The 144179-nt window shown below is 39.5% G+C and overlaps 6 protein-coding genes across 6 annotated transcripts; 3 read left to right on the plus strand and 3 right to left on the minus strand.

Annotated features, from left to right (window-relative positions):
* Positions 1-9338: 9338 nt before the first annotated feature.
* klf12b (Kruppel-like factor 12b) lies at positions 9339-58504 on the plus strand. Its single transcript, XM_036540981.1, has 6 exons — positions 9339-9480; positions 30559-30641; positions 42246-42789; positions 48325-48460; positions 56330-56487; positions 57582-58504. The coding sequence occupies exons 2-6, from the start codon at positions 30576-30578 to the stop codon at positions 57761-57763; spliced, it is 1086 nt and encodes a 361-aa protein (XP_036396874.1). The 5' UTR covers positions 9339-9480; positions 30559-30575; the 3' UTR covers positions 57764-58504.
* Positions 58505-80049: 21545 nt separating this feature from the next.
* klf5b (Kruppel-like factor 5b) lies at positions 80050-86614 on the minus strand. The gene is made up of 4 exons (XM_036541449.1): positions 86269-86614; positions 83689-84526; positions 83099-83158; positions 80050-80257 (listed from the first exon to the last, which is right to left on the minus strand). Exons 1-4 carry the CDS (start codon positions 86440-86442, stop codon positions 80079-80081), a joined length of 1251 nt encoding a protein of 416 aa, XP_036397342.1. The 5' UTR covers positions 86443-86614; the 3' UTR covers positions 80050-80078.
* Positions 86615-87641: 1027 nt separating this feature from the next.
* Positions 87642-110702, minus strand: pibf1 (progesterone immunomodulatory binding factor 1). Its single transcript, XM_036541098.1, has 17 exons — positions 110346-110702; positions 109807-109907; positions 109388-109586; positions 109074-109193; positions 108529-108662; positions 108117-108225; positions 107752-107933; positions 106995-107120; positions 106449-106547; positions 98812-98977; positions 97992-98142; positions 97538-97628; positions 97302-97404; positions 93865-93995; positions 93144-93228; positions 88091-88264; positions 87642-87715 (listed from the first exon to the last, which is right to left on the minus strand). The coding sequence occupies exons 1-17, from the start codon at positions 110595-110597 to the stop codon at positions 87662-87664; spliced, it is 2277 nt and encodes a 758-aa protein (XP_036396991.1). The 5' UTR covers positions 110598-110702; the 3' UTR covers positions 87642-87661.
* Positions 110703-112554: 1852 nt separating this feature from the next.
* dis3 (DIS3 exosome endoribonuclease and 3'-5' exoribonuclease) lies at positions 112555-121120 on the plus strand. The gene is made up of 21 exons (XM_036540706.1): positions 112555-112848; positions 113291-113448; positions 113890-114083; positions 114190-114263; positions 114401-114568; positions 114842-115000; positions 115534-115647; positions 115768-115905; positions 116024-116170; positions 116540-116656; positions 116825-116926; positions 117081-117145; positions 117253-117337; positions 117424-117551; positions 117788-117874; positions 118083-118239; positions 118652-118866; positions 119138-119306; positions 119508-119666; positions 119989-120111; positions 120916-121120. The coding sequence occupies exons 1-21, from the start codon at positions 112630-112632 to the stop codon at positions 120982-120984; spliced, it is 2847 nt and encodes a 948-aa protein (XP_036396599.1). The 5' UTR covers positions 112555-112629; the 3' UTR covers positions 120985-121120.
* A 1889-nt stretch (positions 121121-123009) lies between these two features.
* Positions 123010-127613, minus strand: bora (bora aurora kinase A activator). Its single transcript, XM_036539983.1, has 12 exons — positions 127581-127613; positions 127114-127311; positions 126538-126644; positions 125985-126030; positions 125720-125801; positions 125460-125513; positions 125016-125072; positions 124702-124931; positions 124409-124562; positions 123613-124190; positions 123262-123408; positions 123010-123087 (listed from the first exon to the last, which is right to left on the minus strand). Exons 2-12 carry the CDS (start codon positions 127264-127266, stop codon positions 123064-123066), a joined length of 1632 nt encoding a protein of 543 aa, XP_036395876.1. The 5' UTR covers positions 127267-127311; positions 127581-127613; the 3' UTR covers positions 123010-123063.
* A 161-nt stretch (positions 127614-127774) lies between these two features.
* mzt1 (mitotic spindle organizing protein 1) lies at positions 127775-129978 on the plus strand. The gene is made up of 3 exons (XM_036541320.1): positions 127775-127961; positions 128822-128967; positions 129396-129978. Exons 1-3 carry the CDS (start codon positions 127916-127918, stop codon positions 129417-129419), a joined length of 216 nt encoding a protein of 71 aa, XP_036397213.1. The 5' UTR covers positions 127775-127915; the 3' UTR covers positions 129420-129978.
* The last annotated feature ends 14201 nt before the right edge of the window (positions 129979-144179 follow it).

The raw sequence follows: 144179 nt of genomic DNA on the forward strand, positions 1-144179 counted from the left end.
GGCATTCCCTCCTCCCCCAGGGCACCTAGGGGGACGGAGCTGGGGGGGGAGGGGTGCCAGGAAGAACACCTGAAACCCCTTCTCCCAGAGCTGCCACTCACTCTACCCCGGGACAGAGCCTCCCTCCGCCTCTCTTACCATATCTTGCACCCCTAAAATATTTATTTGTCATTCAGCAGTGCAACCTGTGGTCTGTGTGCAGACGTGAACAGACAGGTGTGTGCTGTAGGGTGGGGGTGATAGAATGATGGATGCTTTTTTGACGGCAGTGATATTGTATGGTTTTGTTTTATACATCCCACATTGAACAGTGGTTAACTCTGAGTGACATTTATTTATGTTATTCTTTTTTATTGCATGTGACACAAAGGCCAAGCTGTACACATTATATGCAAGTAACACATATTAATCTAAGCCTTGACTCCCGGCCTGTGTATCAATGAATCAGTCAAACAGTCAATTATAGATTTAATTGATAAAAGGATTTATTGTTGTTTATATGCATGTATTGATTAACATGTTTTGTGTATGCCAATGTGGTTCACTTACATTTTCATGTAAATCTTTCTGTCCCAACTCTATGTTCATGGAAGTATTGCATGTAGTATTTCCATCAGTTGACCTGGACATTTAAAATAATATGTGCTCATAAAACTATTAGTGATGATAAAAAGCTTTTCACAATTAGTGCTGCCCTTTATGATTGCACTGTACAAAACATTATGAATTCTTCTGCAGAGAAGCTCTTCGTGCTCACAGATGAGAGTTAACCACACTTTACCACTGAGAGGGAGGTCTGCTTCCTTTGAGGTAGATACCTCACTAATGGTCACTCTATTCGTTAGTAGCCTCATGGACTGGTGCCTTGAAGCATGATCGAACAGAGGGTGGCCTCATATTCCCTAAAGCAAGGTACTTTATTCAAATTGCTCATCGGTATAATTGTGTTAATTGTATGATTTTTGTGACATCAAAGTATGCTTCTAATGGATTACACTCATAAAAAACATCACAGATATAATTTTTATCCAGTGGTGTTCACCACATTTCTTTTCCAGTCAATGGAGGCAGAGAGGAAAGGGACCACATACCACATTCTGGTTTTGCACACCTTATTTACTTCGTAGATATACTTATGTATACGTATAGAATGCACATTTTACAAAATATCCACTTCATGCAGCTGAATATGTTAAATATTTTGCTTAGGTTAATGTAGAGAGGTGAACCTGCAGCCCTCTTGGGTTACCCTCCAGTGATATTCACCAATGTCTGCTTGGGCACAATAATCGCACTTTAATCACTAAAATCCACTCTGAGACAGCAGTTTCTCCTCTCTTTCCAGTTTTGGTCTTGTTCACAGGAAAATTTTCAGATCAAGGAAAATGTTGCCCAGTCCAAGTTTTAAAAACAGATGCTTTAATTATGATGTAATATAAGGATTCTGTTCACGAGAAAACTGCTTTGTTTCTGCTGGCTTGAAGTCGTCCACTTTACAGAACATTTATTTTGGACACATTTCATCAATTCCAGTTCCATCAATTGCATAAAATAAGTACTTCTGAATTCATTCTAGAAACCAGTGTCCATTCAATCAAATCTGACTTCATCTGTTACACAAGACAGGAGAACTTTCCAAAAATTCCTTTATATTAGAGAGCAGAATATACACAGTATCACAAAAATATTTAAAACATTGTAGCTCAGCGCATTGGAAGTTATGCAGGTGAAAGGACAGAGTTAGAAAACACACTGAAGTAGCTTACAGGATAAATCCAGCACATGAACAGAGAAGCACAAAAGCTCTCAAGGAAGGTGAAAGCTCCTAATATTAGGGTGGGCCTTGTCCAGGCTGGTGATTGATTAATTAACTGAGCAATGGGAACAGGGATACTGTCATGTGCTCATGTTGATTGAGTAATCAGCTCTCAAGGGCCCAGAGCTGATGACATCATTTATCTGATTAACTTGCTGAGGATACTTTTTATTCTTGACAACAGATCCAAAGATCACCCCCCATTACTAACCTCCACCATTTTGAATTTGAGTATAGATGGTAATAATTCATGAATGTGACAGATCTTCAAAATCTCTGCCCTTTTGGATATAGAATCTGCATTCATACAATGCAGTTACATGCAAAATGAAAAATAATGACCTTACAAATACCGCATGCCTTTCAGCTACCTGTATCAATTGTCTTCCCAACTGTTTTATCTGTGCTATGTATGTCAGTCTATATGAGCTGCATGGAGTTCATCTCATTATGCACTGCAGCTGGTTGAGTACAAACACATTAATTAGAAGTGGTGTGCTCCCTTACATAATCAACCAAAAGTAACACGATGGTAAATTACAGTTGTTGTTGTTGTTTTTCTTTCCTTCCTTCTTTTTTTTATTTACAGAATTATGTACATTTACTATATGTGGAGGCAACAAGTAACACCAGGACAGTATTTCAGTCTGGTGCAATTCACCTTTACCTTTCACTTTTACTAATATATTCTTGAAATGGGTGATTTAGTCTTCCAGTAATATGTATACTCTTAATAATGTGTCTCACCCTCCCTCACCCTGGGTCTCTTTGTTGCTTTGTAGCACACATCCGTTGCTGCGATCATTTTAAGCAGTGCCAGCAAATCACTGTGACCCTTTTAATCTGGCCAGTGATGAGGGCCCCTCCACTTCTCCACAGTCCCTTTTTAGAGCAGAAAAGTAGTGAGTGAACGCAATGCTGTTGCCATGGCTACCTGCTGGCAGCCTCCTCGGTGTGTCGAAAGCCCCCACAATGAGCACCGCGAGCTGCTCCCTCCCCAGGCCCTTGGTGGGAGGGGGCGGGGCTGCTAGGAAACAAGGAGAGGTCTCTCTCTCTCCCTCTCTGCAACCGGAGAGCCTAAAGCCCAGGCTGCCGTCTGGCAAAAGGCGAACGGAAAGCAAAACACAAACTCAAGTGTATCACGTGGACTTTACACAGGAGCTCAGCACTCACTTGGTTGATTGATTAGGAAGGACTGCCTCATGTCAACATGACACATGTTAATATGTAATCAGGGCGGGAGTGATTACTGTACTGCAGGAATTGCTGCACAGTTTTAGATATTTTTAGTTTTTTTAGTTATATTCTCTCAGAATTATCAGTTGAAACCTATAACTCCAAACCTTTTTATTGTTGTGGGAAGGGAACATTGTTTTTGCCTTGGACATTGTTCCTCCTCAAATATAAAAGGAATTGTTCTGTTAAAGATGGAAAATTTCAAATTTTGTGTGTAAATGTAGGGTTGCTATTGCTTGCATTCAAGGCTGTGCATATTACTGTTACAAGCTCTGTTCAGGTTAATGAATGAAATTGCATGCTTTCACATTGTTCAATTCATAGATGAGGTATAGATCAGGTACTTTAGGGAATGGCTTAAATGCCAAGCTCCTTCCTTTTTTTGGTGGGGGGGGGGGGGGGGCTGAATTGGAAAGCAGGTAAGGGATCCAGGTAAGAGATACATGGTGAATGGCATACGATACGTGGCTGGCTGCTTCAGGACGCAGTAGACTCCTTGTTACTTTCAGTGCCTGTCTCCTGAAACAATAGGTATAGAGTAAGGTGGCCTGATGTCTAATCTGTGCTTATTTTGAATAAATTAGTCAGAGTTATCCCATGAAGCCTGAGACATGAGCATAATTACAATTCTGAAATGTTTACGTGTGCAGAGAGGAGCTAGGCAAGGAGGCTTTACATGTGGTTGCCATTGGACACTCTGGCACCGGTAAGGTTGCAATCCCCCCCCCCCTTTCCAACCCCCACCTCCCACGTCCCACCTCCCCTGCAGTGATGAGCTGACCTTGGCACAGCCAGTGAGATTATGCGCCTGGAGTTTTACTGCCCATGTTCGCATTGAAGGGGGGGGTTCTGCTTGTGCAGGTGCACTGAGGCTAGGACAAACACAGCCACCTGGGAAGGGGGCGGGGCCTTGAGTGGGACCCATGCCATATCCCTCTGCTCCAAACAGCAGATGCGTCACTGCCGAACATTAACTTTGGAAGAGCAGTCTTCCTGTGCAACACATGTTTTGTCGGTGGTTCTTTTGAGAAATGTTTTCCATCCTTGCAATCTTTCAGTCTGCCATACAATATAATGCACATTATGAATGCAGGGTGTAAAATAGTCAATTCATTTTATGGCTATTTTTGATTGATACAAGACTGTGATGTAGATAATGCATTATGCATTTATATTTGAAATGCCTCCATGAAGCTGGCTGATTCCTTGACAAGTGTCCAACTTTCCCATTTTTCATATTTCAGCTCTGAATGTGCACAACAAGATATGTCTCTGCTCTTTTGTTAATATTACCTTGTTAAAGTTCTTACATGGTTTATTCTTCACATTTTCCATTCTGAGAAATTCAGCTTCTCAAATGTGGTGTTTATTTTGTGGTTGTTGTCCTGTCATTATGCTTTTATGCGCACACTCATTCCACAATTTTCTGCACTTTTCTTCCAGCTCACCACACATTTCTCCATTCCTTACCCTTAGGTCATGAAATTGTTGTTAATTATAGGCAGGTGTGAGGGACACTGGCTCATTGATTGACTGATTGATTTTGTTCTTCAAAACCATTGTTAATGTATAAATGCAGATACTGCCCTTTGCATAACAATTTAATTAATGAATTAGTTAATTCAGCTGGAACTTTCATCTGTCAAGCCACTGTCATAGTTATGAGATGCTCTTTAGCCATGTTCAGGGGCAAGTAAAGGAGATGTGACTGTCACAGGAAATCTTCTGTCAGCTCTTTATCCGAAGCATAAGTTCAACATGATCAGGTGGCAACATCCTTTTCCTGGTCAATATTACAAGCCACATCTCACGTTCAAAAATGAATACATATATAAATAAATAAACCTTGGCTAATGTACAAGTGACTGCATTATTTAGGAGCATGTGTTTGCCAGCTCTGAGAAATCTGTGATCTCCAGCTATACAAGCCCACACCCCCCCCTCAGACCCGCAACACTGGGAGTCTACAAATGTTGAGTACACAAGCATACTCTGATAAGAATATGGCCGCCATCATATTATTACTGGGAGTGGGCTCAGTCAGCTAGCACGCTTCCAGAAAAGTGCACCTAATTGTCCGTTGAAAAATGACAAAACGCTGTGCCCATGGACCTTTTAAGGTGAATAATGAGTGGCATGTCCACTGTCAGATGTACCCAGTACCTCAGTTGATCGGAGGCTGAAGTGCTATCTCTTATGAGCAGACACGATTTTTGTCAATTGTCTCTCATTGTGTTGCCTCCATCCTCATTACTCACTCCTCTGGCACTTTAGCTCCCTGAGGTTGTGTCCCAAGCTGCCCCAGTGTACTGGCGCTCGCACGTTACACAGCATATTATTTTCTCTCCGGATGATTGGCAGGCGAATTGAAATGGACTGTTATAATGTAATACTCAAGTTTAGTGAATCACAGCTTCTGCAATCCATTCTATGTGCCTACGTGCATGTACCTGTTGTACGTGTGTTATGTTTGGAGCTTGGCTGTGCAATAAATAAAATGCAGTGGGTTGCACAAGATGTTCACATCACATCAACACAAAATGCGTTTAAAAAAAAATCATTGTGCATGTACTCATTTACAGCTGAATACCGAGGTAAAGGCTTGACATTGTTAACGTTGAATAATGTGGTGATGTGAAAAGTGAGAATCTGTTCTAAAAAAAGCAAATGTTCAAAAGGTTTAGAGCTGTGAAACTGTCTGTTGTCCATTTTTTTTTCTAAATCATTGTCCGAGAAAAATTATTTACACATGTTGCTTTGGAATAAGCTGAGGAATGATGTCCTAACTGTCAATAAGGGTAAGTAATATGTGTTCCCAAGAAACACATTTTTCCAATGTAACATACACAAGCATGTCATGTTATGTCAAAAATATGCCATGACTTATTTAATGTCTTCTGAAATAAAGCAAGCCGGTTGTAATTGTTTTTAAATCTCTCAGAAAAACAAAGTTAAAATATCAATATCATCTCAACACCTTTTTTATAGTTTGCATGGCTATACTGTCAAGATAATATTGCATTTTTTTAAATTGCAAGGTCGATGTAACAGTCATAGCGTGTGTACTGGAACAGATACGTTTCGGTGGAGTCGTAGTCGGAGCTGATACACAGCAAAATTGTTTGTCACATTGTTTTTCTGCACACAGCACCTATAGGAACCAGCAAGATTTGGGTTTCACAACTGGGTTTCATGGCAAAGGAAGGAATAAAGGATTTATAACAGGCCCAGGAGATCGGCATATTCTTACTGGAAAATATCTGCTGGAATACAGAAGCAACTGCTTCACCCAGCAAGACACTGCAGGATTTAGCCCCAATTTTCCCCTGATTCTGGAGTTGTTATGAGTCAGTGCTGACTGTTTTTGAAACTCTGCATATTCATGTTGAAATCTCACATGAGCAGGTCATGTAGTGTGTCAGTTTCAGATAAGCTATGATTGCCCCAGTGAGCACTTATGATTCATTATTCACTTTCTGGCATGTCAGATTTTTTTTCACTAGAATTGCATAGTTTGTCAAGCTATACAAGCTGACTTAGGTCAGCTTGATTAACAGGTCCAAATGTAATGAAAAATGATCATTCAAGAAAGCAAGTAACATTTTATGGCTGGTTTTCTAGTTGTGGACATCTATTTCATGTAACTAATTCCTGGTAAAGTATTCACTGACCCTCCTTTCACTCTTAAACTTGGTCAGAAATGGCAGTGAAGTGGTGACATTTGCTGTGATCCCCACAAAGTCAAGCCTAGCATATCAGGCCAAAAAATCATTTCTGTGTTATACAGTACAGAGTGCACAGATCATTTATCTTGAACCCCACAAGAATGTTATCAATGGCTCTGCCCTGCCCTGACCACTATGATGTTCCCTGATAAGCTGAATGTTTCAAGTCCAGGCTGAGTAATTTTCACTTGACAAAAATCTATATTTTCTAACAGCTGAAAAATATAATATTGATGATTGATAATGATGATGGCATGATATTTATGATCACATGTCTGCAGTATTGCTGGTGAAATTCGAAGGTTTTATTTTAGATCTGAAAAAGTAGTTTACTTATTCCTACATTATTCTTTTGAAGTTTGACTTTGTTTTGTTTATATGATATATCAAATAATTAACACATACATAATAGCATAACTACATGACCACTTACCACTTTCTAATGCATGAATTGGATGTGGGCATGTGGTATGTTACCTAAGAATAGATGATAATGCACCATTGCTCAGTTTACAGTAAACTGTGTAAAAGGCTATCAAAAATAAAAATTTCCATCTTGTGGGGTCGAGATGCACGCGGTACAGATGGACCTAGTGAGAACACTGTAAGCCCCAGAGCACCCCCAGATCAGAGTGGGAGGCCACCTACACAGACCAGAGATGTTTCTGCCCCGGCAGGTACCTGCTGGCGCAAGGGCAGTTTTGCAGTCTCCTGTGCTGCCCTGTTTGACCAGGTCATGCGCTCGGGGGGTGGAGTGGAGGAGCCGTGTCAGAGTGGCTGTGGGAGGGGCCTCGCGGCTGTGGCCACTCACATGCTCTGCTGGGGAGCCAGGAAGAGGCTGAGATTCTTGGCACTCTTCCACACACAACAACCCCCACCCCCCATGAGCCAGATTTCGGTTTTGCTCCTGCTCTCGAAGAAAAGGCAGGACTCTCTTTGTAAGTCAGCCTGACAGATCCTGCCGTTTTCCTCAAGATTTTATTGTGCTGGTCAGTTTGCGGAACCGCATCTAGCCTTCCCCGGGTTTTGCCATGGCAAGTGGTTTTATAAGGCATGATTGTGGATCATTCAGGGGAAAAGATTATCCGATTATCTGTTTCAGATAACCACGGTGTGTCATAAAATTACAAGAAAATTGCATCATGCTCATGGGTGTCATATACAGCACAGGATTATATTTTATTCATTCCTAAATATAAAATGGGATTTTTTTTAAATAGAAGGCAACTTCTAATTTGCATTTTTTGGTATTTCATGTGCAAATGTTGTTGGTGAGCTCCACCTTAGTCATAATCTAGTTTACAGAAACTGCATAAAGCCTGTGGCTTCAGTAGGCCGTTCAGTCTTGTGTCCTTACCTGTCTAATCGATTCAAGATCTGCACAATGTCTTAATGGACATAGACTAAGTACAGAAGAAGACCCAGTCATTGCACCTCCCCATAATTTAATGCCCATATCCTTTCTGTGTTGTGCAAATTTACTTATCTATTCTTATGTGCTGCAAAATCCAAAGTGTTTACATCACGTTCTACGTGTATTAACATTTACATGTCCTGCTTCACAGTGTTAATGGTGGCTTTTTCGGTGTGAGCAGACGATACGTGTGATGGTGAACATCCATGGTTTACGTCTCTCCCAGAAGAGATCATTATTTGGGATGTGTGGTGGAGGGGAGGGGGTTGGGGGTGAGAAAATGAATGGTTAAAGTCATTATTAGTGCGAAATCCTTCTGTAGATGAAAATGAATATTAAATAGGGAGCAGGTGGGTGAGATGCAGTTGAATGCGACGCATTACAATGTCGGTTGCGTGTTAGTCAGAGAAACCTTCTGATCATAGCCTTTCTGCAAAGCCCCACTGTAACTTTCCTGTCTTGGTAGAGGAGGTCTATCAGGAATGCAAATTAGCTCAACTTCCTATACAGTAATTAGGGTACCCGGAGGAGCTTGTATGAATCCTGAGCACCACCATGAATCCTTTACAGCTGTGAGTAGAAAACACAGCCGTCTCCTTGACTTGTGAGCTTTGTACAGCGTCAAGACTGTGTATAGGGAAATAATGTAAGTAATATCTGACGATGTGCAAGCTGCAGCACCACAGGAGCTGTGGGTGTCTCTTCCTTGGAGCTCTTGTATTCAATGGGTCTTTCACAGTACATTTTATGGCTTGCTTGTCACCCCACGTAGCCTTTTCGGCACTCTTTAAAGGAAGGAATGGACCGCCTTTTCCCTGTGTCCCTCTGTCATTTCTGTCTTTCTCACTGTCTGTGTCTCGCTCTCTCTCTCCCTCTCTCTCCCTCTCTCTCTCTCTCTCTCTCTCTCTCTCTCTCTCTCTCTTTCGGGGGAGGCATTCAACCCGTCAACACGGCAAGAGCTCAGAGGCGCGAGCTCAACAGACCTGTCGGAAACCTCCCACGAGGGGCCCCGTGTAATTCGATGCATGCTGTTAAAGCTTAGAGTATATTGTCTTCCCTCGCTTGCGAAGCCTCCACCCACTGGCCCACCCTACATTTAGCGGATCATGTGACCGTGGTAAGTCATTTGCAAGTACAACAGTTCTCTGTGAGCCCCATTCATTTCCTGAGAACAGCGCTGAGCCACTGAGAGGCAGAGAGGGAGGGAGTCACAGAGAGAGAGAGAGAGAGCGAGAGAGAGGGGACTCTGTAAGGAAAACAGTTTCCACCGCTCTGCAGCTTCTGACAAGGTCTGTGCCTTTTTGTCTCTTCCTTATCTCTCCCTCCTCTCTTTCTATAATTTTTTTCCTGTTTGTCAGATGTGTATGTCTTGTGTGTTCAGCTGTCATTAATGTGACATGCCAAATGACAAGTCCCATTGCTCCTTCACTACATTGTTTTCCATGCATTTTGTTGCAGTTAAAAAATATCATTGTGCAAGTAGTCAATGCAAATTTTGCATCCCTTTTCTCTTGCACTGCATGTGTGTTGTGAGAGACAATGTGCAGCTAGAACTGTCATCCCTAGAACTAGAACAGTTATTCTCCAGTATTCATTCTGCATCATGAGACTTATACTTAAAATTGAATACAATATAATTTAAAATATTCATCATGACTGTGATGTTCTTTTATCATTAGTTATGGAAACAGTAAGTAACAGTAAGTAAAAAACATCTGGAATGACATGTTTCCAGGAAACAGAACTGTGGACTGTAATATTTCTGCGGTACATAGCTCGTTTTTAGCTCATTGTTAGTATTGAAATGCATGCTATCCTTTTTTTATCAATCAAAGATTGACATTTTTGGAAGGGTATACTTTGGGTAGGAGAGGGAGACTATGCAAAGAGACTGCACGCCTGCGTGCCTCTCTCAAAACTTTGATCATTATCATAGCGGCTGTGCATGTGACAGCGCAGTTGCATTTGCCGGCTCATGACTCTCCGTCGCTCGGCTGTGCCAGAGTGACACAGAAACGGCCGTCGGGAAAGGGTTAAATATTTTGAGGCTTGGGAGGCGGTGGAAGGACACCAAGGGTGGGAGGTGTGTGTGGTTGGGGGGTGGTGGGGGGTTTGGAGGGGGCGGGTGTTGCAGGGGTGGTGTCTGAGATGTCATCTGTGGTGCACTCACTCCCAGCTTAATAGTCATTGGTATTGATGGGTAGCTGTCACTTGTAACAGTGCAGACTGTGTAGAAGTGGCTGAGGGCTGGCCCATGGCTGTTATTTTCAATTAAAGTGAACCTGGGCAGAGCTGACAGCAAAGACATTTATACGCGGGGGTGGGAGGGTGTGTGTCTGTGTGTGTGTGTGTGTGTGTATGTGTGTGTGATGGGGTGGGGGGGGGGGTGGAGGGCTCTGGCCCCGAGAGCTGGGGTCTGATGTGTAAGCTGAGTCCTGACCGCTGTGACTTTACACTCTGCTGGAACTGGGCCTCTCGCCTTTAACTCTCTGACCGCCAGGGTCTCACCAACCCCTCTGGGATCGTCGGGAACAAGGGAACACATTGAGAAATCTTCCCCTTTTTAGTTAACTTTTACTTTGAAGGCATCTAGGATAGTACAGGCTCTTGTTCAGTGGGACTAAAGAGTATGTTATAAGAAATGAAAATACAGGTATAATCTAGTGTTTACTGGTATAAAAGTGTCCATGTTACACAGTCATATGTTAGTGAGTCACTCAGAGCGCATCTCCCTGTGCTGATCCACGGTTTGAGACAGTTATAGAATGTTCAGAACTATGCTACACATCTCAAGGGACTGAATAATGTTAGTATTGGTGAACAGTGGCAACTGAGGGAAAGTGCCACTGTCACTGCAGAATCCAGCCTCGTTCCTTTCAGTCTTGCTTGTCAAGAGATGGCCATTTCTACTGAATCTGTGATACACACACACACATGCGCGTGCACACACATACACACACGTGCACACACACACACACACACACACTTTGGAATCTGTGCAGGTAAGAGTTCTCAGTTGTCTCTGACTGTATGCTTACATTTGGGCATGCTGGTGGGCCCCGTGGTCAGGCATAGCTAATCTCAACTGCTCGTGGATTTACACGTTTGTTTTTTTTTTCTCTCTCTCTCGCTCTCTCTGGATCGGCCCCCCTCAGAGCGAGTGAGCGTGCTCCGTGAGCCACCCTCCCTCTCACCCCACCGCGGGGTACGGCCAGAGGGCAGAGAGGCGGTGCGCTGCAGGGGCATTGTGGGATAGCCCTGGACTGCGCCCATCTGCGCTCTCCATGGCCTCTGGACACAGAGAGGGGGCTGCGTCTTCAGAGCTGTCAGTTCGAGCTATTCGTGAGCGCGGGAGTCACCCATCGCAAACAAACACAAAGCACAAGGGGTCATGTGCGAGCACGCCCGGCCTGACAAAATCCCGCCGAGTGCACAGAACATGCGAGGCACAAATAAGAGACACAAATGATTCACTTCTTAGAGATAGCATTTTTATCACAATAGACTGATTATCTTTTGTAACATTTCCACCGTGCACCATGACACCTCCAGCTTTTCCTTCTATCATGTAGCGGGGCCATATAGGATTGATTGATTGATTTGAAACTTATTCTTGCATTGATCAGCTTCAAACCTTTAGCACCATTGATGTTAGGCTAAGTCATATGACATATGTATGCTGTATTTATAAAACATGGAAAGACTCATGTTGGCATTGCTCTGTGTGCACTGTGCGTGCATTTTGAGGACTATATCGATGATTAAGCAATATAGACATATGAGATATATCACAGGCAGGTAATTAGGAGACGTTATGTAACCACAAATGATCTCTCATACTGATTAGCTTTGAATTGATAATATTTTGCTTGACACAGATTATTGAGAACAGTTGTCTGATTGGAGCGGAAGAACTTCACAGATAAGATCCATGGAGGTTTGACACATTTCTGCAGTAAAAGTCTGTGCACCCAGCAAACGCTCAACCAACCCTTTCCTCTCACAGCCTTGAGGGTCACGCACGGTATAGGTTAAATGGTTTTGAATAAAATGGTCTTTGAATAAAAATGCCGGCTCCAGTGTAAATTGTGATGTAAGGCCCATTTGTAAAGTTTTGAAATTCTATACAAGCATGCTGTCCCCACGGGAACGAAAAGGGCTGGTCCTGTCAGGGGTCAAAAGGTCACCTATTGCTAAAGCATTGTGTCTGTCACAAAAAAAAAATAGAGTGAACAAGACGCTCCATGCTACGCCATCATTCGGCATCCCGCATTCATTTAGAGTTACTCCCTATTAAACCTTTCAGATAGTGGCTGATGACTGATAAGTTCAGTTCTTTCCGGCCATTTACATTTGGACTTTTGTTAATGACACACCCCTTGGTGTGCTTGACCCCGGCCTCACAGACCCACTACTTGTTTACTTCAGCTGTACACACTGTAGGTTAAGTGAGAACAACAAACGATGGTGGGGCCAAAAAAACAGGAGGACTGGGGTATGCCGTCCAGGAAGGCCAATCGCCCTTCCCTCCCCCTTTAGCCATGAAGTATCATTCTGTCAGGCTGTCAAATATCTTTGCTTTATTTAAAAACTGACATTGCATTGTGGTGAAACCACTCTTAGTGGCAGCTGTGAATATGGTCTTGCGGGGAAAACTAATGCAGTTGGGAAACACATGCAAGAGTTTCTCGCTCATAATTTACGCTTTGGGGAACAGCTGGATGCATTCAGATTGAGTTTTTTTTAATAGGAAAATTCATAAAGCACCAAAAACCTTCCACTCTGCCTACTGCCTGTCACCTCTGACTACCCCTTCCTTTACGAGTACAGAATCAGTGCAGTTAAAACCGGACAAGCTAATAACCTGAGGTCAGATGTGGGCTGTTACGTGACTTGTGGACCAAGCGTGCGTTGGCTGATTATCCAACAGCGTTCCTCTTGTCAGGGCAGTCCGGTACTTGGAGCACCGGAGCACCGGCCAGTTTCCATGGGTTGCCCGAGTTGCAGACCTGCTCCACATCAGTGTGAACTTTGTCTCCGGTTGCAGGTCGACCTTTGGGAGAAATTATGCAAACAACATGTGGAATCAATTTCAGGCCAGCAGCATACCACTGTATGGCTACGTTTAACAGAGGCAGAGGCTGTGTTAATGCATGTTCGAGTTACGGACCATAACTTTTCCCAATTAGCAGTCGTGGCCATGGTTTTTTCAGCTTGATAGTGGCTTAAAAATGAGAATAACAATACTTTACATGAAACTGTGAGTGTACGCTGAGCAGGAAGGTAAACACAGCTGTTTGACTTATTAGCCGGGACTGCGTACTGGGAGGTTTAAACTTGGGAGTACTGTGCAACATTACGTAAAATAGACCGTAGCAGCTAAAGAGGTTGCTGTTCTCGGTCTTGTTGAAAAGCATTTTGTTTGCGCTGTGTTGTGTCAGTGCTGCGTGTCTGCTTAGAGCCTCACTCATTGTAGAGGTAACAGTGTGCTGCTGTCACCTTTGCCCTGACATGGCCTCACCTACTAATTAAAATGCTCAGGCTAGCGTGTGTGAGTTTGTGTGTATGTGGTTATGTGGGTGACTCCATGTCTGAAGGATCAATATTTGTGTGTGTGTGCATGTGCGTATATGTATGTATGTGTGTGCATGTATGTATGTGTGTACATGCATGTATGTATATGTGGGCAGGGGGGTACACTTTTATATGTGTGTTACATGTATGTGGCTTGTCTGTGTGTATGTATGTGTGTGTGTGTGTGTGTGGGGGACAGACCTGAGAGAGACAGAGCTTTAAGAGTCACCATTAGAGCTGTCGGATGCAGCCAGCCCCTGGAGACGGAGGACTCAGTTTAATGTGGTGCTGGTAATGCACTCCTTCACGAGTCCTGACCCCAATCATATTCCACAATGAAACTCCTGCCAATTAATGCAGTAGCTTACATTAAACCTATGTCATTTCATTTATGAATGATTATTAAACATTTATTTATATCCATTTGTATTTTGTAAAGGATTGAGTATGATGGCTTGAGGAGTTGCCAAATAGTGTCCACTTGATTAATGATTAATGAGCCATTAAAAAATAGCATTTAGTCATTGTTTGGCAACTCCTAAAATTACATAATATTAACTCTCAGTGTTCCTATAAATAATAAGTCAGAATTAAAGTATACACATATATATTTTACACACCACATAAATAGATACATTTATACATACATACATTTATAAACACAGCTGTAGATATGTATTAATTGTTTATTAACACAATTCACTTTAATCTGAATGATAACCTACTTGTGACATTCACTGTTAATACGTGTATAAATTTTCCCCTGTCCAAATACTCTCACGTCAAAGTTAATAGTTTTCTATGTGAGAAACAAGCAATCCGTGCGGACGAATAAAAGTGACAGTGAAGATATTAACCTTTCAATTACTGCTGTGGTTGTCACCTCACAATGAAAATGTCAATGTGCCCGTGTTATTGAAATGGAGCAAATTGCCTGTGTTATTTTAATTTAGACAGAAATGTTGTTATTGTTATTGTTAATTACAGTTGACCCGCAGCCTGTCAAGTAGAGAATAGGCCCCTTTTTTGTTTTCGTTATTGTAATTCTATTTCGGCCTTCTGCTGAAATACATTTTTTACCATCAAATACGCTTCTCTTTTTTATAGAGTAATGCCTTCTCCTATCTGCTGAATCCCCATCAGGGTTTATAAACTCTCTGTAAGGATGAAACAGTATTTTTGTATTCAGGAATAAAAGCTGCTGCATGGTTCATATCAATGCAAATGAGTGGCTAATATCAACATTGTGTAATCATCCATCCAACATATAAGGTCATTGTTTAGTCAACATCAGATCACAGCGTAATTTGTCTGTATGCACCTGTATTAGATTAAGTGGTTTAATAACAATAGATAGGCCCAGCTGCCCTTAACCTGGACTCATTTGCAGCAATAACACATAGTTTTTGTGTAGTTCAGCTGCCAGTCTTGGTTATTGGTGAAAATGTAATGTGTATGTGCCAGACAAGATCTTGACATTGTTTATAGGCTGATGAGGAATTGTGTTTAGTGTACTGTAAATGGAGAAAGGATAGAATCACCTCTGATGTTGTATTTGCTTAGCTGATGGGTGTCTTATCCCGGGTGTCTTGCAGTTTTGTTAGGCTTTCTGAAACATAAATTTGTAATTGGGGTTTTACCATAACTACTGAGGTGCAACAAGGACACACCGCTGTGTCATAGAGAGGGTTTGAACCCGCAACCCTGAAACTCAGAGTTCAATGCTGTACTTTATCAATATCCATGTATTACTCTCTGTGAACCTCTGTATGAATGATTAATTCTGTTTTCCTTGAGAGGTATTGTCAAAGATGGCTTCTGATTTAATCCAAGACAGCATATGGAATTCATTCCAACTCATCTTATATTTGATCTAAATCTAACTATTAACATACAGATTTACAGACACAAAAGGAATCTGTTCAAATTAAATCAATTCTTGCATTGTGATAGTACAATATAGTTGAATCATCATACAGTAGAAACCAAAAAGGTATATGCTTCATGCTTTAATCCAGTTGTATACCTGCTGTCCTTGAAAATTGATCCTTCTATAAGTGACTCCTGTATTTTTACTTCCTGTAAAGTTACTGTAAGCAGTATATTGGCAAAGTTTTGCTATAATTTACCACAGTCACGTGCTGTTTGTAGTCATACACTCGGTTGGAGATGTACAAAGCATTCTTAAAGATTTCGGTTTTGGCCTCACCTTAAAAATGTGGGTTTCTTAAATTGAGGGCAGATGGGATTATCAGACTGTGTACTGGGAATATACAAGGCCTGATTGGTAAACTGAACGCTTTCTCCCAGATGTGAATTGCTGAATGGCATGTGGAAATGCACTTCACATAGCTTTATGCTGCATGTTATGTAGTGTTACTGCACTGCTTTGAATAATCTTCAGCAACAAAATGTACATTGGAATTAACAACATATTCACCCACAGCTACAGAGGAGCACATACGTAGATGTTTTACATATTACAGCTGTACTTCCTATGACAGTCCCAGATTACAGTTTAATTGTGTTTTTGAATGAGTAACTCACAATGACTGCTCAGTAATCTTGCGCAATACGTGATGTTGTGCAATAAACTTACACAAGAAAACTGGACAGCCATTTGCAAAAACCTTTAAGAGTAAAACATTGCTGTTAGATGAGTTCTGATGCACCCTGTTCTGGTCCTTACCTTTTTACCTCTTGACTTTACCTCAAAATCCAACAAACAATAAAATACAAAATCACTTCCATACTCACTGTTACCATGGGACTACTATGCTATATGGAAAGATGTGGTTCATGGTTTTATTTTAGTTGATACATGTGAAATCAAATTCTATGTATGGCAATCTTAATTGTAATCTCTTTTATAAAAAGGATGTGTGTTGTTCAGTTGTGTTGTCTGCTATGCTTCAGTGCATTGTGGACCTTGTGTTGGTGGGTCTGTGGGGGGGGGGGGGGGGTGTATATATATATGTGTGTGTCTGTGTCTGTGTGTGTGGGAGGTGGGGTGGGTCTGTGTTTATGTGCCTGACAGCACTGCATACTCAGCTCCAGGGTGTGTAAGACAACAGCAGAGGTCACGTTCATGGCTAGGGTCTGATGAAGAAATCAGTCTCACACTGTATTAGTCTTAATACAGTGTGAGACTGACTAAAATACTACGTTCTTCAGTGACTCTTACTGTATCAAACCCAAAGGTATTTCAGATAAGACCCAGTGACAATGAAATGGGTGGCTCAGAATGCAAGATGGACTATCTTGGCATTAGTTTGAAAGCAGAATATTTCACACATTTTTTTTCTTTGGTCTGTTACATTGTTCAGATGTAACTGTGATATGTCTGGTAAATTGTCAATTTTTCAACATGAAAGCTGTAATTCTGATGGATATTTATTTTCACCAGTATAAGTACTGTTGAATTTTGGATTTTTGTTAATTTGTTTTCTGTCTTCAGAATGAAAATATTCTGGCTAGAAATTATTTTAAAAGTTGCATCACCAGATGCAATAATGTGAACGAAGGGAATCACTCGAACCATACACAGCAGGAGAAAGTAAACAAGGGGTGTAAACGGTGAGAAACCCAGCCTGCATTCTTTATTGATTTTTGCGAGCTCGCACATACTGACGGAGCCCCATCCAATACCACGTCTCCCACAGAAATCAGACTGTGGTGATCAATGTTAGTCTTCAGGTTGGCTTGGCCTGTGTCTCTCGGTGCAATTGGGGTTTTTGTGTCAGGTCTATTTTAAAGCACTGCTATGGATACGTCGCCAGTTTTTGGGGTGGGGGTGGGGGGGTGAGGTCAGGAGGGTCAGCCTGCTCTGTAACAACTGAACCATTTAACGTACTAGTCAGCGTACCCTGGGTGGATAGGTATTGTGTGTGCACGCGCAGGTGTAGACTGTGAGAAATGCCAGAATGCGGAATATTTATTAGAATGTGTTTGACACCTGTGATTGATTCCACAGTCAGCTGCTCCACTGTAAAACCCTGAAGGTGCGATGTAATTGGATGAGGTATTGTTTTGTTTACCTCGGGAAAACAGTTAGCAAGTGTGTTTAGCCTGTAGTTGAACAGTGGGGGGTTGGGGCGGACTCTCATACAGAGAGACAGAGGAGGAGCGTGAGTGCAGTCAGGGGTCAGGCGACTGCCATGTTCACATATTTAGCCATGTGGGCACGGCCCAGGAAGTCAGACTTGTTTATGAGAAGTGGGTAAACTACAGACACAGCCGCGGCAGGAAGAGTCCGCCCCAGCTTTCGTTTTGAATGTGCCCAGTTTCTTATGAGACAGATAGAGAGCAGCATAAATCAGTGGCCTGGATGTTTTTTCTGGTGTTCTCACCAAAGATACGTGTAAATAAGTGAAATCTTTTGGAACGCTGTACAAAAGCCAACTAACTACATAATCTTTAGTAACATTAGTATTCAGTATTTACTCAGCATTCAATATGGTTTTTAACATTCAGTCAGTGTTCAGTTTTGAGTCATCCATCAGTATATTACCAGCCTCCCAACAGTAATTTGTATACAGTCAGTATTAAACAGCTCCCAGTCTTCAGTCTAGTTTCAGTATATTATTCTTATTTATACAGCATTTTTGGCCTTGGGTTTGCCATGCCTTATTTTAGGAGGTTCCTGTCCTTGAATAAGCTTGGTGACTAAAAAACCTTGGACTGACCCAGACCTGTCCTCTCAGGAGTTCTTTGTGTGTGTGTGAACACAGCAGACTTTGAGCTGCTTCCGGAAACTTCATCCCAGCAGGATTACTGACACAGTATCTCCCAGAGCAGAAATAGCCAGAACCCAAGGGCATTCGGTTTGAATAAACGCACTTCCGATGGCCAGCTTGTGCTTGACGAACCAGCTTGATGGCCACATACATGTTCCTTATATAAGTGGATCTGGTGTCCCTTCGGGTGCTAAGGGTTACCAAGGGTTCAGCATTGACTGAACGTTACCACTTCAAGAGTAAAGTTATGATACTTATATCAATTTACATGGAATTTGCATTGGAATAAGTGATGTTTCATACTGTGAAAAATGTATCAGAATGAACGTAGCTGAAGCACTACAATTTTTGTTTATTTTGTGAGTTATACTCATTGTTTTCGTGTTTCATTTGTTATTCGTGCAACTAATATTAGTGGGAGAGCTCTTGTTACATACAGAAACTGGGCTGGGCTGCCAAATAGAGTACAACCTGAATAAGCATGATGGCAAATCCTGGAAAACACCTCTTGTTTATACTTGTTTGTATCATCCAACCACTTGGACATCTGGTGAAACAGAAAGCTGAATCTGCTTATGATTTCAATGACTGACTACAATCCTGTTAAACAAATGCATGTGAGTCCTCTCAATCTGCAATGGATAAAGAAAATCTGACATCGGGGATTTCTGTTCTTAGGATCCTTGAATTATGCTGGTCAAGCCTATCCATAAAATTAAGATTGCAAATAATGACCAGGTGAAAATGAGACCTTTTGAGATGAATAATGTGCTCTGTAATTACAATGATCTTAATGAAAAGATGATCAAATGGTCTATTTGGCAGAGCTTTGCTTTATGTTTTAGAGGTCTAACACTGAATTCATGCTTTGTCCCAGCATTTCACAAAAACAGTATTCGGACACCTGCAACTTGACAACTACATCCACACACAAAAAAATCACAAAAATCTGGACAGCTAGGAACTGATTCATCGACAATACAGTATCACACTGAAGGAGGACTGTCATCAGGGTATTTCAAAAACCTGCACGTGTCAACAATATTACAGGAAGCTTTCACATTTGGTATTCAGTTACCATCTTGACACCTTTTTGTGTATCATTTCAGTTTGAAAAGCGAAATGAGAAATTCCTTTGGTTTCACATTGGTTAAAACACAATTCATTTATTACCCCAGAGTTAAGACATGTAGTTTCTATTTTGCACTACAGTTCCCAACATGCAAATTTTCTGGTCAGAATTGCGTCATTATGATTGAAACAAGCAGCACACTGACGGCAGATACTATTGTAGACAAACAGGACTGCCAAAATCCCCTAAAAAACCAAAGATCAAACTTCGAAGATACACTGTTGCATGTGTACCATGTGTGCAACACTGCTCTTTCACTAAATGTCAGGAACTGACATTCAATTCTGAGTAATTACACCATAAATGTCATTGTTTTATTAATTCCTGAATACTGTAAATTAATAAAAAATAAATAATATAATGGCAACATATTGTAACAATAATCTATTTGTTCAATACAAAACTTCATTCCAAAAATTCATTGGAATGTCAGCCACCTTGGGAGAGGGCTAGGGATGAAATGCTTCTGATTCTCTGAGGTTTTACATTAGCTACGATATTCCTATGCTGAGCGCAAAGAGAGACACCGTGGGCATTTGTGAAAGACTTATCTACAGTTTGTGCTCAATTTCTGTAAGTAAAATTTGACCAATGTATTAGTTGTGCAATAGAACAGTTCTGAGCCATTTTTAAGAATGATCTAAATGTCCATTACCAATTTAAAGAAAGATAGCTGTTGAAATACAGAGACTTCTCTCACAAACTCCAGTGACACTGGGGTCTGGTGAGAGCAAATCTGATCCGATCCGGTTGTTTCAGTTGGGGTCTTTGCTGCCCAAGGGAGTCAAATGGATTGCAGATGTTCACGTGTCTGCGAGGGCATTTTGTGGAAAATCCACCTAAAATGTAAATAAATGTGATACATCTTCACTGATATTCTTGAATTAAACCTGTAAAAGGCACACATAAAGAGCTGTTATATTTGAACTTGATATTTAGAATAAAATGGTTTGATTGTGCTCTGTACTCAGTTGAATGTTGTGTGGGAAAATTTCCTTCAGTCAAATAATAATACTATGCATTGGAGTGGCAGCTGGTTGAGTGTCAAGCCATGTTTTATTGTTGTTATTTTATACATTTCTATATTTTGTTTAACTAGGTGGTCAGCTTAGAAATCAAGCTGGACATAGACTGGAAAGCAATGTGTGGCCAGTCAAGTGTACACGTCTTTCAAAAGACATGGTTATTATGTTGAACTGAAGGTCAAAGTTTTGAAATTTTCTAAATTATTCTTTCACAGCTTATAGTTACCATGAAAAATATTGACCTGTTAATAAGTGTTCATATTTATCATCCAAGTAGATGATGTGAAAACATACTTGGTGACTGTCCCCTAACAAGCGCAAAGGGTTCCACAATATGTACTTGAAGGAAAGGGGTTCTATGGTATGCATTAGGAGAGCAGCCTCCGTCAGAGTGAGCATGTTAGGGTGAACATGAATAGTCACAAATCAGACAAACAAGCCACAATGTAAGATAAATGACCATACTGTAATTGGGATGGACCAATTAGAATCTGTGCTTCATTTGAGCTGATTTGATTGGTTGGAGAGACTGTGATGGCCAGGTTAGGTCCATCTCATCTCTCTATGAGTCAAAAATGCTCTGATAGCATCCAAAGTCTCTGGCTGACTCGCCTGCCAAGGGAGAAATGTGCCTTATGAAATGGAAAGTCTGAGATCATTCACTGCCTGCCAAAAGGGATTAGGCAGAAAACAAAATGTGTCCGAAGCACATGGAGGACTGGAGTACAACTCAGCATCACTTGATGAAATGTGCACAGAAGCTTGAATGGCCAGAAAGGAGTTCATGAATTTGTTCTTTAGGACAGCAGGTCCGAGCAGACGCTTGTGGTAAACATCTTCTTCAGCCTCATTGGTGGGAACGGTGGAACAGACACTGCGTGAGGAGCTGTCTGAGAAGGAAGTGGTAGGGTTAGTGCTATATGTGTGGGCGGTACTGCCGGGGTGAAAAATTGCCATCTTTGAACAGCACTTCAGCATTAGTCATTCAGAGCCTGGGAACCTGGCAGGTAGATAAGACAATTAACTCCTTGGGGCCTGAGGATGTGAACCACAGCAAACAGATGTGATTTTCCATTTTTTGAACCCTCCTGACAAGTACACTCAGTCTGCTTTGACTGAAAGATTGTGTACGATCATGTCACATTGCCATAAATAATTGTGTACGTGTCCCTTTTGGTGGAAATGTGCAATATGAGTGCATTGAGTGCACATGCAGGATTTGAAAGAGTAACAGCATGAAACAGGCTCCTTAGGCTCCACTGTGTGTTCTGTTGCTGACTCGTCGTATTTGGGTGTTTGCGGGCACAGGAAAAGGGAAGTGAACTTAAGCCCAGCCCTGAGAGGAACAGTCAGACCAGGTCAGAGGAAGCCCATTCCTTCTCAGCTGAACAGCAATTTGAATATAAATCCCTGCCAAAACAACTGTTGGAAGGTCACAGTGAGAAACTTTCTTGTTAGCACAGACAGATATGTGAGGAGGTAGTTATCTTCCAAAAGGGAAGGCTGCTCTTTAATGCAAACCATTTCTGTTTCTGTTGAAAATGCACTTCTTTTTCCACTCAGTGAAGCTGTTGTGTTCTGTGCAAATCTGGGGCCTTGGCACAGGTCCACCCCGCCCCCCCTTCCCCCCCATCCGCTCCTCTGTGCTTCCCCCCAGCCCATGGCAGCAGGACCGACCTCTGTGATACAGATGCGGAGTTGCTGCAGGCCCTCAACATGGTAACAAAGCATAGTGGGGGCCGAGTGTGTTTATGAACAAAGATGTACACTTCTCTCCAGAAAAATAAAATCAGTTGTTTGTGCCCAGCCATTGTAGAAAGATATAGTATTTATTCAATTTAATGAAATGTGATTCTCAGTCCCAGGCTTATGCTTTTGGTCCTGGGATCTCAGAGTATGTTTATGGCCATCAGCTGAATCAAACATGAAAATCAAAAGTGAAAATACCACGTAGTAATATTAAACAATTTTATAACATTTTTGAAAAACTTCAAATAAGATAACATGAATTTCTGGACATTAAACCTTTAAGAAAAAAAAATCAGCAAACGTAGAATGAAATACGAACAAACCCTGGGCATTTTCGCAGGAATTAAAAAAAAAACATTGTCATCGAAAAGCTAAAGCTGAGTTAAATTGGGGCCGGCAAAAATGCAGAAGTCACACAATGAACCTGATGCCACAAAACTGACAACCCGCAGAACGTTTTTTAAATCATTGTGCAGGGTCAGCGTGGGGTCTTTTGGGGTCAGGTCTTCTTCAGAGACCTGTCACCTCGTATTGATCCGCTAGTCATTTGTCTGGCTTGCCTTGGACGTTATCCGGCTTCTGCAGCAATTGCCTCAGTCAGCACCGATTGCCATCACAGAGTTTTCAGCTGCAGTTGGGGATGCAAGCTCTAGCCGTCTCGTGACTCGGGAATTGAATCCTGGATAAGCCCTCCCCACCTCCCCACCACCCCACCCCCCCACCTCTCTTCCATGTGAAATTGCCCTCGTTCCTCTCCAGGACCCTCTCTGGGGATGGGCCTGGGAGCAGAGAGCGGAGAGAGCCTACACACTCCGCTGCGCCCTCACACACCTGGGACCCCGGCTTCCTTCCAGACCTTGGCAAATAAAAAGGCGATCTTAATCTTTGCTCTCTCATTCCCTTTTCCTCAGACTCCAATCGTGCTGGTTGCCAGACTGGCCTCTGAGTGTAGGAGTTCCCTCAGATGGCCTGCAGTCGCCCTATATCCTATGCTACTACTGCAATCTTTTTGTCACTTTTGAGTTCCTCATCAATAGCAATGAAAAGGCCAAAGACCCTATGGTTGATTTCCCTGTCTTGTTTCTGACACCATGCTAATGATCAGGTCAGTTGTGTAGCCTCTGCTGATACCTGATACAAGAGGACCCTTTCCTGAGTTGTAAGTTTGCTTGAGATGGACTCAAATGGACTCAGTCTGTATTGCATGCCACCCAGAACCTCTCAAAGCTGTATTGTGCCATAACTTTTTAAAGACATAAAAGACATTTTCTTCTTCTTTTTTTTTTTTTTTTATAAAAACATGGGTATTTATACACTTAGGACCTGGATAGAAGATGCTTTGTACGTGTACTAAACAGGGAACCCAAGCTGACTGTGTGACTACTGAGTTTTTTATCTTTACCTTTTTGGGCATTTATAGTTATAATCCCTTTTTTGTAATTGACTATAAATTCCAGATTTGGGCTGGAAAATAATGTTTCAGCCAATTTGTCTGCTTTTGTCCTCTTGCAGCCATTGTTTAAGTACAATTTAAATGATGTAATTCAGGCTAAAAATAACAATTGACTCAACTAAATGTCCAGAAAGTTTACTCGTGTAACAGTAGAATAATGACATTAGACTCCTGGTGTTTGAGTTACCTCAGCACACTGTATCATTTGCCTATGTGAACAATCTGTTTTCTGCATTTTCTTCATGGTCATTGCAGAAACACATTATGGCATGCCCAGAATATTGATTTCCTCCTCGAACCCTTGGAGTGTATAGTCGATTACCAAGGTGGTTAAGGAGTTGGAACTGGATTTGTGAGCAAGTCTGTTCACAGGGTGATGTTACATTTCGAAGTCAAAGTCAACATTCTTGCAAGCACCATGGTTTATACATTATCCTTAAAGGATTGTTCTGAGGATTTCCATTATGGTTTCCAACTGCCCTGTAAAGTCACCCCCAATGGATATATCCCTTCTCCTTTGCTCCGCTCTCCTCCTCCTCCTTGTGGTGGTGGGTGGAGCTGGAAATCTCTAGGGTTTAGGGTCCAGGCCATGGCAGTGGCCTCCTTTGTCTTATCCCAGGGGGTGTCTGAGTGGACATGCAAAGGAGAAAATAGACTCTTCCTGTTCTCCTCAAATGAGCGTAGGGTTAGAAGCTCCACCTTCTGTTGCCATAGTTACACCTTCTTGGTCCACAAAGTCCCAGAGCCAAAGGACACGCCGGTCACACTAAGATTCCAACACCATTAACAAGACATTTACAGGGCATAGGCCCTGCTGGATATCTAGAGGAAGATATGACATAATATGTACCATCTGTAGCAGAGCTATGGTAAGATATTATGGTAGATATGTGTGCTCATTTAGCAATGATTCTCTGTGTACTAAATTCAACCCCCAAAATATGACTTTAAAAAGTACCTTTTTTTAGCCTTTTAAAGGCATCTCTATGTAACCTGTGCATTTTAACCCTTTTTACTGGGTGCTATGTGTTATTGAATCTTTCATTTAATGCTGTGGGAAGAGCATAAAGTCTAGATCCCTTTTCAATGATGCGTCACTCACATTCATGGTTAAATAATCCCGTTTTCACAGAAATATGCTGTCATTAAATTACATTGGTCCTACAGTATACAACATTTCACAGCCTTGAAAGGTTTCATACACAGGGATTTGACAGGGAAGACTTTAAAATATGCCACAGCAGGGGGGACACATTTTGCATGCAGTGAGCATTGCTGGTGGCAGACGCTAATTCAAAAACGTTTACTTTCAAATGTGTGCTCTAGCTGTGTAAACTGTGATACATTTTTAACATTTTTCTGTGGATAATGACACATACATTAGTTGCTATTTAAGTCACATTCTGGACGCTAGGGTAGTGGTTTAAGTAAAGAAAAAAGCTTATCTAGACATTGTGTTTGAGGATTGAAGCTGTGCTATGAATAAGAGTGCACCAGGAAGCTTTGTTCTTCTAACTCTATACCATTAAAGTTGGGATATTCTCAGGACCCAAATACATTGCTTGTTTTTGCAATTACAGTTATTCAGAGCTGATCGCTCTGCATTGAATGTGGGAATATGAAAGACCCAGCCACTTTCCATTCAGCGTCCTGTCTGATCATTTGCCCTTTTGCAATGCATGGGTCCTGTACTGCTGAGGAACTCACGATATTTCAGTGCTGGGTGTTCCACTATTAGAGCTGGAACCAGGCAGAGCAGTCTCTGAGTGCTTTTTTTATTGTCATTTTTCTGTCAGCCCCATAGATTAGGACATATTGAAGGCTACGGGAAGGGGTACATGTCCCTTGCTATGTTAGGAGTGCATGACCTTGCTGTCTCACAATGGTTGAATTGGATGAGTCGGATCGGGTGATCTCCAGCCAAATCACTGGTTGGATAGTATGGTCAGTTACATGGTTAGCCAACCCATATAATGGCCGCTAGCAAACTTTACGTTTAATAAGTACACCTCATGATGATACGTAATAATGTGCATACATGTAACTCAGACAGCCAACGATTTAGATAATGTTAGCAAGTAAGCAGCTACATGAACGATTGCATTAACTTCCTTTAACTAGCTATCAATAAATGAATAAGCTACTGTAGCTAGATGCATGATTAAAGAAAAAAGGAAAATGGGTTATGTGTTTGCTGAAGTGCCATGGAGGGAGGTGAATTTTAGAAACTGAGTTTACTAATGAACGCTATCTAACCATTGAGAAATTTCATTTTGAAATCAGCGGTTGACAGCAGTTAGAGAAATCTTGTCAGAGTGGTGCTTGGTAGACACTGAATGAGCACATCTGTACGGTTATGCTTTGGGGAGTAATTTTATTGTAGGAGTGTTAGTGCTAAGCGCTAAAGAAAATTTACTATTTGATGAAATGAAACCTACATCCCTAGTCAGACCAAACAGGAACCATGCAATGGGCATCAGTCATTCTTTTGACCCATCAGGAAGCTGGTGGGAGCTAACAGTAACAACGGCTGTGGGCAGAAGTGTTGTAACCGCTGCTAGACATTAGAGCAAGGGCAAATTTACAAGAGGCAATTTGGAGAAATATCAGTTTGTAGATTGATGAAAGCATTGGCAACTTTATTTGTGATGAATTGTCTGATTAATCATCTGAAATGTATGTTTATAGGTAGGTTGAAGCTTAAACACTCTGAAGTCTCATTGTACCTTGTTGTAGACATTAACAAAGTGATGCCCATATTGTCTCTGTTAGCCTTATATAAACATGGTCCTCTATAACAAAACTGGAAATTAACTGGAATTCAGTCTCAGGCAATGAATGGCAAAAATGCTTATCTCAACATTCAGACAAGCAGAAACAGTGGCAAAGTGGGTGTATGATGTATAGCAAGCAATGGGCACACCAAGCTTAAACGTCTGTTTTATAATTCTAGCAAGGTGTGAACACATAGTATAACTGTTCTCAGCATTGACATGAAAGTAAATGGTTCATAGTGTTTGCAACCTAAGGATGGACATGTCACTTTTTGCTTTCTGTATCATTACATTTTTCCATCAGTTGTTAAAGAAATTTGATACCTCTCAATCTTGATTGGCTGGGTCTGTCTGTTGGCAGGAACAACCCAGGGCAACTCTATGAAAGGAAATGCATGGAAACATGAACAGGAACCCAGTTCTCATTTTGGTTTGTGGTTCCAGTTCCCTCTGGCTATCATTCCAGTAGTGGAAAAGGGGGTAATAGTCAATCACTTCAGGCCAAAAAAATCCACACATTCCTTGTCATAAAATATAAATAGACCAATTCCAAAAACAAAAAAAAAAACTTCTGCTTTGCTGTCTAGCATGAGACAAAATACAGAAAACATCAACATGTAGAAAATTATTTCATGTCATTTTGGTTGAGATACTCTGTGGCAGCTTTCGTTGTGAGAGCTGTACCAGTGACGCTTGTGGTCATGATCGTGTGTTGTTACAGCAGGTCTGATGATGTATGAGGTCTGCACTTTTACCAGAATGGGCCAGATTTGAATGCTGACTAAAAATTTGCACCAAATTTCCTGTCGGTGATGCCAAAAGCGACGTCTAATGGAGATGTTTTGAACATATTCCCTTACTTGCATTCCCTCATGTATGGCTGCGAAAATAATAAGAGCAGGGGGGTTACCTCAGGACGTCTCCAGCTGAGAGTCTTGCGTTGTTGCAGTTGGCTCTCTCTAATGTTCCCTCTAAAAGGTACAGCTGCACAAGCGTCTCTGTTTTTATGATCCTCTTTGAGGAGGCTGTGTGGGGCACAACTGCATCTGAGTGGTTTTATTGACATACTCTACTCTATCAAAGGACGCACGTATGACATCTCGTCTGTGAAATAAATGTTCCTCTTCCAATAACGTGAGAACCAAAAAAATTAGTAAAACAGAAAATTTTGATTTTGAGTTTTTCGTTCTTTCTAACAGAAGAGCTAAAATACAGATAGCTCCCATGGGAACAATTCAAGTCTTTATATCATTGACCATTTAATCCCAATTCCAACCTCTGCTTCTGCTATCTGGGCTCTTTAAATAGTGATCGTTTGAAATGGAGGAGATTGAGAGGAAGTGAATGGTTAGTTGAGGCTCTTCATCTGCCTCACATTGTTGCAGCACTCCAAGACCTACATTAGCTCATAATCAGATTCTAACAGTTCATTAAACCTGTCTCCCGTGAGTTGCTCTTTGTCACACACTTAAAGATACATTGTCTCTCCCTTGGTATTTTTCACTCTCTCCACTTCTATCTCTCTCTCTCTCATGCGACTGAGCGACAAAGCCTCGAAATGGAAATTCGCCACCTCTCCCTCTCCTGTCTCTGTACAATACACAAAGCAGCCTGGGGGATGTTTTCCACAGCACAGTGGATCTGGTTGTAGAAACATTTTCTTACAAAGATATCCAGAGAGTGAGAGAGAGAGATTTGACAAGGGCCTCTTCCTCCATGAATATCAGAAGGAGCTACACTGAGAGTCAATGCCAGGCTGTTTGTTGTATTTACTCTACCCTACAGCACACATGCCAAGCCCCAAAACTAAAACCAACTAAAACCTCTAGGGGACCCACTGTGAATTTAACTGTGGGAAACACAGGACTGCCTGGATTGAGGTATATATAATGCAAGACCCATCCACCAAGAAAGTAATATTTTATTGTTTTACTGCAGACATGATTGTTTGTGTAATCTGTGTGTATTGTGTATTGGTGCAGTCTATTCATTGGAAGAAGTAGTAGCTGGAAGACCAGCATGTACATTCTGCTGTGTCATTTGTTTGCTCTGAAATCATTTGAAATGTGTACTTTATCTTGCAAAAAAAAGCCGTTCCAGCTCACCCTGTGGATAATCCATGGACACTTGAATTTGTGTATTTCTTCAAATTCCACTTAATGGTTTTGAAAGTTTTTTTTTCTGTCTGCTGTCTGTCATCTTTATTAAGCTACGCAGGGATTTATTAGGCTGTAGTGATCAGTTTGTGCTTCCTCTGTGTGCCTTTTATCTCCCTTTCTGTAGTCAGTACGTTTGAACCTTTCATACACTGTTGGTTTTGTTTACACTGTTGGGATGTGATTGAAATTTATGCTGGGGTTTCAGGTCTTTTTCTGAAATGTGAATTTTTTACTGGTCATCAGCTACGATCTGAATTACTTATGTCACTGACTATTTGCACAGAAGTTTACTTATGTTGGGAAATGCATCACAAACAAGTCATTGCCAGCCAAATCCTTGCATTGCACTTCATGGTGGGCAATGAACAGTTAGAGCATTGTATAAAAAGAGAAGAAATACAAATCCCAAGGATCTGTAGGGTATCAGTTCCCATCAGAATGCAGCGCTGAGGTCAGCTGGCAACAAGATGAATTAAGTGAAGCTTTGAATGCAAATGGCCATTCAAAGTGTATTCATTTACATTACATTTAGTCATTTAGCAGAGCCTTTCATCCACAGCAACTTACAAAGAAAGATCTAATGAGCAGAGCGGGTCTAATAAAGTTGTGTAAGAGACAATACATACATACAGGACACAAATGACCACATTTGAACATCAGCCCATCACAAAGTGCTGTGCACACTTTGATAAAGAAGTGCAATACAGCATATCCTGCAGTAAAATTATAACGTACCTTGTAGTAAAACAGTAATATTTAGGGAAGGTGAAGGTGTCCAAGACACAGTCTGAAATGGTGGCTGCTTGTTTATGAAGAGGAGGGACAGCAAGGTGGCCTTAAGTTGAAGAACAGAATGGCCGGGCTTGTGTGTAGGGTTTGATGATGGACTGAAGATAGTGGAGAGCAGGGGTGACAGATACAGTGTTTTCAAAGGGACACAAGCTGTTACCAGAGTGGAGTCAGGAGTGGTGAGTTGTGGGAGGATCTGGGGAGACTGTGGACCATCTGAGCAGCAATATTTCGGGTGAGCTGCAGGGGTCTGATCATATGTATAAGGAGTCTAGAAAGAAGGGGTCAGTATGTACATCTAAAGAAATTTCCTGAGTGATGTCAGTAATTGAGGATGAAATTCTTCAAGACTCATAAATAGGAGACATCTTACAGTTGGCACAGTCCACTGTGATTGACTTGCTCTTTAATTTCATCCCTCTCACTTGTTGTGCAATATTTTGTCCCGCATACACGCTATTGCAGCAGTTCTGTGTTGCCTGAAAAAAATGTATTCTCTTACAATGTAGAAATGTAAAAACAAAAGAACCTAAAAGTAGCTGTAAATCCATGTTGTTATATCCAGCTCTACGTGTTGTTGTTCAGATTTAAATTCAAAAATAAGTGCTATGTGTAACATGTTAGCATGTCAGAATGGTAAAAATGATTATTTGCTAAACATTGTTCATTCAAAAACACCAAATTGTTTGCATATATGAAGAAATCTGCATAAAACAGCACAGTCATGCCAAAAATATTAAAAAACAATTTGGTGCTGTAGTGCACTATTTAAAGGAAAGTGCTTGACAGAATGTAACTGCTTTGCGTTAAAATTCACAAACACTTGCATTGACAGCAACTGCAATAATCCCTCTCGTAGTCCTGCCAAATTACATGTTGCTTTTCTTTTCTTCGTACTGAAAGTCCCTGGTGGAGATGTGGTGATACTCTATAATGTAACCTGGTTCCTTACACCTCTTTCTTGTTTCCCTCACAGGCGCCATTAATAACAGGATGTTAATGCTGGACGGGATGCCTGCAGTCCGAGTCAAAGCAGAGCCTCTGGAATCCGAACAAGGGGTAAGCGAGTTGTTTTCCCGACAGCTCCCCTCCTCTCCTCCCCGCGATACCCCCTAATGACTCCCAGACCTCGTCCGCGAGGGCTCATACCAGGCGTTATGGAGCGCTGCGGAGAGCCACAGCTGGACCAGGAATGCTTGCGGGACTAGCCCTCCGCCAGCGTGGACCTGCACAGCCAGAGTGCAGGCGGAGCACAGGCACACAGGCGCACAGGCACAGAGACCACAACTTCGGGGGGGGGGGGGGTAATGAGACATGCTCTCTCCGAGTTTCACGGGCAGCGCATACTCCACTGTCTGTCACATGACTGCGATCACCTGCCCTGACCTAAAATCGCAAGGACATACAGAATTAGAAGGCTTGAATATGCCTTCAAGGCAATTTTCCTCAGAGAAATGCTACACAAGAAGTTAAGGTGTTCACTTTGGGCGCTTGCTGGGCTCTATTGCCCAGGTTCAATCCCAGCTGTGTCGTTAGCTGATGATGACCTGGGTCCACAGTGGTGGCAAACTGGCTTTGTTCCGCTGGGGATAGGGGTGGGTATGTTGGCAGGGGTTGCTTGCCTCACTGTTCTCAGGCACCCTGTGAGTCATTAGGTGGCTGCAGGTTGCTTGGATGACATTGGTGAAGCCACACCCATTCTCCAGTTGGTGCACAGCTCACTATAATGTGCTGTGTGACTTGAAGAAAAATAGTTGGGGTTGGCATATGAGTGTATTGGAGGATTGTATTCGCAATGCCACAGCAATCCTGCATGATTACAGTGGTTGTGGCGGCAAGATGAGCATAGCATACTTAACTGGAGATCCCAAAACAGGGCTGCATAAAGGGGAAAAGTGTGAAATACATAAACAGATAAATACATAAATAAATGGAAAACAATAAATACAGAACAATTAATACAAACAGGTATGACTATAATACAATGGTACAATTACTTAATACTACACAAGGGCAGAAAACTGTGCAATAAACAGAAAAACACATTGCATGTGACACATGACCACTGACAAGTCAAAGTAATTTTCATCTGAGAGGGAAAATGGCAGAAAATTGTGCTGTGTAGACAGTCTGGGGTGGTTATCTGTGGTACACAGTCTACAGCTCAGTCACAGTACACTAAAACAGTGTAGTTCATATGAGGGACATGTGCAAGTAAGCCTCTGAAACAGATTTATATCTTTCTATAATTCTGTCATTTTCCTAGAACCTGACCGTTTTTATAAGACCGTCATTAGTATTAAAGAGAATGTTGCCATCCAACTCCCAGGTGTAGTATAAGTGTTGGAAGGTTTATCTAATATCAATGTCATGAAGCCTTGATGTGGCATTTGCACTAAATGGTATGATTTTTAAATAGGAAGATATTTCATTCCATCAATTATATCATTTGCCGGCTGTTAATTTTAGAACTTTTAAATTAAGTGTTTTGGCCGCGCCGCAACTGTTGCTAGGTAGCAATAGCCTTGCCTGTATAAAACAGCTGCAGAATTCAATTCCTGGTCTTTTCTCCATTTCCATTTGAAGTGATGGGATGAATCAGTGATAAACAGTCTGATATTTTGCAATGATTGTTTTGAAGAAGCATGTTATATATATTATAGTGATGCTGATGTTATCATATTGGTGGAAATTTATGATTATGTACTCTGTAGCATTTTTATCTTGTAATAACCTGGCCTTATATGCAATCAAAAGTGGCATAATGACTTTAGTGTCCCAAAAGGCCACTGATATGGTACCTACTGTTGAAGTGGTTGGAGTGTGTGTCTCTTCTGTTCAACAGTTGAGCTACTGCTACATTATACACTGAAAGAGTTGTTGTGAGAGCATTGTGTCATTCTGCTGAGATAAGAATACATCTGAAGTGAGATTTCAGTCCTTGCATTGGAGTTGTTATTTGATCCTCCATTTCTTTGGTGGCTCCATTGTGACCCTATCCTTCTGAGATGAAGCGAGGTGAGGTAAAGCCTGAGGAAGGCTCAGCTGGGCCAGCTGTGTCAGCTCTAACAGCTCTATTCTCTCTGTGATTGACACATAGAGACGCTCTGATCTTTCATGCAATCCATTGGTGACTACCTGAGTATAATTTCAGCAGAGCTCAATGAGTTTATGATTAAACCTACTGTACCGTACACTATGTATACACATTTGAAAGTGTGTCCTTAACTAAAGAATACAAAATGAGAACATGAACATATAATGTCAATTTTGACTGCATTATTTAAGAATGGCGATACATCAACTATTGATAGGAGAGTGTGACATGCTGCACGGGCGAAGCACTTTACAGAGCTGAATTGTGCCTTAATCAGCGGCCCTGTTCACTCTCCTTCTTAAGTGATTTAGACCGATTCTATCCCCAATGTGTGCGGCGACGCCGCTCTTCAGCAGGATGTGTGCGGCCTACACAGCCCTGCCTTTGAAGTGCGCCGGGCTAATCTGAGCGCCTTTTTAAAACAACAGACAACGAAGGCTGCAGAAACATGGTCCTCATTTTAACATGGCCTAATGCCAAGGCCTTTCTGGAAACGGCCTGCCCCTGTTCAAGTATTTGACTCGAAAACCGTTTCGGAAAAATTAGCTCTGCCTAACCGGTAGCCTTCAAATAAAAGAATGTCATCAGGACTGAGGCGGGTGGCTCTGAACGGGGGGGGGGGCGTGCAATCCTGAAAGTGAGAGCGGGGGAAGTTGAGGTTTTAAACATTTTCCATTTCTGTTGAGATGAATCTCGTAATAGGAGCCCTATTAATATGCAAAAAAGACATTTCTGTTTGCTCTGTGTTCTTTTTTATATGCCATTCACTACCTTCAGCTGGATATGTCACATTCAAAATATTTCACATTACAGGAATGAGACTGGAGGTTGTAGAGGTGAAGAGGCCCTTGGGGCACTATATAATTACTGTGACAGTATCATGGTTTAGCTGTACAAGATCTCTTTATTTGTGCATTTCAGTGGTTTCCTGTAGGCATCTTAACATCTGCCTTTCAGTCTAATCTGGTCTAACCAAGAAATTACCACATCATTTGTAAATAGTAACTGAACTTGAAATTCAAAGCCTTAATACTTTTGACCTCTACTTGGGCCACACAATCAATAGCTTTGTATTTAAAAGGCTTCGTCATCCAAATGGATGGTCAGCAGAAAGCTCTCTGTTGAGTGAATTAAATTAAATTAAGAGTGTTCAAAACCTCAATTAAATCACTGAGAAATTGAGTAATTACCATACCAGAGATCAATGCATGAACAAACCACATATTATTCAATTGGCACTTTCCTTGCAGAAGGATCCTGTCTACCCACAATATCCAGCTGTGGCCGCTCCCATAAGAGGTGATTTAAAGGCTGGGTTCCGATTGTATATCTGATCTCTAATACAAGCTGTCGATACAGAGGTTTTGCATCTGCACTGAGGTCAACCACATGAACGGGGTCAATGTGAAGAACAAGCTGATTCAGGGTCTCAATCCTCATGCACAACAAAGGAAATATTGGCCGGTCTCAGATCCACAGGCCTCGTGCACACCCAAGACCAGTGAGCAGAGGGATTCTTCCTGTCTCCAAATGCTTTGATAGCCATAGAAATCTGCAGAATCTAGTCACAACTCACAACAGCCATCTCAGTACGTTCATTTATTCCTGTTCAGCTGTGAAAGAAAGCATGGCAATTTTGACTCAGTGTTACACTTACAAAGCTTAATGATGGATTGAATTCCTAAAAAAGAGCCAGGATATTCTATTTTTCTTGTCTAGCAGTGGTAGGGTAGTGCTCATCTCAGAGCATGTTTGTAGGCTCCCCTGTTAATTATCCTAACGGATCATTAACTTCAAAGGAATTACGTGCAACAGGCATGGATGGCCAGGGGAACTCCATTTTGCTTTCAGGAGGACAGCCTATGGCCCAGGAAACATACCTTTCATACTAGTCTCAGATTTTATGACAAAAAAAAGCAGTTTATAGCTTTAGAGGCAAGTAAAGGTCCAAAACAAAACACAAAAATAATCTCTCTTCCTCTCTCTATTTCTCCCTCTCTCTCTCTACACATGATTAGTGCTGTGGATTATGCAAATGAGCAAAATTTCAGTGTCCTCTGAGCCCAAGCACACACACAAAAGGACACACTGATGTTTATTAGGTTCCCTCAGAAATTTACAAACATATGAGTGAAATATTTGCATTTGTTTCCTTATGTGCCTTCTATGTTGTATGTATTTTATGTGAATACTCTCAGAAGGATTGATTATCCCAGCATTCATTCTAGGATAGGATTACCACATGATTTTTTTTATTATTTGTCACATACACCAAGAAACACTGAGAATACAAAAAACAATGTTGGCTGCAATATTTCCCCAGAGATACATATTCACAAATTATCAGCGAAAATATTCTAGGCTCTTCATTTCTTACCAATCAATTTGTCACGCTGGAAAAATCTATCTCAGTAATCTGCGTATTTCTAACACACCATACATGCTGGAGTGGGTTGTGGATGTGCAACATGAAGATGTGTTCAGGTCTTTCATGTTTATGCACCTGTGATCATGCAAGAAGACTGCTAGAGGTGGCATCTCCATTGTCTTATACAAGAAGACCTTGCACTTGTAACACATTGGAGCTGGAGGTGTGATATTATGTGTTCCTTAAATAGGCAGCACTATAGGGACAGTTTTCTTGGCCCATATATTGCATGTTACTGTGGTTAAAAAGAGCCCATACGTGTATTAATGACAGTGCTTGGTTGCATGTCTACCATATTAGTCAGCTTTCTGGCATAGAACAAAGTGTGTGTGATGGACTGACAGCTCTTTTCACCTGACACAAACACAATAGAGCACCTCTGTTATGTGTTTTACTTACTTAAGATTTATTATATAATACAAACACAAGTAAGATCATAATAATCGTAATCGCTAGTTGTCAACTATTAGTATAACCCAAAAAATAATACTTTGCTGTGCCTCAGATCTCAGTCCATGGATAGCTGGGAACAGAGTGGATCAGAGGAGTCACAGTTCTGGGTGACTTAGTTTGGTTGTCAAGGACACGAGCCAGAAAATAGCTGCAGAAGCCTAGGAAGGGTGGTACCAGGGCCTGGCCCAGTAGTGTTTCTGCAAAATTGTGACAAATAGGCAGATTCTTCTTATATTTGCTATGAAGAGGTGCCAAGAGAAGGACAGTGCTGCGACGTTCTAAGAGCAGGCAAGTGCATTGTTGATCATAACTTAAAGGTTCTTGGCAGCCTAGGAAGGGGCCAAGATGGTGTTATACAGGGTTAGTAATGAATTGACTGAGAAATACAACATGTCTGACTTTTAGAATTTCACCTGCACTGGATGGAGATGAGCTGTCTGCAATAAATGGTAAGGCTTTTGAAGAGGTTGTCTTAAGGACAGAGGGAAAGAAAGAAAACATTATCTGAGCTTCATCTGCATGACACCAGCATAGAACCAATGCAATTGGTTCCAGTGATCTGTTCTATAGAAGAGAAATAGGTAAGGGATTGAGTCATAGAGTATACCTGTTGTGAGAGGGTGGGATGGTGAGATGTGGAAGGTCAAAAGAAAATAAAATGGCACAGTTGTTTATGAACCAATCTAGAGACAAAAGAGAATTGAACTGGGCAGTGCTTTCAGTCAACTGCTAGATCACGCAGATGTTCTTTAAGCAGGGTGTTACTTATCCCAGAGAAATGTTTGAAAACCGAGGGAAGAAGGAGAGGGTCACAGGTAGCAGCATGGAGTAGGCTGCATGTAAATAGATCTTGTCGACATCCCAAGTTTATGAGGAGGGGTCCATGTCAGAGAGTGGGAAGAATGCTGTAAATGATGGGGTTGAAGTGGAGCTGAGTGACGTGTGACAATCATTGAAATTGGAGTGGGAAGGTGTAATAGGTGGGTTCAGGAGTGAGGAAAATGTAGAGCATGCATATCAATCTTAGTGCAGGTGGAAAGTGTCTATTTGATGTATCCACAATGTTTTGAGGAAGCTGAAAACTCACAAATATGAAATCACATTCATTTTCTGCGACTGTCTTTTCCCAAAAGTAGCTAAAACAATCTGTTGGTGTTCACGATCAATGTGTGGGAGGACAGGATTTCAGTGGGGTTCGAAATAGGTCTGTCAAATTAATTAAATGTTTGAGATTTGCTGTCGTGTCAATGAACACCGAGGCGTACAGATGTGGAAATGTATTCAATTTCCTAAAAACCTTAAAGCAAATGAAGCCACCTTTTAAGGATTGATATTTTTCCTGAAAAGATCATAGTATCATAGCATCCATGTCAGTTTGTGATTGGTAGGCTCATCATTCAGTGAACGAATATGGAATGTAAGGCTCAATGGACACTTGACTAGAATGTTGCTGTTATAGTCGTTTCCTGTTCAGACATCCAGGCCTCCACTTTCCACTCTCCTCTAACAACAAGATCACTATTTGTGTGTGCTGTTTCACAGAAATACCACAGGAAGGTCTCTAAGAGGACAAATTATGCATACAGTATAGACTTCCTCTGCAACGACTGAATTGTCCATCATGCTATTTACTTCTAGGTGTCATGTTTCTCTGACACTCTAATGTGTTTTATTTTTGAAGTACTCAACGCCCTGGAATAGGTTGATTTACCTCTCAGTCCAGCTGAACTTAAGTCTTATTAGCCACATGTCTGTTTTCTCTCTTCCCACCGCCTGCTGTAATAGCACAGAAAACCTGTGACAGCACAGCAGTTACTTTTGGTATTATTTAATTAATTGTGGAAGGCACTACAAAATTGCTATAAATCTGCATTTAAAGAAATGGCTGAGACTCTTAATGAATCAAAAGCCTATATGACACATGAGCTCACTAACAATGTTTTACCCTTCAACCTCAGTCTTTTATCATACCTGCGGAAACCTGTGATTACTATCATTACCATCTTTAAAGATGAACTTACATTGCAAATGAGACCATAATGTAACCTACATGGTTAAACACTTTCACTGGTGAAATCCAGTGATCCAGCCCCAGGGTCAGCCCCTTGGTTAAATATCTTGGCTTGCCAGAGAAAAGTAGGGAAGATAGAAAGTGTGAAACAGAGGCCTGGGGTAAGGAGGATGTGAGCATCCTCTGTACTGATCCAGGGTCAGTGTTAAAGCGTATGCATGGTTATGAGCAGACACTTATGAAGAAAGCATAGGTAGACACAGAGCTGAATAGCAGTCATTGGGATAACAGAATGCTGTAATGACAGGACAATTGCACTGTTTTTCCTAGACAACCTATATTCATTCCCAAGACAATGTGAACTCAGATCTAATGGAGAATAAAGTATACATTTTATATACAGACTGAAAATACTGAATTTAGCCTAATGAGATAGAGCATGATCTCATGAGCAATGAAAACAGCAAAAAGCAAAATTATTCTAATCTAAGAGGATAGTGGATGATTAGTTGCAGAGAGGTATAAACCACACTTCCTGAAGAGGGGAGGAAATCTCCTAGGGTCCAATGCTTACGGCTATACTGGCTTCAATGTATGAGACAGCCTTACATAAACAAACACACATTTAATGTAAAATGTCTTAACCGTGCCCTGAGGGTACGTCCCCTGAAAGTAAGCGCATGCTGAGTGTGTGCCCTAATTAAACATTCCGGGTCCCATCTCATTGTTTTTTGTGACGTGATGTGGGTTGAATGTGAGCTCCGATTTCCTTCATGTCATATTTTGCATGACAGCAATCATTTGCTTAGTAGGCACTGTTATCCGGGAAGACTTGAATGCAATTTTATTTATGCGATCCCTTTAAACAGCTGAATATTTACTGAAGCAATTTAGGTTTATTACTTTGATCAAAGGTACATCAGACATCTACCAGGATTTCAGCTGGCAACTAGTCAATTAAAAACAACTTTATATCTGAACACTCAAGCATGTATTTCCTCTTGTGGTATATGCTCCTTGAAGTTAAAAAAATGTCACTCAACCAAATTCAATATTAATTGCGTTTCTGTTTAACATTGTTCACCTTGTTTTTAGTGTAATTCTGCTGTTGTGTAGTTCACAGTATAGAAATTTGGTGAGCGTGTTCATAACATGCTTTGCCTACTATTTCTGATCTATCCCCATGTGGCAGCTATATACCGGGTAAGGCGTTGGTGATCACCCAATAGCAAACCTTAAGACATGGATGTTGTACAGACTCAGAACCAGTGGCCAGACTGTGGGATGTTACGTAAGCAGATACAAGGAGCGTCTTTCATCCATACGGTACAGATGAGAAATTCAGTGATTGTCAGCGAAAGTGAGGGCCTCTCCCTCTCTACAGAAATGCTCATTAGAGGGTTGCTAATTGTCAGCTATGCAAATTGTGACTTGTTAAGCTTTGATCTGCTTGAATGCAGTGAGTGCATGAATGGTGAGAGCTGGGTAAAACCGCTGTGATGATGAGACAGAGTGTCCTTCCTGAAACAACATGCCCTTTAACAGCCAAGTGGTATTACTCATTTTAAGCACAGTATTTGTTTTGATGGGTACTGTATGGTAAGGTACATAATTTATATTATACAATAGGGTATACATATTGTAGGCTTTGTTTGGTATATAGGCATGGTAATGGTTAATACAGTTGGTATGTTATAGAATGAGGACATAGGATAGTTAAGTAAGGTAAGGGTTAATATGATAAGCATGGTATGGCAATATGCAAAAGGAGTTTGTAATGGTTACTTTGTTGGTTTTTTGATTTAGTTTTTGAAGCTAGCTTGTCTGTTACAAGGTAGCTAGAAATAAGTCACAGTGTGGGCTTTGCTTTCAATGTCCTGGGAAATTCAACATTTCACCTTAAAATTCAAACTAGATGTTTTAGATTGTAACATTAACGAAATGATCAAAGTGTTTTCAGTCAGTGGGGGTATTTAATGACACGGGGGCTCTATATTCTAAAATAGAAAATATTCCAGTGTCATGTGACAAATATTGTTTGTTTTATTTTATAGACATATTCTCTTTTTATGTTAGCTAGTTTAGTTTGCAGATAGGATAGTTCTAGTGTGCTTGGTTAATGTCTTAGAATTTACTGCCAACTAATTTATTCCTTGCTATTCCTTGTGTATCACATTCTCCTTTAACTGACTCGCCCCATCTAGAAATGCATGTTCTAGAGGTTTTTTCTCTGCTTGAGGCATTGGGTATGGGTGGACTAAGTGACTTCAGAATACAGGCATTGTTATTAGTTCACTAATTATTCTGTAGCCAATTAATAAAATAAATAAGTTACAACAAAACTGATGTCTGATTTGTTTTAATTTCTCTCAGGCAATCTTATCACCCTGAACAATGTATGATTTTTATCATCCTTGATAATTTTTTTTTATGTTTTGCTGATTTTTTATCAATGCAGTTGTCATGATTCACAAACTTTAAATAATGTTATTGTAACCTCCAATTTTATTTATATTGATATTTCCATATGCAGCGCTCAATTATTCACCCTGTCATTGCTATTATTTATAAATATATCTGTAAACTCTGGATTATATTTTGGTCATTGAGAATATGTGCATATTGTGTTAGAGTGTGACCTTGAGCTTCATATACATTGGAATATAAAATCAAATGCAGTCTTATGCACTGCTTAGATGAGGTGCTGATTCATGAAATTATAACAATTCCTGTTGTTTGAAAATGTGAGTCAGAATTTAAAATCAAGAAGTCCAGATAAAAATCAGTAATAATTCACTACAGCTTGGTACTCAGCCAGCATTACATGCAAAGAAAGAAATGTTAAACAAAGTATTTCTTCAAACAAAGTAACGTCAAAATACACCACCGGGGCATTTATCACGCCTGCTGTTGTAATAGGAGAACTCTTTCTTCAACGTAACGAGCCGTCCTCCAAAAAAAAAAAAAAAAAAAAAAGGAGCGTGTCCAGGAATCTCTGTTCCTGATAGTTTTACTGCATCCTACACGGAGACTTTTCAAAAATATTGCTATGCCACGTAGATGACTGTTTTCTGCAGAGTGTACCATACGTCTGGTGGCATAGCAAAGCATACTTTTAACCACAATTTGCTGCAGGCTGAATAAAAGGCAAATTAAGAAAGAGAGATAGCAAGAAAGACAGCTCCACTCCTCAGAAATTGTTCTTTTTTGTTGTTCTTAGCCAAAGACCGATGATTAACGTTGTCACCATTGTTGAATTCAAATAAATATGTGTGTGCAAACTGTGCAAGAGTGAGGCACTTTGGCATGTATGTGTTTACTTTTACATCACATCATGTTAATGTATGTCAACACATAGATGGACATAATTTTGAATATTTTTTTCCTTTCATGAATTTTCAGTACAAAATATATCTTTTGTGACCAAATGTATGGGATAACCTGAACAGACTGTGTCTGATTGATGCGCTACACACTGGCATCTGCCAGTGTCACTCCATGGTGCTCTTTACCTGCTGTTTGGCCACATACCTATTATTCAGGCTGAGTAACAAATCCTGAGAAACAAAACTAGTGTTGATTTGTCCCTTGGAGTTGAGTGGAAAACAGCAACAATATCTTGTTGTCATTCTACAAAGACGGTATAGCATACAGATATAGAATGTGTACGAGTGCAGTGGGATGGAATGACTTCCTCCAGAAGACACAGGGGTAAAGTAAAACTATTTTAAGCAGCAATTGTTTCAAGCTGAAAGACAGTTACATGCTAGGAAAACTGTGCTCAATGACAGAGTAAAGTGGCCATGGCTGGTACTGCAGGGCACGTGACTAGGAGACAGGAGGACAGGAAATTAGGCCCATATGATGTTTTTCCAACATCAGAAAAGAGATCGGCTGAAGATATTAGTGAAGCAAGGAGGGGCGTGTTCCTGTGGGCGTGATGAAAACCAGGAGGTAGAAACAACTGGTGTCTGTGTAAAGTCCCTCTCTCTTTCTGTCAAATCCTGACAGGGAGGAAAATATCTGCTTTTTTAACCATGTTGCAACTTGGGAGATACTGAGTATAATACTCTATTGCCCAGTGTTTGACTTGAGTATTTTACATCTATCTGAATGCTGCAGTTTGTTGCTTATTCATAATATTCATGATGTAATTCAGTTGATTATTCGGTAAACTGGGACATCCTCTCACAAGTTCAGCATGATTCACTGGGAGAAGACGGTTTTTGAGGGAACTGTTTTGTACAATATTTTTTCAAATGTGGCCACAGTCAAAATAAATCAATGCATTCTGACATTGTCATTTTTCATGTCTTTGAGAACATCTGCTGCCAAAAGGGCACTTAACTTTCTGTATATTTTCATAAAAATCAGAAAAAAACTTTAAATAAGTAAATTTTCAACTTTTCGTTTTCATTTTATAACCAAAACCTCAGCATCAAAAGGCTTTGCATAACTCCATTGCTGTTGATAAGCGTATGGGGTCCTGATCTTTGGCATGGAATCCACTGAAGGGATGGAATATGCAAGATGGATAGAATGAAGAAGACTTTAAATCTCTTTCTGAAACTGTGTGTTCCTGTGTTGTTGTGCAGTTCTGTATATGACATGCTCTACTGTGTGGAATTTGAGGTGTCTAACATGTTTGTTCATGTTTTTTTTTTCTCTCTGCAGTCCCCAAAAGTGCACAGCTACCCAGACATGGAGGCAGTCCCCCTCCTCTTGAGTAAAGTCAAACCCGAGCCCCCGGAGACCCTGCTGTCGTCAGATCAGTTCCACACACAGACCGAGCCAGTGGACCTGTCAATTAACAAGGCGCGGACCTCCCCTCCCTCGGCCCCCTTCTCCTCACAGTCCTCGCCAGTGGCGTCCGCCCTCTCCCCGTCCTCATCCTCCTCTTCCTCTTCCTCCTCCTCGCCATCGCCCTCTGTCATCACCTCGGCCCCCTCTTCGGGGGTGCCCACAGTGTTAACACCCGGGCCCCTAGTGGGGCCCCCTTCGGGGGTCAGGGGGCAGCAGTTTTTGCACATCATCCACCCCGTCCCACCGCCGTCCAGCCCGGTCAACCTCCAGACCAGCAAGCTGTCCAGCCATGTGCACCGCATCCCCGTGGTGGTGCAGTCCGTGCCCCTGATGTACACTGCCGTGCGCTCCCCCGGGAACGTCAACTCCACCATCATGCTACCTCTGCTGGAGGAGGGCCGCAACCAGTGCAAAGGTAAACGGAGGCTCTCCTCTCCCACCAGCTGGCACCACGCATCGCAGCGCTGCGGTGCCTTCCACAGACCGTCTGCTCTGTCACATCTTTCAGCTCCGCATCGTAAAGGATTACTGAAGAACATCTGTGGCGCTGCTATGGTGATGAATAAGTGAATGTGGAGGTTTGTTGGTCCCCCAGAAGCTGACAGGCAGGGTAACAGAAGTGTTCTCAGTCTTCATCTGGGTGGCTGCATATGCTTCTTGAGCACTGGGGAATGAGGGTAGAAGGGGCGACCCTGCGTCATTGTCATGATCATATAATAACCCATTCATAAAAAAAAAAAAAAAATTGCAAAACCTGTCACCTGAGTTGTAGGAACCCTGCTCTCTCTGCTTTGTAGGCACATTCATGTTTTAGGAGCCGAGTGCAGTTCACTGCCACTTAAGGTTGAACATGAAAAGGAAAAGAGGGGATGAAGTCAAGGCTATCCATTGAAAAGATTCTTCTTCACAGAGTGTGTGTGCAGGGAAATGTCTTGAGGCAGCTGTGCCTTGCTGAACAGAGGAGAAAGGATGCACGAGATGAAAGGAGAGGAGTAGGAGAGTATTTCTCCTTTTGCCTCGGGTCCAGGCAGCGCAGTCCATTTTGGCCACGCTGTTATTTTTAATCAGAACCACTTGCCCTGCACTGCATTACTCTGTAATTCCTCTCCTAGACCTCACTGGCTTGTCTCGTGAACCAATGTTTTGGAACTGATTTCCTGGAGGGTGTGGTTTTACTGCCGCGCCTCGAAAAAAACCACTGTAAAACAAGGCTGGGTGTTGCTGTCAGAGCTTGTCAGTGCCCTAAACTGGGACACAAGGGAGCTGTCTGTTGTGAAGTTGTTGTTTATCTAGGATTTCTGCCTCTGCCAATCGTTGTGGGCTGGAATCCTGTGAGACGGGCATTGAGAGCCTGGTTGTCTGTTGCAAAGAAAAAAAAAAGGGTGGGGGAGGGAGGGTCAAGCTGAACAGCAATGCACACACTTGCTGTAGGTACACACAAACATACGCACCACCCAGGCGGCCTGAGGACAACACAGGGAAACAGGGTCATCTTTCAGAAGGTTAGAGGTGTGGCTGGGAATGCTGGACAAGATGTAGACCGCTTTGCAGCACAAATCCCCCACTTTTACAGACAGTCTAATTCCTATTCAGCCAGAAAAAAACTAAAAAATTCACCCCTATCTTTGTGCTCATTTGCAACTGCAGCTATGATTCCTACCTGGTTACACCACCACTGTGAGAGCACAGTATATATTTCTAATGTGTCTGGGTCACTACCATGTAAAGTATACTGAAATACATTGTGACGATAACTCATTGCAATTATTTTTTTTTACGATTGAACTCAATTACTTTGAACCCCAATTAATCCCCTGCAACTCTACAAAGCCTTGAATAGCTTTTACTGAGGCCTGTTTGCATCTGGCAGAACTGTTCCCAAACCTTTCATTTTTGTTCAGCTATGTCACTATGAGGCAAGGGTTTTTACTCAATGAGTTAACGAAGGCTCAGTACACCCCCAGGGCTTCCTGTAGTCCCTGTACAGTGCACACCATGTCTTACACACAGGCAAATGTGCACACACACACACACCCACACATACACACACATACACACCCTTACACAAGGCGCGGACTGCCCATCCTGTTCCAGAAGGCTTGCGCCATTCTCTTCAGCTCTAGCTCCCGCGAGGTTTCCATGGAAACAAGCTCAGACTCGAAACAACAGGAAAAACGAAATCATTAGGTTTATACATCTCTTTTTTGTTCCTATCTCTTTTCACACAGAAATAAACGATATGTTTTTGTGACAGTAAGATTCACTTGTAGTAATTTCAAATTATGTGCTTTCCCAATAGTGCTTACGCCAGGGAAACTAGTTTCATCATTGCAGTTCCATAGGGATTGATTCCCTGATAGATTGGCAGTCTTTTAGTATATGTATCAGTGAAGACACCATAAATACTATAATTAACACATTTTTAGAAAGCACATTTGGCTGGTGAAAATAGCAGCTGTCAACTGCTACTTCTCTGAAGGGAGTTGGCAATTCTGTCAATGGCTGCATTGATGCTGTCTTTGCTCTGGAAATTGTCAAGGAAAGAACACTTAAGACTCTCCTGGTGTGGCGGTGTAATATTATTAGCCCAAGTGATCAGTCGAGGACACATGCTGTTGTGTTGTGACTCAATGTGTCCTACAACCAGCAAACTTAAACCCACAATTTGTAGTTCACCTCCTGAGCAGGCTCAGTCTGCATCACATTATAACATTCTTTATTGTTGCACCCTTTCATGTTGTTACTGTGTATTATATTTCAGCTTGATTTATGATTATGATGATTGTACTATGATTGGCTCTAATAAGAGTAGCGAGTTGGGTTACCATTTAGACGGTCACACTTTTAATAAAATGTTAGTGTTTTAAAATATGCACATTAACTAAAGCATTACTAATGCATACTCCCTATGAATGCATCTTTGTTTATTGTCAGTTGACTTTTTTGTTTCTTGCACCAATCTATGCACCAATCTATCTTTAGTCCATGTTCAAAGAATTTTTTGCCACAGAATAGCTTGAGGTCCATTTTACACATCTGATTAGTCTTTGTCAGAAATTGCACTAAACATTTAACATTTGTTGTAATGGACTTCAGAGGCTGAGGTCATGGCAATACAAAGATATATTTCTGGAAATGGAAAGCATAATGTCTGAGAGCATAAAAGATTGCAGACTGTCCAAGTCTAGTATAATGCTTAATAAAGTCTTTATCTTAGTGAGTTCAATGAGTCCTAAACATTTACGTTTTAAAATTTAAGGAGTAGGGAGGGGGAATTTCAAGATGAGACAATGTTAAATAGGCCTTTCAGGATTATGTAAGGGTGTTAAATTACACCTCAAAGACAGGGTATTCAAGCAGCAACAGTGTGGAGAAAGACTTACAGTGAGTGGCAACAGGGTGGAGAAGGACTTGCAGGGAGTGGTGGAGAGGAACTGTGAGTGTATCATCAGGGATTACTCTGCACCTACTACAAACATTCGTAACAATGTTCACACTTCACTTTGCTACCTAGGTACCAGCTCCGGTTGTAAGACCACATTGAAATATGGATATTGAATTAATGCTTTCATATAATACATTTAATGCACATTTCTGAACGGCTAGAAATATGAAGAGTATTGATGATATGACATTGCTGCACAGGTCTGTGTCATATTTCCCATTATGCTATCACACTGTCAGTTTTTAATACTATATGTGGCATTCTCTTCTGTGGAATGGACTAGATTTCCTATGCCCCTGTCATTGATAGGAGAATGTCCCTTTGTTCACTGTCAGTGTCTCTACAATGAAAACTGTTTTATTGCTACCATTATAGTCATTGTTATGATCACTGGTTACTAAAATATGACATTTTCCATTACATATGGAATAGACTGTGAAATGCTCTTGTATTCTGCATCAATGTAAACAGCTCTGTAAAACAGAAATAAAAGACAAGAAAGGCACCTTTAAAATAAGGTCAAGCCACATCTAAGCAGTCCTATCAGCAAACGTTTGAAAACCATCTCACTGTCTTTTGCATGGCAGTATACACTTACTGGCAGTTATCATCCCTCGCCCTGCAGATAGAGCAGTCTGTGGTGCACCGTTGGGCCATTGCTTTCTTCAGGCTGTGGGCGGGGGGTGTCCTTGATAGGGGTGAGAAGAGCCTGACTACAGGAAGCGGCTCGGAGGCTTGGGGGAGTCGGGGCTGGATAGGGGGGTGGATTGACAGGTCATGGCAAAAAGGGGGGGTGGGGTGGCCTAGCGGGCTAATGTGGGACTTTGCCTGCCAAGAGTCCATTGTGGGGCTGCATCAACTCGCACAGAGCCAGCAGGACATGATGACACACTCTGCAAAAAGCATTTAGCTTCACCTGATGTGTTATCCACAGATGTGGGGGCTGCTTGTCAGGAAGGAGGGAACATTTCTTGTATTTGTATCATTGCATATGGTTTAAAGGTTTGATTTTGTAACTTTTTTCTGAAATAAACTGCATAATATTTGCAGTACTAGACATGGCTGTATTTTTTGTAACCAAAATAAATTATGCATTTTAACAAGTAATTTGCTTGTAACAATTGATAAGTATCCTTGAAAAGACACATAGTGTGGTTAAATATAGAAAAGAAACATGAAATTGACTTAGCTGGATGAACCAAGAATAAATCTTCTTTGTAGGGTTCATTGCTCTACAATGGAAAACATGCATCTTATAGCCTACACCCTGCTAAGCATAGACTGTTTTGTGTAAGCATCTCACCATTTCTGGGGAGGAATACAGCCCAATGTGGAACACACTTCAGCATCATCTGGCAGCTCTGGGAGAAATGTTTCATCATCAGTCAGCACAAGTAAGGTGCTTAAGAGAGAGCACTGTAACTATGGAGACCTGTTGAATGCTTGCAGCAGGCTAATTTTGCAAATGGCATAGTTATTGAAGACCAACTAAATTGAAACATCTTACGCAGATTTGTTTCGCCCAATAAATTATGAAAACACAGCAAGACAGTGGGAAGTGGTTTGTGCTATTATAAAATGTTTGCTGAAGAATGGCAAGCTAAGGGTACCAGTTGGCAGAACTGAATTGACATGCATTAGCAATTTTTCATAGCTTATTTGTCACCTGCTTGACTTTGCATTAAAGACCTAAGAAGGTGAATCAATAATAATAATAATAATAGAATATTTTAAAGAGAATTAGGCTACTGAACAGTTGTCTCTTACCTATGTGGGGTAACATACATTAAACCGGCTCTCCATTATCACACTTGGTTTGCCTCCCATGCCTCAATGCCTCATGGGAGCTAACTCAAACAGACATTTGCACACTTCATGGCACTAGATTCAGAGATTTTCTAAGAAATCTTCATCTCAAGGACTGAAACTGCTGTTATCTGGAAGGCACTTCAGATGCACTCTTAAGAAAATTTGAAACACAGCCTTTGTTTGTGATTGGTATGTCCAACTAAACACAACAATTTACTGACTATTTGAAATTATTTCAGGTTTAAACTACAGATTCATGGTAAATTAATACTTAAGATACTGATTTTTAATTTAAATTATAGGTACCCAATTGTATTTGTGCCGATTTATAAATCCCTGAAAAGATGTAATTTTTATTTTGTACATTTTGGCATTACAGTGACTCATTGAATCCAAATTCTGGGTAATTTTCTAATTTCCTGAATGGACATAATTACTTTCTAAGGTTTTCTCTGGGGCTCCTTACTTTCCCCTTTTACCTAAAAGCAATTTCTGTACTGTTCATCTGTTGGAACCATCATGTTGTATCTCAGAAATCCATCACGTTCTACCTAAGAGAGCAGCTGAGATCAGAAAGGAGTGTTGCTTTCAGTTTTTTTTCTTCTGTCTTGAATCTCCGGCATGTTTTTCTGCTGAATTTCACCCTTTAATAGTACATGACTAATTTTCCCTTTTGTTATGTCTCTTTTATGGCAGTGAAAACGGACCCTAACGGCCTGTCGCCAAGACAAATCAAAAGTGACAGTGATGATGATGACCTGCCAAATGTGACCTTGGACAGTGTTAACGAGACAGGATCCACTGCCCTCTCTATAGCCAGAGCTGTGCAGGAGTGAGTACCGCTTTAATTGTTCTGATAAATCCATCGTTTCACTTTATAGATAAATTATTAAAATGAGAAACGTACTTTATGCATATTCATTTTTTCATTTCATTTAACCTTAAAAATCAATATTTACAAATAGATTCAGACACACTCACAAAATGTTGTATTCTAACAAGGAAAGTAGATAGCTTCCATGACCCATTTACTGTGTGTTCACCTACTGTTTCAAAAATGTGTCGTAATAAATAATAGTAATACATTTATGAGCTGAGTCCTGATTGTAGAAATGGGCCTTTGTTGGTTCTCTTGTTTGTTTTCTTTTATCTTCGGACACTTTCTTGTCTTCACTTTTCAGATATAGTTTTCTAACTGCCCCTTTAGATGGGAGTAAAAGCGTCAGGATTAATGTGATGACAAATGGAGTTTTTTTTTTTTAAGCAGTACAGTTATTTAGGCTTTTGCCCCCTGTTGCTCTGAATTCTTGTTAATGGTCTGTCCGCAGACAACAATAGATTCGTATTCCAGTTGTATTCTGATTCTGTTCACTGAAATCCCATCTGTCTTCAATCAGATGAGTCAGAGGTTTCAACCTCAGCAGGCCTGGTGACACCATCAGAGCCAGGGACCTCTCCTCTCTGTCTGCAGTGAAGTCTGCTAAGCAACACTCATAAACTCCCAGCTGGTCAGACTAATGTACCTCCGCAATGGAGACAAACTTGCAAAGTTATTTCCGGGTCACGACATGCCAACATTTCAGTTCTATGTTGCACCTTCTTTAATGACTTGTTTTCTTGGCTCATCTTTTTTCTTATGTGATTGACTCTAAGATCATGCTGAACTGCGATCAGCAATGATGGGGCCGCTTGTATGTGTGTGTGTGTATGTGTGTATGTGTGTGTTTTATCCTGTCTAGTGTGAACTGTGAATCAGTATCCGGTAACAGTTTCAACCCTCCATCACAGCACAGATGGTTCTGTGAGTATGAGTTTGTGTATGTGGTAGCACTCGAAGCCCTGAGTAAGAGGAGAACTGCTGGGGGGAGGGACTCTGGGTTTAGTCCAGGCTTCTAAAGTGACAGGGGTGCCTGTGGCCACCCCACATAGACTCTGCTGTTCTCATGGGCAGAGGAGCTGGCAGGATCCCACTGTCCAAGGTGAAAATAACTCAAGTTCACAGGACAGAAAGAGGATCTGCCAGCGCCTGTGAGGACCTACTGTGATCTCTCAGAGGACTGACATGAGTACTGCATTAAACACTTCCTGTTGTATATGTATCAATCCATCAACGCATGCAACTGTCAGCAAAAATGGCAGGGAATATAAACGTATGGAAAATATATGATTGCTTTTCCAAGTCAATTTACAAATTTCTTCATTTGTTTTTCACAAATCTTGAACTTTAGTTTGGAAGAAGATCGTAGAGCTAACCCAGACACGACTCTTTTTTTAAAAAAATTTCTCAATAAAATGAATATGAGCTTTCTTGACATGACAAATAAAATGGATAATGTATTATAGTGGGAAAAAAATGAATTATCAATAAAGGAATAAATTCCTTCTTTTTCTCTACCTTTCTCTCACACACAGACACACATACACTTTGGTGATATTCTCAGTTCTCTCTTTAAAAGTAATTTATTTCAGAGCTAGTTGGGAACTAGTCTTTTTGCTCCTCTATGTATTTCTTTTGCGTTTTTCTGTAGCTCCTGAAATAAATTACTTCTGAGGCGAGAAATGAGACACAGTCTTTTCAGCTTTAGAAGCAGACTGAAGGGGGAGTATTTAAAATGTAAAAAGGAATAAGCTACCATGTAGCTAAGCCTGCAAAGGTGAATGGTTTGAATGTAGAATGACCTCTTTGGTGGAGACGTCAGTAGAGTAACTTCCAGACCACAACTGGGACTCTGTAGTGGCCAGATGTAACTGGCTCTACCTGCTGAGGGATGGTGGCTTTGCATCGGCCAGACTTCCACAGCTCAGCACTATATTGTCATCAGTGAGAGCTGTGTTGATCATTCAGCTGTCTCTTGCTCTCCTGTAGTGTAGTGTGGGGCTGAAGTGTTTAAAGTAGCCATTGGTCCTGTTTGTGTGTATCAGCATGTATCACGGTGAGACAAGCCTTGCTTCAGAGCTTCCTGAATGGGTGCTGGACTGGTCACAGTGAGTTGAGCTTAATGCTCAATTGGCAATTCCAATTATTGAGGTGATGAAGGCAAAATACACAAATTGGTTTGGTAAACAATCTTCTGCTATTGCTAAAAGTCATGCTTTTGATTTTACAGAATAGTCAGTCATATATACCAGTACAGCTTCAACCAAACTTATATAAAAATAGTAAATATATTGCATGTCGTGGCTGAAGGGTACACACATGGCAAAATTGTGTTAGAAAAAAATTGGTCATGTTACAAGCTGATATAATTTTTTTGGAGGACATGTCCTGCTGTCTACCATATGCTACATGCTTTCATGTGCAGCAGTATGTTCTGTAACAGTGCTTAAAGGGAATTCACACCCCTGTTTGATGAGGAGGTTTGGGGGGTGGGTGGGAGAGTGAGCGTCTGTCCAAGGTAAACTCATTAAGGAGCGAAGCTCCACTGGAGAGCATGTGCGTGGCACAAGCTTCTCGCCATGCCTCTTACATATTCATGATGACCTTGGGGACTGCAGAAGGTACTGTGTTCAGAGAGGCTCTCCATGTGCCTGGGTGGGCCCCTGGGGCCCTGGGCTACTCGGCGGTACAGAGAATGGTATCGGTGAGAAGTGTGTGTGTGTGTGGATGGCACACCTGTGCAAGAGTGACTGAAGAGAGGACAGAAACTGGGGACTACCAGTCACTCTCATCTCAACGTATCCATACTTTTGCAGGTTGCTCTGCTTGACTGTGCTGCTGTCAATCTGTTTCTGTGACCACTTGTGTGTGTGTGTGTGTGTGTGTGTGTGTGTGTGTATGTTTTCCCCAAACAGTTTAGGGCATGTTCACAAATAACTACAGAAATCAAATGCACCTTTGTTTTCACTCAAAATGTAAATGCTGGCCCTAGTGTGAAATCTGAGTGAATCACAAGCATTTGTCTACTAGTCCTCTCCCAAGAAGCAGGATTTGACAACACATTCTGTAGTAAGCAAAATTTTGGCAGGGAATAAACAGCACTCTTTACAGCAGCTGCCGATGTTACATCTGTGGCCCTACAAAAAGTCTTTTGAAGACAAAGAAACAAAGGTCTGTCGACCTGTAAAGTGTGATTTCACTTCCTTATCAACTGCTTGATGACAACTCTCCCATGTTGTACAGCTCTCACTATCTTTACTTATTTTACCAATACCACTGTTTGAGCACAGATATTCTCTCATGACTAGACATTGACTGTTCCAGTAAGTTACATGGTCAAGGGTATCCCAGAGGAGACAGAGGAACTTGCACTTGCCCTCAATTGCTCCCTTCAACCAAGTATACATTCACATACATGTGCAGTTGGATATCCCATGACTCCTTTTGTCTGACACAAAGACCTATGTTTTTAGGAGAGCTTATTCAGACACAGCAACAGCAGAAAAACACAGAGTTTACTACAGATGGTATTGAATTTTATTGTGCGAATGAATGTTTCTTAAACAGTAAAAAAACAGTGAAATCATTGGGACAAATGATCGTAAGGCGTTTTATTTAGAAGGCAACAGAAATCATGAATTTGTGGCTGAGTTTCAAGACCCAAGCTAATCTGAATCCCCCTGATATTTATGTCACCAAGTGGCATTTGTCAAGGGGTAGAAAAACAAGTTTTATACGAATGACTAGTCTTTTTTGCAATAAATCTGGATTTACAAGTGACCAGCCTTTGTTATAATATAGCTAGCCCGCTGACTTTAATTGCAAACAATTTAACATTTAAACTGTTATATTTCTAAATTTGGAAGATTAATGAGAGCATGAGTCTAGCATTAAAGTCATGTTTTTACACCTTCAAAAGTACTGAGATCTTTTTTTTTTTTTGCATGTAAAGTTACTTCCTGCCGATTGATTTAACTTGATCACCGTGTTGTCGCCCAGTTTCCAAACAGTGCTTGTATATAATGGGAAATCAGAGTGGGAGAGTTTTTTTATTATTTGAATGTCCAATGCTTTAATCCCTTTTATGGCAAATATGGAATGTCGAGTTGTGGCTTGCTGCCCATTGCTGCAACCCCCACAGTCAAATAGGGAGGGTGGAGACACACATCTGTACTCCTCTGAAACATGTGATGTCACTGCCACTTCTCCTCACACATAGTAGTACCCATGCCAAAGTTGTGCAGACACGAGTTGGAGGAAGGCTCTTTGTGCACAGCTATGTACAGGCAGACCGTCGGTACCAAAATGACCAGGGCTCTCTAGTGATCAAAGGGACAGTCCTACCCACCGCTTTATCCCTGGGGGAGTCAAGCCAATTTGATTTGCCCCTGTAGGCTCTTGGTCATCATCAGCTGATGACATGGTAGAGAGTCTTTTTTACTATGTATTAAAAATACGCAAACTGATTTCAGGTGTGTGTTTAATGTTTTCAGCACTGTTAGCGTGATGATAACAAAGTGATGCCCAGATCTCACTGCTTCTGCTGTTTCCATGGTTTCATGTAGAGGCATGTATTTTTGAGCCACTTTTCTCCATCACCAGCCACGGCACTGGAATAATGATAGTGCAGCATGTCCCAGACACTCTCCCAAAAAACTGAGAGGGTTGCTGTGAATGATTGCTTAGCATCTCATTGCAGAAGATTCTGTGTGCACTTCAAATTGTTTTAGCAATGTGCCTTTGAAACACTCGCTACATGCAGTAAGCGAGGAGTGATGGGTGAATTGGACTGAGGCCTGTGTTCAAAATAACTGCATTTAGGTACATCTTCTCTTTAGCTTTTAGCAACAAAGTACTACAAGCATTGTCTCTTGCACAGTGTTAGTTACTTATATTAACAGAAATGTGTAAAAAAAAAAAGGAAAGCAACACTTTTGTACACTAAGAGCAAAGCAAATTGTGCTTAGTGTGAGTACACCCTAAATGCAGGCTGGCGTCTTCAATAGACCCTTTGGCAGGTGTTATGGGGGGGAAATAGGAACAAAGGAACACAAAGAAAGCAAAAAACAAAGGATCCTGTTTGCAAATAACTTCCATTACACTTCCTCTTCCCTCAGACGTGTTAGCAACAAACAGGGGAATTCACTGAGCCTGGATTCCAGGGGTCGCATGGGGTTCAAGGCAATGGTTTTGAAACTCTTTTTTGAAGAGCTTTTTTTCTCTTAAATACATGGATTTAAATCAGATGTTATTTTACTCACATTTTGTCTTATGTCATTGCTGTGTTTTTGTTTTCTTCATTTGCTCCTCAAAACAAAGAATCCAATGTATAACAAATGCAAGCATTGTACTATGTTTGGACAGTAGCTACCTATATAAAAAGTGTTGGAAATGAATTTTCTTCTCCATTGAGACACATGCAACTCTAGTGCTTTTGGGACTCTGAAGGCCTTCCAGTCCCGTCAGTCACACCTTTTCACCTCTCCTGCCACATCTCACAATTCGGATTAAGGAGTCACTATGTGTCTGAGTTTCCATTGTACTGCTTTTGGATTAAATCTGTCTCTGCGAGCTTCCACTGTGCTGTTTTAAAAGATGCTGTGAGTTTGGACGATTGTGTTTGGAGGATTGTGTTGAGATCCTGCGCTGTGCTACTTTTGAATGAATCCTGTGTTCATGAATTTCCTCTGCTTATCTTTTACGAACTCTGGGTTTTTTAATTTATTTTTTATTTTTTTGCTGTTGTTTTTTGAGTCAACTCTTTGTGCGATTTTTTTGAGCACAAAGAGTGCTCAATTTTTGAGCAGATTCTTGTTTGTGAGGCCTTTTCTTTGCTGTTTTTTAGTGAGCTGTGTGTTTGTGAGTTTTTCTGTGCTGTTTTTTTTTTTTGAGTGGACTCTGTTTGTGAGTTTCCTCTGCGCTGTGGGAGAGGGGAGCGGGAGTTCAGCTTCATTTCTGACAGATTCTGTCATTTCCGCTGGGCCCCAGCATGGCAGCCAGCCAAGAGCAACAGGTGATCCCTGTAGCTAGGGAGAGGCAGGAAGTGGGCTGCGTGTGGTGGAGACAGTTCACCAGAGGGTCTGTCTAGTCCCTCCCCTCCCCAAAACCACCCACCCTACCCCCCAACCCCCTGGGTGCAACACCTCCTCTTTCTCCTCTTGCTCCTGCTGTAGTCCCCGCCTACCAGTCTGGGGTTCGAGGAGCGATGTGCTCTTTCTGGGGCAGAAAAACAGGGGTCTGAGTTGCTGTCAGCCATGTGGGAGTGAAACAGACACTGAAGAGATGTTGTTGATATTGCAGTTGAGTGTGTTTGGATGTTTAAGTGGTGTCCTCGCTGTTTTGCGGTGGTGGTGGTGGTTATGGCGGCGTGGGCTGACGTGGCTCCTCTCCACTGCTGTCCACGTGTTCTCTGTGAGCCCCGTCATGGTTGGCTGTTTATTCAGTGATCTGCACCGAAAGTGCTTGTGCTGCTCACTGCTCCAGATTCTCAAAGTGCAAATGCATGGTGCTGTCAGTGCTGCCCTTTGTGTGTAGTCATTGCAAAGCAGGAACACTTACTTCAGGTCTTAACATGATGGGCCCCAAGCCTTGCATGGTGAATCTCACTGTGCTGTTAACTAAACATAATGAGTGTAAACATTGTCAATAATATAACCAAGGGCATTAACATGCAATAGTAAAATTATTAACAGTATTAAAGCACAAGGTTGAGTGTAATCCTCTGTTGGGGAATTTCTAGCATGGACTTTATTTTAGAGTGAAATAAGAATACTAAGCCTAATATAACTTTAGGGTTGTTATTTTGTGCCTCTGTCAATATCATGATGAGTGACTCCCTCTAGTGGTGCTTAATTTTGAGCTATTGCTCTGCTTCTCCGTCAACAATGTGATGAATGGCTCCCTCTAGAGGTCACAACTCTTATTTCTCTGTCACCTTTGAATAATAATCCACATAAATAAGAACCACAAGGAAAGTCCCTTCTGTGTGTGTCAGAGCTGTGGTGTCTGGAACTCTTTTACACAGCAGAAGCACACATCCACAATGCAAGATTAAATGAATCCTGTAAAAGTAATTATTGAGTGAATAATAACTTGAAGACGTGTTTGTTTTAAGAAAAAATAATCACCAAAGTGAAGACCATAACTCTCTGGTTAAAAGTCAGCCACAGGGATAATTTCCAAGAAGGAATAGCATTATGCAGTAAATACAATTTGACACCTTTTTTGCTTTCAGGGGAACCATCTTGTGCTCTGATGTGGTTATTGTGTTAGTTTACTTTCTCGGGTTGTGCAGGTTAGCTAGAAGCACTCCTCTTCAACCTAAAGCTGGATGTTTGTAAACCTCAGCAGGCCACAGAATGCCTGAGGTCTGAGAGGCTTTCAGCCAGGCAGTGTCTGATGGCATTCTGCAGGTGGTGCTGAAGCCATGCTTAGCCACAGTAGACTGAAGGAAGAAGTCAGAATTAATAAAGCGATTAGATGACAATATTCCTAAGTGGACATTATATAAAAAATAGAAACACTCTGTACAGAAACATTTTGAGTTGGGAAAGGCCTTGTTTACTGCTGAAGGAAGAATATCAATAATTCCATCAGAGTGTGCCTTATTCTTTATTCACAAAACTATAATTTGACATATTGACATTTTTAACTGGACATCCTGTGAACTGGCACTAATTCTGCTTTATTTGCTATCTTCCTACCACTTTATGCTGATTAGTATACCTGATAAATAAATAACTGATGTTGTACACTTCGTAGGACTAATAATTTTGTTTATAACCAGTTACCCTGGCGGGTGTCTCTTGCTGTGCTGTATTGCAGTTCCATGTCACCATTCAGTATTGAAAGCCTGCGGCGTCCGCGAAGGTCAGAATCTCCAGACTCGAAGAAGAGACGCATCCACAGGTGTGACTTTGATGGCTGCAATAAGGTGTACACCAAGAGCTCCCATTTGAAAGCACATCGGCGGACACACACAGGTGAGACAGAATGTAGCGCAAGGAGAGTACAGTCCTCCAGAACTTCAAAGCTATTTTTCCTGTGTGTTGCTAGTACCAATGTTTTGTTTTGTGTTTTGTTTGTGTGTGTGTCTCCGGTAAAGACAATGCACACATTTTAACACCAGAAACTAATTGAAATCAATGTAAAGAAAAATTTTTGAGTCATGACGGGTAGGAGCGGCAAACCCTTTACCATTGTCTTTCCTGAGATGGAGAGAGTGTGGTACACCCTTGCAAATAAAGAAGACTAAGAAAGTAGATTAAAGGGCAGCAAAGCAAGGTACCTAAATTATGCAGTACTTTTCATGTATATATATATATATATATATATATATATATATATATGCAATATGACAGTAAAATTGCGTGATCAACACACCCACCCATCTGGTCCAGCAGGGTGTTGCACAATATATGGCACCATTCTTATTGTACTGATCAGATATACATGTGCTGGGAGGGCAACAGCACATGGCATATGACACATCGATGACTATACCCTCCTGGACTGTATAACTGTGAGTGAATACCTTAAATTTCTATAGTGACAGCCAAAGGGTGGAAGGCAATAGCTTGTCAGGCAAAGAGAAAAGTTCTGTTATCCTTCGTTTTTTCTATATGCTCATTCTGTATTTTCACCATTAACCTAATTCCAGTAGGATATTTATTATGCTGAAAAGCGGTGAAGTCTATGATGACTTTTAAAATATCTTCTGCTAATACATTCTAACATGAGACTAGGTGCTTACCAATTTGCCCATGCATCATGAATAAGAGCCATTTTACATGCAGTATGGTACATACAGTATGGTATATACAAGCTCATAGCTCTTGTAGTCTATGGTCTATATGTATGCTTTCAGAGCACTCAGAACATAAATGAAACGAAAATGAAACTTTCATCTTCCATTTGGTTTATTATATAACAATCTAGTGATGCGTTGCCTATTTAAAACTGCAGTGACTGTTAGTTTTTAAAACCCAGGATTGCTTGACTGATCAGGTGCCGCTGTGATAAACAGCATCATCATCTCGCTCTGCTTAGTTTGCATTCCTTCCTCTCTGCCATCCAGGTGAGAAGCCATACAAGTGCACCTGGGACGGCTGCACGTGGAAGTTCGCCCGCTCGGACGAGCTGACCAGGCACTACCGCAAGCACACAGGAGTCAAGCCCTTTAAGTGCGCCGACTGCGACCGCAGCTTCTCGCGCTCCGACCACCTGGCCCTGCACCGCCGCAGGCATATGCTGGTGTGAGGAGGGAGGGAGGAACGGACGGACGGACAGAGGGAGGGACGCGCGCGGACACACAAGGAGAGCTGGGTCTCTCCCGGCGCAAGTTCAGCTGGGCTGAACGCGTCCCCTCTGTCCCAGGCCCTGCTGAGATGGTGGACCCAGAGGTGGCGGGGGGGGGTGACCGGAGAGGTGACAGGGTCCGGCTCCTCATGCCCGAAGAGGATGGCCCGCTGGCCGCGAGATTCGCATTTGGAGTCACGGAAACCTCTGTTACGGCACTGTTTTTTAATCTTTCTCTATCTCCCAAAAGCATTTTGCTCCTCAAACAGGGCAAACAGGTATCCACTTCATCCTCATCCATGGCAAGGTCTTTTTTTTTTCATTTCAGTTCGCATTTTTTTTTCCTTTGGTTTGTTTTCGGTCAAGAAAGGCTGCTTTTCTGCATCTATAATGTGAAAGAACACTGCAGGCAGAATGGCTGCGTTCACATTGGGTCAGGCGCCAGGCCAGCGCAGCCTAGGCCGGGCCCAGGACAGGTCCCTCTTCAGACAGCATTGTTGCACAGTTTCCCCACAGCTCTCAGCTCAAGCACCTAGCACCTCACCGCTGGCTGTTGGCTCGTACCATTGGAAAGTTTGAGAGACAGTTCTCCAAAAGCCTGGATAACCGCGCGGGCCTGAGACTACAAAACAATGAGGGTGGTGTTTCACACATCCAAACTGGCAAACCAGCTAATGAGATTATAACCACAAATGGCAACGTAATCAAAGAGTGTTTTTTTTTTTTTTGAACATTCAGTATAGAGTGCACACATTGCATATATGGACATACCTCAGTGTATGGATTCATAAAGCACATCATCTTAAAACATGTACATGCCTGACAGTATATATGGAGGCTTCAGAAGACATTTTGCCAGTAATTTGTCCTCATGGTATGCTTTATTGAGAGCCTTTTTACTTTACAGTTTTTGTCTAGAAAAGCGTTATTGGTGCATTCTGTGCTGTGATTAGCAATCAGTAAAGTGCAATTTCAATAATTATAGTTTTTAAACATGAAAAAAAAAAACGTTTTGTTTTCAAAATATCATATCTTAATCTGCCTGCTTTAAACCAAGACCTGAACTAAAACCGTCAAAACTTCCAAAAAAAGTATTTTGAAAACTGCAGAATTGTAATTACCAGTATGTATTGATTAAAACTCTTCTAAGTACCCTCAGATTAAATGTGACCATTATATAATAGCCTGACATAGGTTCATCTTCCATGTTTCAGTGGTGAAAGGGATTGGTATTTTGTTTGTTTTTTTTTCTTGTGGAAATATAATGAGAGCAATATATCCATTGGAGAGTCAATGAGTGAAGTGCAAGTCTTTGCTGATATGCATTGTGGTTGTCGGTGTCTTAAAGCAGACAATGCATTGCATTTTCAACAAAACAACTGAGACTGTGGTATTTTGGAATGCTCAGAAAACATGTTGACCCCTCAGAAATGTGGTTTAATATAAGTATGTTCATCAACCAGGTAGCTTTTGAGGAACATCTGTATAATTTGAAGGAACACTGACAGTAGGTAAAGTACAGAAATTAAAAACTAATAATAATAATAATAATTATAATTGTTTCCGTATACACGTGTCCCTTTCATGCTTTTAGTTCATGTTCAACCTAGACTTTCTCAGTTTTGACAAAATGTATCTCTTTACATCATTTTGCACTAAAATGTCTTCATATATACGTACAGTACCCTAAAAATGAACAAAAAGATGACAAGCCCTGTTTTTTTCCTGAAGTAATTGTTAACACATGCAATTTATTAGTTGGCCTTATAACTTTTATCTTGCTGCTGAAGACTCACATTTCAGTTCAGTACAATTGAAATTCAGGAAAATATGTATTGCAAGGTTTATAAATATATATTTATCTGGTTTCTATGTGTTATGGTTAGAACGTCAAACAAATTAAACATATAATCCTTTGTATAATGACTATAACATTGTTTGAAAACCTCTGATAATTTTTGTACTACTTGTTCAGGATGTTTATTTTAAATATTGTAATACAGTATTGTACAATAAGGGTTCTCACAGCATTTGACATGAACTCAAAAAAAACTCAAGCTCTACATGAAAAACAGTAAACCTATGTGTTTTTATCCTTTGGCCATTTACGCTCTGCCCCTGTCCTTCTTAATGATCTGTCATTCTGGCTTTTCCAGCTGAGTTGTGACATTACTGCCTTGGGCTCCCTTTAATGTGAAAGATTGTTTACTCTCCTGCCCAAATCCTTCTCTTGCTAATATAAGGAAGCAATATGTTGAATTTTGCACAAGCGCCTAGCCAATTTTGTTATAAGATGTTTCGATTTAAGTACAGAATCTGTTCTTTCTCAAATTCAGAAAAGTACCTGCCCGTAAGGTGGAAAAACACTGCATATTGACATAAAACACATCAGCACCTGTGCACACAAAAGATGCACGCTCTAAATGCAGCTCCTACGACACAACGAACAGTTTAAGTTAAAAGTATAAGGAAAGCACCACAATATCTGTACATGCAGTATAATAACTGAGTGCTACATAGAAATTCTTTGTAAAAATTCCAAAATTTGGAAATTTGGACTGCTCTCCTCCTTTTCTGTTCTGTGTGCATTTCATGCGGGCAGTTAAAGGTCATGACACCAGCCAGTGTGCCACATGGGAAATCAGTGACTTTTGGTCAGTGTACAACAGTTGTATTAGGACTCCACAATGTGCTTTGTCCTTAATTTTAAATAATTTTAAGCAAGGGATACATTTTTCATGGCACAACAGCTGCATTTGTGATGTTGTGGAAATACAGAGAAAGGTAATATACTGAAAGGAATTAAGCAAATTTAAGGATGTGCTGCATTTTGCAGTTTATTTGAATTTAAGGCCTTTGTTAGATCAGATGCCTCATTCAGATGGGTAATGTCAAGATAGAAGTCACCACATGTAATTTTTCACAATTATAGCAACTAAAAAAAAACAATCAAAGTCAAAATAAAGATAAGTGAACTAAAATAATATATCTAATAAATATTTTGTGACTGAGTAATACTTTTTTAACTTTGTCATTTCTTACTCAGCATTATGAAAAAATTATGTATGAAACTGTCATCAGTCAAATATAAAGACAAGGAGCCATATAGGCAGGTTAAACACACCCCCAAAGTTACACATTCAGCATTTCTTTATGGAAATAACATAGTATTGCTATAAAATTCATATGCTAATCTAAATTATGATAACACAAAGAAAAAAATGATATCTAGATATACTCAACATAAAATAAGATGTTTCTTTTATTTTACCTATCATATGTTGTTATGTATCCAGTTCACATGCACAGATCATTTAATGGTTCCATCAAGTAATAAGTCTGATTGCCTTCTGGGCCTCAAATATGTATCATCAGCACCTTGTTTGTGATGAAGTACTAGAAAAATAACTTTAATATACATGTTAAGCATTAAACTATACACAATAATAATCATCAACATATTTTCATACCATATACTTTTTATACATTTTTTAATTGAGGGGCACTTCATCATAGGACTATTTTCTGTATAAAAGGTGTTTTAAAATAATGTAATTTATATGTGATAGTGGTTAAAAAATATTTTGAAAATCAGTTTTGCAAAGGCTGTAAATACTGGTCAGCGGAGGAACTTGAAATTTTTTTAGAAAAAAACAAGTACCTTTAATACATTTTTACTGACAAAATAAATATTAGAATTTGGTATTTTCATCTTGAAAAAATGCATAAAAACAATCAACTTTAAGTTAAAGATGCTTATAAATTTGACTATGTGGCACTGGTGAAAACTAATATTTGGAAAAAAGGTTTCGTGTGAAGTGTCCCCCGCTCCCCCACCCACCCCAAACAAGTCATAATTTAAACTCACTCAGACTAATGATTTGGTCACATTTTGAAGAGCATTTAATATGGGATGAGCTTCTTCCTTATGCACCTGTCTGTTTTGGAGGAACTCATATGGTATTGCTCTTTTGAAACCCATGTATTATTGTTGAGTGCAACAATGCCCTCTTCACACCTATAACTGGGGTGTTGCATGAACCATTTTAATGAATTTAAAAGACATTTGTTGTTGATCCTCTATGAATAATGGCAACATCTTTTTTTTAGTCTTAATATCTTGGAAATAACATGCCATGTGTCCAGTGCTTTCCTGTCAGTCATGAATATTGAAATGACTACATTGATTTGGTATACACAAGTGAATCAAATACATGCATTGTTTTTTTTTTTTTTTGCTTTGGCATCTTCTGGGAGAAATTAATATAACCTTTTCTGTGGCATAATTTTGTAACGGCAAGCAGGGTCAAAGTTATGCAATAATGAATAGTGCCTCCTACAAACTGTACTACAGTGTACACATATAAAGAAATGTTACTGGAGATAAGGTTACCACAATACAAAGGCACTCCTTTAAAACAATCTTTACTGAATAAATAACTTTTTTTTTTTAAAAAAAGCACAGAAACTCTAAAAGCAACACTCACTTTAAAACACCATCCCAGCAGTTAGATTGTTTTTTTTTTTTGTCTCCTTAATGCACTGAGCCTTACAATATATTTGTAGACAACACCTTAGGAGCCAGTGGCAAACAGCCAACAATCACATTTTTAAAGATACTGTATTTGTCTCCTATGGAAGTTACACGTCATTCATGTGGATGTATTCACAATATAACCTCACTTCAAGTACTGAACAGATACATTATAAAGGGTCTATTTTTACCTCTCCAAATTGCATATCTATAGATGTACTGCCTTGATTGATGTCACTTACCCCTTATTACAAAGCCAGGAAGTCTGAAATCATGATTGAACCATGTGTTTTCATTCAATGTTTTACTGCAATTCACAGGAAAACCTCTTATGAATGTGCAAAGACTGGGATACCAACCTCTGGAAACCTTTTCTGTGAATAAAGCCTGGTTTAATTAATGTGTGTTTGTACTTTTTTTTTCATTTAATACCAATTCTGATTTTGTTTTCTGCATTGTAAACTAAGTAGATTAGCTGATGCCTATGTTACAATTTTAATGATATTATGTAAGTGTTGTTCTTGTATTTATGTATAGTGTATGTATTGTAAATATATTCAGAGCTTTTCATCATACTGTAAAATTGTGATTTTTTTGCCCTGCAATGATTTTAAAGGGAGTCCATGTATGTTAAATTCTGTCTGAGGATTACCAAGTCCCCATCTCTTTTTTAGAGATTGAAAAAGAACAAGTGTTTTTTTTTTTTTTTTTTTTTTTTTTGCTTTTTTTCCAATGAAGTCTAAACATTCTGTCTGTGCTTGGCTTTTTCCCTGTATTTTTTCTCATATGAATTTGGCTGTGAATTGAAATTGAGTTTAAACATAAACATGTATGATAATCTTAATGGAGGCATGAAGGTAAATAAAGTTGAATTTTGTATGTAACAAGAGGTAGTGTGTTCAGAGATCAAACTGTATTTGATTTCCAGGTGGAAAGAGGCCTCGGGTTCTTTCAGGCCCTGGAGTTTTCACACTCCCTCTTTCCACTGCACAGGGCGCGGGTGAGTGGGGATGTCATTGGTTGCTATGTGAAGCTGAAAGGACTTAGGGAGAGTTTGAATGGTAACTTGACTATTGTTATTGTCAGATTCAAAGGGCTTGTTCTGTCACAAGCATGGTAAATGCCTTAATTCTTCCTCAAAACACATTCTCAATAAACATAATATTCCATACTACATTCTCTATATATGGCTCAAATAGGAGCACTGTGTTTCCATATTTTACCACAGCTTTACAAGCAGTAAAGATGGAAATTATTTGCCAATAGTTGCACTAAGTAATAATGCATTTTCGTTTCTTTTTCAGTTTTATGTCATAATTTATTCATTTTGTGAGTTTCCAGAACGTTTGATTAGGCATGTTGTGTTTCAAATGGCTCTCGTTTTAAGTGGTGAGAACTCTATGCACTTCCACTTTCTTCCTATAGAGGGCAGTAATTCCCTGTGGTCTTTTGCTAGCCTGAAGTTAAACAGAAAAACTGTCTCTGTCAGGTTCTTAGCCTAGCTTTGACAGTTGAGGATTTTTCTGTGTAATCCTGTTTTAGGTTACACCCCACAAGGTCATGAAGCATACCACCACTGATGTAAATGGTGTTGAGGCCATCATTATTTTGAACTATATGTCACAAAAATGTTCACCTAAACATAATAAAAGGCAACCAGCACATAAAATGTAGAAAGACCAGTTCTACAGAGCGGGGTTGCAGGGGGTAGGAAGAGAGTCATGGACAGGCATGTGGGCAGTGTTTAGGTGAGGACATTGCACTTGTGATTTTTTTCATATCCTTGGGACACACTGGTAGAGTATCCTTACCTGAAGTAAAAATAGATGAGAGGTCAAAATAATTATTCAGTCTGAGTTGGAATATGGTTTTTGTAGTCCACCAGAGACACACAGCTGTGGTCATTGGAAATCCAACGTGTAATATTTGACAGGTATGTATTGTATAAGGCCAAAGAGGCATCTTCTCCTCTAATGAAGAAGATACGTTTGGATGTTTCACAATTATATGGGTTTTATGCAATAACCGTGACCATGTTTAAACAGCACCTAGGCTTATTTTCTTGAAAAATATCAGTACCAAATCTCACAAATTTCATTTTAACATAGAGTTTCAATTAATTGCAGTGTGAAATCAATTTGACACATTCCAGGTCTCCAGAGACCTAAGATTCTTGAGACTTCCAAGGAAATATGGACATACTAAGTAAATGGCTCTTACAGGGCTGATTTACATGTAGGAGTTTTGCTTGGCATGTCCAATCAAACATTTTTCCTGGGTTTTCTTTTCTCAAAGGTGCCTTGGTGCCTTTTTACTAATGCACAAAGGCTGCATAACCACCATTGTTTTGCAAATATGAAAAATAGCATAATATTTTAGTAAGATTTAGCAATATATAATGATTCCTATTAAAATTCCACTGTGTAGTAACTTGCAACTATCTACAACAGCTGTATACAGGAGTGGGCTGTTTATGTAGACTCATTTAGACAGTAACAGCTGTCTTTTAACTCCTACTGTATAAAGAAACATTGACCAGATTGAAAGAATTCATCACCGTTACCAAAAGATACAGTACTTCAGGTCTTCATTAGCCTCCGGTATCTGTGGGCGGAAAAGGATGAGAAACAGCAAAAGATAATAAAAAATTCCTCTGTGTGAAATAATAAAGACTGTTATTCATATCACCACTATGGCTTTATCCAAACAAAATAATTACTCTCATGACAAGACCTCTGGGTGCATTACGAGGAAAAGTATGTTGACAAGACATTCCCAAGCGAGAGAGTACTTGTTAATATTTCATTTGGCAGTAATCCCACTTCCCTCTTTCTTGGTTTGTGTTTCTTTGTAACTCTAGATAAATAAAGTGCAATAGCCTAGGCTGCAATCCAGAGTTTTTGCATAATTATGTTTTCTCTGTAAAAAACAGATTTTGAGATTTTAGGGGAATACAAACATGATTCACACGGAAGCATCAAATGAAATGACTAATCTTTAAGAAATTAGTCATGTGCATGATATGCAGGTGGCAAAATCCTTTTGAATAAATCAAAGCATGTTCAGTTGAAATTTGACGGAGACGAAATGCATCGTTTTGATGATATGGCATACACCCAGAAAAAGGGCGTCTGTAAATAAATAAATATTCTCCATGTGCCATATGCTGTACAAGTACATACCGTGCAGAAACAGAACCCTGAGTGCTGTAGTGTGATTGAGCAGACCATGACATTACTTTCACAATTTAATGCAATGCCCCTAATTGAATTGATACAACACAGAGAAAAAGCTTGTAAAAGCCTTTTTGCTTTTAAAACTGGAAATGGATTCAACAGCAGAACGGGCGCCTGCAAACTTTATACATATTTTAACAACTGACTCTAAAATGTCTCTGACTTGAATTAGCAAAAGTACATGTGCGATTATGATACAACAATACACTGCTAATTATATTTGTTAGATCAAGGCAGTCATTGATTATTTTCTGAGAGTACTTTTTATAACCACATGTGAGTCATATGTACCCTGTAATAGCCCGTATGAATCAACTGGAAGTTATGGATGACATTTTGGTCATAATATTCATTCTTTATTGGCTCTGAATAATGTCTGGGAAGAGGGAGGCTTAAATGAAGATGTCTTTTAAGGTTGCAGTATATTTTGATAAGAAGTGTTGAAAGAACCACACTGAAAATTTGTTGCACCTTTATACAGATTTGGTTAATGTCACATAGATGGTTATCCATTACAGTAATGGGGTTTAAAAACCCTGTATAGCAGTCTTGCTTTATTGAGAGCAATTCATGCAATCAAGGCCCATGTCACATGAAAGGGTAGAGCAGAGTATCTCACAAACCTTTGTATTAAAATACAGTGTAAGAAACTGTGCTCAAGTCATACAGTGCAGTGACAACTAGAATTTTTCAAAGGTTAGGGTTATGATTAAGTGCACATACATTTAAAAGCTGTCAAAGCTTGCTGCTTGTGCACCATTGCGAAACCTTGGACAAAGAGCTCTATAGGTGTATTCTGCTGTTGAACTTTACATCTAAGCCCACAGAATGGAGGAAAGGAATGAATGTCAAGGAGTTCCTCTTATTTGGTGTTCAGTGGATGTTTTAGAAGCCAAATTCACTGAAGAGTCACAGCACATATTTGAATGTTAGAGGTGCAATTTTAAAATGACGCTCCCCCCCCCCCCCCCATTCAAAACCTAGAATTAAGGGCTTAAATTTGAATACTGGCTCTGTAATGATGTTCGAACATCTGAACGTCGTGTGCGTGATCTGTGAATGTGAGACTGCTGAATGAAAGCACCAGCAGTTTCGGCCAAACATGCTGTGACATCTCCCCTGCTCGGTGAATGGATCTTTGCACCCCACTGCCATCTTCCTGGACGTAACTCCTTCCATCTGTGATGACTCACTGCACTCACTTAGCTGTTAGTTTTTCCATCAAACTCAAAACAGTGTGGGAACGAAGCTTTCCGCGCTCCACATGGAGCCGGTGTGCCTCACCCGGCCTGACACGGGGAACCGAGTAGCATTTCCTCTCAGGACCAAATAGCATATCTTTGCACAATGAAAAATATCCATAAAGATAGCACAGCAGACTCAGGAGCCTCCCCGATGGCATGTGAAAATAATGTCTTCACGGAATGATCAACAACATCTGTAATATTTCTCCAATAAGTGGGGTGGGGTCGGCATCCCACACAGTCCATTGTGTGCAGGAGAGGGGAAGCTAAATAATACCAGCTATGTTTTATGTTATTATGAACAATATCTCTGATGTATAATCAGAATGATTTTCAGCAGAGCGGAGGTTCTGGAGGAGACCTGCAGCTGCAGGAGTGGGTGAGTGTTGTGCGCTCAGATCCATGAGAGGACCACCTCAGTGGACAAACCCCCCCACTACAGCCTGGGAAATCCAGTGTAGAGAAACCATGTTAGGAGCTACAGGGAACAAAGATGGGGGAATAACACTTTATCAGGATAATACTTCTGTAATAAAGCATTTCTGTCCACCCCCACAGCATACCTTTAGTTCTTCTGAGACATGTATCTCATGCATTCGCACCTTATTAAGATTGGAGCTCAGCTCTCAACACACAGAAACCCAATAGCTACTTTTTGTGGAAGAAGCTTGTCCTTTGACTCTTTGAAATGTTTTCTTCTTCATGCTCCAGCAGATATCCTGAATGCAAAAGTTCCACCTTTAACCTGGTTGGTTTTGGTTTACACCTGCATTCGCTTAGCCACTAAACTGGCCTTTTCTCTAGAATACAGAAATTCTCCCCATTTAGCCCACTGGAGTGAAAGCTTTGAAACTTATAGGCCACATAAAATGCATTTCTTGGCATTACACTGTCATAAATTGCAAGCTCAATGACTGCAACAGCTGATGTTATCAACAATCTGACTATGAACTTTCTTAATGACAATAAGGTGGTTGTAGCGTAAATAGAAGAAGGCATCTGGCATTTTAAACCAAAAAGAAGGAAAAAAGAAAAAACACGTTTGACAGGATGTGTAAAATGCCCCAGCGATTTGTTTTGTTTCGTTCAAAAAGATGTTTGAGAATGCAAGCGGACCTTTTGTCTGTTCGCATTCACTATGAAAGGAATGTTGATGCTGAAAAAGTCATTCCTATTCAGAGCACACAATGTCTTAAGGTTGTGTTCCCACCAGTAATAATGGGCTTGTTCACCTGGTTTAGGCCCTGAGCCAGCTGTGATTACAGCTCCTCACGGAGATTCCACGCTAATAACTCAGGATTAGTCCTGATGACTCCTTACATATTATTATTATTATGTCTGCATGACAAAGTAGACTTGATTAATAAAGGAGACTTAATGTATGCTTTGCATGAAAATACAAAGTAATACCTGACTTTCCAGTTTTGTTGAAGTGTGCACTTGTGGATCTGAAGTCAAATAGCAAAATCATAATATGTGCAGCAAAACACACAAAACATATTGGTTAAATGGTGAAGGGAATTACAAATAATACAAACATACTTTCTGTAGGCAGCCCATACTGATATCAACTACAGAAACATTATTAATTGCTTGGTTGCGTCCAATCAAAATAACAATGTAATGTTTTAACAGCCTAATCTTGACTTACTTGTCATTCTCTCTGACATAATATATATTAAATTTAGATTTTTTTAATAGCACCATATCATTGTATGCCTGTGATATGCACTAACTCACAGATATTCTACATCTGTCTATGCATGATTACCATCCATACTACTATTTCCCAAACTACTATAGCATATGATTTTCAGACTGTGGTTCCTTGAGTTTACAACAGCTTCTAGTTGAGGCATTTGCATTTTACATACCTCATACCTACTTTTGGCAAGAGGTTTGGCTACCTTTGATGTCAGTCAGGTCGTTGTCTTTCATCTTTCATCTGTCAATGGGCTCCTGAATGTCAGTCAGGGTGAGCTAGTTCTGCTTAAGATACTGCTCACACACTACACCTCATTTATGGCTGACAGTTGCCTATTATGTCCTTTTAACCTTGCCAAAGGATGTGTTGTGATTGTTGCTTCACTCAGCATCAGAACCTTGCCTTTTGTGCAGGGGAAGACTCCACCTCCCTTTGGTCATGGTGTAGTGGGAGTGTGCACTATCATACTTCGGCATACCCAGGCAATTTTAAGGTATGCAGCAACTAAGGTATGCAGAATCCATGTTTTGCACGACAAGTGTCTCCACCATAGGGACTGAGAACCTAGGAGTCATTACTTTAATGGGCTTGTTTCCATCTGGTCATTTATAGTGAGAATGTGAGTGGGCATCAAGCCTTATCAGGCTATACAGACAGGTTCATATTGTTGGCCAGCCTTTTGGGGACAGATCTTAGATTTGACCTTCTCCTTCTTGCAGAATTGCAGTGATTTTTGTGTCTGCTAGTGTCTGTTCGATGCTGTAACTCGTAAGAGACTGCAGTCCAACAACCCACTCCCCATGTAAGATGTAGTCCACTGAGCCTTGTTGCATCATGCCCTAGTTGTTTCTGGAACACAAGTATAATGAAATATTCCTGTCAAATTTTATGATTTTCCATGACAGTTTACTTCTATATTTGCAATACAGTTGTTGACAGAGAGGCAGTAACCCAGACTTCCTCTTAGAATGCCAAAGAGGACACGTTGGTAGCGGTTTTGTCAAGGAAGGAAAAACCACCTCCTTCTGTAAGCCCAGACATTAAAACCACAAGGCCATGAATAGGATGTCCTGGTCTATATTGTCACTATGACTCAATATGATTAAGGTTTCTATGACAGAGACCCTTGTGTGACATGGGCCAGCATTCCCCTTACACAGAGTACAGCAGGAACAGAAATATAGGATGATTAGTTATGAGGTTGACTAAATAGCAGGTTACCTGCCATCACCCACAGTAGGGAAAGTGCACACAAACTTGACGTTTTGCAGAACCTCAATGATAGATTTTGATAAATGTAAAGCATCTTGCTTCTATTCTGGTATATTTAGTATATTCTTTTATGTACAAATTAAATACAGTACAACTCTTAAATCACATTAAACAAGAGGAAAGGAATTAACTACAGTGTGTATGTCAATATAGGCCTTGTTGTGTGCCAAAAGTGTAAGGTGTAACTGGATGCCATTAGAAGTCAAGAACATGTATGAGAATTGACTTATTGCAGCCATATTGGGCTACTAGCTTATGATCTAGGGCAACATACTGTATGTTTCACACACATTAGACAGTATGAATAATAAATGTTTAAAGTTAGATCAGGCAATGTCAGTAAGGTTATGGAGAAGTTGTGTTGTGGCCTACATTGGGTGTGGATGAGTATTATCAGGGACCTAGAGCCATGACCAGCAATTTGTACATAACTGTCTGAAATATGACATGCCAAAATTGGAAATTAGGATAATATGAACAAGCTGGATACTGTGAATATGATATTTTGTAAACTAATTTGAAATACCTGGGGTAAATGTACCTGTGAGACTGAAAATTATGCAAGATAAATGATATAAAAGGGTTACAAATTTCATTGTGGCACACATGCACAGCATAAAAGGTAACTAACTGACTGTTTCCTTGTTTGTTACGTAGGTAATGTAACATATGGGGGATCTAGAAAGTATACACCCTCTCAAAATTTCTTGTTCTTACTGCCTTGAGGCATGAAATGAAAACCCATTAAATGAGATTTTGTTCCACTTTTATTTAGATATGGTAACCCACAACATCAAAGTAAAAACAAGCGATAACACATTTCTGAATATTAATTTAATATAGAAAAACTAAAACACCAAGTTTACACACCCTTTATAATGGGAGTTGTAACTGTCATCAGGTCCAACCATATACCATTCAAATGTGTTCACCCAGAGCTAATAGATTTCACCTGTGACCAAATGAAGTGATTCTGATAGGTTCAGGACAAAATCAGCTGCTCTTGTAGGTTTTCAACAACAGGGCGTCAAGGAGCTTCCAAAACATCTCTGCAAAATCTAGCTGTGAGAAGTTGGCAGAAACTTGTCGAAACAGACTCAGTGCAGTTATCAAATCAAAAGGTGCTTCCACCAAGTATTAATTTAAGAGTGCGCATTTTAAACTGAGCCACTTGATTTTCACTTAGATATTATTGGTTACAATATGCAGATAAAGCTAAAAATGTCTGACTTCACTTGTCTTGATTTCAGCCTTTAAGACACCAAAAGCAAGACATTTTGAAAGGGTGTGTAGACTTTCTAGATTCACTGTATATCTCATGTAGGGTTGGGGTTAATGCAAGAATGGTGCTTTATTAGCTGAACATTAGCAACACATGTCTGCCTCCTTGCTCCACTCTCACAGACCACCCTCTGCATTCTATGGTTAAATGCTGTCTACACTACCGGTCGCTAATTAGCTACACGTAACCACCCAAATAAAACACACACCACTATAAAGTTACTTACTAGGGCACTGGATAACCATGAGCCACCATAACATCTTAAATGTGCCTTGGCATAGATTATGCAAGTGTCTGGAACTGTATTGGAGGGATGCGACACCATTCTTCCACGTATAAGTGTTCAATTCGGTAGAGATCTGGTGCTTGAGGCAGCTACACCATGTGGTTTACATTGTTTTCATGCTCAGCAAACCATTCAGTGGCCACTTGCGCCCTGTGTATGGGGGCATTGCCATCCTGGAAGACACTAGTCCCATTAGGATAGAAATGTTTCACCACTGGATGAAGGTGATCATTCATAATGGCTTTATATTCATTGGCTTTACCCTCTAAGGGGTTACGTGGACCTAAACAATGCCAGGAGAACGTCACTTGAACCCTTCACCATGGAAAACAATCACACGGGCATTTAGGTTTATTTTGGCATGCAATTACTCAAGTGTTTCCTTAATTTTGGCAGTTACCTGAATCTGGTTATATATTTAATATGAATAGCTACATTATTAAGAGGCCTATTGTATTACTCATAGATTATTACTAACTCTTTGTATGTGTGTGTGTGCGTGTGTGTGTGTGACCAGTTATGGCTTTTGGAAGCCATGTCTCTATGGGCATAGTTTGTCTCATACAATGTGCAGATTTTGTAAAAGTAAATTGACGTAGCCATCAGTCTAACTGCTTTCACGCCCATATGTCTTTGATTACTCTGCTCAATCAGACACATATTACATTTTTGGCTATCATTAGCTTCTTCACAAACTAGCCTGTGTGTTGTTATTATCATCCAGGCAGCTAGTTAATTCTACTCCTGGCTAGCTGTAACACTTCCATGACAAGGTCACACTGGCCATAATGTAATTATGCATAGCAACAGTAGATTCTCTTCTGAAGGATAGCTAGCAAGAACACTCAATGAAAATAAGAATTATAGCTAAATCTGGCACTCTTTCATATACTCATTCATGTAAAAATGTTGGTTAGTGTTCATTGCACCTGTCAAATAAAAGTAAAACAATAATGTAAACATAACTGTGTTTACCACACATGTTTTCACTAGATAGCTAATTTGTTCATCACACATAGCTTCATTGTTTTTGAATTTTCCAGCTGAAGAAACTTCAGGAACAGCTGGCCACCCTTTACCCAATGTAGCGAATGTGTGGTTACACTTGGCAGATACAGGCAAATTTATGGAATGGGTAACCAAGGAAGTAGCTTGGCACAATTTCAAGTAAATAGTGCAATCTCCTACAAGTGGAAATATTTTTTAAGTAAATATTGAACATATACAGCACAAGACAGACATTGCTCGCTTTTTAAATGAGAGACATTTAAAAAGAAAAAAGGGGAACATTTAGATTTTCAATTTATTTTCATAAAAGTGCTTTCTGGATACCTACTGGTTAGCTATCTACATGAAAATAAAAATGGCAATATACAGGAAATATAATTATTGTTTATCTAATTACAGACTAAACAATGTAGAAAGATATTAAAATCTTTCCTATTTGTCTTCTAGTCTTACAAAGTCTGGCTGCAAGTAAGCAACTAGATGCTATTTTTTAGCTAGCTAGCTAGCTAGCTAGCAGTTGGTTACTATCATCATATAAGTGGAATTGACAACTGAATTCTTCCCAGAGTTAACTGTGCCTCAAGATAAAGTGACCAACCACATTTGTCATGTGTGGAGCTGTGTTTACTGAGACCATCGACATGCTGTTCAACATGGCTGATGGGGCTGGACACAAGCCATTACACAGCAATGAAATACTGACATCGACTCCAGTTTCCCAGCTGTCAGGCATTTCAAGCCTTGTTTTGGTTTGACAGGCTAATGTCTGCGAACAGATGTCACCAAAACAGGTCAATAGCTAATAGTGACCTTTACCAAAGGTGAAAATGAGGAATTGAAAACACAGCATGTCACACACACACACACACACACACACACACACACACACACACACACATCACATCCTACACCAGGAGGTATGGGGCAAATATGTTAATGTTTGGGCCAAAAATGTTTTGTTTTTTCTTTGTTTAAAATTTGTTTTTGGTTTGTGAAATTCACGTGATAGAAGGCTTGCAATATTTCTGGATTTCAGCTCTCCTTCATGACCGTTGTTGAACAAAAGTACCCTTTCACCCTTAACTAACTGACTTTGGCATGTAATATCTAAATGGCTGCCATAAATCTGCTTCTCGAATGGACTGAAAAATTAAATCATTGTTTACCAAAGGGGCAGGTTGATTACCTCAGGCATAATGCGGCAGAGACTGGGTAAATACTTGTGGAGAATGTTCATGTGTGGGTTGGCCTTGTTCAGGATGACAGAAGATGATAAAAAAGCTTTTGCACAACAGTTCTCATTTCCCTCATAACTAGAAAAGTAAAATGTGGCAGGCAGCAATAAAAGAAAACTATATGTTGAAAGGTCCCCTTGAATGGTGGCTTGGTATTTAAGGAAACATTAACTGATACCACAGTAACTTATTAGCTTTCTACTTTGTTGATTTTCAATGAATTCAGAGTGTATGCAATATCTGTGGATATGAATGGAGACGGGATATGTAACTAATGACAAGTATGTAACAAAACAAAACAAATATGTTTTTTTTTCTGCTGTGACACTATTCACTGGAAGGGCTTTCTCACACTTTTAGAAGCATGAATTGTAAATACAGAGTTGTAGACTTGACTGCAGCATGAAAATAAAGTAGTTTCACTGGGCCATGCCCATCAGATAAAGAAACAGAAATAGTTTAATACTTACTCCAGGATTGTGAAGGGCTCTACATTTATGGTATTCATTTATAGAGTGCTACAGTCATACACACCAGCTCTGGTTAATTGAGTTTCAGAGTATAATTGGACATACAAAGCATTTACAAATAACTTTTGTTGCCTATACTTGTGACTGGGTCCATTGTCAGGTATATATTGACTCAGAAACCATATTAAGGATATACAGGTAAACAAATAATTGTGCTGCAACCAAAAAACAAAAATTCTTCAGCTAGCAATGCTGATTGCCATTTGTTTATGCTAGTTAGCTAGCTAGTTCAGGTGAGTCTAATGAGAGGTGAGAGCCTCATATGAATCTTATTATTTTACATCTCTCAAGCACCAGACAAATTTCATATTACAATTGACGCTAACTGGATCTAAGATTTTATAGTACACCTTGTGCCATAGTAACTAATGTTGTAGTCATAGGACGTTTTCCAGTGTGTATCATTCACCATGCAGCATGTAGTTTTCACATACAGTTGCTACATTTTACAGGGCTTGATTCCGGTACGGGTATATGTATGTTGCCACTGACTCACTTTACATATTTAACACATTAGTGGCCTCTTGAAAGTGCTCAGTAATTTTATAGAGGCATGTAGGAAACTGTCATTGGCAATGTGTCACTGCAATAATCGGAAAAGGTGTGGCAATATGAAAAAAAAAATCAACCATATTGGTTAGGTATACAAATCAGTAGTGATTTAAAGGTTGTGGATCCCATGCCTTCATTTATTTTGACTGCCAAAAGAAAAATCCCCATACACATATTGAGACCCACTCCTACTCTCTCACCTGCTTTGTTAGAGTTTGGGTGGTCTGAAAGCTGAGAAATAGCACTAAAACAGCATGTTCAAGGCTTAGTGCCAGATTCCAGATGTAATAGTTATGACAGATTTAAAACATATGCAGTAGCTCTGTTTGTGAAATTATTATTTTATCCTCTTTTAAAAGACAGATTCCCTGATTTACTAGGGTGTAAAGTCATAATTTACTTTAGCAGATCTTATGTATATGCATGGAATGCCTTATTGAACACTGTGTAAGAACACATAACTATGTTCTGAATCATTCACTACCATGTTGTAGAGAATTGTGCCTGATGTACAGCAGAGCATTCTACCAGTGTACCATTGAACCATTCTCTCTCTGAATACGTTTGTAGTAATACATTTGTAGTTAAACGTCACCACCAATGTCTGGCACCAGGAATTTCAAGCACAACTTTGGCATATTATTGCCACTGTTAGAAATAATAATATGAGAATCATTATGAGTTGCTCTCCTTATTTAATTATACAGTTTGGATCCATATTCTTACTATATCAAAGTAAAAAAAAACACACCCATTGTAAAGTACTCATTTTCCATAGTGACTGCATGCAATGTCATATTGGAACACTTAAATCACCATGAGTCACCACTTTCCTTGATTCATTTTTATGAGTTTTATTGAGGAAGAAAAATAGAAGAATAGGAGTGCTAGACATAGGCCAAGTCAGAACAGTCTAGTTTGTACCACACTTGTTTATGCATATAGATTTTTAGCGCACATATGTTACTCTTTTGTGTGACTGGAACAAGGGAGCTGACCGCCCCCTCCTTCTCCCCGTACCCAGGAGGAAAGGTCCCTGTGCTTTAGAGCAGGCTTGATCACACTGAGAGAGGCTCTGATGTAAGGAGAGAGCAAAGGCCTGTAGGAGGAAATCTCAGGGGGAAATCTGAGATTTCTGTTTCGCTGGATCCACAGAGACACTCAGATTGTTTGGTTTGCATTTGACATCTGAAGCGCATTATGTGCAGGTCTGAGGTTACTGCTCTGAATCAACCAAGAACATGTGCAAAGATGAAAAATCCCCCGTTTGAATCATAAAAGTGTTTATTTTCCTTTTGCATGTTTCCGGATCTGATACAAGAACACCATTGTTTCTTTCTTTTTTTTTTTTTAACAATGTAGCCCGAAAGGAAGCTAAAATAAATCTACATAGAAATCCCCATTTGCAATGTAAATAATTAGTGTCATTTTTAAAATGTGTGGATGTAATGTAATCCACCTGCAGGCCCCAAATCTTTTCTCCATCTTCAAGGACTTCATACTGTCCCACAATTCAGCTTTTTCCAGTTGATCTGTACACTGCACAAACTTTCCTTGTCTGTGACTTTATCTGACTCCGTTGTTATTCAGGATGTACAGAGAAATTTCAGCTTAGGTGTTTCAGAACTGTTCCTGACCATTCTGATTTAAGTCTTATTGACCCCCAGACGTTTTAACCAACCCATTTGTATTATTGTGCAAATTTTGCAATCACATGTTGAATATGGGAAAAGATATTTAAGATTCACCAAAAGAAATGATAAAAAAATTGTGAAATACTGGAAAGAAAAATTCACACCACAAAAATAAACAAAAAACCTCTCATCACATCACATGATGCCACTTATGTTATACTCGCATGCGTTTGGCTAGATAACAAAGATCCTCTGTTCCACTAAGCAAATGTGCAATGTCATACAATGACAAATGCATTCCTATACAGTTTTTAGAAGTCACCACTAAAATCGTGTGACCTGCTTAAAAATTGTGCTATATTTATTCGTAACACATTCAACAGACATGCCCTTTACCACAGGCAGGAGTAGAGCAGAGTCAAAAATGCCTACTTCCAATCCAAAGATAGGCCTCATCAGAAGAGTGCATATAAAAATTAGGTTGATACTTTTTCTGTTTGCTAGAATTATTAAATACTTTTAATTTTTAAACTGATATTAGTGATATTTGTATCAACTGTCTTCACACAACCGAACACTTCACTTTTTAGTGAACTGAGTATCACATTCAGAAAATAAAGAATACTTTCTTCTAGTGAACCAAACTAGCACTGCATTTAAAAACTCAAATATGGTGTTTGCTCAAGTAATCTGAAGAATGAAATACATTGGCATTGATCATTTTATCTTCAATGTTTCCTTTTATTGTTTGTTGTGTGCCAATAAAAATCAAGCACTGTGTTACCTCAGATCTGGAAGCCTTTCAACCACCTGCTATTATATGTATTCATTAATCACCCGGCACTTGATAACACAGGTAGTTTGCTCTCAAGTGGCCAGCTCCAAGCACAAACATGAACTCATTGTTTCATCACTCTGACAACATTAGCAGCTCTGTGGTAGCATATCTTGTAGGCATAATTGAAAGAAACAGACATCAAAAGTTTTTGCTGTTTAAAAACCCTTGATACAAGATGATGCGAAACCATGCACACACATGCAAATTATATATGCACAGAGACATTTCTAAGAATTTCAGACTGGATATGATTGTTAAATACCAGAAATATCAATACTTAAATGGTAGAATGAAACAAAAGTACATAATGTTTTGTGTCTGAATATGTTTTCTTCACACATGTGCGCGCACATACACACACACAAAGTTCAGGCTGCATGTTTGTTTTGCATTGCCACATTATGACTAACCACCATGTAATGTGTAGCTGCTAAGAGAACCTGTGTACATTAGCTAACATATCTACAATCAAAGTGAACAACATACATCTGCAAAGCTGATCTAAATGCATTTAATGGCAGTTGAAAAATCAGATTTGCTTTTGTAATTTGGACTGACAAAGCTGTTAGGACTTTTAAAGAAGACTGCATCTTAGAGATTAGTCTTTACGGATTTATAATGCAGAAGAGGTTCACTGTAATGGAAGAAGGATCTCACAGCATTATGCTGTGGCAATTCCATGACGTAAAATCACACTATAAAGAAGCACAGGTTGGTTGTTATCGACCTCTTTTTAAGTCTGTAACTCACCAGAAGTGAAAATATTTGGGGAAAAGTTTGAGAGTAAACCAATGTGTTGAATATGAGATTTGTTAAAGGTACAAGTCTATCATGTAGAGTTCCCTGAATAGGTATTTTTTTAGCCAGATATAATACAGAATTATTAGAACACCATGGGTTTTTGGCTCCAGTCTCTCCATTATAAGTTCTTCTCTTAACCATGGCTAATATTTTCTGTTTTAATAATCTGAAAATTATTGATGAGGGTGCATATTTCTGACATTTCATTAGCATGTCCACTCTCCAACATGAAGGTTGTAAAGTTGTGATAAGTGTTTATCGAATAAGGAAAAGACACAGAGGCTTTGTATGTACAAGTAACATTGAAAAGTAATGACTGCATTTTATTAGGCTTTTTTATTCAGTTCCTAACAGCAATGGATGTTTGGGACAACCATTTTAGCGGACCTCATCATACAGTTTACACAAACATTTCAAAAATCATATAAAAACAGAATAATTCAGAACAACAAAAAGTCACACAACGTGGAAGCAGGACAGGCTGCAGGCCTGTCCTTTTGTTTTAATGATTAGAGGAGAGCAACCAACACTTTGGAAAAACAATATTTACATTTGGATGCCAAGTATTTACATTAAGGCATTTTAGTTACACAAAAAACAATCAATCTTACTCGTCTGATTTCGTTTCACTAAGGTACACAATAAATAATAAAGAAAAAAAGTACAATTTTTACGGTAAAGAACCAAATGGTTTTAAAGAGCTAAGAATAGGCAGCAATCCAATCCCATTTAATAGCATACCACGAGGAAACCCCATGAGAAATTTCTCCAAGCTCTGTCTTCCAAAGTACCTTTTAGCATTTTAGTCGCATTTCACAAAACCTCAGAAGGCACTTAGGATGAAATGTGTGTTCGCAATGCATATTACAGACAATGTAAATGTGGTTTTCTACATTCATTTGGCTTCATACATCAGAAATAAAAAAAACATAAGTAGCATGCATATGTGTAAAAAGAGGTCTGTACAAATGATACATCCGTTTGAAGTTGTCTGATCCCACTTTTCCACAATCCCTTTCTGTATCCCTCTATGATCTTAAATAATTCATTGTTATTAAAGTTCAGTAGCAATAGATTATTTTCTCCTCGTGAGGATATAAATACTTTTACATTTTACATCCAGTTTGAAATAAAAGCTTTCCTTTGCTGCTGAGAAAATCTCTAAATCCAGTTCCTATTGTGATTCTTCCAGTGCTATAAAATGATCAAATTACATTTTCCAGTTAACTCGTTACAGGAAAATGGCGTCAAATGTACAGTAACTATGCAGAACTTTGTTCTAACTGGTAAATTCAAATTATTGAGGCAAACAGTGACACCCATTGTGAGAAGTGCTTGCTGCTTCACCAAGTTTGAATTACAAGTTTCTCTATGTCTCATTTTAGTAGTGTTAAAAACCACTGTTAAAAGCTTACTTGCAAATCTGGAAATAGTGTTGGAAATAGTAGTTGGTTTATGAGAGTTTTTTTTTATTACAGGCAGAAGTATGTAGTGTTTCTGAAGCTACAAGACTTTGGTAAACATGGCTATGTAGTTCTACCCAAAATGTCAGTATTACTATATTATCATGTGAATACAATTGATTACCATGTTATTCTTGATGATGAAAATGTTAAATTGAAGAAAAAAGTTCAAGTAAATTCCAAGCTTTGATCTTTGGTTTGCAATACCTTCCAGCCAACAGGAGTCACCTTTTCTACAGAACAGCCTTTGGGAGTTTAGGAAATGCTCTCATTGTAATGAACTGGTGCTTTGGTCAAAAATCAAAAAAATAAATTACATTTTGAATATCTAAATATATTCTCCTGTCAAGAAGACATGTGAGTCCAACTATGTGGCTATACACCGAAACATGATATCGAGATAGCTGACAGTTATTTGAAAAGCACTCGTGTGCTAATGGTTTTAAACAAACCAATCCATCAAAAAAAAACAACATTTTCCAATTACTAATACAGTGAAAACAAAATAATTGCACCATGTCTGCACTAAACCACTATAAATATAAAAAATTCCAGTTCCCTACAGATGATTAAAAAAATAAAAATCAAACGCGTAGTGGCAAAAGCGCAGAGGGTGAGGGGGGGGGGGGGGGTGGTGGTGTGGGCAGTGGTCTGGTCTAGTTCTGGTGCCTCTTCATGTGGAGGGCCAGGTGGTCAGAACGTGAGAAACTGCGGCTGCACACCGCGCACTGGAAGGGCTTGGCCCCGGTGTGCTTCCTGAAGTGGCGGGTCAGCTCGTCCGAGCGGGCGAAGCGCCAGTCGCACCCCTCCCATGTGCACTTGTATGGCTTCTCCCCTGAAATGCAAAAGACAGCCCTGCAAACGTGAGACCGCGGCCCGTTGAGGAGGTTACTGCAATCGCTGCATTTACACCGCATTACAGAAGTGCAAGTTACGCGTGTTGCCCACGGATAAGGAAATAAACAGTATGAACATGGTCGAAAGATCAGTTTATGAGGTTTGGAAAACCTCGTCTCATTTATTGTCACAGGTGGAGTGGTGTAAAGATCTGCTGAGTGAAATAAAAATAGAACCCTGTTTTCACAATTTGAATACTTTGGTCTGCATGTAGGATTTTGTTGAGGTTCTGAGTACAAACTGTCGAAATGTGTCAAAAGCGTATTTCAACGCCCTTGTTTGAACTTGTAATTATTTAAAGCATGGAATTTTCTGTGCAGTAACTGTTACGTGTTAAATTGCAAACCCTTGGCAGGCTCGGAGATTTATCCCCTCTAAATGGTCGTATCTATGGTTTCACAATAAACACTCATTCTCATACCTCCTTCACATATTTAGTGTGTACTCTTGTTAAAAACAATGCCACCCCTTTGAGCAAGTACTCTGACAGCGACACATGTTGATGCTGGGTATTAAAGACATTAATGTGAGTAGAGGCCAGGGAGTGGTTTGATAGGACAGCAGAGTGTGAGTTTCCCAAGGTACAAATGAAAACAATTTAAAGCCTGCTCTATATGGAGAAACAAAACTACGAAATCTCGTTTGGAGGCAAGCCCAATCGTGCCATACCCACACAAAATACACTGTTATTTCATTCCCACAATGCATTAGGTAATGAGCAATCACAGGCCTGTCTTAAAAATAGAAACCAAATATTATGCTGTTGACAGATGAATACACCGCAGAGTGTACGCCTCATCAACAGTTTCGTGACAACACTGGATGAGTAAATGATTGTTCAGTAACCTTCTGCAGATGAACAGACTTAAAGATTCCACAAAAATACCACAAACACAAAACAGTCCTCAAATGAATGAAAAGCTTCCTGCATTAAAATGATAAGACTGCTAATGGACACATTAACCACAGTTTATCTTGAACAGAGCTTTTCATGTAAGATTACAAACATTAACCTGACAAATACAAATTGCCTTGCACCCCACAGCTCTCTTCAGTCTTGCATGTACGTATGCACTTTCAAAACTGTTGACGATTATCTACATTTTGGTACTGTTGGCATTAATTTTCAGTTGGGAATAGCAGCAATCTGGGAGTTGTTGCACGTTGCAGCATGCAGAGCTGGATAAATTAAGCCCATTAGAAGCCATCTTTTTTCAACAAGCCAGTTATTCTCCATGACTAGACCTCTGGCGTCTTAAGGACAAAAAAGGAGAGCCCCTAAGCTCGCTCTGGGGCAGAACGCAGGTAAATGTGGAACAACAAATGCATTAACATGTTTGGACTACCAATGGCAGACAAACTTTGCCAGGAGCACTTTTCAATGCAGAAGACAGACGGGATCGTCTTTATCACAGGTGATTATCAGGCTATTGTAAAGACCTTTTCAGCTTAGCAAAAGCCCCCCTCTTCAAATATTTCAGATAATGGCTGTTGATAGAAAGGCAGCGGGACCTCCCAGTGTGCTTGTAATGAATTAGGCAGAATGAGGCATATAGGGTATGGTCTAATACTGCCAAAAGAGAGCCAGAGAGAGAGAGAGAGAGAGTGACAGCAAGAGTGGAAAAGACAGAAAGAGATAGCAAGTGGGAGAGAAAAAGAGAGGGAGAGAGAGAGAGATAGAACAAGGGAGCAAAAGACAGAAAGAGATAGCAAGTAGGGGAGAGAGAGAGAGAGAGAGAGAGAGAGAGAGAGAGAGAGAGAGAGAGAGAGAGAGACTGAGACTTTTCAAAATGCATATCCAGTTTTGTGATGTTCCATTCAAAATTCAAGGGCCAAACAAACATTTTAGCTAAAATCTGTTGCATACAGAAATTCCACTAATATTTGCAAAATATTGATAAGTTCACTCAGAAAAAAAGATTTATACAAGGCATAAATGTAGTAATCACAGGTCTGGGCCCACCTAACGTGGCTTACTGCACAATTCATGCATGTTGCAAAACTGGCTTTTTACTGGAGCAACTCAGATTGAGAAGTGCTACGCTCAGTGGAGCAATAGCAATATCCTTCCTGCCATTCAGTTAAATTGATGTCAAATTAGGCATTTTTTTCCAGATGAACAACCATTTGAGAGGTCAACACAGTTATTCCACTTAGTACCCTGGTATTTCTGTCTGCTCAGACAGACTGCTTTAATTAGAGCAAAACTATTGAGGGCACATTGTGAATTATGGTAGCAGCTTGGCTTCATGACATTGTTCATCAGAATTAAAACTGATACATAAAAATTATTTTCATTAATTTATACAATAGTCATAGAAGACAAATATAACAGCTAAACAAACATGCACATAACTGAAATTGTTTGTATATATAAGGACTATATATAACTATAAGGATTATATATAAATACAAATATATGAAGATTAAATTACTGTTTCTAATTAGATAAAGTTACATGTATGAAAAAATACCTCAGAAAATTCAAAAAGCAGAAAAAAATCATTCTCACAAAATGTATTGTCACAATGTCACAGGAAAATATGAGGAATGTGCTGAAAAGGAGAGATACCGTATGCTGTGTGTCACTTTCCACCTGTTTTTTCTATGGAATCTTATATTGGGAGGCTGTGCGGGATAGTTTTCAGGCTGTGTGCAGAATGAATGCTTGTGCATGCCAAAAGCACACATCTGCCTAGCAACATGACATGGAGGAACCAAAATAAGGCTGGCCTTCTTTAACAGGCCTTTAAAAAACTTTGATAATTAAAATGCTTACCCGTGTGAGTCCTTAAGTGGGCTTTCAAATGCGAGGACTTAGTGTAGACTTTCTTGCATCCTAATTTTGAAGATGAAAAAAGTCAGTCAACGCATGTTATTAAATACAAAAAAACTCTAATCGCTTGTGCATTTCAACTTTGGATTGTTTCATCACAACAGTTGCAAACCAGAATAAAAGGCATCCTATTTCCATCTGAAACTGAAAGCACTTTGACATTATTGATGCAATCATATCCCATTGAGCACCATTTTCATGCTTTTAAATGCGGGGCGCATTATTGCAGCCTTTAAACTACTCTGTGTAAATGGACTATTAATGTCCGAGCCCTATCTTTTTTTATTTGCTTAATCTTTTTGACGCAACGGGATTCGATAGTAATTTCAAAGCTATTTCCTCTCATTTATTTAGAGCTAGTAAAAGGCTTTGGTTACCCCTAAATAATTCAGCACCAAACATGTTCGGGCAGACCAAGGCAAAATGGCACGCTCACTCAATTGAATGTAGTGACAAGTTAAAACCCTTCCTGTAACAACAATGCAAACCTCTGCCTCCATGTAAACACAAGCGAGAGAAAATGAGCTTTTTACCTGGAAAGTCACAGTGGTGTATCCTCCTTTTCTCCAGGTCAGGGTTAGTCCTCCGATTATACCTGACTGGCATGGATGGAGGTGGCGCTGGCATAGCTGCTGGAAGGCTGGGGTTGTGAACAGCCAGTTTAGAGGCAATGCTTGCGGCATAGGAGGGAGGAGGTGACAAGTTCTGCAAGAGCTCTTTTTGCCTGTCCGGGCTCCCCGGCTCAGAGTTGGGTGGCGAGGGTGGGAGATAGGCAGGTTTCTGCTGCTGCTGTTGGACAAACTGGGCTGGCAGGGAATAGCTGCCATTGTGCATGTTGCAGAAGGGTTTGACAACAGTCTGTTGGGGGGCTAAGTGCAGATCGTTGAACGTGGAAATGGAAGTAGACATAGGGATACCGCTGTGAGTGTCTGCAATGGCCTGGGTTCCAGACAGCGGCACGTCCAGCTCAGAGTTGAGGAGGTGAAACAAGGGGCCGTCTTGGGTGATGTCGAGGGAGGGCATCTCTTGCTTGATGAAAATACTGTTGACGTCCGTCCCAGAGGACGAGCTGAAGATGCTGGTGAACTCTGGGAGTGTGGGTGCAGCGCTGCTGTTGGGACAACTGGGGTTCATGAAGGGCTGGATGGGCTCGGTCTTAATGTGGGTCACCGATGACCTCTGTGGTCTGCACAAACCAGTCCGCAGGTATGTGATGTCAGGCAGGAAGACGTTCATGTTAATGCTATAGGGGGAGCCATGATCTTCACCAAAGAACTGGTCTACCACAGATGCACTGTCCCTGCGTGCCTTCTTGACTTCTGGTATAATCAAGGGTTGGGGTGTAAGGTACTTGTCCATCTCTGATCTAGCCTGAGAGAAAACAGAATGTGATGTTAGCCAAAGTGGTTGGCATGCACCTTGTAACAAATGTCCAGTCCTTTTGAAAACAAATTTCAAGTCAATATGTGCTGCATACAACAAAACAAATAAGCATAGGGTCAAATAATTTTAACATTAACAAATTACCACTGAATTTCTATAAACTGTATGCTTGCATTGGCGGCCTTACAGAATTGTGTGGGTTCAAATGAAATTAAGTAAGACCTGTCATACAGGCCTATATATTTCGAGAAAAGTGTACCTGACAGACCAGTCTGAAGTTATTTACACACAAATATTAATACATGTGCAATCATGTCCAGACAGCTTGTTGCATTAATCTTGCAGCATGTTTTCATGAATATTCAATTCTTCAAGATGGGACAACAGGCAGTCAAATTGAATGCAATTTATTCAAAGCGTGTTATTACCCAAGGGCACACAAACAAAACAACAAAGTAAGGAGTACTTTGCCAAATCCATCATTCACATTTCAAAAACCGTCAATCTTTATCGACATATTCAAATAAGAATGTGCTATTCAAATACGAAGCAGATTATTTTAAGACATCAACATTCAGCAAAAACATGCTCTAAACGGCCATGTTGGCATCCTTGTTTTAATGCTGGAGAATTCGTGACATCTTACAACGCATTTCATTCCGCTCGAAAAAATTGCCTTGAATAGCGTGAGCACTAGCAACCGATTGAGATTACTGTCGCACGTTCTGTTACCATCAAATATTTAATTCGAAACGTTCTCGGTCTGAGTGTGCCCGGAGTTTAATGTCAAGCGATAAAACTGTAACACTAGACTCGACATTTTGATGCCTTAACTGTAATCATTCTGTAACCGCGCTGAAGCGCGTGTGGGCGGAGGACGGCCCGATATGTTACTAGCGAGCTTGAACAGTCATCAGCAAAACATTTATCAAGTACTCTTCACTGGGCAAATGCTACATTCCCCCTTCTCCTGTAAAAACTGCTCTCATTCCGAATCCTAAAACAGAACTTGCTGACAAATGGAAAATATGGCCAGATTCACTCGTCTTTTTTCCAAATGACTGCTATCCTCCTTTTCTCAGGCCGCCCGCATGCATGAGATTATATAAAATGCGACGATAAGAACAAAGGGATTATTTCATGCGACAGGTAATCGATGGACAGAACGCAAGGCAGAGAAGCCCTGTTCGACGAAGCTGGCGGCCGGGGGGCTCGAAGTACCCTGCGTAAGCTATGGGAATCCATTTCTGAATTTAGATCTTCCAGCTGTTCGCTGGACATGTATCTCTTTCACAAGTTTTCTGATTAAGGTCGGCGTTGCTGGGAAGTTTCAGATCGGTCCAGAAGTAATGTGCGTGGGCGAGGGGGAGTCAGTTGTTGACGGAATGGTAGTCAAGTGACCAACTGCGAGCAGCGAGTGCCAGCCAGACACCCGAGTTTCAACCAGCCATCCACCCACCCATCCAGCCCGTCTCCCACCATCAGTAGCAGTTCAGATACCACACACTTCCATGTCCGATTCCTTTATTTTTTCATACCAAATCAATGTAAACGATTCAAAAATGATTTCAAAAGCTCAAACATGAGCGCACTGCGCATAGCCATGCCGTACATGCCACACATTGGAACGAATATGTATTCATGACACGATGGTATTTTCCTATGTAAAAATGGATTAAAAGCCAAGTTGCACTGAAATATAATGCAATGTTATATATCGCATACTTTACCTGGGTGTAGTCGTTTGATACAGTCCGTCCACTAAGTGTGTTCTTCGTATCCACGGTGAACAGCGCCGAGTCCTCTCCTTGGAAACCTCCAGTCACCGCAGGTTTGAGATGTGAGTAAAACGGCTCCTCTTCTCCCGGAGCTAGCCCAGTACTCATCGTTAACATGGTGGCCATACACGCCGAGTTTAAAAGTGCAATATGTCCCAAGGTTTATTTTTCTTGATAAAGCTGTATGTTAATCTGAGGTTGCGTCGGAATAATGCGAGAAATTAGAGAACTCCAGGCGGTTGATAGACGTGTCCGCTCTTTAGTCGGGTTTAACTTTCTTGATATATTACGCATCGGCCAGTTTTCTATGCTTCAAGAAGGGGCGGGGCCTAGCATACTGGATTGACAAAACGATACGCCTATATCCACAAACCTTTGAACAGTTTATATTCCCAGTGAGTTCAAAACAAAGATTAAAGGCGTCACAGTAATATCAGATTCTTGTGCTGACTCTCGATGAGAAGAGCTGAACAAAAATATTGATAATCAGTCACAGTAGTACATTTACACGAGCAGTTTTAAATTATATGTGTTTTTGCTTACTCATTCATTCTCCTTCCACACATAATTCAGTTTTAGACATATTTCATGTAAAGGTCCTTATCGCAAATATAGCATGTTCTCCCAACAATTTGAGGTCGTTATTTTAGTACTTAACGCCAACTATATGTAACCGAAGACATGCTTTTGAGTGCCGCGCTGACATTATGCTGCCTTAAACATCCTTAATGGGGTAGCTACAGAGAGCCACTATCTTTTGATCAACACTGTTTTCCACCTTGGAGTCACAAAACGTCAAGTGAGTGTTTACTCGAAGCACCTCACACGAGAAACTAGATGCACACAATTAATAAAGGAATGCAACACTATTTTGAGTGTAACGTATTTTGCATTGGAACCATTTCCAAACGTATTTATTGTTGTGGCCATCCTGACACAAAACCAGATTGACCTGTCCATACTAACGGCCGAGGAGAACTCGGCATCCAAATGGCAGCTCTCTAAATAACACAACTGCCTACCGCTAGGTTGTCAACAAAGTTATAAGAGGCAAAATCAAGAGGGCGGGAGATATGGCAGCAACACGCATTTTATTATCCAATAACATTCCCATGAATTTTATTTTTCAATAAACCTGAAACAAGTTTTTCTTGAATAGTTTTTATGCGGTCTACTTTGACCACACAAACTGCCAATTAAAGTACAAAATGCAAAAGATACATTGTATATAATGGCGTTGTATATACTGCGATTACAATTACAAAAGAAATCCATTTCAGTGCAGAAACAATTTTACACTTCACAAAATCATTACAAAAATGTTTAATAAATTATCGTCCATTTGTCATTTGGTCTGATGCTTAAATTTCTTATACCATTCAGGAACTTCTTTATTTGTCTGAAAAAGAGAGGGGGTGGGGGTGGGCAATGAAAAGACAATTAAATTAGAGGGATTCCCTCACATATTTCACAGATATTTTCCAGCTACCCCAACAAAATGTTTGATTCCATACATATCAAACCGCTTAACGTAATTTTTAACAACTGTCGTTCCTACTCCTATTACTGTTGACATCCAGCTACTGCAGAAAACATTTGGATCTCAATGCCTGGTCAACACTTGTCCACAGTTTCAGCTATCAAAAGTGGAACACTACAACTCCCTATCTTTATATCTAATTTTATTATATAATGCATACCTTTGGACCAGTTTTTTATTTAATAGTTTTTAAAAATAAACCAAAAATTCACTGTAGAGAGGCCAAGGACTCACAAACACAGTGGGCTTTGGTTTGGGACCTTCATCTTCCTCTTCTGTGCCCCTGGTATTGCTTTTGGGTGTGTAAACTGCAGTTCTACTGGTAGCTTCAAGGTGTGGTGGAGGTAAGATGTCACTGCGCTGCCTTGAGTGCATGCTTATAAGAATCTGTTTCATCACAGACAGTTCCTGGAAAGCGGAGATAACACAAGACAGCTCAACCTTTCCTTTCCATAACTACTGCACCACAGATCGCACCCCCCAATCCAAATGATCATGATCCTACCATCACTACTGGGGGATGTAACAGATATGTCATAGTCAGGGTCACACTGATTTACATGGAACACTTTCCTTTTCCCATCCTTATTCTTACCCTTATCAATCTATATCTCACTGAGTCTCGCATTCAAGATATCAAGGTACTATCCTACCCTGCCTGATGTACATGGACATGGTGTACATGAAGGAATTGTGAGAAAATGTTACATGTAATGTATTCAGTGTGTCTCACCAATTGCTTTGAGACTGTCTATAGTTTTCTTAAGCAAGACTTGGCCATACCAGGAACTTAAACATAAGGCCTAAGTTTTATCACAACCAATTATGGATGTGCTTGATTTTTCTGAATCAGGTCAAACAAGTCCAAAACAGGTCCCCCAGTTTCAGTTCTGAGAGCTTTCCTCATTTCCTGCTAAGCACAAACTGCACAGACTTTATGAAAACGTCACAGTAGGATAGGGTTCTCTGAATTCAGAAATGGCACAAAGAACACTAATAAAAATGTTACCTTCATTCTTCCTCTGCAAAAATCTTAAAGTTAAATGTATCAATAAATATATTTTAATTTGTACAAGCCATATGTTCAGTCTTACTAAAGGCATTTCAACATTAAGCTCTGTTTTATCTCAAAGTTACATGACAGTACAACTCATTTTACTCAGAGGAACATCATCTTGTGCCTTGCTCTCATCTTAACAAGGTAAGGAAGTGTTGCTGCCATTGTCCTTATGTTGCTCTCAAGCTGTCTGGATCACCAGTGGATGTCCACATGGATTGAGAACTTTGTTGCTAACCTTACTGTACTTCAAGCTGGTGACGTACACTGACGTGTAGGTCTACTTTACTTCAAAAATCTACAGCTCGACTTTTTGGAATTTATTCCTGCTGATGGAATATCTACATATTCAAGGCTTTTAAATGCAAGAATGTAGGCCAATGCTGCTCAGTTGTGTTAATATCTTCATCTCAAGTTTGACACCTGCTCTTAGAGGCACAAGTCCTTGTGTTCATTAACACAATCCTGTACTACGGGCTGCAAAACTGAATGCAAAATAATAAAGTAGTATGCTGTTTTTTTGTATGTTAGTTCTTGTAGCACCATACAGTTTTTTAAAATAAACTGTAAATTAGAGAACTGAATAAGATACCACTGATTAAACATATTTTGTATTTTGTAATGTAGCTACTTCTCATGTAGTGGAGTAATTCCTCAGCATGTGTGAGCATCCTCAGTGTAAATTCAGTTGCTGCTTCAGTGGTTTGAGTCTAGGCCCCGGGTCATTTAATATTTCTATTTATCACCCTCGGCCATATGTGCTGGCATGTAAAAAAGCTCAACTGCAGAGCAGCTGTCTGCGCGGATTGCATACTTTATGCCAGCATGCCACTGGAAGTTGTGAAGTCGGCAAAGACGATGCCAGAGGGAAACATTGAGGGAATGTCGAGATGAAAATAGCTCACTACATTATAAGTGTGTTATCAGCTACCATTTCATTCATATAAAGTGTACTGCAATTTTATAATAGAAACAAACTACAGGCAGAGTAGAACAGTCCATTTTTAGCTTTGCAGATCCTCTGCCATTTTAAAATGATTTATTTTGGAATATGGTCACCTAAGCTGCCACAATTTGATCCATTTAGTCTGAATCCTTCTTCACAAAAATAAAGGTACAAGAAACAGTTACGAGTGGCCAGTCAGGAGTGCTACAGTGAAAAGTCTTTATTGCTAGTGAATATTCACTTTTCATGTTCTGATGGACAACCTCTAGGTACCTTCAAATATCCCTTCATCACCAGCAACTACTAGCTAGCTAGAACAGCTAATACAACAAATACAGTAGATACTGACAAGCTCAGAAGAGTGACATAGATTATTGGAGTTGTCTCTCCTAAGACATTTCCATTTCCAGCGAAGACGACTTTGCTGGTGGTTCAATAAAAAGATTTATAGATTCGTGCGCATATTTCTTCTCAATCCTTTATTTATAGCATGGTCAAAACCACCGGACACAAAGGAAGTCAGTGTTTGGGCTTTCTAGCCTTTGTCAAGATGTATAGAAATGGAGCACAAAGACACAATAGAGAACAAAGACACTGGACATCTTGCAGCAACGTTTATGTTTTTTCTGTACTGTAATGTTCTGTTCTTGCCTGTTCCATTCAAACTGAGCTCACATTTAATGCCACTTGAATGATAAGCCTTGGGTTTTCTTGCCCAAACAGGGACGTTGGGCAACAGAAAATCATGGTCTGTGCATGATGGCAGTAGTCCTATGGCTACAGTACCTGCATTTAAGAAATATACAAGGAAAAATAAATTGTATGTGTTGAATGGCTTTGCTTCACTAATACCATTCTCAGATCTCTCTTTTCACCATCCCCCTATGTACAGATAGCCAGTGACTCCTTCGGTTCAAAGAGACTAAATTCATCCATAATTATGCAAAATCTGGTCTTATTTTACCAGCTGTACTTTCATCTTAGATATTCAAGAGGTGAAATTTCACCAAGTTATTTTTACATACTAACAATATGGTGTAAGAAACACATCATTATATTAAGCTTTCACCTGCTCCTTGATTAACATCAGAAATGTAAAACAGTCTGTTTTTGATTGTTCAGAGCAATAATAAATACCTGGAATCACTAGATAAGAAAAAAACCCTCAAATTTCTATAAATGTGAATACAGCATAATCTATGCAGTAAACCGTAATGCTGGTCAATTGAAGAAAATGTGCCTTCTAAAAATATGAAAATTACAACACACACACACACGCACGCACACATGCCCACACACACGTGCACACACACACGTGCATATACACACATACACACACACACACACACACAAATTTAAACAAATAAAACTCCATGGAAAAAACCCACTAAAATCAGTTCTATGAACTTAAAACCCCTACTTAATGAAAAGCAGCACTATATCCTCTGTATTACTGCTGCCACAAAACATAACCATGGAAACATCCCAATCTGAAGAACCGGTTTTTCCTGTCAATGATATACTGATCCTGGAGTTTATATGGAAATTTGGGAATTGTTTAAGAATTTCAATATTTCCAGTTTCTTTTTGCTCTCTACATTTTGGCTCTCATGAAATGAAAATCCAACCATTAGTTTGGTAAGGATTCAGATTTAATTCCTATCTTATGCTTACCAAGAAAAATAGAGCAGCATGCTGTCTTTACTGTGGCACAATACACATTTAAGCCACTGATAAACCTTCAGAAAACACGGAATGTGACAGAAAGAGGGATTAATAACTTGCATAATTCTATAAAGTGTAACTTGTTCAAACAAAGAAACACTGGTATGAGCACATGTGTTTGCACAACAGGAGAAACGTGACGTATGGACAAAGCCAATAGCACAAAACCACCCACAACTACATATGGCCAGGTCTTGGGAAACCTCCCTTTGAACAAGTCATAGAACTGTTCAAATGAAAGCACGTTTCATAACATTCATAAAGAAACTAAATTGCACCTCCCACTGCCAACGAAATTTTAAGAGTTCTCTGGTTCACACCTAGAACAATCTTTTGTTTGACTAATACAGGATCGTTGAAGAAAAATACCTGTCAACCTACACCTGAGCCATAGATCCACATCTCATTGTTACAAAGCTGATACACATATTCCCAAATCGTCTATGTCTATGCCGGAATGCATTACAATAGAGGTAAAACATGGTCCAAAACCTGTCATCACAAAAATACAATTCTTTGTACTTGATCGGATTTTTAACTTTATGAGGAAGTCTGTTATATCAGATTTTTTTTCTTCATATCTGTATGTATTTTTCTTAAGCCTTGCATTTCCAAATAAAAAGAATAAAATTTGAAAAACTGCAATTTTGACTTCACTCGTGGTTTCATGTTGTTTGTCTTGAGTATTTAGGGTTGCAGGTTAACAATATAAAAATTTAACTTGTGTACATCTGAAGACCAGAAAAACTTCTTGATCATTCGTAACATTATGTCCCTGGTATACGCACATTTACTTTGCTTATTACAGGAAAGAGGAAATGTATTGACTTTATGTTGAAGACAAGAGGCAACCTCATCTCTGGTGAGCTAATCTGTATTTCTGGGGAAAGGACTATCAATCACTGTTCTCTCGATGTGATCAATTTACCATCATTCAAATTTCACCACCTTCTTACATTCAACAGAACGAAAGACTAGGTCGATGTTGACAAAAAAGAATGAACATTTTGTACCATTTAAGACTCTAGACTGATTCTGTACATTCTGCATTTTTGACAAAATATTAAAACACGTACTGAATCCATAACAGTGGAAACTGCATTTTTAAATACTTCGTTTTGTCTGTATTTTGTGAGGTATTTTAAGTCTGAATAAAATATGGTGTATTTCACACAAGAGATTTTTAAAACTTTGAGCTGACTTTCCAAAACCGGACAAAAAGGCATGTGGAACTGTTCAATAATAAAATAAAACTCTGGTGTTTTGATGGACATACCAAGCATTTCTTAATCTACTATGAAATGACCTCTGACTTGGTGTATGCTTTGTAGGTCAAGCTAAACGTCCTCCCCGTGCTTCATTTGCAAATGTTTATTCACGTCTTTCAGAAAAGTCTGAAAATGTTCATATTCAAGGGCAAGGGGATATTTATCTTAATCTGTCCCATAAGCCCTAAAGAGTAGGTAACACTTTATAGTAAAAAAGCAGAGTTTGGGGGGAAAAGGCAGTTCACAGAGCTAACTGTCCCCAGTGGAGTAGTGTGAGAGATTAAAGAGTACCTCTCGATGATTAAGAAGTCTCTCAAGATCAGAAGCCATGTTGTTCTTCACCTGCTGCAGAGCTGCATTCTCTTTTTTCAATGTTCTAGAAAAAAAACAGTGACATCATCATCTTTTCCTGTTTATCTGACTAACGCTGGGCAATAGGCCTTCACAATAAGTAAAAACAGAAATTTGTGAAACTAAAACATATATTATTGTCAAATGGTGCACATTACTATTGTGAAATGTAAATTATGTTTTGTAAGAGCAGATGCTGACTGACTCTGAGGCTGACTGAGCCCTGTACAAAGCTGCTGTGCAAGTCGTCATTGCAAGTCGCAGGTGTGCCGATAGGCAATTTTAAATAAATCCCAGTTCTTGTCCTGTCATGAACTGTCCCAGTGGCCCCATCCCAAGAGTTTTTAAAAGGTGATTTAATTTTATTTTTCTGGGAAACTGGTTTCTACCCTCAGGATGACTAAGGAAGCAGGCTGCAAGAGAAAACTTGTGAAGAAACTTTGCATACTAGAGATAAAGTATGCAAGACAATTGCTGAGCGATCATTTCTGTGTTATTCTTAGTGTGTGTGTGTGTGTGTGAGTTTATGCTTGTGTGTATGTGCATGTTTTAAAGTTTGTTTTATTTTACTGAGTCACTGAAACTACATCAGCAGTGTGTAGTCTTTGCCCTCACCCCATGTGGAAAATTAACACAAAGAGGTATGAATGTTGAGTAGTACCTGACATCCTCCTCAAGCTGGGAGACCTGCTTTTTCAGCGACATGATCTGACTGTCTCGTTGGCGAACTGTCTCTATGAGATAGCTATAGGGCTGCTGGGCTTGCTGTAGGAGCCTATTGGCATCTTCCAGCTGAAAAAGAGCAATTATATTAATCAAATAATCAACATTCTCATCTTTCTATATTTAAGGCTGATACTAAATCACAATGACATAAGTTCTGCAGTTGATCCCATAGATCCAGATGCACAATTGCAAGCTAACACCCATTTAATATGACGAATGTAGCAGTGTTACTAATCTCTACCTGGCCCTGTGTCGTGTTCTGTGTTGAATGTCCTGAAACATTTAAAGTCTCATTGAATTTTCACAAACATATCACAATTGTACCATGTGGAAGTTAGTTGAAAGAAAACGGAGAAACTGAATGAGATAAAGTTATAATGATAACACTTTTGTCTTTGTTGGCAGCTGCTATCCTACTCAAACTCTAGCTGAGTATGACAGCTAGGTAGGCTGGCAGCAATATCACAAAATTATAATTTGTGTGACCATAAATTTGTGTGAAATATCTTTAAATATGATTGAGAGAATCAAAGGTTTATAATTCATCAGCTACACAAATGTTGGCATGGAATGTTTGCTGTCCATCAAGCTACAGGTTAGCAGGGCACACCCCATACCTATACAGAAATGAGAGTTAAGCCCTTTTTGGGTGCCCTACAGAAATAACAACAACAACCAAGAGATCTGACTCCTTACAAATATTTACTTCTACACCATCTTAAGTTCAGATGCAATTTCATACAGCCACACAATAAATGGCAAACTTGGACCATTTTGTACATTCTCCTCCATCTTAATTTTCCCCACTGTATCACAACATTCCAGTACCACTGATAACTATTGCACTATTAGGCTGTCCAGTCTAGATAGCCTCAATTTCTTCATATTCTGCCTACAGTTAGACCTGTCCATTGCATCAAGCTAATTAATTTTCAGTTTACTGAATTTATGTCCAATTGAAAACAGCATTTTCAGTGAAGCAGAAATTAAGCTGCACTGATATGCATATGAACATGATAAAGGATTGGGTTTTGAAAGAAAATAATGTAGATGCGCAGTGCCTTTACTGGTCACTAGTGTTACGGTGCATTCTATGGCTGCATCCAAATCCAAGTGAGCGAGGGATGTGCAAGTGAACAAGACATACTTCATGCAATGTCACATAACTACAGGCCTGAAAATAAAGGGGTAGGGTGTTTCCTGGGAGTGCATTTGGGACATACTCTGCACCCAGCCTTATGGCTCGTGACAGGTCAGAAGCAGCTCAAAAAACATACACTCTACACAAAACCATGGAGGAAGTGGTGGCATCTAGAAATGTCACCACCAAAACCAACAGAAGAGGGTGACTTCTGGAAATCACAGAAGTCATAAAACACAAACCTGAAAGTGGGTCTTAACATTACCCATTTTTAAAAATCGTGTCCTCTCTTGCACTGATCTTACCCTTTACTGACAAGTACTGTTTGGAAACTGAAGAACTGCATGAGGGGAACATTAAATTAATCTGCAGGAAGTAATATTATGCAAACAATTGCTCAATATTATTGAAGAAGCAAAACATTACTTTAAGATGAAATTCCAGCTCCCATTAATTTTTCAATGAATGTTACAAATGTTTGTAACTGAGGTGAGTGGGCTAGCCACTCATTGTAGAAAAGGAAGGTAACTTATAAATCTGGGTTTGTTGCAAATAAGACTTACGACTGGAGTGAAACTTTTCTGTGCTGACCGTGAACACAAATGTACACCATAGTGTGTCAGGCTAAAGGAATCCTAGGATATGCAACCAACATGACCGGTCCATATGCAAATCAACAATCTGCAACAATCCTACTCAACTACAACAAATGTTGACATCTCTTTCAGTGTGCAAAAAGGCCAAGTTACTTTCATGTAAATGTATATTCACATGTCAATACATACACATCTGCAAAAAGAGCTCTGCCACTCTTAAGTTTTGATATCAGTATGTTTCCAACTTGCAACTACACTTGTAACTTGTACACATTACTTCAAACACACCAAAGAGACACCATTTATAAAGCATGCTTTCCAAAGTTTCCAGTAACTTGGCCCTGTGATATATCATTTTAGTATATGAAAAGAATTTGCACTGATCAAATACAAAAGGGAAAACTGTTCTATACATAACATATATTCTATGAATTCAATACCTTTCCATTTTTTTGTAGATGTGTCTTGTAAAAATGCAATGAAACAATAGCCAAGACACGTGTTTTCTCATTTATAGAGAACATGCATGAATGAAAATTTCCTGATTTGTCATTTAAAAAGTAAGCCTACATGCCTACTCCAGTTTGGCAAGATTTGGCCACACTGAGCCATAAAGTCCTGGCCAGGACCAATCTGTATCTGTGAGTTATCAGCTACAAAAACCACAGCCACACTGAGGTTCAGCTGTAGCCAAGTTTGTTCATATCTTTTGTAATTAACAGTCATAAGACAGAAAGAGACATTTAGCATTGCACAAAACATAACAATTACTGCCAGGGTGGTGTTCAGAGGACTACAATGCCTAGGTGCAGCTCTGTAATTCATCTGACTTGTGCAAAAGCCTTGCATGGCTGGTTGAAGCGACAGCCGTCTGAGAGAGTGCTGCCGGAATTTCAGCAGAAAAGAAAACATCAGTTCCTCCCTCTATCGCAGAGAGCTGGGCCATCAATCACATCCAACGGCCGAGGAAGTTGTTTGCTCTTGGTGTGAACCACCATTGGGATCATTAACAAAGTTTATTATTGACATCCGAATGGTTGAGACGACTTCCCTTTCATGCTTTATCCGCCCCCACCTTCTCTTCAAAAGGCATAATGATGGCACACACGTGTGCCAACATGTGAGCAGTGTGAACAATTAGAAAGCACGCTAGCCAGGTTACAGAACACATTTGTGTTTTGAGGGCTTTTCTGAAGCACTGAGCATGACGGCCACAGTTTGTAATCATTTTAACGCTGCTGAAAGACAGACAGTTTCATTTTAAATGTGTGCACGTATTTGATTTAAATCATTTCAAGTTGTAATTATGGCTTCCCTCCACCAGAAGCTGCTTTAGCGTTGTGGTTTGCAAAGTAATGATTTGATCATGCAAAAAGAAACGTGAGGTTTGGATTGTGGTGCACCTCTCACCCCCTCCCTGCACAATCATCAAATTACATCATTAGCAGCTCTGATGGTAATAGCACTGGTGATAATATGCTAGTATTTGAAAATAGGACCTGACTATCCTTGGTCTTATTTGGTTATGATCTTATCTCAGGCATATGAGTGTACCTGCACAAAGTACATGCTCAGACTTGCTGCGGTTTATCCTCTTATAACATACGCTTTAACATCCTCTGTTGGGAGCAATACCTCGCTGGAGATCTGTTCAGTGTGAGCAGTCTGTCTCTCCAGGTCTCTTCTTAGCAGAGTATTCTGTTTCTCCAGCTGAAGTAATCTTCTTGCAAGGTGAACACTGCAAACAAATAAACAGCAACTCAGCTTCCACTGGTCTTAACAAAAAATTGAGAAAACACAGACATCCCTGCAAAAAATACTTTGCCTACATTACACTGATGTTTCCAATAGTCTATGAGGCAAGTCCTTACCTTTGCTTTAAGCGTCTTTTGGCTGTTGTAGGCACATTGGCACCATACCCATATGAAAAGAGAACTCTTTCTGCCTCATCCTCATTCTCCACTGTGTAAAGGGACATAAAGGGAAATCACTTTAAAAAGCTCTGAAAGATCATAAAAAACTGCCAGTGACATGCATCAAATACAAAAGTGAAAAATGGTTTGTTTAAAAATGATCCATTCGCTACATGGCCTTCTCATGGGTTCCCTGAACTATAAAATTTTGTAGTACAACAATGGTTAATCTGCTATCATATCACATGACCAGCTGGGCCACAAAACCAAGGGCTTTAGACCAACAAGCAGGGAATCATGGATTCAAATCCCTGTCAGAGAGGTGCCGCCATAGAAACACTTGGGATTGTTCATGAAAACATGATAGCATCAACCAAATGAGTAACAAGTTTCCATTACACACGTAACATACTTTCAGCTGCTTGCATGGTGACATCATCAAGCTCCTGCTCTAGCTTTTCATAGGTTTCTAGACGAGACTGGCGCTCAGAGTTCTGTGCCTCCAGTTCTGTTATCCGCTTCTCTGATGACGTCTGAAGACTATAAAACTCCTTTGTCAAGACCTGTTGAGGAAAAGGCAGTCAGTAAAAAAAATTGACTCATAATTGGTACAGTTTGTTCTTTTCCCTCATTCTCATTAAAAATATTAAAAAAAGGAAAGGCAGGAAATGTATTAATACAAATCTACTAAGCATCTACCAGGTTTGGAGGACTTATTTCTACCACTCTCACCTGTCTTTTATTAACAGAAGAGATTCTGAGGATTTATTACTAGAATCTGAACTGTGCCTTTGTTTTCACAAAAGGACACAGGAAATACACGTTTACGTCCACATAACTACACGATGTGTATATATTTCATTGGGTTTTAATTGACTTTTGATGCATATAAGCACAAAACAATATTTGCAAAAGTAAGCCCTATTTGGGTCACCTAAACAGATAAAATGTGGTTTCTATATTTAAATGTGAGCTGTATTTCGGAAAGAAACATTGAAAGCTTCAGAGAATATACATCTACAGCTACTAAAAGAAGCTTTGTACAAATGTCAATAACTTGGATTGGAATCTATGAAATTCAAATTAGAGGTTTGGGGTGCACATGCAAATCTTTCTTATAAACAGAAGATAAAATACCAGTACTTGCAAGTCTTCAGGGCAAGACATTGTATTTTTTGAAAGAAATCAAGTTTGACTTCACAGGGAATTTGTTTCCAACACAAGCAACTTGCCTCCAGTTTTTTCTGCTGCTTCTCACATTCTATCTGGCACTGGCTGAGATTCTTGGCCGTTTCCTCTTGCACCATCTGAGCACGCTCCACTTCAAAGGATTTCAGTTTCACTTGATTGAGCAACTCAGCCACCCTGCTGTCTGTCCCAAGCTGAAGCTGTCTAAACCTGGAACGACAAGCCAGCGAGCAGCATGCTTTTTTCAACAACTGACAGCCTGTAGGGTAAATGTGACTTTTAAGGCCACCTAAATTAGTTAAGTTTGTTTCTTTGATAATCTTGTAACAACAGAGCCTGGAAAAACTGAAAGGTGAAAAATCATTCATGGCAACCGTACATAATTTGAACAAATAACAAATGTAAAGGTGTTTTTTAACAAATAGGTGGTACTGGGAAAAAGCAACACATTTACATTTGAATCCATACATATTGCACATGAGCACAATTATTTTTCCTGTGAGGCAGTACTTCATGAATATTTCATACATCTAGGTCTTCATATGAACTGCTGCTCTGATGATTATTTGCACTATTGCAAGACAACAGGAGTCATTGATTAGTATGGCACACTTTCAAATAACTGGAATAATTTCAAGATGGCAAATACTGGACCTCAAACAAAAGAAAATCACAGAAACATTGGTCAGCTTGGAATAAAAAAAATTGTGTGAAACACAGTTATCCTGGCACCAGAACTCAACAAGTAAACAGGATCACACATGAAACATACCATGCATGCACTGACTCGGTAATGGACACCTGCTTGATAGTCATGACTATGGCTGAAAGTTGCTGAGGGGCAAAAAGAGACCAGTGTCCTCTGACACTCAAGTTCCATTTTTCTGTACATGATTTGTGCAAGGATGTAGAACTGTAGCTGCCCTCCATGTACTGGTATGTATAAACTAATGACAGCAGCTGAGAAACCTCATCAGCTAGCTCGCTACGTTTATTCTTAGCTTCAATTGATTGCTAACGTAATGTTTCCACCAACAACTGCACCAACTTATTTTTATTTTTTATTCTTTCCCCCCTTCATGGTACCCTGTTTTGGTATGGCCAATTGTACATTAGGCTTGTTTCACAGTGGCAGCCTTTCCAATCATCCTCTGATTCACTTACACACAACTAACCGCTATTTTTCACAGAACAAATCACTTAGTGCATGACTGCATGGTGAGTGGTCACTGAAAGATAGGTGCTACTCCAGTGATGTCATCCAAGAAATTTGGAGGTGTGTGACGAATCGCAAGGTGCCTGAGAGCACTTGAAACAAGGAATCCCTGGCTGGCCTACCTACCCCTATCCCCACTGGAATGAAGCTAATTTGTTCCAGGTCACTGTTGGCAGGTAACAGGGCCGGTTTCGAACCCAGGCCGTATGGCTCAGCTTGCATTCAAAATGAGTGCTTTGCCAATTGAGTCATTTGAGGCTTATTTTTTTAGAGTATATGATCGCGTTATTGATAATGGAAAAAATTATTATAATGACCTTGTTCCCATATGATTATCGGTGAATACGACGGCTTTATAGAAAAAAAGGTATAAATCTAATCTGTGACCAGTTGATTAACTAACAAACAAATTTGCCGGGGGTTGTACGTGGAAGAGACTAAGTTTGACCATTTATAAAGCAGTGCATTTTTTTAGGGACAAAGAAATACACAATGTCTACACAATGACAAATGCCTTACATTTGTCACTAGATGGGCAGCAAGCCTTTTATTTCAACCAATAGCATATTCTAATTGATATCCGTTACATATTAATCTTTGAAAATGCTGTAGTTGAATCCCAAATTTAAACTGAATGTTATTTGTTATATGAATTATATATGTACCTATCGTATTATGGAAATCATTAATCAAAATTGTACTTCAGGTAAAACACAAAATGGGAATGTAGTTGCCTATAGTTTGGTGAGACAGCTGAGATATGATTTATTTTAATCGTGTTCTATTCTGTTCAGGCAATATTATGAGAATTAATTTAGTTTAAAAAGTATATGCAAGTATTTCAGATTTTACATTAATAAATTGTCTACAATAAAATACAGGTCATCTTTTGTGTAACAAATTACAACATAACAATACTACATAATAACCTGACACTATTATTTCTTAGCACATCTGAGAGTCGACTTGTAATGCCAATCAGTGACACAGGGGCCTTGGGGGAATTGCCTATCCCATGCAGTACTAGTACAGCTTAAGTTTCAGATTTCAACATGCCAAAACACCTAAATGGAAGCCCTAATCCAACACAGGACTGATACAGCTTTGTTTCACACTGAAATATTCTAATACCATGAAGCTATATAAATGTGAAATTACCATTTTAACAACATGTTTATGGGGTTGCGAAGTGAAGTCAATAATTTACATTTTATTGTAACTTTACAGTCTAGCACATTCAAAATAAATACACCAGACCTGCACAGAAAAATCAGCATAGTAATTTGCATGTTCAGTTTGTAAATGAATATAAAGGGCTTGCCATGTTATATCAATCTTTGTTCATTCCTGATATCAAAGATATATTCTTAATTCCACCAACCTTCCTAACAACTCTCCCTGCGTAATAGCTAATAATACGTTCTGTTTCTTTACTAGATACCTCTGTAACAACTTTAACCAACTATGATCAAACACTAAATCCTGACCCCGACTTGGTTTAGCGGTGACACCATCAAACATGTATTTTTTCCTTTGTTTTCCCAAAATAGAGCAGAGCAAGCAATTCCTTAAATCTTTGAACATCTCAGCTGCAAGGGAGCATCTGTCATTTTTGGCTCACAATCTCGCTCTTATGTGAATGCGAACAATCTCTTTCCCCAGCATAAAAACTCGGAGCATGCTCAACAACTGCACCGAGGATCTGTAAGAATGTCAGGCATGCGCTTACAGCAACATGGCACCACTCTTCTCTGACATGGGCAAATAAGGCATGCAAAGCAGAGATGAAGCAATTTAATACTGCTGCTATACTGGATCGTTTTTGTAATTGACTGTCAATTCTGTTATTGCCTACTGGTCAAAGAAATGAAGCCTCTGTTTAGTCTGACTGCAATGCAATTTGTTCTCAACTTTCAGTAATGAAAGCTAATTATTTTAGTTAATTTCAGCTACTGCTTAACTCATGATAGTTTGTACAAATGAATACGACAAATGCTTAGATAAGTTTGAAATGCTTTAATAACTACCGGCCACAAACTCAATGTGTGCATTTTGAAATTAAACCAAAAATATCTGTAAACATACAGCTTATAAATAAGCTAAAATAACATAAATGCTGATAAAATGTGCTTAAACCGGTTGGAGAACTCTTGCCTAAAACATTCTTTCAGTGGATTTATGCTGCCGATGAGGTATCTGACATTATTACCCACGTATTCTATTACATTTATTTCTATCAATGAAGCGATCAAAATAATTTAATAAACAGAAATAACTGTGTTATATTGAGGAAAATACAGTACAGAAGATGCCTTCAACCACTGCCAGCTTGTTATCAATAATTTTATTCTTATAGCTATTTTACCTTTTTGTTTTAAAACACAGTAACCTTTTCTGACTTGGAAACAACTGCAATATACAAAACAAAACAAAAAGGAATTAGGCAAACACAATAAATCTTAGGCAATTGTCCAAACAGACTTTGGCCTTCACGTCACAATATGATACAGAGAAAAGAAAGGGGGTAAGATTAAATAAATATGTAAAGGATTACTGTACAGGGTGACGCCTCACAGTGCAGAATCCTGTAGTTCCTACATGCTAGCAGCAAGCACTCAGACACATATGGTTAGTTGTACATGCATCTCAGATCATCAAGCCTGCTAACCTGGCAACATTCCATCTAACCTGCACCACTTAATTAAGCAAAATTAAGGTATGTTTCACCCACTCACAAAAAATTTGCATAGTTAAAATTAGAAGCTACTCTTATGATTATGCAGCACATGGAAGCACATACCAGTGGTTTCAAAGTGACAAAGGCAGAACGGTGTTCAAGTGAAAGAAGAAAAATTATACTAACGACAATCCAATACAAACATGACACACAATAACAGGCCTGTGTCTGCCCCACCAAGAATTTTATGTCTTTTCCATGATAGCAATTTATCTTCTACCCATTTCCACTGGTAACAGTATTTAGCTGTATTACGAATCTTACCATTCCTTCGCTTCAAAATGTTATTTGGTTCTATTCAAACGGGAAAGCAATTCCAGCAAATGTTAAACAATATAAGTCATTATGAACTAAATATTATCACCGGTGTTATGTAGGGTTTATGCAGATTTACAGTACATTTAATGAACAAAAAATGGAGGGGCGGGTGGTCCCAACATGGGTTGATGGATTACAGATAAATAAAATTATGTAGTGTAATAAACAATTTCATTTACATATCTAAAATGAAAAATACAATTCAGAAGCATTTCACCTGCATAAGTCAGAAGAATCCACACAGAACAGGTCTGTACTGTATTAAAATACAAGATATGTGGTGAGAAATGACATGATTTGTGAAGGGATGGAACTAAATGTCACTGGCATTAAGTCAGAGCGTTATTACACAACTATTAAAAGTGATATTTCAAGTTTGCAGGCACAAGACATTTACACTCGCCCTGGGAAAACCTGCGAACTTACAGAGTTGCGTGCCAAGTTTTCGCTTAAAAGACAGACAGTCACTTCAAATAATTATAGGTACTGATATTAATTACTCAGTCATGGGCACACAGAGTCCATTGAAAATGTGACATTCAAGATAACTGTGCTCCAGAAAATCAGCAGGTGTTAAAGTAACACATAACACCGACAATAAGTGACAGCAAGCAGCTTTTATAACCATATTTGAAGGTTAGGATACTAAAATTGTCTGCACCGTACGTTTCAAAGAAATGCAATCCAGAGGCATTACCACAGGCACTTACACAATGAGAATTATGACTGACTGCATGACCACCCATTTTTTACCAATGACACATCATTTCAATACGAAAGAACATGAAATTCATACACACCCACGAAACAGTGAAATGACAACCTGCGTAACGCGCTTTTAAAGATTACTCAACAGAAGCCTGTTCAGCTGGTACCCTGTCATACTGAGCAAGTATAATACATTACCAGTAAAATCGTTTTCAATGGGCATGGTAAATGCATACATGACATGACAACAGTTCTTTGGATACAGTATATATAGCCTATAGAAACCACAATGGAACACCACACCTGAAATGTACTGTGGTAACAGTCATATGACACACAGTAAGTTTAATCATAAATCAACTTGGAAAATTAATTGTGTACATGACATTCTGTGTGACTGCTTTTATGACAACTGCGGTTAAAGACAATACCTGTATTTAACATTATATGCAGACAGTACTGAGTATTATGTGTGCATAACAGTAGATAAAATCAAATCTGGGATGGCAGGTATGTCATCCAGACAAGTTATGGGTTGGAAGGTGGCATGCTGCTTTACCTATACAGGACTGAGAAAGGCCATTTTGGTCCTTCCTGCAGAAACAATCACAATGACTTTGCGGTCTGAGCCCTTTCAAACATTCACTACTGCCATATCTAACTTCATTTCAGCATGCAGTATTTGGATTATCTAGCTGCATCATCTGAAACACTCTTTCTGTTATATCTGATATCTATTCCACAGCGTCTGTGAAACATCAACATTTCACAACCAACCACTCATTTTGCCTGTATGGACTCTTTGACACAACTAAAACCTGCATACTTACACTGATGTGGACCTCTTCAACACATGAGTTTTCTGTAGAACCTTCTAGCTCAGACAGGGTGCATTTCAACTCATGTGATGTACACACACCCAAATTTCAGATGCTGATTGACTTACTGAGGACTTACTGAGGACTTATTGATTGTTACTGAGGGCCAGCAGTGTGGCGTAGAGTTAAGGAACACAGCTCAAAACACAAAAATTACTCGTTTAATTTCCAGGTGGGCCACTGCTGTTGTGCCCTTGGGCAAAGTACTTAAACTAATAACCCAAACTGCCTCAGTAATATTTAACTGTAGATATTAATAATGTGAAAAATATGTGCTATGTAAGAGGTTTAAGAGCATCTGCTGAGCAAAATGTAATGTAATATTCATATTATATGTAACAACTCAGGTATGCACCCACTACCTGCTAGGTAACACATTTTCTTCAGATGGCAAATTGGGTAATGAAGTTGAATGAGAGAATTAAGGAAACACTGGCCAGCATTCATTCAACAGTGCCTTTGTAGAGGTGTGAGGTAATGTGGCGTATATTGTTGTATGTGGTAACATATTGAGAAAATACTGAGTGTCAGACATGTTTTTACATGAGTATGCGTGAGTAATTTGCCATTTTGTGCCATAAAACTTCCTTTTGTTGTAATATAAAACTAAAGTTACACTTGGCAGAATCCATACCTCTGACTCTGCAAAGACATCTGGCCTCTTGCCAGGTAAACAAGTTAAATGCCTGTTTCAAGATGAAAAGACGGCTTCTTTTTATAGAGATGAAAGGCTAAACGTTGGTTAAAAAAAAATCATGAAAATTATGTAGCCTCAATAAAATCAAATAATTTCTTCCTTGTCACACACCAATAATCCATGACCTATCATTCAAATCCAACCATAACTTTAGTTGTCCTGTTCAAACACAGCCACTCAAGGGAACCACATAATTATTCATGTACAGTACCAGTCAAAAGTTTGGACTCAACTTTGTTCTTTACTTTTACTATTTTCCACATTTTAGAATATTAGTAAAGACAACAAACTAAAACACAAACGGAGTCATGCAGTGATAATTTTTTTGGAAAGAAATTCATACATAGGCATCAACTTCACTATTGGTACAGTATTTGTCTAAGAAACAAATCAAAGTATTTAAGCATAAGTCTTTAGATAAAGATGTCTTTGAATGCATGTTCCCATTATTTTAATCAGGTGTGTCCAAACGTTTGACTGGTTAGACCAGCGTTTCCCAAACCTCTCCCGGAGGACCACTTGTCCTGCATGTCTGCATGTTTTAGATCTCTCCCTGCTCCAACACAGCTGATTCAAATGATCAACTCGTTATGAACTCCTGAAGCTGGTTAATAACAAACTGGTCGTTTAAATCAGCTGCGTTGGAGCAGTGAGCGGACTAAAACATGCAGGACAACGGGTTCTCCAGGAGAGGTTTGGGAAACACTGGGTTAGACATATGTATGTGTCCACCCATGTCTATATCTCCATATAAAAAATGCATATAATACATTACACAAATATGCATGACTGTGTGACTGGGTATTTATTGTAAAGTCATTTCCTACTGACACAGTCATATAGTGTCAGATCAAATATACTAGATCACACTATTGAAAGGGCACCACCTTGAGGCCATCATGCACATCTGCACTTTGCACATACAGAAAGATTTGCAGTGTAGTTACCTTTTCGACTGCTCAGACAGCCCCCCTGGTGTCTTGGGACACATGTACAACTTCACAGTTCACTACAATGAACAACTCACCTGTGCAGGTTGAGCTTCCATTTTTTCGGAAGCCAACAGGTGCTTATTCAATGAGACTGAAGGCACAGTACAAAGCAGATGCAAACCAAAGCAGACTTACTGTTCTAAGAGTTGGTCATATTTTTCTAGGGCGTCCTTCTCAGCTGTGACAGCTCTTTCTTTTTCCAAAACTGCGTTGTCTCTTGCTTCCCGCAGGTTTCTAAACCATAATAGTTACATCACAACATTAACAGAAAACATAACCACAGCAAGTAAAATTTAGAAAATGTATTTCCTTCAATCATTCTTTCAACCTTTCAATTCACTTCTCTGTTCAGCAGATAAAACTTTATTAACATAATGTCTCCTACTGTCAACCTGAGAAGAAGGTGTATGCTTTCAGTAACGTATGCCCTTAGTGGATATTATTAGAACTCCTCCTGACTGATCAAAAAATTCAGTTAACTGTTAACCTGTGACATAAATGGTTCTCCTCTTTACAGAAACCTCCTGGTAAATATTATTCATTGAAATGAATGTGCAGTGTGTCAAAGTATTGGTTATTTCTAGCCCATAGCCAAACATGACAACCATCAGCATTTCATCTGTAAGGAGTCACATTACACAATCTGCATTAATATACAAAATTCATAGCAATTATGCATACCTGTTTTCACGTTCATACATCTCCTTTGATGTTCTCTGAAGATTCTCAATTTCATGATTTGTTTTCTGTCGTATTCGCTCCAGTTCGTCGTGAAGCTTGTTTTCATATTCAGTCTTATAATGATCTCTGTTAAAAATCAAAGTTAATCTGTTGTAACTTAACTACTTTTCAATTAGACTCATCTTAAGGATATTCATCTGCCTTTAAACTCATTAAAAATTTTGAACAGCATTCATCTGACAAGCTGTGCATTTAAAGGTTTGTACCAGCAATTATAAACCATAAATTGTAAGACTATATAGAGACTTCTTGTTTGGTGACTGTGTTAATTATGGATTTCCTAAGCACTACACAAAAACAATAATTTGTTGTGGGTACCTAGAAGCTTTCTCTGCAAACTTACCAGTAGTAGTGACTTTTCTGTTTCATTTCACATTGACACAATGTTATCTAATATTTCTGGAAAATAGTCAACACATATTTAAATCCAAGAGAAGGTTTTGCTGGAGACACCAAGCCACTGGCTTTTACTCAATTATAAATGCTTGTTTAATGCTGTGTTGGCGTGTTTAATTTTTCTTTGAATTGCTCTTTAGTTTTCTAATAGAACCATCCGAGGTAAAGTGATTTGCAGGGGCATTGTCCCATGGTCTGAATCTGTAATTCCCCCTTTGTGGATAATAAAATGTACCTTGTTTATCTCATATTATACGTCCTTGGAGATTAGGCTGTCTGACATTCTCGCTGCATACAGTACCTTGATACCACATATTTCTCATAGGCCTCCTCCCTTGCCTTCTTGGTGTCCTCCAGCTGGACCTGCAGTCTCTCCAGGCGGTCCACCTCATGGGCACAGCGGACACTCAGCTCCATGTTCTGACGATTCAGATACTCTTTGTCTTTCTGTAGCAAAGTAACTGTCTGCTGCAGAGTGGCCACCTGAACTCAGACAGAGACAAAGCCAAACTTATTAGTACCACAAGAGGTAGGAACTTGCTCCAGATATACTCTTATACTGTTTAAGACACAGCCAAGTAATCTGCTGCAGAACTGTGCAATATGCATACAGTAGTGAAATGTAAAGTGCATTTCTATCAGAATCCTTTAACTGTTCTAGATTACCTCTTTGCTCAGATCATTCCTCTCCTTAGTTTGAGCAGTATGTGTGACGTCAAGCATGTCCAGCCGCCTTCTCAAATCACCGATTTCTGTCTCAAAAGCATCTCTTTCACTGGGTAAGTAAAAGATCACACATACTTACAATTGCCACAAGCCTGTGTGCCTCACAATCCATTTTCACAGATGCAAACAGGTGGACTGTTTGTTCAAAAAAAAGGACTTGTCTCTAAATACTGGATTAGAAATAATTTGCCTGCTACATGGCTTCATTTCAGAGTCTGGCACCATAGAAAAGCCCTTGTTTTGACCCAGCACTGTTCCTAGTTTTTGTGCACTGCCAGACCTACCTACGCTATAACCATCCTATGTCCTACTACAGTCCCATCGTGCCATGCTGAACGGCCGCCTATCTCACCGTTTCACTTTGTCATAGTTTTCCCGCTTGTAGTCCCCCTCTTGTATGAGCTGTTTTACATCTGCCAGCTCCAGTGTAAGACGCTGGCTTCTGATTTCTAGCTCAGAACGCATTCTCCTTTCATCTTCATAGCTCTTGAAAAAGGAGAAAAGCAACATTTTTACACATTACTAGGTGGAATGTAAGGTGACAGCCCTTAATAGCAAACTACTCCACATATCTAAGGTAAATTTTCCAGTTCAATACATCCCTATAACAAAGTTAGGAAACCCTTTAAGTGATGGTTTTAAGCACAAAAATAATACAGGGAGTGTTAATAATAGAGTGTTATTAAAGGTTATGCTAATAATAAAGAGTGTTAGATACAGGCAAAAACCAGAACTGTTCATTCTGGTTTTATAATTATTGATTTAAAGTATTTTTGTCCATTTATTATGCACAAAATACCAATATCAGTGCCTTATGTTTTGTATTGGACAACCATGGATAGAGTAACCATCGGTATCTGTATGTAGATCAAGCTTTTGCACTGTCGTCAACCATACCTCCATCAGGGACTTTATCTGACTTCTGTGACTGTCGAGATCCTCTGACAGGCTGACCTTTTTCAACTGAAGTTCCTTCACCTGTTCCCTCAAGGGATTTACCGCTTCATAGAATCGCACCTAAATCCCCCATGAAAAACAAAACAAAAACATTTAGGACCTCTCAGAGAGAAAGTTGTGCTGTGAAGATACCCACCTAGAATTTGGACATAAAATCCTGTGAAGTGAGATGCACAAGCCCATCTACTACCACTGATGTGACAGTCACCGTCAGTCTTAATACTTACTCTGTCATCTTTACCAACAATACTCACAGATACATATTCTGGGATGGAGAGCTTTTCCTCGGGTAGGTCCTTGAGTTCAAAGTATTTCTCCTCGGTCAGTTCCAGATCTCTCAGACTGCGCCGTATGTCACCTGCTTTTTCACAGAGCTGCCTGTTGGTCTCTTCCAGCTGCTTCTGCCTCAACAGAATGGTGTCCATTTCCTGTTTCCTGAAAGCCTGCTGCTTCCTATTGGACAAAGAACAGTGGTATTCAACAATGGCTGAATTCTGTTAATGAATTCAACTTGGAGTGGAAATCCTTTTGAGGTTTAAGAGAATTTCACAAGTGTACACTTGTGAAAGAAATGATTTACATGTGAAACCTTGACCTGACTAGCCATCCATTCAGGAGAGAGAGTCTGCCAACACCCCCCCCCCCCCCCCAACCCCCACTACAGTGCACTCACCTGTTCTCATCCTGTTGCAGTTTAAGTTGGCTGTCAAGACGCAAGGCCAGCAGCTGCTTCTGATGAAGAGCTTCGTTGAGTCGCTCCTCCAACTCTTCAGTCTGTTGAAGACATTTGCAGAATATCTACCACTTCCTGACAAGGTGACTGGCTTAAAACAGTATATCTTACATATAGAAAAACAAATGGGCCCACCTAATACAAGCCTACCTTTTTTAAAAATACCTTAAATTATTGATGAAGATGCAATCTTCGTGGAAAGCTGTCTGAGCTTCTTGTATGTCCATTTCAAATTACATAATGTCATGAAATTCAATGCACTGCTGAATGATGTTATTTTGGTATCACTCTTTCAGTATATGTATCTCCGTATTATTTATTTATATTGTGATATATGTAGTTGTGTAGCTGCTGTTTGGCCTGTATATCAGTTTGACATATATCCTTTACCTTTAAAAAGGTATATTTTTAAAAAGTTGTCCCCCGTTTTTAAAACTCAGATATTTCCATTTCATGCAAATCGTTGCAAAGCTGCTCACCTTAGTCAGATGGTCCACCTTAAGGTTGTCAATGATGAGATTTTTCTGTGACAGCTCTATCTTTAACAGCTGGAGATTGTGAAGCAACTCTTTTCTCTCAATTAGCTGTCTGGTGATCTTCTGCGCCCCATCTCTCTCGTCGGAAGATGAAATGTCCTCGGTGGGAACTGTGGTTTCTAAACTAAAGTCTTCGGACTCCTCTAATGAGCTGGAAATGTTCACCTTTGCGTCTTTGTGTTTTTTGGGAGGCATTTTAAGAAACTTTACACCTGACTAAACAAATGCCTCCTGAAAAATAACGTTCATCAAGCTATCTATGACAGTAAGATAGCAACGAACTATCTGTCAAGTATATCAGTATTATTATCCTGCCTAGCATCAATTAGCACTTTCATGAACAACACTGAAAATGAGAGCTGACTCGCTAGCTAATTGACCAAAGCATTTTGAAATGAAGTACTTAGCTGGCTAGCATTAACAGTTCAGTTGCCATTCAAAACAAGGTTGACACAGCTTGAGAGGGCAGCATTCAGATTTCCTTGCCAGCCAAAGTTTGCTATACGCTACAAGTTAGCTAGCTGGCCAGCTAAACCTGAATGCTGAAATTGCTAAATGATTTGTACCGTATATGTGCAAATGGCAAGTCAACTAGTTTGCTCGCTAGCTTGCCAAATTGTTGCCCCTGCTCTTTTCAATGATCCCGCTCAGTGAAGCCGCCTGACGCTTGCAGCTAACAACAAGTGGGCAAATCCAACGGGCGACGTGAGATACAATATGCGAGTTCGTTTAGGTTGGATCTGCGCAGATCAACTGATCTACATCTAGTGTGGATTCCGTGGTATTGTGTCCCAGGTTAGTTGACGTACGACTAAATTTGTAATAGATCTGCGCAGATACAATCGAACAAATACGATAAATACTCGTGTTCGCAAGGCGATTCTTTACATTACACGAATGCCGTATCCAGTTTATTTTGCACTCACAGTAGCCGATCCAGTGTTTAGTGACTCTTTCCGCACAACATTACGCCCTCAAAAACGGCTCTGAAGATTGCAACTGCTGTCGGCCACACAACGTACTTCCGGTTGAAGTCTTTTTCAAAGTAAAAGTACCACAGAATGAGTTTCCAGAGTGGTATTTGATGTAAATGTATCTATTGGATCAACAGCAGTGCAATTATATTGCGAAACGCTGAAACGTACACATATTTATATGTAGTACACACACACTCACACAAATCTACATAGGCTGTGACTTAAATGTAATAAGGATCCATTGTGTATGATGAGAATTATGATAAATGAGAATGATGTTTGCTTTCTGCATGCTGGCTTGCTGTGAAATATCGGTATATTTATTTGCACACCAAGAACACGTATTTCAATCAACAAATCAATAAATAATCCATTGACCAATCAAACAATCAATTAATGGTACAGCAGTTATTCATTCAAAACTCATTTGCATAGGCCATGTGAGAATGAACTGGTATTAGGTCATTCTTTCCATAAATCTCCTAATTATGTACAGGGCACACATATATCTGGATATTCATAAACACAATCGCAGCCTATATTGTGCAGGGTGGAAACCTATATTTACATATAGAGCAAACACGAAAACACACACACAGATGATACAAACCCAGTGTTATGAAAATTTACTTAATTGATTGTGTTTTGGAATGCCTCACAGCTTTCCTCATATTTCAGAGTCCATATGCACTGAAGAATAATCTAAGGGTTTAGGCTTATTGGAGGAACATTTGTGCGACCTTCAATATGATCCTTAAATTAATATTTAATAAAAAATGGCGTCATCCACGGAATATCGAACTGTAAGCGGTGTTAAGACAAACATCCACATGTGCACCTTTTCAGCCCAAACTCTAGGAGCGCTACTGAACGATACACCTACCTTTCTCTTACTGTGAGAAGTCTTGAGCTGCAAGTTAGTTGATAGCTGGCCTGCTATTGGGCTTCGCTGGGTTTGGCAAACGGAGACGACGCGTTTACAGACCAGACATGCTTTCTAAATGTGAGCATAGGATTATTGAATACAGCTAGCTAGCTTAATGGAATACCATCGGGAGATAAGATGGTTGAATAAAAATTGAAGTGTTGATGCAGCAATAAGGACAAACAAAAAGCACAATAAAACTCAGTGAAAGCACCAGTTGTCCATCTGCCGGCACGTGGGAGTGGGGCAGGGTGCTGCTGTGGATTGTATTCGAGAGGGAAGTTGTCTGAATGCAGTCTAGTTTGGAGTAGCTCTGACCTGAAACATGTTAAAATCCAAAACCTTCGTAAAAAAGACCCGGTCGGGAGGGGTAATGAAGATAGTCCGGGAACATTACCTGAGAGATGACATTTGGTGTGGAAGCGAATTTTGTGTTGAGTGCAAGCAGGATTCTACCGTGCTGCAGCAAGATGCTTGTATTGAAAGCAACTTGTTATCATCCCCCCACTACCTCATTCCCGATACAAACGTGGTGTTACATCAGGTACTTACCGTTTCTCGTATGTTGTACATAGCTAGCTGACTTTTACAGTGTGTGAATTACCTAGCAAGAGTAACATAATATAGTCATCGGCATTTGTCACAAGCTCGCTCGACTCACAGCAAGCTAACTGTAGATAACAGTAGTAAATTGTCTCAATAACGACTGGACATTCTTTATGCATAGACACTTTGTTCGGGAGCAACGCGATTTAAGACATTCTGCTAGTCGCCCACGTAGTAGTTCAAGATTTTAATTGTCACATATGGTCAATGTTCTGCCTTTCTGATCTAGTTTATGCTTACAAAGTGTGTTTGAATGACAATGTGTGTCTCCAAGGGGTTGTGATGTTTTGCTGATAAATGTCCCCAGCAAATTTCACACGAAGAGATTTCACGTTCGATTATATAATACGACCTGTCTGTTTTTTTTTTTTTAACACCAGATCGATATTCTGGAGGACCCGTTGATCAGGAATGTGATCATTCTTCAGACAGTTCTGCAGGAAGTCAGACACAGGAGCGCTCCAGTCTACAAGAGAATGAAAGATGTCATCCATGATAAGGAGAAACATTTTTACACTTTTACTAATGAACACCACAGGTAATGCCAACCAAGCGGTCTACGTGCTTTGGAAACAAAATTATAGTAAAGTCATTGGAAAATCAAGTGTTTTTTTGGGGGCAATTAATACATTTTTGCAGCAGGCATCTACAGGCATTTCTACAAGGTCATTGTCCTCTTTAGCTAATGGCAATTGTCCCATGTACTTTAATGGAAAAATATGTGTCTATTGCCCATTATAAAATCATGGCTTAACCATTCATAGCTCTCAAGATTGCATTCATACAGTGCAAAATCTTGCTATGGTGGTATCGTACTGAACCATGGTGCAGGAAGATTGTCTGCAGATACAGAAATGTTCTCTACTATGCTGGCAGGCAGCTGAGTGTCTCTTGCAGCTGTGATCTGCAAATAGGCATATAATAAACATTTTTCAAGAAGAAGCATGGATTATCATGAACTGTTTATTTGCTCCTGCAGGGAAACATTCATAGAACGGGAGCAGGCAGAAAGTGCCAATGATCGGAATGACAGAGCGATCCGTGTGGCAGCTAAGTGGTACAGCGAACACCTGAAAAATGCTCCAAAAGCAGAAGAACTGAAAATAGTTTTACTGACGAATGACCGGGCGAATAAGGAGAAAGCAGAAGAGAGTGGCCTGGTCGCGTACAAATGTGAGAAATCTGATGAAGCATTAATCCATGGTTGAAGTATTTGTCTCTTCTGAAGAATGTGACACAGACGCCTTCATCCTGGCTCATTTGCTTTTGACACCTGCAGGTGAAGAGTACATCAAAAGTTTAATAGCCAATCCTGAACTGGTGGACCGTCTTGCGCTGACTTCAGACGACCAGGTGCGTACCTCGTGTTCTCGCAGGTTACCTCGGCATGCAAAATTGTGGAGCGCAAAACCTCAACACCGCACATCTCGTTTTGAATTTCACCTGATTCTGAATGCTCATCGCCGTTGTGTTCCTGTCACCTGCCGCAGAATGAAATCACGACCAGCAAGCTTCTTTTCCCGGAGCACCTGCCTCTCTCCCGGATACAGGCGGGGATCAAGAGCGGCGGCTTCCTGCAGGGTACCTTCCGCGCAAGCAGAGACAACTACCTTGAGGCCACTGTCTTTGTCCATGGCGAAGGCGAGGAAAGCACAGAGGCAAGTATTACTCTGGTAAAAAGACAACAGTGTACAACCATTGCCTCAAATGAGAACATTTGAGGTACTGACAGTAAAACATGCTGTGATGGCATGTGTTTGCATTTCATTGGTAGTGAAGTCTGTGTAACTGCGAACATCCTTTATTTCAAACTGATTCAAGACACAGTTTTTTTATGCCAAGAGGTAATGATTAGCCGCAGATGGAGCTTTCTACCTTCCTGTGCTTCTTGTACTCTCTGGTGCTATACAGTCCACTGCTGTGCATCTCAGGTTCTGATCCAAGGCCTGCAGAACCTGAATCGGGCGGTGCACCAAGACGTGGTGGCTGTGGAACTTCTGTCACGGGACCAGTGGGTGGCACCCTCCTCTGTTGTGCTGCAAGACGAGGGTCCAAAGGAGGATGACAAGGAAGAGGAGGCAGAAAATATGGTTAGCAAACTGTAGTATGAAATAATAGTTATAGTACTTTAAAGGCTGAATTTTCTGATGAAATCACAGTGCAGTTAGGTCTCATTGGTTTCTTGCTTTGTTTCAACTCCTAAGTTTATTGTGCAGAATACTGTGAGCTGAAAATTGAGTTTATGTGTATGTATACTGTACTGTGTATACAAAAGATTCAAGATCTGTACCTGTAACAAGAATGAAATTTCAAATGTGTTTGAGTTGCAATTCAGTGGAATTTGTTTTGACTCGTGGTGGTGTGGTTCTGGAATTAGGATAAAGATGTGTTTTGGCAGTTGACATCACGTTATTACTTGTTAATTTGTCCTTCAGTTGTGCTTGATTTCTTCTGACAGCAAACACAGATTTCTATGTGCAGCGCAGATTTATCATGACAAGAAATGATAACTGAGTATAATTATGAGGGAACAGTTTTATGATTAATAGATGAATGGTGTAGGCTATGGACAGAAGTAAAAAAACTGACAAGCTCATACGGCTATTTTGTACTTTCTTTTCAGCTGAAGTGTGAAGCCAATGAGGCGATGCTGAAACCCACTGGGAAGGTGGTGGGCATCATAAAGCGGAACTGGAGGCCGTTCTGTGGGATGCTATCTAAATCACAGATTAAAGAGGTAATGTGGGATATACTCTGCGCTCAGGGAAATGAAAATATTCAAACAAAACCATTGCATTTCTAAGTATGCTTGCCCCAAATGACTTCTGACATGTTTTTAATCCCAATTTCCATACAGGCAACAAGACACTTATTTACCCCTGCTGACCGCAGAATCCCCAGGATCCGAATAGAGACCCGGCAAGCTGCTGCCCTGGAGGGACAGAGGATCATGGTTGCTATTGACGGATGGCCCAAGCATTCCAGATACCCAAATGTAAGACATACATACCAAAGTAAATAAAGTGTTTCTTGTACACAGACACAATCAAGTGATTTCAAAGCAATGTCTCCTGTCTACTATGGGACATATGTTTTTCTTTTCCATGCTTCAGGGCCATTTTGTGAGGAACTTGGGGAGTGCTGGAGACAAAGAGACAGAGACTGAAGTGCTGCTTCTGGAACACGACGTTCCACACCAGGCCTTTTCTCAAGCTGTTCTCAGTTTTCTACCCAAGATGCCGTGGAGCATCACAGAGGAGGTGAATAAGATCATGAGTAATGACGAAAGGTTTTTTAAGACTGAGATAATGAGTAATGATGAAAACATTTCATAATGAATCAAACTGAAGTGACATATACTGTATGTAGTGGTGGTAATTTAATAAAATGCAAATGAATATGTTGTGGCAACAATTTTACAAATGGAAGACAAATTAACCTTTGTGACTGTTTTAATTGTTCTCATGTATTTCTAAAAGGTGAAGTGTTACTTTTATCTTGCAGTACTTATTTGTTCTACTTCATGAAACAGGTTCATCAAGATCCTAGTCTCCCCTTATAAAATGGTATGCTACCCTGGTTACCCAACTATGTTTTCTTTTATTGAGACACTTGTTTTACTCCTCTAGGATATGAAAAACCGCATTGATTTGAGACACCTATGTGTGTGCAGTGTGGATCCTCCAGGATGTACAGATATTGACGATGCGCTTCATTGTCGAGACCTGGAGAACGGAAATCTAGAGGTAGTGTTGTGTGTCATTTGTGAAAATTCCACACATTGTCTTGATTGGATTGTATGTGTTTACCCTTATGTAGTTATGTGTTAATTATCTGTATATAAGCATATACAGTTGTATATTTAAAAGTCTCTCCATGTCACTCTCTCAGAAGGCTGTCTTTATACATTCCAGGTTGGTGTCCACATAGCAGATGTCAGTCATTTCATCCGCCCTGGAAATGCTCTGGATCAAGAGGCTGCAAGCAGGGGCACCACTGTGTACCTGTGTGAAAAGGTAAAAATGAAATATTGCTCAGTAATGCAGTTTTTTGGAAGCATGAGCCTTCTTGTGCAGCTGGTGTTTGCTGCCTTCAGACCCCGAAGTACTTCTTCACAGCACTTGTTCACCTTCCCTAAGTGTTACCTGTTGAAATGTTTGTGTTCCATAGAGAATTGATATGGTTCCTGAACTGCTGAGCTCCAACCTCTGCTCTCTGAGGTCCAATGTAGACAGGTAAAAAAAGAGTACTTATGATCAGCAGTTGTTGATGCTTTCCTCTTATGTCACATCTGAACGCTTTGTACTGTACAAAATTATTTCTGAAAATTCTTCCTGTTCAGGTTGGCGTTTTCTTGCATATGGGAAATGAACCACAATGCTGAAATTCTCAACACTCGGTTCACCAAAAGTGTTATAAACTCCAAGGTAAGGAAGTGTATATGCTGTTTCTCCATACATTTTGTTTTGCCATTGTCAAAAGATGGGTACAGAATGATTAATCATTGTTGCAGGCCTCTCTTACATACGCGGAGGCCCAGATGAGAATAGATGACACCAGCATGAATGATGACATCACCAAGAGCTTACGTGGGTTAAACAAACTAGCAAAGATCCTAAAGAAGAAAAGAATTGAAAACGGGTAAGGCAACACGCTCACCACAGTTGCATATAATTATTAAATGCCTTTTGGAATTGGACCTTTTTTACTTGCTTGGAATTTTTCTCTTTCCTGATTAGAACAGAAATTTGTAGATTCTACAGTAAACATTTTAATGATTCCTTTAACTGGGTTATACTTAATTTGTATTTCACACTATTACCTGTATTGCACTTGTATCTTTTAATAATCAATCTGATTTGTTGCTGTTCTTTCAGGGCACTGACCCTTTCCTCCCCAGAGGTGCGATTCCACATTGACAGTGAGACCCATGACCCGATTGATCTCCAAACCAAAGAGCTTAAGTGAGTATCAGAGCTGCCTGCATACTTCATGATATCTTTTCCATGTGCTTTATCAATACAGATGTTAACTACATCAGTACACATGTGTGACTGTGACTCATGAAATATACATGTTAGTTTTGCTTTGCTGTTAACCCATTTAAGAATGTTGAAAGTCTGTGTTCGTTTAGGTTGATTATTTTTGTAATCTTTGTAATTTTTCTCACAGGGAGACAAACTCCATGGTTGAAGAATTCATGTTGCTGGCAAACATTTCTGTAGCACAGAAGATATACGATGAGTTTTCAGAGTGTGCGCTTCTCAGGAAACATCCAGCACCACCTCCGTCTAACTATGACATTCTGAACAAGGCAGCCAATTCTAAAGTACGTTTGCACTGCTGTGGTTCATTTTGTTTTGCAACAGACTCAACCAAATCGTGTTACTTTATAAGCAGGTCAGCTATCAGGCTCATATTTCTCTTTATGTGCAGAAATTCCCACAGCATATTGGAGAAAGCTGACATACAATGACACACATAACAGTAACACTGGCTGACTGCACTCTCCTCTGTATTATCCCTTTCCATGAGACACATTACTAAGGTTATCCAACAGTTTTGCTTTTTTGTCTTTAATCTTAGCATAAAATATTGAAATTGCCATGCCTTATTAAGTATTATAATTTAGTAGTTTATATGGATTGAGTAATAAATATTGAGGCGTTACAGCAATTGAAACAGAGCGTAACCACCAGATAGAGACTCAGGGCTTCAATCAGAGCCTTTTCTACCCTCAGGGCCTTGTCATTCGGACCGATTCAGCAAAGGCCCTTGCAGATTCACTGGATGAGGCCAAGGTGGACGGTTTTGCCTACTTCAACACCCTGCTGAGGATCCTCGCCACCCGCTGCATGATGCAGGCTGTATATTTCTGCTCTGGCATGGACAGCGACTTCCACCACTATGGCCTGGCCTCCCCTATCTACACCCACTTCACATCGCCCATCAGGAGGTGAGTCCAAGGCTTCGTAGCTCAGATGGCAGGAAATAGGCCAGGAAGACAGCTAGTGCAGTTTCCCCTTTCTCCTGAAAGCTTTGACCACAGGTGCTTTGCAAATCAGGACGTTTCAAGCTCTGGGCTTGAAGAGAAGACAAGCACATCAGAATATTATTTCATATGAGTCTGTTGTGAAATTGTTCCTGTTACTTCTTAGCTCATACTGTGTGAATGGTTTTGAGTCTGAATGTCTGAATATGTCTTTCCTAACATGTCCACCTCTCAGGTATGCTGACATTATAGTGCACCGCCTGCTGGCGGTGGCTATAGGAGCAGACTGCACGTACCCTGACCTGATGGACAAACACAAGCAGTCGGCTCTCTGTAATAACCTTAACTATAGACACAAGATGGCTCAGTATGCACAGAGGGCCTCTGTTGCCTTCCACACACAGGTACTCTTATGGAAACTGCAGCATTGTCGCAAGAGATGCATTATAAGTATGTGCAAAGTGTAGATAGATATTGAAACTGACAATTAAACACTTACTTATTTGTATAGTTAATTGTTAATTACATTTTTTATTTCTTCTATGCTGGGTAAAGTATTAGAGTGTGTTCATACTTCAGTTTTCCCTGCTTGTTTTATTTTTCAGCTGTTTTTCAAGAACAGAGGCATTCTTAACGAAGATGGCTTCATTCTCTTTGTGAGGAAGAATGCCATCATCATTCTCATCCCAAAGTTTGGCCTAGAGGGCACTGTGTTTTTTGAGAATAAAGACAAACCCAGTCCTCTTCTGATCTTCAATGAGGAGGTAGCTACTTTTGTTTATATTGATGCATTTTCTTACATTTTGTCCTTGTCTTAATTGTTGGTATTTCCCAATGTGAGCCATGCATATTTTAGTAAAATGTTATTTAGTCATGTATGTTTTTTGCTGTTCACATTTCTTTGCTAGTAACAGACTTGTTTCATGAACATACATTTTTACAACTGGATCGTTGAAAATTCTAAAGTGAAGAATAGGTCATAAAGTGTGAAAAGAAAATTTAAGGTCTTTTCATTTTTTTGAGTAAGTATACATTTTGGAATATCTTTGTTGCTCCCTTTAAAAAATGCATTTAAAATATCTTCAGGCACCCACTCTGACAGTGGAAGATCATACTTTCCACATGTTTGACAAAGTGAAAGTGACCATCAGCCTGGACTCCTCTAACATTCAGCATCAGAAAATAAGAATGGCTCTTATAGAACCAGTGGTAAGTGTTTTTCCCACTTAACAATAATGTAGATTGATTGCTATGCGTGTAGAAGTACGCCTAAATTATATCTCTGAAAATATATTACAAGGACACCCCACCATTTGTAACATATTATTTCATAATATATGTACAGTATGTATAAATTGTATTTTTCCAAGTTGTCTGGGATAACTTTATGAATATGATGAAATTAAACACTGTGTGTTCTAGTTGGACATGACTAGCAAGGACCACAGAAATGACATGAATAAGGCCAATTTGTTAAGGCTTGGTACATGCAGCTAAATCCATCTGCTTATTTCCAGTGGTTTATAATTTTATTTTAGGTGCCATGAGCTTGAATTATGCATAGGTTGTTGCATAGTCTGTCTTAATTGAAACATGTTACTTGTCAGTATAGATTTGCTGTATGTATTATGTCAATTTATCGTGTGTACATATTCCTGTTGTTTGACACTTGTTAAATCACAGTACTTTACATAGAACTTTTCCTTGGTTTCCAGCTTTGTCTGGAATTCAGTGGTAGTTAGAAACATATATATTACATAGACTAGGAAAAGGCAACTCAGTTCCTGGAGTGCCAACGTCCTATGGCATTTCCAATCCCCCTCTATAGTGAAATACTAAGAACCTCAAGCACATAGTCACCTGCTTTAATTTATCCAATCATGTAATTAAAAGTTTGATGGAACTAAAATCAGAGGCATCTCTGGCACTCCATGACCTGGTTATCTACATCAAACTATTGTAATAATAATTTATAATCGTGACTTACAATCCAAATTGATGTCACTGTTCCAGATTCCAGGGGTCAGCGTTGCCATACCTGAGGGTGAACCAGAAGCAAAGAAGGCCAAACTTGACCGCTAAAATGAGTGGCTCACCATTCCCCGCTCACCCTCTGAAAAACGTTAACATCTTTACATGAGACATTCATCTGAAACATTTTTATGGATATTTATGTCATGGGAAATGTTTGATACTGATGCGTATAATTGAAAATAACAGAAGCCTTTCAGTTCTTTAGGTATAATTTTTATGTAAGCCTAAATAGTACTTGAATGTAGTCACTTCTTATGATGATCCAATATGTATTAGTCAATGCTAACAATGATTTATTGCATTTTTGGAATTAAGAGAAGTGTTAGACAGCAGGAGCATGCCTCAGCCTCGTATTTTATGAACTGAATTTCTGAGGCAGTATGATGTGCTTTTTATGCCTACATGAGTACCTATGCCAGTCTGGTTCCATAATGTAAGTTCTAGATTTGTTTCCAGTGCTGTCATTTCATTTCCAGGTGTTAATGTTCTCATGAATACAAAATACATTGTTTTAATATTTGTATGGAATCCAGCCTGTAACTCTTACCCATCCTTTGCTCAAATTGTGAATGTGGGGTACAGTCAATGCATATTTACATGCATTTCAGCCCTGATTGTTGCACACATTTATTCCTTATGGGAGGTTCATGATTCTGTTGTTAGTACCTTTTCATTTTCCACTGTGCTAGATAAGCAATATAATTTATTACACAGAACAGTGCTACTCAACAGTGGGAGTTCTGGGAAGGGCATTTCACTCTACTCGATGGCGACACAGGTTTTCTGTCGACTGAATCATTTGGTGTGGATGTGCATATGAAATGTGTGCTTTAGTGGGTAATAGGGAATGATACTGCAACCAGATGCTAGTATTTTCACTTTTGCCATAGCCTTGAAAGACAGGTTGGAGCAAGTCAAAGATATGCATAAATTTGTGAAAATTTTTCACTGATTTGAGATACTTTGCTTATTTTAGACTACATGCTTTTAGCTGTGGTCTTTAAATATAGATAAGGGAAGAATGCCAGGTGATCTGTCCAGCATCTAAATGTTAGAATCATTTGGAACCTTACCAAAGATTCTAGATAACATAATGCAGGACAGATCACCTTCACAGAACTTTATTTTTAGATACTCAATGTGCATGGAAACAGGGTAAAAAAAACATTTGTAAAGTTGCCATTTGGTGGTGGTATTCAACCTTATGTTTTCATGCACAATATAACGATTCTACTGCAGACTTGCATTGCTTCTGTTTAATCCTTTTAAATCAGTCTGATGTATGAATAAATCAGGTCCACTATGCATTTACGTAGCCATGTCATTTACCTGTTGGACTCCAGAAATGTTTTATTGCTTTTCTTCATCCATCTAAATTGTATTTAGGCTGTCAAGTCTTACAAATAATGCAGCAGTAACCTTTATTGGCACTTAAGCTGCAGTGGTGAAGAGGATGACCTTTCTCCAAAAGACTGCATACACTTTTGCAAATACAAACTAAGAATGTTTTGCTTAACCATTTATTAAGTGTAAAAGTGCAGAATAAAGCCAAGATTTGGATAGCTTCTAAAACAAAAAGGCAAGTATAGACACATCATATAGGCTACACAAGTACAGAATATGTATCTGCACATCGTTTTAAACACTTTTACTTGTAAAAGATAAACACTGCCAAAAATGTTGCAAGAGTTTACAAAGATCAAACTTAAATACCAAATCAAAAAACATTTATTTTAAACTGCAACACAGCTTCACAGTAGTCCTCATAATGGAGCATTCCTTTCTGTATTAAAAAATATGCATACATTCACAATATACAGTACTTAAGTCTCATTAAATGTTTTACTGTCCATTAATGCTATTAATGCAATGTTTTAAGTTCAAACCACTTAATAAAACCATTCTAGAATAAGTCAAGTTTGATAGTCCATAATTCATGCTAACCAAGTAAGAATATTGAATACTATTACTATAGAAACAATAATAGTGTAATTTGTGCAAGTATGAAGTATTAGTATTCAATATCTCCTACTTCTAGTTTACATGAGTGCATCACCATCACAGAAGCTTGTTTGTGGATTCATCTTAAGCTTCCAAGGGGAGGTAGGTGTGTGTGCATCCCCTTCATTAACAGTGGTGTAGATTTAACATCTGGAAAACAAAACAAGGAGTGCCAGATGATTTCAAATGAAGTAGCATCATGTTCCTTTGTGCACTCATAGTGTGGTACAGCAACACTATACTACTAACCAGTGCCTTAACCCTTGTGCGGTAGTCAATTGCAGTACAAAATTTACATTAATCATTTTTCTCTCTATAGGTTACCTTTGATTTAATGTGTTGAGTCTTATTGTACAGAAAGGTTTCCTCTGGCCCATGTGGATCCAGTGACTCCTTTGTCTGGCTGTCTGAACTGACTCCATCCATGGTGCTGTTTGTACCAACTGAGTACGTGTTATAACCACTGTCCACCTGGACATAAACAACAGTGAGTCAGAACACAACTGATCTTGGAAAAACAAAATAGATTCTGCTTTGAAATACATAAAGAACATCATAAAGGGAAACCATCTGAATGATAAGAAGATGCCGTAAGGTTCTGAAGAATTACAAATTAGTCCATTAGAAGGCCAACCACCTCTTGAACAAAATCTAGTGCATTAAAAGCATACAGACCTGCATGCTGTTATCATAGGGCATGGTGCTGCCCTCGGCCAGCAGTGACACGAACATGTTGGAATTCTCCACGTTCAGCATGCTCCCCGTCCTGGAGCTGGTCAGTCGAACTGGGGTCCCGTCAACCGCCTCCTTTGCCCAATAGTCCTCCTGGCTTTCCGACGGCTCAGCCATATTCACCGCACTGTTGTCCCTGGTCTCCTCCATTGGTATCAGGTCAGGCAGAGCAACCTCGTCATCACATAGCCTCGCTGTATTTTCAGAGGCAGTTTCACAGTTTCCAGACAAGGACCCCAGCAGAGCCGAACAGGTGTCCATTTCCATTGCTGGTAGAGAGTTGGTTTGACGGTGATTGTCTTTTCTTTCAGAAGCAGGGCTGAAGGTTGGGGACAGTTCTAAAAGGGATGCTCTGTGATGAGGATGCACCCAGCCTCGACCTGTGGCTCGGATAGGGGAACAGCTTTTGATGGGTGAGCAGCCCTCCACATATGGACTCTCGGTGCAGTGGTTGTTTTCAGCGTTGGAGCTCCCCAGCGCCATTCCATCAGGTGTCACAAAGCTTAGCCTCTTCCTCTCCCCTGTGAAAGGGAAAATTGGTTCAGTCCACATCACTAATTTCACCCATCTTAAATAAAATAATAAATTCATTAGAAAAACCTGTGATGGTAAACACCAACAAGCAAACATATCTTGAATTAGCAAGCACCGGCCAGCATCCCTTACTCCCCACAGTTATAAAACCCAAATTATTCCTATTTTGGAAAATAATTAATTGCCCTCTCCATAACAAACCCACCTGACACAGGTGTTTCCACGTACTGAAGAACAATGGGAGAAAGTTTGGGAGACTTAAAACCAGGGGATGACTTTTCAGGGAACAATGGACTGGTCACACTGCCCAAACTGTAGGCTCTACCTCTGCCTTGAATTGGACTTGAGGAAAATTGTCCCTAAAAGGAAAAGAAAGATCTTCAAATAAAGACTTGCATAATTCACATGCAAATATAGCGCCCTTTCATCTGAAATCACTACGCTCATTTCCCTCATTCATATTAGTATAGCAAAAGTGACGTTAGACAGTGAACTCACGGAGGTGGGTGTTAATGCTGCCATGCCGCTCTGCAGCGGGGACACACTGACTGGACACAGCACCTCACTGCTCCTATGTTCCACCTCCTGGGGGCTCCGGTCTGGGCTGGAGGGGGTGGACGACTCCGATCCGCTGCCAATCCCATCCAGGAAGAGCTTCCGTCGTAGAGAGGAAGAGCTCAAGCTCTCCTGAACTTGATCTGAAACTTCGTCCATCTTGTAGTAGTCACCTTTTGGCACATCAGACAAAAACCCATGTAATTAAGTGGCAGTCCACAATACACCATTAAAGCTGGGCATCTGTTCATACTTGCCTAATACTTTTTCCAGATTGAAATCCACGGGTAAAGAAAGTGTAGTTTGACAGGCAGCTGCAATAAAAAAGAAAAAAAATCATTATTACTTTGTCAGATTTCAGTAAGTAAATAAAAATTTTGCTAATCAACAAAAATGCTCCCAATTAAATGGTAATTCCCAAGGAAAAGTTACTGCACATACCAAACCAATCTGTGAGCACCACAAAGCAGAAGACTTTTTGGTACATCCAACAAAACAAATATTTTTTATGGGAAAAATACAGTCTAGGCTTTTTCCAGAATATATACAAGTCCCAAGTTGATATACATGTAAAATGACAACTGAAAACCAGCCACAGGTAATTTCTGAATTTTCAGGTGAATAATGGCAACCTCACTCAGGTAACTTCTCTGGACAATGGGTATGAAAATGTTTCGATGTAATGAAACTACAATACAAACCACTGCATTTTCCAGTTGGAACATCCTCCTCTGGGATCCCAGGGGAGAGGGTACCTAAAAAGCATAATTTCACATAGCTGTTTGACACAAGACAAACATCTTTTTTCAAACATTCACATTTGATAAACCCGGATGTTGAACAGTCAAGAAATATTTAACATTTGTTAAAAGAATACTGATTTTAAACTACAATGCAAGGATTAAACTTTAACAGCCAAAACTCAACAATGACAGCAAACCTCTAATTTGGTTGGACTTACTCTTTACAAGGTGAGCTTGTGCTGATTGTTTGCCTGCTGGTGCAGCCCAAGGTGAAGGTACAATTGTACCCTTTGTGAAGAACTGGATCAGACACAAAAATACGTAATTCTTTGAATTTTTGTTTTGACACTCCTAACTTGAGATACATTTCTCCAGAAGGCATTCCTACTGTTGATGACTACAGCTTAAACTGTACAAAGATATAAAGAGATGAGATGTAAACATTGTACACAAAATCTTTTAGATGAAAATTTAAGCTCATACCTGTTCAATTGCATACTGTCGTTTTTCCTCAATTTCTGCATCAGCCCTAGGCATTTTTTGAAAAGAGAGTTGTATGTTATGCCAATTTTAGCTGTATATTGGCAATTTAATGTCATTTTTGATGTCCAGTTTTCAATTTGTTTTTCTATATTCTTAATGAATGTTTCAGGTGTTTGAGCTTAATGGAGTCTTAACAGTGGTTTGGAACATACAAATTTTGATGGCATTTTGTAGTTACATATGGACTTACATATGCAAGTGAAGCCCATATACAGGTTAAAAGTGCATAAGAGTGGCTGTTACATGACTTGCTCATATAACATAGATGGGTAGTTTGGGTGTTCTTTTAAAGCAGTTTGGTTTTTATGACACACAGATGAATAAATTTTTTAGTATGTATAACCATGTTGTGGGCTTACACTTACATTTATTCAGTTGTCGGACACTTTTATCCAAAGCGACTTACAAGTGAGGTACAATACAACACAAGCGAAAAACCATACTGAGTACAATGCCAATGTTAAGGCATTGTAAAATAAAGCCAAAAGTTCACCTGGTTTGACTCAGATACAGGGACTGACGGTGAATGTCTTCAGGGTCAATTTCAACTGGGAGCAAACTTGCCATTTCGTCTATTGACCATTTGAACTTTGCTGGGGTCTGAAATAAAAGTACACCATTCAGAATGCTGCTGCACACCTATTCTCAACACTATTTCTTACTGTAATTAAGTCTCCTGCATCAAGCCACCCTTAGCAACGTCTGCTTGATTGCATGATCTTCCTTCTGCTTCTAACGTTACTGGTTTAATTAACAATAATGTACAAATGTCTTGGAAAAAATGTAACAAATGCTTTTTTTCTTTTGGCAATTAAAACACTTTTGCACTCAGACAATCTGGATCTTACTCTTCAACAAGTTAGAGACAGAACAAAAACAGGTCCCTCTCAAGGATTGTACGTATTGATATGACGTTTAAAATTAAAATCTGAGTTATCCAGGACACCCTACAAATGTAATTTCGAGTGAACACACACCATGCTAGAGGTACATTACAATCTGAATCAGTGAGTAGTTTCTGCACATCCCGCCATGACTATACCATCCAACTCTCCGCACGATAACTTACAGCAGATGACGTCCTTGAGGACTTGAAAACCGAAGGACTGGCGACAACGGATTCGTGTAGGCGATGGTAATCATTAGGACTTTCGAAAGGGTTGAGAATTGCTGGCCGCCCTGGTGTTTCAGGCGTGATCCCAACTTCAGGTACATCGCCCATGACACCACTTAACTATAGTAGTCCTAACGTATAGCAGCTCAGAACCTGGTTGAACACAAAAACATACAGTTTGTAAAGCTAACTAGAGAGCTAAATAAATACTCTGTAACAAGTCAGAAGCTATCTAGATTTGATCAAACTTAACCGATAGCTGCATGGGTATTTCTAAAGAAACGAGCGAGACGAAAATCCTTCACAACTCCAGTAACAGCTCCAAAAAACTAACGAGCGAATGCAGTCACAAGTGACTGAAATGATATAACGTTAGGTAATTATGTAATCGTTAACTTAATCAATACATAATTTATACTTACAGCAGCTGCTCCTACCACTAGCCAGAACTCTTCTCCGGTGTCGTTCAAACGTCCGTTTTAATTTTCCCTCAACCCATACTATCCAATAAGAACCACCAGGAAGTACGTAGTAACCAATCATTTTGAAGATCCTCCCTGATTTCGAACGCTGCCCTGCGTTGACTTGCTTCCTTTTAAGAAACGATAAAGCTTTATTGACAACGCTCAAATAATGTTGAATGACAGTGCCAAATGAGCGATGGAGTAAGGGTGCATCTCTTGGGGTTTATAAATATAAAATAACATTTTGACTGATAAACCGGTGAAAAGACTTTGCTTTGTTGCACAGACTGATCATGGCAAGCGCTGCAAATCTGAACGCTGTCCGGGAAACAATGGATGGTAAGATGAACGTAACTTAGCTAGGTAGCAACCGCTAGCTAGTAAGATAGCCGCTAGTTTACATTTGGCGTGGCGGAGTCTCTAGACTAGCACGGCTAGTTAGCTAGCTAACGACCTAGCCACATCACACAAGAATGCACTTCCTAACCCTCACTTTGACATCTGGCACTGATGGGTGTTATTTTGTCTTCCTTGTGTGAGGTGCGCGCGTCTTTTCCCGCGTCCTAATAAATCTATCATAACACATTTGTGTCGCTAGTGTTGCTAAGTCAGCTATGGAAAGAGTCTACATGCACACACCGTCAGGGATGCAAGTATTCTGTAAAACGGTACAAAGCTAATTACTTGTGTTAGCCAGTATGCCTGACTGGCTGTATCACTTGAGACATTACTTGCATCTTTTAGCTAGCAATAATAATTTAGTGGTGATCAACTGGGCTGTCTGAACTAGCCTAGTTAAGTTAGGGGAGCACATAGCACAATATACAGTGGGATAAAAAAGGTAAGCATAACCACAGTATGAGATCATAATAAAATATATTACTAAATAGCTATATGAAATTCAAATGACAGTCATTATCTAGCTGATCCTGTTCACCATCTTGTTTGTAATCGAAACGTTATATCGTATGTTAATACAGTGTTACATGCTGTACGTTATTTTCTCATGCATTGTAGCCAGGTAGGCGTACGTAAGGCGCATCTATTAAACAATATCAATAGCACAGATAAGTGCCAGAATCATTTTATTGTTGTCATTATTAGATGATGAGCTAGCAGTACACAGGGTAACTTGTAGAGCAGTAATTTGCAAGAAACCTGTTTTCAGTGGCTCACTAGCCATGCCTGTTTATTTACAGTTCTTCTCGAGATATCGAGGCTTCTGAACACTGGTCTTGACATGGAGTCCCTCTCCATTTGCGTTCGCCTCTGTGAACAAGGAATCAACCCAGAGGCTCTCTCCTCCGTTATAAAGGAGCTCCGCAAAGCGTCGGACACATTAAAGGTAAAGAACGAAAAGTAACTGATTAGCCATTATAAATGGTACAAATTCACAGTCTTCTGTAATGATTGAAACTCCCATCACAGCCTGTAATTAATGCCTGGAAATTAGTTGGCAGTAAAACTGTCACCCATTTGTCTTGTGCTGGAAAGGTGTGAAAACATGTACCTGATAGACTGCCATTATAAAAAGACAGTCATTAATAGTTGTATCTGTTGAGGTAAAAACCCAACTGTGGGTTTCTTTTCGATAGGACTTCCACAGTTTATGTAGCCACATTTTAGAAGTCCCTCAAAAATTAAAGTTTTCAGCTGAAAGAAATTGATGGCTCAGCTTCCATGAACTCCTGTTTTAAAACATACTTTTGGATGAAGCTACTAGATTTTTGGGGGTTGAAAACAAAGTTCCTAATGATTGTTTTTACTTTCCAGGCCTCAGAAAACAGTACAAGTTAAGGACAAAAGAAGGCTGATGAGGAAGATATCAGTGTGAAACATACACAACAGTCATTTCCTGGAAGGAAAAGGATACCATCAGGGTGCTTATGTTTCTCAGCATCTGTTTTTCAGCATTTTAATACCTGCCATTGTAATATGCATGTTGTTTTTTCCATACCATTTTGGAGTAAAGAATTTCAGATTTTTAACTTAAGGATACAGACCCGATGAATAGAATAATGACATCAGTAATTAAATGTCTGTTGTACTGTCATCACTGACTGAGATCCTTGTCTTAAGCAGAGGTATGAAACGCCACCTATTTTATTTTCAACCCCCCAGTGTAACTTAAGGTCAAACCTAAGACTTTATATTGCCATTACATTCTCTGCACTTCTTTCTCGCTTTTGAGATGAGATGGACTAGGGTCAGCATCCTGTCCTAGAGGGATGTCCTGTCCAGGCAACCTACTTGAGTGTCAGTCGACATTGGGCAACAGAAACTGGGATAAGCTCCGACCTACTGAGTCTTCAGATGCAAATACAGTTTCCTTCTGACATTTTATGTCAGCTATGTATTTTTTTCCTTGTGGATTTGTTTAGAAATTATTCATGCTGTAAATGTTGAATCCCTTAAATAAAAGATGTTTAACTTAACCATTATTGTACCATTTCTATTTTATTCAGCGATGACATTGTGTGAAGCAGATTTTTGTAAAATGTTTTGATTTCATATTTAAATAAAATATAACACTTTACTGTGTGGTGTTTTAAATCTCAATTCAGGAAAATAGTCTGTATTTAGTTATAATGCTTCAATGATAAAATGGCCTCCATTTATATTTGTCTTCATACTACTGCTTTAATTTTCATAGCAATATCTGAATAGTATTCATATGTTTTTACAAACTCCTTTTTTCTTCCATTCCCATAAGCATTCCTTTACCGGAGAATTGATTTGTTAGGTTTGGACATTGCTTCAAATACTTGTGGTCTATGCCCAAATTGAGTGTCTTTCAGAAAGCTGACAGTGAATTCAGGAAAATATTTATTTGACATTATAATGTTTATATTGTTTGCAATTTCATCAAATCCTGGAAGTGCTGCACATTTTCCAAGTAGTTGGGTTATACAGCCACAGGGTGGCATCAGTTAGCTGTAGAGCTAACATTACTGAATTTAAACGAAATCCGTGAGATTTTTCTTCTCGTCATATTAAAAATGGGATCATTGACACTGGTAGATTAATCTGCTGTGTGCTCAGTGTTCCAAAGAGATACGAGTGAGGAAGACAAGCACTATGATGTCTGTATGTTTGATTTAAAGCATATTAATTTTTAACTTGTGTAACTTTCATATTGAGTTTTCACTGAGCCAGATATGATTAAATGAATGTAATTAATTGTATTTCACAAAGCATGGCATAGGCCATAAAACACATGATGTATTTGAATTAAAATGATTTTTTTCAAAAACCATCTTGTTAGTAACAAACATTAAGTCATGAAGAACAAAACATGTCAATATGGACAGAATGTAAACAACCAAGTTCATCAAATAGATTTCTGTAAATAATAATAATAAATTTCTTGTATGTTACTGTCTTTGTAAAATTTTCTCCTTGTGACCTTACTTTTAATCTCTGAACAACAATGAACAATCCAAATCTTGTTATAAGATATAGTATCATTTCTGTATTATTCTGTACAGTCATTCCTTTTTTCAGTTAGATCCATGAAATTCTGTTAATAATTACCATTTTGTTAGATAAAATTAAAAACATCCAACTCAGTTTGACTTACACAAATATGATGGGTAAACTCAAAAATGTAATACAGTGCAAGCTTGGAAATTACTATTATTTGTTTATTTGCTCATCATACACCCTTATCCAGAGGGTTAACATCATAATTTATACATTACCTTCTTCCTCAAAGTGATTTATGGTGTCCTAGAAATTTGCTTACAGGTACAACAGAAATATAGTAGTACCCCACCCAATAATTTGAGCCGACAATATTCTGGCTACAAATCCAATGCTCTCGAGCACCTTGATTTGTTGGGATACTTGTGTTCAGACCTGTGCAGTCTTCCTCAGGCTGCACGAGGGACATGTCTCTCATGTCCTGCTTATGTAGACACATTTAAATGGCAGGCACGATCGTTAAGTGTCATAAAAATCTGCAGGTAACAGGCCTGGCAGCCTATGAACAGCTTCCTCTAGGGAGCCACAAGCTTTCCCAAGGCTGTGCTGGAGAGAGTGGGTGTGGATATGTGGGCTCTTTTCAGAGCATAGGTCCATGTGGGAAATCAGGAGGTTAGGGATGATCTGTTGCTCTGTTGCGGTGTGTTCTCTCTAAGTGGCCCTTGGGGTGTGGGTACAAAACTGCTGAGACCGGTTTCCCTGCTCTCGAATCACTTGGCAATAAGCATGACTAACTAGGGTTTTATGGGTCTCACAATCACCACGCATGTAACCTAAGGAGTGGGACAAGTGCTTCTTTAATAAACAGTCAGTAAATGTTCATTTTGACTCAAAAACTGTTGTGAGAGGCAACAGTTTCAATCTGAGGTAACTCTTTTTGTGTTGTTCTGAAGACATTTTATTTTCCAAGGCCATAGTACAACAGTGGTGCTAATTTCTAGTACAACAGCTCTTTTAGAGCATTGTTATGGACTTTAAAATGTGTTGTATTCAACTTTTCCACATGGAAAGATGAATGAACTGGTCATATGTTTTAGGGATTTGAGCTGCCCTGTGTTAGAAAAGAACAAACTGCTTTAAATTTACGTGGTTTCCAATCCATTTGATAGTTTATCACTGTGTGTAATCATTAGCAGCAAGGGATGCTAAAAGTAAAAGGTTAGCGAGTCTTTGTTTTTGTAGATGAAATCTGACACCATGTGATGAAGAAAACAAATGTTGCTGAAGTGTCTGTAATCATTTCTACCTCATGGAGAACGAGTCTCTGTTTGTTAAACACCAGACAAGACTGGAACAATCCCCCAGAGAGATGTTCAATATAATGCACTAATTAAATGGAATAATTTAATTACAATAACTCAAAATGCAAGCATCAATATAAATTGTTCCTTGTAATACCATTATAATTGATGTTTAAATGAAAATGACTATGTTTCTATGGAGGTTTTGTCCTTCTGCCCCCACTCCCCCTTTCTTTTTCCCCTCTTTCTTTTTTGTCTGATCTGGTCCCTGCCAGTGTTTGTTTGATTTACAGTAATATCACGGTAATACATGTGTTCCCACGATTAAGTTTAATTTCTCTACATGTATTTCCACAGTGACAAGATGGATATAATTGCTGAAAGATAGCCAGCGTCCAGCTTTTATCTGTAGGCCTTTTATGAAGGGGGCTCAGTATTACAGGAACTCCAAACATACCTCAAACATTGACTCTGTCTTGAATTCCACCAGAGGGGAGACGGGACAGAGTTCAATTCGTCCAAGCAAGCCAAAATAATAAAACATAATTTGGGCTAATCTGCCTGAAGAATGTTCGCTGTTTGAAGCTGACAGTCCTCTATCTTCCATGGAAATAATTGCCTATTGACTAAAGCGAGAGAGTCCACTGAAGGGGTCTTTTCTGTGGCCTGTATCTCACAGGTGTTCTCTCAGGGCAGACAATCCAGGCCTTGTTCAGTAGGGGAAAAAAGTCCCAATCTGAAAGAATAAAACAGACAGTGGAAACTCTACCTCGCATTTGCTGAGCTTCCATGGAATGTACAAAATAATGAGGACCCCTCAGATCTCTGTATAGCAACAGAGGCCTTCAAGAAGGGAGGAATTTAGTTGCTCACATTACATGTTACATGCACATGGATTGAGCTTTTATTGTATATTGCTGGTCTTAAACCTTTCTTGGTTTAATTTGGATTTTTGTTTATTAAATTGTCACTGATTATATACATTGAAATACATTCTAGAGGAGCACAACTGAACATCTTATGTCTTAGCTATAGCTCAGAATCACTCTATTATTCATATTTACAAGCGTTTACAAAACTTGTGATGGATTTTTAATGCAGAATTTAGCAGTTATTTGTTGCCACTGGATCAAATAGGAGGACATTTCCATTTAAAACCAATACCCCTGAATTTTTGGTCAGTAATTCAACAGTTGTGCTGATTCATGTTAAAATGTCGTCAAGAATTTTTGTTATTATTTTTAGAGACAGCATAAATAAGATGCTGCATTTTTCTATTCTGCGTTGTTCTACAGGGTCTCAGGCCATCATATTTATCATAATTATCTCTTGGAAATCCAGCTCTACTTGGTAAGATATTACTGTGCATTTTTGCAATTCCCAGAGCTTCAAAAGCCAATAATGCTACATGAAGAATGTAAAAGTCAGGTACGAAACATTGCCACCATATGTAAGCACTTTTTCTGGTTAACCATTTCTGTGTGTTCCAACATATTTACATATCACTATACAGTATATCTCTTCTCTTTAAGTATGCTGTTCTATCATATCAGATGTTCTCTGAAGGTTCTTAAATAAGCAATAACAATTATATTCTCAAATGCTTGGAGCTGAGCCTAGGTATAAATACAAACACTGGCAAAGCAAATCACCTTTAATGCAGTCACAAAAGTGGTGTCTCATGCAATAATACAAACTCCTGGTGTGATTTTTTTCAATAACTTGAGTTATTTATATTTCTTATTATTTGTCATATGTTTATTTTCTCCTCATATTCAGTGACTATCAAGAAAATGTATAAATGCAAGAAGAGTTTGTTTTCATTGTGGAGTCTTAGATGATACTCGGAGTGAGATTGTTTGGGTTAATAGACTGTGGTGTGCAACTCCCCTGCCCCCCATGAAATGCACCAGAAGCTTAATATTTCATCTAGTTTTGTTTATTTGGCCTTTATTGAATAAAAAAATCAATGAATATATGATTCAGCATAACACTTATTCATCTCAACATAACATTCTCAGTTTCACCCATGGGTAACCTTTTGCAGGTGATATCAATAAACAGCATACATGCTGTCTAACATAATGTATTTCCCTGTGGTGCTTTAGAGTTCTAAACTGAGAATGGAACTGGTTCAGGGAATGGAAACAGAAACTGGAAACCAATAGAATTTTCCTATGCTCAGAACTACAAATAAAATTAATTTCCAGTGTTTCAGAACAAAAATGTTACTCAAAATTTGTTTTCTAATTAACAATATATATATGTATATATATTTAGTTCCAAGGAATTTTCACATTTAAATTATGAAAGAAGAAAGAGGCTTCCTTATGAGTGTGGCAGGTATCAATGGGAAATCAGACCAACAACAGCACAGAATTAGCGAAGCAAGTTTCTCTGCCCTAAAACCTTTTGATTCTCCCAGCAAGGTGATACCATAGACACACCCTGCTGTAAATTCTCATGCCTATTTTTCCCTTCCAATTGTTTCCCCATTGTGTAAGGATGAGTTTGTAATTTAAATATAAAAACATTGGGTTGTCTTCCATTTCAGCTATTATGCAGGGTTAGTATGCATGTTTTTTTTAATGTATTTTAGGTACATTCCATGCTTAAGTTAACTAAATGTAAACACAAAATTATAAATGTGTATGATTAAAAACTACTAACTGTTGTTTTTTGTTTCAAGCCAGTGAGTTTTGAAAGTGTCTGACAAATATAGGACAGGAGTTGTAGGCTCTGTTCAGAACAAACTAGTTGAAAAAAAATATTTTTCTATGTCCTGGTTTTAAGGGCCAGTTGAAGTAACAGAACAAAATATTATAAGTTAAATCTGGGTTTAGAAAGTTTGCTGTCCTTTTCACTTAAGCAGAAGAGCTTGCCTGAGACCTGTTTGGGATTCAGCTATCAGCATAATATGTCCAGAGAAAGATCCAGCCCTTTGGCCCAACAGCGCTCAATGTAGTCTGATTAGATTATGTCTGCCTGTATTAGCCCTTCAGGAAGCACATTCTCTTTGGCATGCATGCATTCATTTACATATTATATTAAAAATGATCTCTTTCTATTTTCACCTTGAAATATTTCAGCTCATGTGAATTTTAGTTTACTTTTAGGGCTAGCTGCTAGTAGATGTGAGGTTATGTTGCCTGGAACTATATGAATATAAGATGGACAGACCTTGTGTACAATATCTCCAGCAGATGCCTCATTATGACAAGTGGAGTAGGAAAACTGTGGGTCACTGTGTGGACTAAACTTAGTTTTGACTGAAGTCCAGTATCACTGCACAGAAACACTGTATCTAGGCCTGAACCCCATATAGCGAAAGCTTCTCTAACTGCAAACCCCACAGTTTTTCCTTCCATCATTTTCTTAAGATTAACCTTGTAAAACTTTACATTCTCTTATTCAGTTTTGTATTGTTTTTTTGTATGTTGACTTGAGAAATGTTATCAATACATTCAGTTGGGTTTAATCCTAGATTTAGCTCACTATTGGCTCACTATTAGCTATTGTCAAAATGCATACACATAACAAAAATACTACTACTCATAACAAGTATAGAAAAATAATCCCCTTACAGGGCATGGAGCCAAAACACAAATGGCTTCAAACCAATTAAACATATATTTGCCATGCACAATACAGTCACTGTGGCATATGACTCTGCCAATGGCTAATTCAGATTCACATTCAAAGTGATGTTATCTCTTTGCAACACTTTAAGGTTATGTGAGTGTCAGAATGGGAGGATTTAAAATCAGCACATTATCATATATTGATCCTATGCAAGATAGCTAATAAACCATGTGACAGGTATGGCAACAAAAAGTATGACCAAATCTGTACATTGTGAGCAAATATTGTTCCAGATATGACATTGCAAAATGCTGTCAAGACTTACATGTGGTGGAAAAACAGAATGTTCATACAATGATTTTCAATGGGTTGCCAGACATTATGGAGTGTGGCCTCTGCACTGCATGAGTTACATAGAAACTTTTCTTTTTTGTTCAAGACTTCAGTCACAATACAATATATGCTCACCGGGTTTCATTGTCATTCCCTTTCTAATTTGTGAGACACCCTAAGACAGGGGTTCATAAACCAGGCCGTGCCATCTGCTGACAATGGCCAAGAATCAACAGCATCAGAACATGCTGGGCTTGTTCTGCTGGGGTGGGAGAGGGTAGGTCAGCCATGATCTCCTTTTCCCTCCGCTCCCAGGCACCCTTGATTGTGGCAGCCACCTATGAGTTGCTCAGCTGACATCAGTACATGTCTTCCAATGACTGGCCACTTATAGTGCAAAAAATAGCCTTTGCCTAATGAGGGTAAACATATCAGAGGACTGAATTAATGTTGCTTCAGTGTTGCTGTGAGAGCGCTGCGGTTATCGCAGTGAGACAAATATGAGGTGGAATCGCTGATTCTAAAACAGGTTTGCATAAAGGTGAAAAAGCATGACAAACTTTTGCTTTTGCTGCACAGGTACAGACTGTGGACAGCTAAGTGTGTGTGAAATCAGGCATACGAGTAAAAGTATGAGTGAAATCGGAGGTGTTCCTGAGAGTGAGAGAAAGAGAAAGAAGGTTGACTTCATGTACCCCTCAAGGTGAATAGAGGGAAAGCAAGTAACCATGCCTGCCAATTTTACACGGATCTACAGTTACTGGGTACTAGATAAACAAAGGTGGTGTTGTTGCCATGATCATTTTATGAGTGTAATAATTGAGCATATATAAAAATAATTCATTATTATTATTGTCAAAAAACTTACCATGTCTTCAACATAATAGAAATATCTGTTTGTACTGACTCATCCTTTTAAATGTGTGATATCAAATTATTGTAACTTATCCCTCACGATTTCACTGGAATCTTGTATCTATATAAGCATCACCTGTATTATTAGTAAAAGTATTGTCCTTGATACTGAGTATTGTGTTGAGACTGACTCTGCTCTTCTATGTATTTCAATTTTACCCTTGTTTTGTAGTAACTTGATCTGCACCTACTATGGAGGTCAGTCTTTTGCGTAATCCAGTTCTATGCACATCAGTCCATGTAAAATCCAGGATTTTGAATCTCTAAAGATTAGATAAGTGACATTATCATTTGGCCCACACACATGTGACCACACAGTATGGACAGATACAGCAATCATGCAGTCATGTCACAACAGCAAAAGATCACAGAAGGCCAAAAATATAATTATTTCAGATGTTAGCTTACTTAGTATAGTGATACAGATAGTGATGTTTATAACTTACAGCATGTCCAACTGGACATCTTCCTGGGGTTTTGTTTCCTCTTCAAATCGTGCTGGGTGCCTTTGAAACTGAAAATTCAGCATAAACAGGTAGGAATAGCTCTGGGGCATGGCACAACCTACACAGGTAATTATATTGGTATATAGGTAGGTAGGTAATAATCCTAACCAAATCTTTCCCCACTTCCCCCTGCCCTCCTCATACCTCACATTCTTTGGGACAGCCTGCTTCTCACTGTCTCACAAAGCTGACTTTATCATGGCTCTCTTCTCTTATCCTCTGCATTTTTTTCTGTCTTTCATTATCTTTGACCCTGGACTATTTTCTCTTCACAGAGACATGTCAAATTAATTTTTTGGTAGTTTACTGTGCTTTTATGTCATGTGTAACTTAATGAGTGGTAATGGTGGGGAGTCACTTGGTTAGTGCTTTAAAATTTAGTAATAAAATGATTTGAAAACACCATTATTTAGGAATTGTATTTATAGTCAAAACACACCTTAAAACACTACATTTCTGTATCTAATTTATTTAGCAATAGGTGTATGTAATTAAAGTAATATAAAATGAGCAAAATAAATTTAATGTGCAGACAGTAACCTAATCTAATGATTAAATGTGTTTTGATAAGATGCCAGAGCTCTCAGTGAATATCAGATCTGGGTTTGTTCATGGTTCTGAAGTCAATGAAGAAAGGGGCACCTTCATGATTAAAGCGATCAGCATCTCTTGAAAAGCTGAACTGTCAGTCACCAGGATACTCAGAGGAAATCTCATTGCCACATGTTCTACATTCTTCGCAAAAACCTGGGGAAATTAATTTGGTTTCACTGGTGCAGCTACAACAAAGGAATCTTTAAAAAAGAGTATGTTTCCAGGGATACATTACTTCTCAGTAGTTAGGAAATTTCCCTCATGAGGGATAATAAAGTCTTACTCTATTGTATTTTATTTTAGGGATACATTACCTCAGTAGTTTTTAGTCAAGCTGTCAGGACTTTATATCTGAGGCTGTTTTTCCAAGTCATGGCTGAGTCTGAAAATGGCTTAAATATTTAAGACAGCCATCAATTTGCTGTGGCTCCTACCTTTAACTTAACAGAGTGTGTTATTATAACTTGGGTGGGCACTTTCATTAGTGAAAAATATTTTGCAAGTGTTGAAAAATGAAAGCCCTTTCATATATTGTTCATCAGGGAGGATGAACATTGTCAGAGACAAACAAAGTTAAGAGCCCATTCAACTACCATGCAAAGACTGATCTTTTTGTCACCTAAAGAACACTATTTGGTTTTATTGTATTTTAAACAGTGTTGTGTAAGTTATACACTATTATTTGTGCTTTCAATTAATTGTAGATAATCACCAAACCCCACAATTACTGCACATTCTAAGTCGTCAAAGGTATTGGGGCATAAGCAGATTTAACATATAATTCAGAAATGTATGTCTTTCCTTTAGGGCATTAATGAAAAAGAATACATTGCTAAGATTAACTTTAAACAATAGTTGGTGATATTTGTTGATTTGGCTAAGGGACTAATTCAAAAGTGACACATACTATAATAACATTGGTCATAAATATTCAAGTGAACTTATTCAACTAACAGTTGAAATTTAATACAATTTAGGAAAAAGTCTATTCATCTGAGTACATTGTTGGATAATACTGAAGCACTCGTATGTCGACATAATATGGAAAATAAGAACTGGCATCTCATTAAAGAATAATAGATTTAATCAAAAAGAGCTATTTGGCAAACAAAACACTGAAAAATTCTAGATCAATTCTAGAACAATTTGTACTTTTTACCTGGTTTTAATAATTAAGAGCACTTTGGCATCAAAGAGACTCAGGGTTTGTTCAAAGGTATTAATTAGAACTTCATTTATGCAGATGCCTCAGAAATTTGCATAAAAAGCAATTCCACAGATGGGCTTATTGGAGTAATGAATGTTTCATCGTCTAACATAACATCTGGTTTATTGCAATGTTGAGAGACTCTGGTTGCTTAAAAACATCTTGACTGAAATGAAGGAAGATGCCTATGTAAAGTAAAATGGCTGGTTTGCTTGGTCATTTGTAGAGGTTGAAATATGTAACATTTTTGGAAAAGGCTTAATCTTAACACTCTTTTTAGATCCAGGGAATAGATGTTTTGTAGAAAATTTTTAAATTAGCCTTCCTCAAATCAATGGCACTTTCTTTTTCTTTTTGGATACCTATTCACTATGGGCAACCATTTCTTTTTAGCCAAATATAGTTTTTAAAAACAATACAACTTGAATGATAGGCCAGTTTTTAAAAGCATACAAACTCTTTGATTAACACCTCTGATGAAAGTGACATTCACACTATCTGCATATTTCAAAACCAATCCTTTTTACTAAGCTGGTGTTATTTCCAGAAAAAAATACCAAATACAGCAAGAGAAAGGTGCTTTAACAATAGTTTCTCAGTCTCTTTCTCTGTCTGTCTGTCTGTCTGTCTCTCTCTCTCTCTCTCTCTCTCTGTCTCTCTCTCTCTCACACACACACTTTCTTGAGCATTAGAAAAATACACTTTTTCATCAGGAGTTAACATCTAAACAGATATTTTGAAATGTTAAATGACAATGACATTTATGAGAAAAAATATGTCTCCCTCATCTTGAGCTGAAAACACTGATGCTGGTAATGTTTTAAGATTTTCAGTATTTAAGTTCTCACTTAAAATAATCAATTTTTTATAATTATTTGATGGTATTAAACAATACAGCCATATGAAATCATATGTATGTGTAGTTTAGACCTAATATTTACTTTGTAAAGGGACAGGTATGGCCTTGAGTTCAGTGTCTGTGTGCCCTTTGGATTAACTGAAGATTCGTATCAGGTTAACTGTCTTTTACCTCAATCAATAAAGTGTGCCATAGCTAATTATCCACCGGCCTCTACCTCCACTCCATCAGACCCCTAACAAAGGCTATTCACCTATTTCTAGGCCTTTTGCCTTCATTTCCCTTGTTTTGTTACCATTATTAACTGTTTTATTCATATATTTGCATAACAGGCACCCTTCTCCATATACCTTACACTGGTTTCATGTTTGCATATCATTCATTTGGTTTGCCCTTGTGACGTTTCGTAGAAAAAGGATAATAAGAAAATTTAAGAGATGTGTTTGGCACCTGCAGAAAGGTTTTCCACACGTTTAGCTGAAGTTTTAATCTGGGGGCGCTGTGTGCTAACACAGCTCCAGCGGAGCCGCAAGGTCACTCTGAGTATTGATAAATCACGCAGCCGTGATTCCCCCCTGACAGCTCAAACTAACATCAAGCTGGATGGCAGAGAACAAAAGACCATCAAGCGGCCCTTTTCCTGACACTTTTATTCAATCACGGCCAGATTGCTTACGACAGCAGCAGCAGCTGTTTTGTCTTCATCTCTCCCCCCCGTTTGATAAAGCGTGTCAACTCGTATTTTTGTAAGTACTTCGCTTCACCCCTACTGTGCGAAACTGCCGCAATTCAGCATATGCATTCCACATGAGGGGATCATCAAATGGGTCAGGGATTAATGATATCTCTCTGAAGGTCATCTGGCATCTAAGAGGAAGCCGCGACAAAGCTACAAGCTGAAGGTCAAAGATAAGACTGTGCACAGAGATATCTCAGATAGGGACAAGAAGATTAAACAATGAGGAAAGCAGCTCGGTTTTGATTGTGTTGTTTGGGAAACGGTTTATGATTGTTATTTTGGGCATGTTGTTCAGACCTTCACCTTGTCCCTACTGCTTGGGGGTCGCTGATAGGAGTCATGTTGCAAGTGCCCATTGTTTGGTTCTTAAGATGTCCCAGAAATGAAGTTTCCATATCATTTCCATTTTCTCATTTTACGTTTGAATATAGATTACATTTGCAGGTGTTGTTTTGCGGGTGAAATAGCGTGTAATAGCAATTAATTACTCATTCAAGCTTTCTTAATTGGATGAAAGCGATATCGAATGCAGCTGCAAATGAAAAGGAACACACCTTGAACTGGTGTTAGAGACCAGGATTAATAATTATAAGGTTTTACAAATCTATTCACACAACAATCATGCAAAAAAGGTGTCCTGTTTGAAAAGCAATTGTAAGGGCACCGTTTTCACCAGTGGGTGGTGCTGAAAGACAGATCTCAGATTACATTAGAAATGAAATCGACTGAGCAAGAAACAAGTCAAGGCTTGGCAACGCTGGTCTGGAGTGCTTGGTCCATTCATACCCTGAGTAGCACAACTGGCCTGATTATTAATTATCATGAATGACTGCAGATGATCCTGCTGAGAGTATCTGGTATTTCACAGTTCAGTCATAGATGACGTGCAGGCCTGTGGCATTCCAGGAACAGCACTGCATACCCTTCATGGAGGATACTGCATGTTCACTTCAAAAAATACAGTAGCTCTGTGAGTGAAATATATTTTGGCAAAGAAGGTTTTGGCAGCTTGGTGTAAGTAAGCCTGATTACATTATTAAAGGTAGTAACTTCTAACCTAGGTAGAGCATTACATTATTAAAGGTTTAGGAAGAAGCATTGCGCTCTGGCCCGGTGCTATGGGGGTGCTTAGGGGTGAATTGCACCCCCAAACGGACCTTGGATTGCAATTGCACCCCTCTGTATTTTCTCCTGGTGCCGGGCCTGATTGCACTTCAACCTTTATGACAAATTCATACTTCTCCAGCAAAGAAAACGTTTGTTATTTCCATAATAAATTGCTTCCTTAATAAAAAAATGTTACACTTAACATTATAGTAAACCTGTATGTGTGTAACTACATGAAGACAATGATGATGCAAGTAAATGTAAGCAGGTAAATTATTACTTTTGACGGTTTCCCATACAGGTAGTAATGTGTAAAAACACAGGTCCTCATTTTAGTATCAGTTCTTTTAATGACAGACCTATTTTTCCCAGTGTTTTTACTGACTTATAGAGAAGTACTTGGTATTTGTGTCAGTAATTTGACATTTTGTAACTTGACTCAAAACACTGAGTAATGCTCGACCTCTCTCACCCATGACATGGTTATGCTTCTATTGGTCAACGAATTATTGACGATCTGTGCATCTGGCCATTTCAACAGGAACCTAGGGCCCCTCTGTAAAACCATACTAACCTTCAACTGTTATTTTATATGTTGATCTAATTTGAGTTTAAAAATAATTTGCGTTTTCCCCCCGGAGAAAATATTTACTATGACATAAAGCACAAACCAAATACATGTTCCATAAAAATGCTTGGTATACTCAGTTTGCGCATCCTTGTTGCCTTTTATGAAGCAACTCCTACATAAATGAATGAACATGTTAACAATTTTCACCTTTTGTTTTTATTGACCTGCACATCACTAATAGTGGCATTGGACTAGCTTGTCTTATTTATTGCCAATGCATTTGCCTCTGTCTCATGGTCCAGGTATGTGTTGGCACCCTGTTGTACCCCCTGGGTCAGGAGCTTGTTAATTCATTTATTCATTCTGTTAATTTCACAGCATTGACACAACAAGAACATGAGCATGTTGATATAGGGTCTCTCTGGGAGAGGGGTGAAAATACAGAGCAGATCTGTATAAATACTGGAGGTGTGCATACTCATTTTCAAAAGTGGAACAACTTGCACTGGCTTTGAATTGAGTCCCAGGAAATAAGACACCAACCAATTACTGCCTATTCACAGGAACCAGATGCGCTGGCAATATGGCATCCGGCCAAATATGGAATTCGATCCTTTTCCTTTGCAGCAGTTAACACATGAACAGTAACCAGTCCTTTATCATGCAGGTTACATCACAATTCAGTTGCTGTGTATAAGTGGGACTTGATCATCACCATCAGTTTCACTGTTCATATTTTCCTTAATAATGTTGATCACCATCCCTGCTATTTAGATGTGTAACAAGATGATAGTTCACTAGCTCTTTTTAGCAGTTCTTACGAAACAGAACTTATGGTAGTATTGCAATAAGCGTTGTTACCTTTGAGCAGAGAGCAACCATTATATATAGTACTTAAAAGTATCCTCACTTCCCAAAGACGCAGCCATCCTGAGACATGTATTATATTTGCTCATAGAATTAACAAAATAGTCAAGATATGTCATAAATGAGCAGTGGTTCAGCCCTTCAATGAAATGTAGTTTCAAGTCAAAAACAGTATTGCTAGGGCATTTCAAAAATGTCCCAAGACAATAAACTTTAGGGTTTGAGTAAAAATGACTGTCAATGCATTTTAACCAGAAATTTAGAAATTAGTCCAAATGTTTATACAGAACATCACACATTTGTGAGATTAGCCTGTGTGTTTGAAATTATAACCTTTTTTCCCTTCAGTTTCTTCAGGTGACCCTTGATTAAAAATCAGTCACTGATTAAAAATGTCTCTCTGTGATTGAACATATGGACTCTTCAAATGTACAGAGATGTAAATGTCCATAGAGAGGGAAATGATGTTCATATTTGTCATGCAATTAAGGTTTTGCATACATGACAATTTTTATTATGCTCTGGTAAACTTAAACCAGTGACAGAATGGTCG

This window comes from Megalops cyprinoides, chromosome 11, assembly GCF_013368585.1.
Source record: "Megalops cyprinoides isolate fMegCyp1 chromosome 11, fMegCyp1.pri, whole genome shotgun sequence".
Classification (NCBI taxonomy): domain Eukaryota; kingdom Metazoa; phylum Chordata; class Actinopteri; order Elopiformes; family Megalopidae; genus Megalops; species Megalops cyprinoides.

Excerpts from the sequence above, each read along its gene's own strand:
- klf12b (XM_036540981.1), top strand. The coding sequence starts at position 30,576 with ATGTTAATGCTGGACGGGATGCCTGCAGTCCGAGTCAAAGCAGAGCCT. Across the intron at positions 30,642-42,245 it reads CTCTGGAATCCGAACAAGGG|TCCCCAAAAGTGCACAGCTA; the intron begins GTAAGCGAGTTG and ends TTCTCTCTGCAG. Across the intron at positions 56,488-57,581 it reads ACATCGGCGGACACACACAG|GTGAGAAGCCATACAAGTGC; the intron begins GTGAGACAGAAT and ends TCTGCCATCCAG.
- klf5b (XM_036541449.1), bottom strand. The coding sequence starts at position 86,442 with ATGGCCACCATGTTAACGATGAGTACTGGGCTAGCTCCGGGAGAAGAG. Across the intron at positions 84,527-86,268 it reads TATCAAACGACTACACCCAG|GCTAGATCAGAGATGGACAA; the intron begins GTAAAGTATGCG and ends GTTTTCTCTCAG. Across the intron at positions 83,159-83,688 it reads ACACCACTGTGACTTTCCAG|GATGCAAGAAAGTCTACACT; the intron begins GTAAAAAGCTCA and ends CTTCAAAATTAG.
- pibf1 (XM_036541098.1), bottom strand. The coding sequence starts at position 110,597 with ATGCCTCCCAAAAAACACAAAGACGCAAAGGTGAACATTTCCAGCTCA. Across the intron at positions 109,194-109,387 it reads CCATCCCAGAATATGTATCT|GTGCGATTCTATGAAGCGGT; the intron begins GTGAGTATTGTT and ends TGGGGGATTTAG. Across the intron at positions 87,716-88,090 it reads AACCAAAGCCCACTGTGTTT|ACAAATAAAGAAGTTCCTGA; the intron begins GTGAGTCCTTGG and ends TCTCTTTTTCAG.
- dis3 (XM_036540706.1), top strand. The coding sequence starts at position 112,630 with ATGTTAAAATCCAAAACCTTCGTAAAAAAGACCCGGTCGGGAGGGGTA. Across the intron at positions 117,552-117,787 it reads AAGAAAAGAATTGAAAACGG|GGCACTGACCCTTTCCTCCC; the intron begins GTAAGGCAACAC and ends CTGTTCTTTCAG. Across the intron at positions 120,112-120,915 it reads TGGCTCTTATAGAACCAGTG|ATTCCAGGGGTCAGCGTTGC; the intron begins GTAAGTGTTTTT and ends TCACTGTTCCAG.
- bora (XM_036539983.1), bottom strand. The coding sequence starts at position 127,266 with ATGGGCGATGTACCTGAAGTTGGGATCACGCCTGAAACACCAGGGCGG. Across the intron at positions 124,932-125,015 it reads CAATCTGGAAAAAGTATTAG|GTGACTACTACAAGATGGAC; the intron begins GCAAGTATGAAC and ends ATGTGCCAAAAG. Across the intron at positions 124,563-124,701 it reads CAGCATTAACACCCACCTCC|GGACAATTTTCCTCAAGTCC; the intron begins GTGAGTTCACTG and ends TTTTCCTTTTAG.
- mzt1 (XM_036541320.1), top strand. The coding sequence starts at position 127,916 with ATGGCAAGCGCTGCAAATCTGAACGCTGTCCGGGAAACAATGGATG. Across the intron at positions 127,962-128,821 it reads TGTCCGGGAAACAATGGATG|TTCTTCTCGAGATATCGAGG; the intron begins GTAAGATGAACG and ends GTTTATTTACAG. Across the intron at positions 128,968-129,395 it reads AAGCGTCGGACACATTAAAG|GCCTCAGAAAACAGTACAAG; the intron begins GTAAAGAACGAA and ends TTTACTTTCCAG.